The sequence below is a fragment of the Salvia splendens genome, chromosome 6 (assembly GCF_004379255.2).
Source record: "Salvia splendens isolate huo1 chromosome 6, SspV2, whole genome shotgun sequence".
NCBI lineage: Eukaryota > Viridiplantae > Streptophyta > Magnoliopsida > Lamiales > Lamiaceae > Salvia > Salvia splendens.
The window spans coordinates 30,751,270-30,880,407 of record NC_056037.1 but is presented as its reverse complement, the minus strand read 5'-3'; the positions used below and the strand labels follow the sequence as shown (position 1 = coordinate 30,880,407).

Sequence of the window (129,138 nt, the reverse complement as noted above, 5' to 3'; positions counted from 1 at the left end):
AAATTGAGTAAGTATGCGTAATGTGTGGCTTTAAGCTGTGTATTGGCGGTGAGAAATGAACCTAACGGCACACACACAACACAAGGCAGGGCCCCTTGAAAGCTACATTTGATGGAAGCAACATTAAGAGACACTGCACAATCGAGTATACATCCATCCTTCTTCAATTCCAAGTAAGACTATCCACGACAATGTCACTATATCGTCCCTTAAAACACTATTTGCGGGTTCCACTGTACCTTTTTACTCCATCCCTTAACTAAGGGACGGAACCTGCAACCCTCCGTCCCTTAACCGTCCCTTAAATTACTATTCATTCAATTTCATTTTTTCCACCAAATTCAATTAATAAAAAACACACTTCATTAAAAATAAAATAACATTACAACATAAAATAAAAATACAACTTAACATTCAAAAAAAAAAAACATAATTAAAATCCTAAAAAAAATAAAAATTACATAATTTAAAATACAATTTTATAGAAAATAAAAAAACTACTCCGTCGGCGAATAATCCCCCAAAGGCGGTGGAGGTGCCCTGAGGCCACTTGGAGGCGGGATACCAAGTTGTGCCGCCATAAACAGGACTCCGTTAAGCCAGGCTTCGTATTGGGTAGGCGTAAAGCGGGAAGTGTTCGCCATTGTGGCGGTCATGTACATGGACATAAGGGAGTTCGAGGGTCCCCCCGAGCCCGAGCCCGTCTGGCTTGATTCGGCTCGGCCCGTCCTCCCTCTAGCTGCCTTCGCCGCATTTCTCCCTTGCGCCCGACTGCGCCCACGGGAGGACCCCCCGACATCGTCTGCCGCGGTCTCCTCCTCTTGCGAGGCAAACTCTTGTGGCCCGATGCCTGAGCTGGACCGCACACCGCCGGCCCACCTTTCCTCGTCCCTGACGACCTCTCAAACATCGGCATATTTGAATTGTTTGCCGGTGTCTTCGTAGTATACCCGCAAAGCCGACCTCAGAATGTCGGCTCCCGTGGCTCCGCTTTGGTACTGAGCCGCTTCATTCTTGTAGATGCCGCAGAATCGTTTGACCTCTCTGTCGACACGGTCAAAGTGAGCGCGGAGCATCTTATATGTGCGGCGGCGGGTCTTTTTCGGCTTAATCTCGTGGTAGGCCTCGACGACCTTTTCCCAGAAGCACTTCCGGGGTTGTTGATTCTCGACGATGGGATCGTACGAGACGTTGATCCAGGCGTTGTACACCGCCAGCGTTTCTTTGGGGTCGTACGGATGCCGGCCTAGATCCTCCTCCGCCTCCGCCCTGGAGCCTCCCCCGCCTCGGCCTTCTTCCGGAGTGGGTTGAACCGGATAATCCTCCCGAATCTGGGATAATCCCTGCGAATACCGCGGGACGGAGGGACGGGCGTATGCATCAACATCAAAATTGGGTGGTTGGTACCCCCCCGGCGTGCCCGAACCCTGGGTGCCCGACGTCGACGAACCGGAACCACCCAATGTGTAGTACATGCTCCCCCAGCCGCCGAACGCGTTGAGATCCCACGTGCCGGAGCCGCCACCGCTGGAGTTTCCGTCGCCGGACATTTTGTGATGAGATGTTAGATGAAAATTAGAGAGAAAATGGAGATGAATTGAGAAGAATAGATGTGTAGTTGTGTGTGAAATGAGGATGAAATAGGAGTATTTATAGAGTAAAAAAAGGGGAAAAAAGGAAAAACGGCTCTATTAATGGTAATATTACCGATTAACATTTTTTTATTTTTTTATTTAATCCGATTTTTAAAAAAATGAATTATTGCGTCAGCGTGACGATGCCCACTCGCGGGACGGCGAGTGGGCATCACGCATGGCCTGGGAGCGCGCCACGTCGCCTCGGCGCGTGGCGAGCCGTCCCGCGTTTCGTCGCGGCGGGACGGGTTGCGTGACGGGCTGGTGACGGGACGAGACGCTGCAACGCGTCCCGCCCCGGTTCCGTCACTGCGGAACGAAACACGGGCCACCCGCTGACGCGTTGCGGGTGGCCTAAAGACTTGATAGTATTTCGGTAGTTTGATTAATAATGATTGTGATAATCATAATTATGATCTAATAAAAAGTTATCAAGAATCTTGAACTAGTTTATGAAATCAAGTACAAAGCCAATGTTTTAACTTTTATGTACTTGCAGATGCAAATTACTACACGAAATCAAGTACAAAGCCAGTGTTTCTTTAACAGTTTGATCATTAGTATATGTGTTAGTGTTTTGGATATTTTCTTAGTAGTCATTCATTTCAAGACAAAGGCTCATTATTATGTTATGTAGTAGTATTTTATTATTTATACTCCCGTGGAGATAAATTCAATTTTCGAATTTCATTAAACGTATCACATTGCTGCACATAATTATGTTCTATACAGACTTAGAGTTAGTCAATTTGATTCGACGACATGAAGATAATGAATTGACATTACAACTAATCAGATTTCGGTCATTATTGTAACAGCACAAAAATTATGTATTACGTCAACCAATTAAACACGCTGAAAATCAATAAATTTTCAAGATAACAGATAATAGGATAATAATTTGTTAGCGGCACGATTACATGTAAAAGTGCATGAATTATACATTTATTGTCCAAAATAAATTATCTCTTAACATGAAATTCTTTGTATGAATGCACGGATAATCACAGTAACCAACCATTATAAACTTGGGGTGGGGCGGTACGGTATACCGCACCGACAATGTCATACCGTATATCGTACTGCAAATTGTGGTATGAGAAAATGTCATACCTATATCTTACCGAATTTTTCGGTATACAGAAAAATTCGGTATGATAATTTCCGATACCATTACCATACCATTTATGCGGTATACCGTACTATACCATTCATACAGTATTTTGGTATACCGTACTTTTACGGTATACCGAAATAAGGTATGACATACCGTTATACCTGTGTTTCGTACGAAAAAAATCCTATTTTATAACCAAATGTATAAAATAAAATATCACCTATTTAATAATGTTCAAAACATTAAAACTAAACCACAATCAAATCCATACAATGGACTAGATTTGGATCTTTGCATGAGTGTGTTTGGGGTTGTGGGCAGAGGAACTAAAATGTGAAAGTAGGGTTAGAGATTTTAACTTTTTAACTATTTTTATATAAATTATAAAAATAATATATATACAATCCTCTATATATATATATATATATCAAATTTTTGGCAAAATACTATATATGTGGTATACCGCGGTATACAAAAATCTATACCTTTACCATAACGAAATATATCGGTAAGGTATCATACCGTACCCCAACTTGCGATATAATCCAAGCCCCCTAGCTCAAGTGGTTGAGAAGGGTGGCAAGGATATGGCACCATCCTGGAGGTCTTGAGTTCGACTCCTGGATGGCGCGACTTTGGGATTAATTTCCCTGTGGGCCTGTTCAAGGTTGTTTCCTTGGGGCTTGGCAAGCTTTCGAGCCTGGACGCGTCTGAGGGTGGCGGGTAGTCTACCGGGGCTGAACTCGTCGGAGGGAGTGCAGTTTACGAGCCAACATTGGCTAGTTCACGCCCGAACCCGTCGGAGGGAAGCTAAAGTATTCGAGCCACGAGGGGCTGTGGCGGGCTAGTTCGCTTGCTGAATGTATCTCGAACTCCTATGTATGAAAAAAAAATCCCAACTTGCGATATACCGCAAATTCAGTATTTTTTCGGTACGGTAAGTGCGGTATTTTGATATTTCGGTATATTTATCCAGCCATATTATAAACAATCACACACTTGCTTCTTTAAAAAAAAAACAATAAATACGTTATAGTATAACTTATGATGAGATATTTGGATATAATACAATTAGTAGTAGGTAGAATTGGACATCATAGTATTAGCCCACTATTGCTGGTCCAAGCCCGCCGCTACACCAAAAGAGGGCACTAGTAGTCTACTAGCCACCCCCTTCTATATGTATATAGATAAAATATACATGAAAACCAATATAGTATTGTTAAAATTGTACTCCACTATAACGGAAATATATACGGTACAAGTTTATTAAATACTTGATGAGGAATTAGAAAATCTTGTACTGTTTTGTCATTTTGTAAGTAGGGCTGTCAAATCGGGTACCCGCGGGTACCCGACCCGAAATTTTCGGGTACCCGATCCCGAAAATCCAAAAAATTGCTACCCGATACCCGATCCGAAAAAAATTTCGGGTACCCGGATACCCGATTCGGGTATCCAGTCCCGATAAATCGGGTACCCGAAATACCCGATTTAAAAAATGCTCCAAAAAAATGCTTCTTTTTCTCTCTCGAAATCAATCATTGATTGATGAAATTTGACTCTCCCTCAACGTTTTGCAGTAACTACAGTTTCATTATTTCTGTATCGAAGAAAGTTGAACTCTTTCTGTAACTGGCGATGGCAGCGGAGGAGATTGAGTGCGAGAGCGATCCGGAGGAGGCGAAGTTGTCGTTGAAGATGCGGCGGAGGGAGGCTAGCGACGACGAAGAAGAGGCGGAGCAAGGGGGAATCCGCCGCGGAGGATTGAGTCGGACGGGGAGTCTGAAGGTGGGGCGGCGGATTATGAGGGGGAATTGGACGAGGAAGAGGGAGATTATGATTTGGATGAGGAGTATGCGGAGGAGGAGGTAGTTGTTCAGTACGAAGATGGGGGTGGTGGAAGAATTGGTGTGGATGTGGTGGCGGTGGAGAGGGGGGAGAGTGAGAAAGAAGGAACCTTTGAGGGGAAGGTAACGGAGGAGGAGAAGCAGGGGGCTATTGACGATTTAGGTGAAAATGATGATGAAGATAAGACTGCTGCTGATGGGGAAGAGAGGAAGGTAATTAAACATTATTAATTTCGGGTATTTCGGGTATTCGGGTATTACCCGATCGGGTATCGGGTAACCCGATACCCGAAAATCCCAATAACTCAATACCCGATCCCGACCCGAAACCCGATTTTTCGGGTATCGGGTATCCAATTACCCGATATTTTCGGGTTCGGGTATCGGGTATCCAATACCCGATATCCAATTTGACAGCCCTATTTGTAAGTGCAATCTGTCCAAAATTACTGATTAATAGTAAGACATATCTAATGCATACTCGTCCAATAAAAGTAAAGGGACTTTTATGGTACAACATGGCTGTTACTTGTGTCTTGATTATTGGCTTGAAAAAGCCATTAATAGTGCCGTATTGTCTCCCCGTTTTCAGCACTATTTAATACTGAGTACTTAAACAAGAGTCAATTACATGCACTAATTTAAGTCTACTATAGTCAAGATATTGAGCCTAAATCTTGTTAGGTGCCTCAAACCACATAGTTGGTTGAGTTAAATGTTTCATTTTCTGCACTTCAAAACTAATCATCTCTTTGATATCTCTCTTAATGTTCTACCGTGCATCACAAAGTAAGTTGAATGGAAGAATGAAATGCAATTAGTGCATGTAGAAAAAATAATCGGTAAAATTGGATTTCTAACTTAATGATTTTGATGAATGAATATAAACTATTTTGTCTGATTAAAAATTAATGGTGGGGGCTCGAGCCCCCTCCAAACACGTATGCATGTGTGTAGACCATGGATGGATGATTTCGGCTTCATCTTTCTCTCAAAACAAGATCATTAAAGCGAGATTTTGAGACGTAATCGAATTAATATTGGAGAAAACTGAATCTTGGGTATCAACTTTGGATTGGTTTAGTCAAAGGATGCCAACTAAATGCAACTGAACTTGAACAAAAGAAGGTGGTGATTAGATATCAAAAGTAGCTTTATTATTACAGTTGTTATCCATCTTAATCAACCCATTAACCAACAACTGCTGGTATCAAATCACCTTCACTCCTTCAGTTATCACAAGTGAAATACTACTAAGAAAGTCAAAGAGGCCTATTTTTATGTCTCAGAAAACAAACCTCAAATATGACAATTAAGGCCACATCTGTCATTTTCTCAAGTGGCAAATCATTTGTCCACCACTTTCCAAATCCGAAAATGATTAGTGTGATTCTGCTGTATAAGTACATTATAATAGTATATTTAATCTTCTTTGGTTCTTTACTTATTTATTTCATGGGGGGTGGGGTCATACTACAATTGCTATGCTATGACAGATCGACAGTTGTGATGAAGTGGAAGTGGAAGTGGAAGTGGAAGTGGAAGTGAAAGTGGGAGAATGAAGACTAATTATTACGTTGAGATTGAATTCTGTATTTTCTCCAACTTTTTATATCTAAAAATATAACCGTTGGAGCTTGTTTCTACATACAAGTATAATTGGACTTATAGAACCTACGGTGGTAGTGGTGGCCTATCTCCGGAGCTTAGAGCATCCACAACCACGCTCTTGCCAGCGGCACAGTTGTGGGCCCGGCCCCACTTTTTCTGCCTGCTCTCTGGCAAGAGCACAACACCCACAGCTGTGCTCTTCCGCAAGGACGAGCACAATTCAATTTAAAATTCAATTAAACAAAAACATTTCTATAATATTAAAAATCATTAAAAAACCACAATAAATAATACAAATTACAAATAAAATAAAAAGACATAATTAAAATCCTAAAAATTAAAAATAACATAATTAAACTCCTAAAAATTAAAAATTACATAATTAAAATCCTAAAAATTAAGATTGAGAGAGTTGTTTAGTATAGTGTCATTTTTTGTGTTTGAAATGAGAGTATTTATAGATGAAAGTATGAATTTTGGGGTAAAAATGATGGAAAAAAAATTAAAAGTGTGAAAAAAATGGATATATTTTATTAGGAAGTGAGACAATATTTTTTTAATTAATTTTGAAATTTTCAGATTTTTTCGATTTTTTTTTAAAAAAAATAATAAAAAATGATAAATCAACGGGCCAATCAGAGCATGCCACGTCGACGCCTTGTGCTCTTGCCGCTGGCACGGACGTGCTCTTAGCTAAGAGCACGTCCGTGCCAGCGGCAAGAGCGCAGCGGCGGCGGAGCGCGTCCTTGCCAGCGGCAAGGACGGACGAGCAGCATTCCACCACCGTTGGGGATGCTCTTATCTCTATTTTTTTCCGTCACATCAGCAGACTTATTTCAGAGCACATCTCTCTACAATGAGAGTCTATCTCAAAGTCCATCTCAGTTCCACCTCATCGTTATTTTTAATATTTCACTTTTAATTATTTGTGTAATTAAAAGACAACATAAATATATACGACAAAAAAAATTCATTTAAAAACATAATAAAACATCCTACATTACTTGTTCGTATCTTTTCGCAATACGCCTCCAAAAACCGCCCTCGCACTTGTTGGCTAAAATCGGGTCTTCAGAGATCTGTTTTCAACAATGAGCAAGAGCAATGGACTCCTCTATGGAGTAGGTACTCATCGTCCGCCCAGCTTCAGACGCCTCCCCGACTGTCTCCTTCTTCTTCCCCTTCATGTCGGGCACGTTGTTGCTGAAGTTCATATCTCACCGTGGAGAGAGTAAAAAAATTGAAATTGGGATTGGAAAGGGATGAATGTGAATTGATGGAGAATGGGGCATATATAATGGATTAAAAATTGAATTAAATTAAAAATAAAAATAAAAAATGGGATATCGGCTCCATCATCGGCCCGAGCCCCCGCAATGGAGGCCCATCGCAGGCCGATGCGGAGCCGATATTGCCATCGGCTTCAAGCCTCAGGGACGGAGGCGGTGGGGGTGGAGATGGCCTCCCTCCCCACAAGGGTGACCTGTGAGAGGCGATAGAGGGGCCGATCTCTCGGCCCTTGCGATCGGCCCCCATTGTGGGTGCCCTTAGCTACTGTTTTCGGATCAATAGCCACTTGCCACAAAACACTCGATGAGAAAAAATGATAATTGCCATACAAAAAAACTACAGTAATATTTGAGGGAATTTTTCACTACTACCTCACGAAGTAGTTTCCAATAACGTGCAGGATGCAAATGCAATATAACATACACAGTACAGGCGACATAGCAAGCGAAAATGTTTCAGGAACACGATGGAAGCTAGGAATGACAATGTAGATACCAAGTATATACACTTCAGGATGCTGGACTACCAGACAGCTATAGGCTGGTTTGTTTTCTTCGTTAACTTTGTCGAGGGCAATACACCTCAATATGGTGGTCGGGGATATAGATATGGAGCTGGAGGATATGGACCTGCAAGGGTCAAGGAAGTAAATGATTCGTGTTAGTTTTGGAATTCATTTGCAGGGTTGTCCATCAAGACAATTAGGGGCCAGAACTGTACCTGGAGGGTAGTTATGTGGGTCCTGCGGAGGAGGGGGATAGGCCGACTGTGGCGGATATGATGAAGTCGGAGGGGGATAGGCCGACTGTGGCGGATATGATGAAGTCGGAGGGTAAGTTGGAGGATAAGTGGCAGCTGGCGGTTGTTGATATTGCATAGGTGGATATGCCGCAGAATTTGGAGGGTAGGAAGCATACTGAGGTGCTGGAGGATAGCCCGATGGAGGATAGCGTGCCTGGGGAAAAGATGCTACTGGTGGAGGTGCTGAATATGGAGGTGCATTTGAATACGATGGAGCGGATGGAGCGGGGCTTTTCGCTGTCTTCTGGAAAAAAAAGAAGAGGCTTTGCAAGTGAATACATGATTCCTTGTCTCTTAGCTCATCAATAAAAGCTCAACAAAGAAAAGGAAAATCTAGCTTACTTTGGCATTAGAAAAGTGCATTATCAATCGAACTTCTCCAGCATGCCTGTAGATGAAACGGACATATTAGAAGCTTACTCGCACATCATATACCAAATGCAAGCATGTGGATGTGTAGATAAAAGTAGGAGTCCACCACAGAAAATTGATGCAACTATCATTACTTCTATCATGGAATATTTTTTAAGTCCTGGAGAGGAAAATAACACGAGTCGTTAAGCAGTATGCTAATATTGACCAGATTGAATAACACTCTGATTCTCAACCCTCTATTCCCAGCTCTACTCTAATGTTGCCTCCACTAAAAGGCATAAAAACTCATTTGCAGTTTCACATTATCTTGAATTTTATAAGCTATAAGCTGTGGGTACCAAATTCTATATATCCAACAGGCATTCTAGTAGAGACAGCACCAAGACCAAATCCACATTTTTGAAGACTCACGGGTTAATACGATCTATATCAACCCAACACCAAACAACCAAGCAGCTACAAAAGGAAAAACAAAAGAGTGGCGGAAAAGTAGGACAGGACCATTAACTTTACACTGTTGGTCAAGGTGAGATAATTATTAGTTCAAGTCAAGGAAGGATCTAATTTTCTTCCATTTGTGGCTATTCAGTGATAACATTCCATTCATCTAAGATGATAAAGAGAATCACTTCACAGTAGACAACCTCGGTTAATTTAATTTGCTAATGAAAATAATACTTGACGACTAGCACTCCATTCATTTTCAAACAAACCATCTAATATCTGCCACTTGATACACCAATCCTCATTTGAAATACTGAGTTATGCCGACTGGATTACGAAGCCAAGGACAACACAAAATGAAATTCACATTAGTTTCATACCTCCCTTTTTTGTCCTGGAGAGGCCATGCGGTATCATCAAAACCCTCAGACAAAACTTTCTGCAGTGGAACCCTGAAGAAGCAAAATTGAAGATCAAGATCCCACAATTGAATATATAAGCAAAACAAATTGATTAAGATAGAAAATGCAATGAGTATATTACTTTCCAGTGCCGATGAAATCGTCGAAAGTGAGAGTATTGCTGTTCCAGACTACGACGCTCAACTCCCGCAACCCTTCTATCAGAGTGAACACAAATTTTTCCTGAAAGGTAGGATTCTTCCCTCCATCTACACAAATTGGGGTAATCAGGTCAGATTTCATCAACATCACCAACTAATTCAAAGCAAAAACAGCCAACCTGTGCAAGTTCGGGTGCGAAATTTGCTGCTTCCATACTCGAGAAAAACGTAGGGATCTTGCCTGGAAATCCATTCGGTGTCTTTCAATTTGTTGCATCCAACAACTGATCTCCCCCAAAAATCAAACTCAAATCAAAATAGAACAACAAACAATCAAGTGTGTCAAACGCAAATCGACGCACCTGTGACCTCGAGAAGTTGACCTTGGATGCCGGAGAGCGACATTGTAGTGCAAATTTTGAGTTGATTGAATAGCAAGATAACCGCTGACTTTATGCGCACAGTATATTTGGGATCGAAGATTACTTTAATTTGAGAATACAAATCTACAAACCAAAACGGAATATGATGAAATTGTAGATTTGGGATTTGTTACAAGGGTTACTACTTATACCAAATTGTGCATATCATCAGCATGTGATAAAAAATGCTCAACCGCGTACATTGAGTTGAAAAGTCGCACATATTTTTCAAAAGGCAGCTTCTCATCAAGTTGCTACAATCTCCAACCAAATATTCTTATCTGACCCAGCCCCAGTTAGATGTTACATATTTGATCATTATAGTAAATTTTTAAAAATTGTTTGAATTTAAAACATAAGTAGTTGAAAAAAGTTTATAAAAGTAGTTGAAAAAATTTATAAAGTATAGAATAAGTTAGTTGAATTTGAAGTCAATTTATTAAAATTAGTAAAAGTAAAATAGCTATTCATCCAAATAAGAAAATATTAGACATTTATTGAGGACTAATATATTTTTCATTTTTCTTTTGAAAAAATAAATAAACATTCTTAAAAATGGAGCAATAATTTTAAGAGAAAAAAGGTAAACTGAAACAAAAATAATTACTATATTTACTTTTTGTGTAGGGAAGAAGTAAAGACGCGTCTTTAAAATTGAAGTTCCCCTTGAAGGAGTTTTTATTGAAAAAAATAAATAAATATGATAGTTATTTTTTTTTTACCTCTTTATTTACATTCTTCTTTGAAAATGCTCTAACGCATTACTACTATTAAATGACTCAATTTTAATTTTTACGTCGATCATCACTATGCAATTGTGTGATTACATGGTTATGAAATGTGAATGTTATGTGATACGACTGTTTAGATATATAGTTTAGGACTATCTAATTCTTTCAAAAAGTTGCAGAATTGATCATAATAATATTATTAAACATTGTAATTTTACAGATAATTTTCCATATTCTTTACTGATTCTAGGTCCATGACGTAGATATTAAACAGTGTACTTTTTTGCTATTTTACCTAACATAAAATACATAAGTCTAAACCTTCAAAAAGAAGACATGAATTCAAACATCAAGGATGTTATTTTGTTTTTATTACTGAGTTAAAAATGTTCCGAAATCGGATCAACATTCTTAAACTAAAACACGAAAGTAAAACAATTTTAAATGATAGTATTACCCAATTTTTAATTGACGTAAAAAATGTGATGAGATGAACGAAGTATAGCGATACTATCCAATTTTCTAGTATGGGATGCCCAAGCCTTCACGTTTCTGATAAATTAATAGTAAAATAAGAAGAAAAAAAGCATTGAAGTGTATGCAGCGATATCATGAAGTAGATTAATGACATGAGAGGTCCACAATATTAAATAATTTAAGACGACCAATGACTTAAAATGTACGTAATCATGGTTGTCAAAGACTAGGTCGCCATATCCGATTAAGAAACCATTAAAATTTGAATTAAATTCACGTTCAAAATCCCAAGCAATAAAGGCGAAGAAACGAGATTTTCATCTCTTAAAGTTCAAATTACCACTAATTCAAAGAAGTAAATAAACAAGTGTTATTCATCATCTTCTTAAAGGGAAAAAAGTAGATAGTTGAAAAGTAGATATAATGTATTAACATTCTCGTGAGCAACAATAGAAAAGGTTCAATTCATCACGCACTGTAGCCTCATCTCATGGCTCGATTTATGAATATTCACAAACAAACATGCATATATATGTACACACAGGCCATCCATACTGCCCCTTACTCGCTTTCCTCATCCTCGTCGTCTCCAAATGAAAAAATCGATGCATCAGCAGCCATCGCCTTGAACTCACTTACCTCCCCAGCTGAGCCGGACACTTCGGTTCCCATACCAGTTTCCTTTCCCGCCCCAGCATGCGTGGTAGCTGAAGATCCTAAAGCGACCTGCTCAGTCTTGCGTGTCAAATTTGCAATTTCATTTGGATCGGCGTTGCTTTGAGCTGTAGAATCTTTCACAGCCACAGACCCAGCAGCATGGGAAGAGACTCCAGTTTGTCTGGTTTTTGAGGATGCGCTTTCCTCTGAATTGCTGTCGGAGAACTCATCATCTTTGCCTTTCTTCGAGTCTTTTGCAGCTGCAGCTGTGGCTTCCTCGGCTGGACCAGGGGTTGGCATTGAGGCCGAATTGGCACCAGAATTTTCACTAGTCTCTGATGGTGGCCTTGCGGCAACAGCAGCAGGATCATAATCCACGAGAACTACTTCGACTTGAAAGCCTGGAGATGGCAATTTCCGCTGCACACATGTACAAAATGGCCAGGTTATGTACTGACCACTCTATTAAACCATTTTTAAGTTTGAGACAACATGTCAAGACACTTCGTGCCAATGAAATTTCATTGTCATAGAAGGGACTATAAATGTGCAAGCGCACACAGAAACCTAATCGTCAAGACAGCCAACAGTAAAACTCATCAACCAAACCTCCATAGAAGAGAAGATCATGGGTAGAAAGATGCAGAAATTAAAAAAGATATTATAAGATCGAAGGGTAGTGATAAAATGGAAACTCTATATATTGTACAAACTCCAAACTATAATCTGGACCATTAGAAAATTTCAACAGATGACAAAATAATAGCAACAAAAAATGTCAACACAATTTCAACACAGCATCAAACCATTGACACTGTGTTGACATTTTTTGTTGCTATTATTTTGTCATCTATTGACATTTTCGGACGGTCCAGGTCATAGTTTGAAGTTTGTACAATATTTAGAGTTAGTTTGCATTTGATCACATTCCTACGATCGAAATAGAATATTTGATGATTAAGCTACATCTAAGTATGGTAACTGGACATAAATTACCTTATCAAAGCCATCGAGATCACTTGTGTTTAAGACTTTACGGTTTTCAATCATTGTTGTATTCAACCAGCTGATAGCGTATAAGCCACAATATTAATATATTGTCACACACAAACGCGCACACACAGAAACTTTGAATTACCAATAGAAGTCCCCTTTGCCATCATGAAAATGGACCTTGAAATCACCAGCCAACTCTGTTAAGCCAGGTTCTCCAGGAAGGGCAAACACCATTATTCCTTTCTTAGGTGCACTAAACCAAAAATCTTCAGACTGCGAGATCAGCATGAGGTCACAAAAAATGTCTAAATTCAAATGAAAGTTTCAATTAAGTAAACAGGAGCTTAGAAAAACGTGGCCAAAATCTCAGTTCCCTGGAACTAAGCTGTTTATATGTTAAGACTGAAGAGAACCACAATGCATTAGAAGAACTGAAGAATCATGAAGTATTCTGGAAAAATAAATAATATTCCAATTAACAAACAGTTGGAGGCAGGATAGCTTGAAGGATAACATACCGACAAATCTTTGGTTCTTGGATGCTTTTTTGTTGAGAAGAGCTCACCTGCAGAAGAATGCTTTAATTAACGTAAATGCTCAAAAGAAAATGAGAATGTCTGCATCCGTGGAGGGATAAATCAAGAGACACAGAAGTCAGAAGCAACCATTATGGTCAGAGACTGTAATGGAAGGCCTGATCCAGTACGGGCAGCTATGCAGCCGGAATCCTCTAAGCATGCATCTGCAGGATAAAAAAATATAATTTCAACACATAGCAAACATATAATCTTTATCATCCCTTTTCTCATCACCCAACTTTGTTGATTATACAGGATGACAAAACACCTACACTGTTAAACTTCAAATCCAAAGTTAACAGGCCCAGAACTACAAGTATACAAGGACTATATATCCTAAATAGAACATACCTTCGACCTGGTTGGTTTTCCCCATTGAAGTAAGCCAGAATGCGTTCAAAATACTTGACATATCTCTATAGAAAAAAAATGTAGATAATCAAAATGTAAAGAAACTTATAAACAAAAGCTGTGAATATAATAAAACTGATGTACAAGACTTACGATCTGGCTAGGCAAAACAAGCCCTTTACCATCAGTACACCTTTTCTGATTGTAATAATCGATTGATTCCTCAGCTGTAGGGAAGAACTAGAAAGCAGAGATGGCATTGGGATTAGAATGCAAACGAAAAGATCATTTGTCTAGAAAACAGATCTGTGAATAACAGCTTATAGAAAAGCTCGACCAATTGTACCTTCAGATACAGGAGAAGACTAGAAATCATCAATCCGGTCCTGGCCATCCCAGCTTTACAATGCACGACCACGACATTTTCAATATCTTCCTTTAACCATGAATACGCACTTTGGCAAAATGATATGATCAGTTGAATAGGAGGACAGTTATGGTCATCAAATGGAAAACTAGCGACCTGTAGAGAAGGACAAAAAAATCGTAAGGGTGCAACTTAAGATATCTAGCCGTGCACGTTTAACAAACTTTTCAACTTTGCACACAATATCTTTAGTTCATAAAAACTTTGCACTCTAGTGTGTGTATATAGGAAAAATCAACAGGACTCCTACTCCCATTTGACATTTTCCAAAGTAGGACAATTTCAGATAGTTGCAGATGACTACATCTAGATTCTAGCATATGAGGCGGCCTGAAAATTTCAGGCTTAAATATCTCTTGAAACTCTAAAACCTGGCCAAACCAATCTACAACAGCAAGTTTAGAACTTCTTCAGTTCTCCAAGATATACTAAATATTAGTCATGCCATGTGTCAAAAAATATGATAAGAATGCCAGACCCACATTCCAGGCCAGATTTCATCCTGCAAACTTGAATATATAGCTTAAGCCTGCCAAAATATCATGTGAGATCTGACTGCAATATTTACTCAAATAAGCCCAAGAAAAGTCATATAAGGGCTTGTCTTAATCTTTTAGTCAGTTGGTCATGGCTTTTAAAAGCTACCAAATCATGTACAGAAGAATACAGTGGCACAACCACTTTCTTAGATTCGACTAATTCCCTGAGTTACATTTTGGCTATCTTTCATCAATGCAACACATAATAAGCAACTTTTCACAAACTGAGCCTTCAGATGGTCACATGAAAAGCAGGCTCTATGACCCTAATGTAATACATGTAAATAAGAGTACAAAGTGACACTCTGCCGGTGGTACAAAATCGAGCAAGTTGGAGAAAGTATGAAACTGCTAGGAGATTCAGAACATCTGAAAAAACAAAGGAGTAAATGACAAGAAAAACATAATAGCATGCACTATTTTTCACAATATAAGCACTCAATTGGACTAAAGCATAAGGACATACCGAAAAAAAACACTCACCTTTCCCTCAAATAAAGATGCATCATACAATCTTTCAGAACAAAGGTTGTACACTTTGTATTTGTCCTGCATGATTGTAATAGATCAAAATTGAACTATTAAGATATTGTTGCAATATGATTAGTGAAAATTGTGCAAGGCAGTGGTGAAAAGAAGACAAGGCGCCATGTGTATTAGAATAAGCAGATATCAGAAGACAATCATTACCTTATGGTAAGTTTCAAAGAACTTAATTACTTCCTCCATGTGGTTCCGATAGAATCCCTTAACCAATCATAAGCTCAAATTAACACTAATCACCAATTACTCAGTCGCCAAATATTAGATGAATTGGAATTTATACCTCAACATATCCAAAAAATCCAGAGCTCATATCACCAGCAGGGAAGCCCATTGCAATGATATTCTCTGTGATATAGGTCATATCTAGATCAAATCCTTCGTCCTAAATAAAGTAAATACGTTAGAGGTTAGACCCGCAAAGCAATTTATTGGTTTATCAAACATGAAAATAAGCAAGAAAAATTAAATTGCGCCTTCATATATCTGGAGATGTAAAAGAAGTATATGAGGGTAATATGAAACAAGTAAAACTACCAATGGCTAACAAATATTAAAAAAACTAACCACCAAAATAGCAAGGCACCTGGTATCTTCGCTTATTTTGAGATACAACATGGCGGGCTTTGACCTGCACAGCCTTGACAGCATTCTTGGATGAGTCGACCAATCCCTTTGTAATGGTTCCCAATATGCCTGTCGATGTAGTTGGTGAAGAAGCACCAGAACTTTCTTCTGATGGAGGAGACTTGGGAGACAACCCCAAACCACTAGTAAAACGTGAAAAAGATGACTTCCCTGAGTTTCCTGAAGGTGATAGTTCCTGTGTTCCAGTAAATGGCTGGGGGATTTTTAGACTTTTTGCCCAAGTGGAGATTCCAGAAGCTGAGAATTTTGATGGTGCATCGCGTTCAGAATTATTTGGATCAGATTCCACAGAAGTTGACATGTTGATCTCTACAGACTTGACATCTGGCACATTCGTCGAATCAGAAGCTTCGCAGCTCATCTCTTACTGCTCAGATTCCAGAAAAAAAAATAATAATTCAGAAAAGTTTCAGAGCTTCAAAAACAAGTTACAACTATTGAACTATGAGCCTTAAAAGGAAGAATGTTGAGCATGAAAGAAATAAGGTGCAGCTATTTACACCCAAGGATGTGAATACACCCATGCTAGTTTTTGGACAAAATAAACCCTTGATGAATTGACTAAACAGCCTTAAGTAAATAAACAAACATTAACATCTAACTCTCATCCACACAAACACTTTTTGTTGTGTTTGATCAGCCTTGGGCAAGCTCAACATACTCACACACAAGCAGATACTGGAAGTTTAAACAAAGGCCATATTAGATCATCACATCAGAATCCAGATACTCGTAACTCATTAAGCCTTCTTTCAGAAAATTTCAAAGATCAAACAATTAACTCTCGTTCCAGTGAAACCACTCCTAAAAACACAAATTGACAAGCAAAAACCAATTCAATAATCCATCTGTCCAGATTAAAGCGTATGCACTCCACCAAGTAACAGCATTCTAACGTTATGTATTGCTATCAGATATCACAACCCTAGACAGAACCAATCACTTATAACGAAGTTGAAACCAAGTAACTTCTCCATGGAAGATATGTTGGATGAAATCATGACTACAGTAGGAAACTAGGAATCGCCTTGAGATGCATATCTCGAAAACTGCTTGAACGAAATTAATGTGTACCAAAATTTAAAATTGAGCGACGCATAGGAAAGTTGAGTCGCAGCTAATAACACTAATTCCTAAGTTTAAATTCGACTTCTTGAATTAGACAATACCAACCAATTCAGCGATCCGGGAACACTGATAAATTGTGAGAGATGAGAAAGGGATAAGTGAGCATACTGTAAGACTCTTCGACAACAAAAGAGTGAAAAATAAAAAAGTTTCCACATACAATAAAGCGGTGAAAGCGGGCAGGAAAGTATGCTGGAGTCACCTGAAATCGGGAGTCCAAGGCGGTGATAGGCGGCGGAGGTGGTTGGAGGAGTTTGGCAAAACGACGTCGGATCTAAATTGTGTCCAGTGTTTTAGGCGGCCTTCAGACCATCCACAACGCTGTTCCTATACCGTTCCTATACCGTTCCTTAAACCACTATTTGAGGGCCCCACTGTACTTTTTTACTCCATTCCTTAACTAAGGAACGGAACCTGCAACCCTCCGTTCCTTAACCGTTCCTTAACCGTTCCTTAAATTACTATTCATTCTATTTCAATTTTTATTTTTATTTCCAACTAAATTAAATTAAATAAACACACTTTATTAAAAAACAAACATACTTTATTAAAAAACAAACATACTTCATTAAAAAACACACAATATTAAAAAAAATTACAACTTAAACGTGGGAAAATAAAAAAACTACTCCGCCGGCGAATCATCCTCCGGAGGCGGTCGAGGTTTAGGGGGAGGGGGAGGGGGAAGACCAAGTAGTCCTGCCATATGCACAATTCCGTTCCACCAGGCCGTGTATTGGGCGTACGAGAAGCGGGAAGTGTCCGCCATTGTGGCGGTTATGTACGCCACCATAAGTGTGTTCGAGCCTCCTTGTGAGCCCGATCCCGAGGCCGACTGGCTTGATTCTCCTCGGCCCTTCCTCGCTCTAGCCGCTTTCGCCGCCTTCGTCCCTTGCGGACGACGGCGCCCACGGCTAGATCCCTCGTACTCGGCGGCCGTAACCCCAACCTCCTGCGTGCCACGATCACTGGGCGCATCGGTGTCACCAGACGAGTACTGGCCGCTCGTCGTGTGCTTCGTCCGCTTTGAGGTTGATCCCGAGCTGGAGCGGACACCACCGGCCCACCTTTCCTCGTCCTTGACGAGCTGCCAAATATCAACATATTTGAACTGTACACCGGTGTCCTGGTGGAAGGCGCGCATAGCCGCCCTCAGTATGTCGGCGCCCGAAGCTCCGCTTTGGTAGTGCGCCGCTTCGGTGGAGTAGATCCCGCAGAATTTTTTGACCTGTAAATCGACTCGGCCAAAGTGAGCACGAAGCATTGTATATTTGCGCTTCCGGGCCCCTTTCGGCTTAGTCTCGTGGTAGACATCACGGACCTTTTCCCAGAAGCACTTGGCGGCTTGTTGGTTGCCGACGATGGGATCATATGAGACGGTGAGCCAGGCGGTGTACACCGCCTTTGTTTCTTCGTTGGTGTAGGGATGCCGGCCCAGATCCTCCGGCTCCTCCTCCTCATCCTCCTCGGGTGCCTCAGACGCAGCCCTGTAGCTTCCACCGCCTCGGCCTCCTCCCTGAGTGGGTTCAACGGGGATATCCTCCCGAATCTGGGACAAACCCTGGGAAAGCCGCGAGCCGGAGCCTCGAGCGTAGGCATCCACATCGAAAGTGGGTGGTTGGTACCCACCCAGCGTCGCCGACCCCTGCGTGCCCGGCGTCGATGACCCAGAACCACCAAGTGTGTTGTACATGGTCTCCCAATCGCCGAACGCGTTGAGATCCCACCCTCCGGCGCCGCCACCACCGTAATTGCCGTCGCCGGACATTTTTTGAAGAGATAGAATATGAAAATTGGAGAGAAATTGATGTTGATGTAGGAAGAATAGATGTGTAGTTGTGTATAAAATGAATGAATTAGGTGTATTTATAGAATAAGAAAATAAAAATAAAAATTAAAAAAATTAAGAAAAAGTTAAAAAAAACGGTAATGTTACCGTTTAAAAAAAAATTTTTTTTTTAAAAATTCGATTTTTATAAAAAAAAAATAATTATTGCGTCATTGCTGACGTGTCCCACTCGCGGGCCGGCGAGTGGGAAGCACGCACGCACGGGGATCGGCCACGTCGCCCAGGCGCGTGGCGGCTTGTTCCGTGCCGCGTTACGTGCCGTCGGCACCCGGCACGGAATGGGAACGAGACGGGAGCGGAATGCAGCGCCGCAACGCGTTCCGCGGCGAAACCGTTCCGGCGGAACGGCACGCGGAACGGTTTCGGCACGCGTTGCGGGTGCTCTCACTATCGTCATTTCAATACTCAACACGACTTATAAAATTTCTTGATATAAATCGTCGCCGATAATTAGCTCACCAATTACTTAATAAATTTTCATACCTATATTATATGCATAATGAATTGAAAATTTAAAATATTTATTTTTTTTTTTAAATGAGCTTTTTTTGAGATCATCGAACCTTCTAACTTATTAGTTGGAGAAAAAATTATCTTAATAACTTAATTTCATTTTATTATCGAAATTCAAATAGTAGTAATTGTTGGGAAATAAACACAGGCAATCACGAATATGAAAGAGAATGAACACAAGAAATTGTTGACTCAGTTCGATACAATGTGTATCTACGTCTGGGGGCGATGCCAAGCCAGGGATTTCACTATATAATTTCAGAATAAGCATAATTTAACAATGAGGGAGCACCTCTATTTATAAGCAACTAGAGAGCCTAATTCTAGTCAAACTATGAAACATATATCACAAGGAAAAAATACTTCAAGGAAACAAATCCTAAACATGGTAGGAGATGGGAGACTAACAACTCCTAAACAATCATTTCCTCGTGATCTCATCCCTTCATCCGCTTAGCACCGCCTAACCTTCTCTTCAAGTTCCAAGGCCAATTGAAGCTATGCATAGCTTCAATTTCTCTAAGGTCACCACCTTAGTAAACATGTCTGCAGGATTCTCACTTCCAAGTATCTTCACAAGTTGCAGGATTTTCATCTCCACTAGGTGTCGGATGTAATGATACTTCAACTCCACATGCTTTGTCCTAGAATGAAACGATTGATTCTTCGCCAAGAAAATAGCAATCTGACTATCACTGTAGAGTATGCTACTCTTGTTCTCCTTCCCAAGTTCATCTAAGAAACTCTGCAACCACACCATCTCCTTGCTTGCCTCTGTCGCAGCTACATATTCAGCCTCCGTAGTAGACAAAGCAACGGTCTTCTGTAACTTAGAAGTCCATGAAATAGCAGTACCACCATAAGTAAATACATACCCGGTTGTGCTTCTTCTCCCATCAAGATCATTGGATGCCAAGTCTGCATCCACATAACCTGCCAGCTCGACATTCTTGCCATTGAAACATAAGACAATTTCTGTAGTACCTCTCAAGTATCGAAGGATCCATTTAACTGCTTCCCAATGTTGCTTGCCCGGATCACCCATGAACCGGCTCACTACTCCCACTGCTTGTGCAATATCAGGTCTCGTACACACCATTGCATACATAATACTGCCAATTGCTGAAGCATAAGGAATTTTCTTCATTTCAGCACGTTCTTCTTTTGTACTCGGCGACTCCTTCTTTGACAGCTTAAAGTGACTACCTAAAGGCACACTTACTGGCTTCGAATTATCCATGTTGAATCTTTCCAAAACCTTACCAATGTAAGCAGCTTGCGAAAGATACAATTTTCCTGCCGCCTTGTCATGCTCGATTCTCATGCCCAAAATTTGATTAGCCTCTCCAAGATCTTTCATGGAGAATCGTTCAGACAATTGCCTTTTCAACTTATCCATCTCCTTTTGATCACCTCCTGCGATCAACATATCATCAACATATAATAACATGATAAGATAACTCTTGTCAAACCTCTTGTAGTAACAACAATGGTCAGCGTAGCATCTTTTATAGCCAATCTCCATCATGAATCCATCAAACTTCTTGTACCACTGCTTTGGAGCTTGCTTTAAACCATACAAGCTCTTCTTCAACTTGCACACAAGATTTTTCATTCCTTTTACTACGAATCCTTCAGGCTATGTCATGTACAACTCATCCTCCAAATCACCATGAAGGAATGTCGTCTTTACATCCATCTGATGTAACAATAGATTTTCTGCAACTACCATACTCAACACTAAACGAATAGTAGTTAGTTTCACAACAGGAGTGAACACATCTGTATAATCAATACCGTATCGTTGCTCAAATCCCTTGACAACTAGCCTAGCCTTGTAGCGCTTGCTACCATCAGCTTCACATTTGATTCGATAGACCCACTTGCAATGCAATGTCTTTTTCTCTTTAGGAAGTTCCACAAGCTCCCATGTGCCATTCAGGAGAAGAGAGGCAAACTCATCATCCATGGCAATTTTCCACCTTAGTTTATCAGGGCCTTCTCCTGCCTCTGCATAACACTCGGGCTCACCACCATCAGTAAGTAACAAATAGAAATTAGAGGGCGAGTACCTATCAGGTGCACGTCGCTCTCTAGTCGATTTAGGCAGCGGAATAGTCGGTGGTGGAGTGCTTGGTTCTTCTTCAAGCACCTCTTCAGCATTCTGACTCTCCTTGCTCTCACTCGAGTTTAAGATGTCTAGCTCGACCACTTGTGGCTCAGAACTGTTGGGACTCGACGCCTCCAATCTATCCTTGTACAATACTTGTTCATTGAAAATGACATCTCTACTGCGAATAACCTTACGGTTCTGCTCATCCCAGAGTCTATAACCGAACTCATCGCCTCCATAACCAATGAACGTACACTTAATAGATTTAGCATCCAACTTACTTCTCTCAACGGAACTAACATGAGCATAAGCAACACAACCAAAGATGCGTAGGAAAGATAGATTTACCTCTTTTCCTGTCCAAACCTCATCGGGTATCCGAAACTCCAAGGGAACTGATGGACCTCTATTAATTAGGAATGCAGCTGTGTTGACTGCATCTGCCCAAAAACTCTTTGGCAATCCACTTTTCAATCTCATGCATCTTGCTCGCTCGTTCAACGTTCTGTTCATGCGCTCTGCGATTTCATTATGCTGTGGAGTTCATTTCACAGTTTTCTCCATGCGGATTCCATTCTCGGCGCAGTACTCCTTGAACTTTGCAAGTTCATATTCTTCTCCATTATCGGATCTTAGACACTTCACCTTCAGCCCGGTTTCAGTTTCAACAAGGGCTTTCCACTTCCTAAAAGCGTCAAACGCATCGGATTTACTCTTCAGAAAATAAACCCAAAGCTTTCGAGTAGAGTCGTCGATGAAAGTCATATAATATTCAGAGCCTCCTAGGGACTTCACAGGTGCTGGTCCCCATAGATCCGTGTGGACCATCTCCAACTTCTGCGTCTTCAATTTTCTGCCTCCTCTTGAGAAACTCACCCTTTTTCTGTTTCTCAAACACGCAATCCTCGCACAGGCCAACTTCAACAGTTTTCAGGTCAGGCAGTAAACCTCTTGAGCACATTATCTTCATCCCTTTCTCGCTCATGTGGCCAAGACGACAGTGCCACAAATCTGCATATTTGCCTCACTTGCAATATCAATGCAATCTTTGGAGTTAGTTGTGGTATACAACGTACCCTCCTTCTTACCTCGAGCTACTATCATAGCTCCCTTGGTAATCTTCCAATTGTTGCAGCCAAACGTCACGGTGTACCCTTCTGCATCAAGCTGCCCAATCGAAATCAAACTTCTCTGCAATCCAGGAATGTGTCTGACTCCATTCAGTTTTATCACGGATCCATTGGACGTCACTACCTTCACGTTTCCCTTTCCCACGATATCTAAGGGCTCGTCATCAGCCAGATGTACCTTCCCAAAATCGCCAGAAACGTAGTCTTCAATTATCTCCACATTGCTGCAGGAGTGGAACGACGCTCCAGAATCCAATACCCACGATTCCATCGGACTACTGACACTCAAGACCAACGCCTCGCCATCGTCATCAGACATGGTAGCGTTTGTTGTCTTCTTGTTCTTCTGATCCTTATTCTTATACTTCTTCGGTGCCTCACACCGATTTCTAAAATGCCCAAACTTATCACAATTCCGGCATTAACTTTATCCAAATCCTTCTTGGATTGGCTCATCCCTTTGGAATTTGATCTTCCACGAGTTTGCTTTCCCTTCGATCTGCCTCTCTGTTCTGTATTCAGTGCTGATCCCAAAGTAGAAGATTATGATTCTCTCCGGCGAACTTCCTCACCAATCATCAGATCTCTTACTCTGTCAACTGTTAGGTTTGTCTCTGCAGCATTAACTGTTGTCACTGTGACAACCCAACTCTCAGGCAGAGATGATAGCAAAATCAGGGCACGAATTTCATCATCGAATTTTATATCAACCGAGTTCAGTTGCGAAGTAATCATGTTGAACTCATTGAGATGTTGTTGCACCAGCTTTCCCTCTTGCATTCTAAAATTAAACAATCGTCTAATCAGATGTACCTTGTTTGCCGTTGATGGTTTTTGATACATGTTCTCCAAGATCTTCATCATTTTCCTTTGTCGACTTTGCTGCAGTCGTGTGATAAGCCACATCCTTGGACAACGATAGCCTAATCGCGCTCATCGCTTTTCTGTCCAGCAGCTCCCACTCCTCCTGTTCCATCTTTTCGGGTTTGGTTTTTAAAGGCTTCCAGAGATCTTTACCGTACAGGTAATCCTCAATATGCATCTTCCAAAATCCGAAATCAGATCCGTCGAACTTCTCTACAGCAATTTTCTCATCGATCCCCATCGTGATTTCTGCCTCTTAAACCCTAGGCTCTTGATACCAGTTGTTGGGAAATAAACACAGGCAATCACGAATATGAAAGAGAATGAACACAAGAAATTGTTGACTCAGTTCGATACAATGTGTATCTACGTCTGGGGACGATGCCAAGCCAGGGATTTCACTATATAATTTCAGAATAAGCATAATTTAACAATGAGGGAGCACCTCTATTTATAAGCAACTAGAGAGCCCTAATTCTAGTCAAACTAGGAAACATATATCACAAGGAAAAAAATACTTTAAGGAAACAAATCCTAAACATGGTAGGAGATAAATTAGGCTCTATAATTAACAGTAATAAGATTTTTTATAAAATTATATTTATACTACTTAATTTAGGTGTTTAGGAGTATAACATAATGCATTTGATGGGAGTTTTTTTGTCGTATGAAGATGGTATGAAAGGTGAAAGTTTAACGATGCATTTTAATGTTATCTTAAAATCTTAATATAATAACACTAGTTATATCTTTCATCCCATTTGATATTCTACACAGAATTGTTATAAATATTCAAGATGCTTGTGTGTCACACCAATCTGCAGTGGGATGCAATCAATCTAATATTACCTTTTTTATAAAAGTTGGATTATTTTGTCGAAAATTTAGGTTTAAACATTTTTTACCTCATGAGATCGTTGAACTAATCGCAGTATTCATCTCACTTGACGCATCACAAGGTGAGGATGAGACTTTTTTGGGGCCATGATCGATATGTAAGTTCTCTATTAAAATAGTGTATGAGGGTCTAGTGATTGGTAAGAGGACTTCTACAAATTTGTCGAGAACAAATTATAATAGTAATAACAACATAGGGGCAGATCTTGCAGCAGGGACGTAGCGCAGTTGGCAACGGACGGGCAGATCTTGCTGCAATGAGCCTGGGTTCGAATCTCACTGCTGTTGTGTAGTTGCCTCCATCTCTCAGGCACAAGTGTGAGGCCTTGGAGCCAGACATCCCCTTAACGGGCTACTACGTACCCTGATTGAACCCCCTCACATGATGTCGGACCGGAGTGTGGGGGCCGCCAAGGCGACGGAATCGTCTTTTTTGCCGCAATAACAAAAATTAGAATATTATAATATAGATTGTAAGTGTGTAATGCAAAAAGTGTAGCGTATAATTTAAATATGTGCAATAAACATTAAGTTGTGTTGAAATTTAGAATATTATATTGATAATAACAGTAATAATTACTAAAACAACAACAATTATATTTATATAAAAAAAATTTAATAACAAATATAGATCACAAAGAATTCTACAAATTTTATAAATTATTTAAAAATTTATATACATGGATTATAGTAGTATGAACAAAATATATTATATGTTCTGAAATTCCTAGTGATCCTAGATTCCTAATCGAACATTTTTACATTTATTCTTGAATTATTTGCTCATTCAATATATTATTGTAGAATGTGAAATCTTTTAGAATTCATAATTTTTCTATGCTTATCCTCATGTGGAATAAATTCACAATTCCATCCTCATTCTCATCCTTTACATAAAGAAAAGATTGCTCAAAAGTCAAAATCATCCATTTATTCCATTCGACTTCGGTAAAATTACCATTTTATATTTGAGGTGAAAGAATCTGAGTTATGTTGCTCATTCGTTAGTCACTTAATTCCAATATAATTCATTTTATCTTATTTTTGAGAGTACATTCTTTAGGAGGTTAGGTAGTCTTTTTTAATGGATTGGGAGGAATAGTACATTTTAAGAGGGAAAGGAAAATACGATTTAGCATCTCAAATTTATAGTAATTCCAAAGAAACTAAATCAGTTTCTCATGTTAATCGATAACTCTTTAACACATATTTTCTTTCAACGAGATAAAAAGCATCTTACATATGTAGTAATTCTTTAAAGCACTAACAATAGAGTGAAGTAACAATTCATGAATACATCAAATTACTGAAGGGATAAATATATACAGAAAAAAAGTGTTCCGGATTGAATAAGATGAGGATGAGAAAGGGTTTCCATCTCTACTCCTCAAAAACAATAACTTCCCTTGCAGCAATCTCAAGCACTGCTGCTGCTGCTCGCCTTCCTCCCAAACACACGGTTCGACCAATTTGGCTTCGATGACACGCCTCGTTTGAGCGCTGGTATCCCCAGCGGATTGTCCTTGCTCTGCTCAAACCATGTCAATACGTCAGCACTCCAAGAATGAGCAAAATAATCAAGAATGAAAATGGATTTACCATTAGGCAAGTTCCTGCATCAACATCACAGACAGGGTATTCGTGTGGACAGCAGCTCTCGCTATCATCGCAGCACGTGGCAGACTCCAATGGGCAGCAGCCCCAGCCAAAGCAGAATCTTCCATATTGGTACACACAGCAGCAGGTGCTCCCCTCCGGGCACGTCTGGTAGTCATCGCACACCACAGGGGGTTTCACCGGACTTGGAGGAGACGGCCCAGGGTTAGGCGGATTCTGCCCTGTCTTGACAGGGTAAGACGCTTCCATCGCTATACCACACTTCCCCATGCTCACATTAGCCACGTTGCGCTCAACCTTGATGTACCCTTCCTCTCCCCAGCTCATCCCCCATGAGTTTCTCACTATCCAGTAATCTTTTCCCTTCTCAGTACCGTATCCAACAGCAACCACGCCATGGTCTAGCTCGGTCCCACAGTGACCGGTGAAGACACCCTAATGTGCAAATACAATACATAACATAAGCATCTACTCAACTAGTACTCCATTTTAAACACATTGGTCGAAACTCGAAAGCATACCGATTCATAGAGCTGGAAAGCTCTGCCCCCTGCTTCAATAGCAACAGCGACTGGCTGATTCGCCACGGCTTTCTTCAGGGCTTGCTCATCGTTCTCAGGGACATCTTCGTACGAATCTATGGAGACTACTCTGGCATTTTTCTGAAGGATGGAAACACAATTGATCAAGCTAATGAATCAAATTAGGTAGCAAGTAATGAAGGCAAAGAGATGCAAACCCGGTTGATATCACAAGTGCCGTCAACGCCGCTGTAGGGATAGTCAATCTCTGTGTCTATGCCACCATTTTTTACTATGAAAGCAAATGCATCATCCATATATCCACCATTGCAACCCTGATTGCTTGATGTATCACAATCAACTAGCTCCTGCTCTGACAGAACCTTCAAATCTCCGGTGACTATCTGATTCACCCCTTCCACAGCACCGATCGTTGAGAAAGCCCAGCAACTCCCTTCAATCAAATAAACACAATCAACTAATTATCCTGCATTTTACTTAAATGTAGAGGTGCAACTGAAGATTGAGAAAAGGAATTTCAAATTTTACAACGAATTGATCGAATTTGGGGCTTTTGGTGATGATGCTGAGAAACAATTCAAATAAGGGTTTTAGAAAAACATACCACACTGGCCCTGATCTTTAATCGGAGCAACGGCGCCTTTGTCTCTCCAGTCAACAGAATCGGGAAACTTCTCCCCTGCGTTGAGAGCGTAGCGATGGCTCGGCCGTGGCTTCATGAACCGGTCATTCCGGTGCAGGCGCCCAGCGACGAACATCGACCGGTACTCCTCGTTGGTCAAATCGGCGAAGCGGTTGAGCCCCAGTTTGTAGGGGCGGTCGACGGAGTTGTGCTCGCGGATGAACTTGAGGTTATCCTTGAAAATCTCGAAGCGGTCACCCTTCTCGGCGATGGCGTTGTAGGACTTGCCGTGCTTCGCAAGCCAGGACTCGTACACCGACACCAGATTCTCGTGGGAAGTAGCCGTGTGATCGTAGGGGATTATGTTTATAGTCATGTCGAGGGCGGAGGATAGGAGGAAGAGAGAGAGGAAAATGGTGAGTATGAGAGGAGAAGCCATTGTTGGAGATGGGAGAGAAGAGGCTGGTCCGTGGATTCTTATAGAGGATAAAAAGGGATGGGAATGGGGTGGATTAATTATGGGGGATGGGGTGAAATCGTATGAATTTGAGAAAAATGGAGATAGGTTTTGGTGGATTGTGGAGATGACGACGACGAAGATTAGCAATAAGCGTTTGCGAAAGAGAAGGCAACAGTTATGGCATTTTCACTTTTTCAGAGCTTCGTCAACTTCTATTGTAGAGTTAGTTGGCTATTTTTTGGAAGAAAATAATATGACAAATCTTTACAAAATAAATACGAATAATTTTAGGATTATCACATAGTAGTATATTTTATTAATTCGTGCATAATAAAATTACACGGAAATCCATCATAAATCTATAATCTTTGTGTGGATCAAAGCATAGCATATAGTTATGTAAACTTCGACGTACTAGTAAATTATTTAACAATGACTACATCTGTCCCTCAAATATTGTCCCACTTTGACCTAGCACGAGCTTTAAAAAATGTAATAAAAAGTCTGTTGAAAAAGTTAGTGGAATATGAGTCCTATTTTTATATATTAGTTTTATAATTAAATGTGAGTAGGAATGAGTTAGTGGAATATGAGGTTAACTATCAAAAATGGTAAAAGTGAAATGAGACAAATTTTGGGAGACTGGCGAAAATGAAAAAATATTACAAAATTTAAGTGACAGCGACAGAGGTAGTATTATTTTGGTTTTTTGTTAGATTTGGTTTTGGGCAGAGAAAAGTTGAGATTTTTGGAGTATGAAAAAGCATGTGAGCCATATCCACCATTCACGAAAAACGCAACAACATTATGAGAGAATGGTGGCTTCAAAATCTACAACTACATATCAATATATACTACTACGATTTAATATTATCTACTTTGTACTCTATATAAGAGAATGGTGGCTTCAAAATCTACAATTGTATATCATAATATCAAGATATACGATTTAATGTTATCTACTTTATATTGTTGTGACCAAGTGCTTATCTTCCCATGTGAGTCTTATCATGCCATTCGTTTGATTTTGCCCTTGTATCAATTTTAATACGACGATGAATGATACGATGTTGATCGTATCGGAAGCTTTGTCGACGACAAGAGCAGACTGTGTGCGGAGAGTTCCTCCGTCAAGCAGTAAACTTGAGTTTGATAAAAAGGAAGAAAGAAAACGGAAATTTTGGAGTAAACTTCTCATATATTATTGATAGTTGAAAAGTTCCCCTTTTTATATCTAAGACCCTAGGGCGGTTCGACCTCCTATCTCTCGGGAAAGAACCACAAAGAAAACCCGAGATAGAGCTTATAATTACGTTCGACTCCTTACACTATTACATTATATGAAATAACCAAAATAACTAAGAAACTAACAATCAACATAGTCTTTGAAATGGGCCGGGGGTCTTCTTATGCGCCGAGAGGAAACATCATCTCTGCAGTCTTCATCATCTGTATCCCCTGCATGTGTCTGCTGGACTGAAGTAGAGGGGTTCGTATCATCTCCCCCCGATAGAAGTGTCCTTGTCCCCAAGGACAATAGAAGGAAAACGACGGGCGAAGGAGTTGAGAGGTTCCCAAGTTGGAGAGCTGTCACTTGAATCAGACCACTGGAACAGACCCTGTTCCACCGGCTTGTCGTCTTGCATTACCACACGACGTTCCAGTAAGCGAAGCGGCTTAGCAACCGGTCGAGACATGAAGAATTCCTCTGGAAGTGGAACTTCAGGGGGCATGACAGAGCCTGCAATAAAAGGTCGCAAAAGACTAACATGAAAGACATCGTGCACACGACATTCCTTCGGTAATGCTAAGCGATAGGCGACGGGTCCTATACGCTCAGTGATCTTAAAAGGGCCGTAGAAACGGCGAGCCAATTTTGCCGACTGTGGTCGGGCTACGGAGTATTGATGATATTGTTGAAGTTTGAGAAGAACCAAGTCGCCAATTGAAAATTGAACATCCCGACGGTGCTTGTTTGCTGTGTCTCGCATCTGTTGTTGAGCCCTCTGTAAATTCGATCTCAATTTAACCAGTAATGCCCCTCTTTGGCGGATAAGATCTGCTACTGCCGGGGGAGTAGTATTAGAAGGAGGTGTGGCGACCAATAAAGGTGGCTCTATGCTATATAGAGCATGGAACGGAGAAGTGCCAAGGCCAGAATGATGAAAGCAATTGAGTGCAAGTTCCGCCCAAGGCAGGAAATTCGTCCATCTTGAAGGCTTATCCGCAACGAAAGCACGCAAATATTGCTCAAGACCTCTATTGCGGACCTTCGTCTGACCGTCAGATTGGGGATGATACGCGGTCGAAAAATGCAACTTAGTACCACTTAAACGGAGCATATGTTCCCACGTCGTACTTAGAAAAATGGGATCCCTATCCGAGACAAGAGTTTTAGGGAAACCGTGATGTTTAACCACTGTTTCAATAAACAATCGGGCTACCCTCAAGGCATCAAATTTCATCGGTAATGCAGCGAAGTGTGCATACTTGGATAGTCGGTCGACAACAACCATTATAACTGTGTACCCTCTGGATGGCGGCAGACCCGTGATAAAGTCCATGGAAACGTCATCCCAAACCTGTGATGGAATATGCAAAGGTTGGAGCAAACCTGCAGGACGTTGAGTAGAATACTTTGTCGTTTGACAGTCAACACACGAATCAACAAACTTTCGAACTTCCTTGAGCATTTTAGGCCAAAAGAAACCCATCGAAAGGCGGCGAAATGTACGGTCTACCCCGGGATGGCCAGCGGCAGGGGTACTGTGATGTTCAAACAGCAACCGAGCGCGACTAGGTGAAGCAGGATCAACGTAAACTCTATGTTTATAATATAGTAAGCCATCAGAGTAGGATAGGTGAGAAGGAGCAGTACCATTCTCAACAGCAGTTCGAATATCTGTGAGGTAAACCGAAGATGCAGTTTCTGTTCGCAAGGTAGAAAGCAGATCAGGCACAGGTTGTGCTGCTAGATCCCGACGCGAGAGGGCATCAGCAACCCGATTCGAAGTACCAGTCTTATACTCTATCCGAAATTTGTAGCCCATTAACTTCCGCACATAAAGATGTTGATCCGGCGTTTGGATAACTTGTTGAAGCAGATCCTTAAGACTTTTTTGATCACTGCGAATAACAAACTCACGACCCAATAAATATTGTCTCCACTTTTGAACCGCTTCGACAATTGCATAGAGTTCTTTGTGATAAGTGGATGCAATACGACGCCGTGGACCCAACTTCTTGCTGAAATAAGACAAAGGATGGCCATCTTGCAACAAGACCGCACCAATACCAAAATCTGAAGCGTCAGCTTCTATATAAAATGTGCGATCAAAATTCGGCAGATGAAGGCCTGGGGCTGATGTCATCGCAGACTTAAGAGCTTCAAAACTGTCATTTGCCTGCGGAGACCAAACGAATGAATCCTTCTTGAGCAAGTCAGTGAGAGGGGCTGCAATTATGGCATAATGAGCAACGAAACGTCGGTAGTAGCCCGTCAAACCCAAGAATCCACGCAACTGTTTAACTGTGGTAGGTGTCGGCCATGCCACCATTGCTTCAATCTTCGCAGGATCAGCATTAAGACGTCCATCTGTGATCAGGTGACCTAAGTAATCCACTGTGGAACTGCAGAAAGTGCACTTAGATAGCTTCACAAAGAAAAGATTAGCCGCCAAAGTCGATAGAACTTGCTCCAAGTGGGTACAATGAGTTTCCAAAGTAGGACTATAAACCAGAATATCATCGAAAAATACAATAACTGATTTACGCAGAAATGGCCTAAAAATTGAATTCACAGCCGCCTGAAAAGGCGAGGGAGCATTCGTCAAGCCGAAGGGCATAACAAGAAACTCGAAATGACCATCATGAGTTCGAAAAGCAGTCTTGAAAATATCTTCACTGTGCATTCGAATCTGTTGGTATCCTGATCGCAAGTCGAGTTTTGTAAAAAACTTTGCTGCGCCCAATTCATCAAATAATTCATCTGCCGTGGGAATAGGAAAGTGGTCCGGGACTGTTGCTCGATTCAATGCTCGATAATCGATGCAAAATCAAAAAGAGCCATTCTTTTTGCGAACCAATAAGACCGGCGATGAGAAGGGACTTTGACTTGGTTGAATAATTCCTTGTTCAAGCATTGCTGAAACTTGTTTCTCAATCTCCTGTTTTTGAAAATATGGATATCGGTATGGTCTAACATTGATGGGTTTAGAATCAGGAAATAAATGAATTCGATGATCAAAATGCCGAGGAGGGGGCATACCAACCGGAAGCTGAAAAACAGCGTTGAATGATGACAAAATCTGATGAATTGTAGGAGGCAAATCTGATGGAAATTCTTGTTGTGGCTGTGAAGAATGTGTAGCTGACTCTACTGGATACTCAACAATTTCAAATAAATCCAGCTCCTCTCATGTAGTCATCAGAGTAATCAAAGCATTCAGTGAAATAGACCAAGGCGGTGTAGAGAGACCCTGCAGCACCACCAATGTATCATCTCTGAAAAATTCCATTGTTCGTGCCAAATAATCATGAGTAAAACGACCCAAAGATTCCAACCACTCCATGCCCAAAATAATGTCCGGTCCATGGAAAGACAAAATATGCAAATCAATGTGAAAGCTATTGCCTTGTAGATCGATCTTCGTCTGCTTGCAGACATGAGAGCAAGTTAGAGATTCACCATTACCAACATAAACACGAAATGGTGAAATATTAGTCAGAGAAAGACTTAGCTTCTCGGCAACACGTGGGTGTAGAAAGTCATGTGAACTACCAGTGTCAACAAGGATAGTGACCTCTGTATTGTAAATTGTACCCCGCATATGAATCGATTTGGATGATGCATGCCCCGCCACCGTATTTAAGTGGGACAAATCAGCAGTAATAACATTGAGCTCAGGCAAATCACTGTCTGGTCCGGATCGTCTCCCATGTATGCCAAAAAATTTTGTTTGCAAACATGACTGGGGGCCCATTTTTCCTCACAATACCAACATAAGCCTTGACGTGATCGTTCGGATTTCTCAATAGAAGATAAACATACGACCGGCAATTTGGCTAGCTCACTCCCACGAAAACGTCCACCTGATTGACGAACCGACTGATTTGAGGATGGCGCTGAATTCGGAGTGACGGAGGAGCGGTTATATGGATTTCTGGTGTCACGAGGTAACCAGGGGTGTCTAGTTGAAGATGCAGTCGGAAAGCTGTTCAGATCGACAAGCTGATAATTCCTTGGCTAAGGCAAAAGCCGCCGCTAAAGAGTTAGGGCGATGCAATTTGACCTCACATTGGAGTGGCTGCTTGAGACCGGCTATATAAATCGGTAAGAGTATATGATCTGGAACCCCGGAGAGTTTATTTTGCAGTCGTTCGAACTCCAACTGATAATCCGAGACAGATGCCGTCTAGCATAACTTTGCAATCAACCCGATATAACTCTCGTAACAGTCTGGATCAAATATCGAACCTCATTTAAGAAATCCTGCCAAGTTACATAATCGTTGTTGGAACAGTAATGCTTAATCCATTCCGACGCTGGTGGGTCAAATAAAGGAACCACATAGTGTAGGCGATTGGAATTGGGCATCATCATGTGATCAAAGTAGTATTGGATTTTGAAAATCCAATTAGCCGCATCTGACCCATCAAAACGAGGTGGACCCAAACGAACACCTCGATGTTGATCATGAGGATGATGACCGTGAAATTGGCGCTCGTTCGATGGGTACCAACAAGATGTCGGTCGAGGACCGGGTGAAGGAGAATAAATCTGACGATCCATGGGCAAGTGCATACTGTGTTGCTGAGGTAAATACTGAGATTGCTGAAAATTCCCCATATTAGAACGAGAGGGATCTCCTGGATCAGTTGCAAACCAAGGTGGAATCATGGAAGAAGATGACGGTTGTTGAGGTATAGGCGGTTATTAGGAATAACCTCTGGAAAGTGGGAATTTGGTTGGTTGAGGGAGTTCTAAAACAGTTGATGTTGTGGAATATGTGTGTAAACTGCCGTCTGGAACGGTTGTGGAGGCGGTGGAGTGCCGCGAATCGCCGGAATAGGCAAAACATAAGACAGGTCATGATCCAAACGTGGTAGGTTCCGATGATCAGCTAGCCGGCGATCAGTGGTAGTCAAGCGAGATTCCAAATTGGCAATCGTAGATATAATCCAATCCAATTGTCCGTTGGGAAGAACACCTGGGGTAGGAACGGCGACGGTCGGAATTTCATGCTCACGGCGAACATCGTCAACTTGAGGCGTGCCCAATTGTTCCCGATTGGGAACTACTAGTATGGTATTAGGATTTGTAGACATGAGATCGACAATAAAGGCACCAGATAATACGATGTTGATCGTATCGGAAGCTTTATCGACGGCAAGAGAGCTCGACGACAAGAGCAGACTGCGTGCGGAGAGTTCCTCCGTCAAGCAGTAAACTTGAGTTTGATAAAAAGGAAGAAAGAAAACGGAAATTTTGGAGTAAACTTCTCATATATTATTGATAGTTGAAAAGTTCCCCTTTTTATATCTAAGACCCTAGGGCGGTTCGACCTCCTATCTCTCGGGAAAGAACCACAAAGAAAACCCGAGATAGAGCTTATAATTACGCTCGACTCCTTACACTATTACATTATATGAAATAACCAAAATAACTAAGAAACTAACAATCAACATAGTCTTTGAAATGGGTTGGGGGTCTTCTTATGCGCCGAGAGGAAACATCATCTCTGCAGTCTTCATCATCTGTATCCCCTGCCTGTGTCTGCTGGACTGAAGTAGAGGGGTTCGTATCAATGAATGTGCTTAAGAATGTCGCGAAAAATAGTATAGTAAAGTAGACCAACAAAGAACAATAAATAAGCTCCAAAGACCAATCAAACAACTCTATTGTCGAATTGAGATCAAATGGATATTGACCAAACTCGAACTTGACTACGTAGGACCGTAGACAAGGATGTTGGATCGAACAAGGAATAACGATTTGATCCACTTGGTCTCGAATATTCCTGGTTCATATCAGAAGCTATATGCTGATTATAACTAGAAAATATTAACTTCTCTTTTCTCATATGGAGATGGTTCATTTCAGAAGTTTTCTTAAAATATGAACATAACTATATTAATTCACAAATATATTAATATCTCAAAATATAGTAATTTCTGATTTAATATCTCAGGGACACGTATATGTTTTGTAATGTCAACTGATATTAACGGAGATATATTAATATCTTGAACAACAATATTTCCCAATTAGGGTGTAAAATTATGAGTCCAAATAGTCGGGCTAAAAATAGAATTAGAAAAACAAGCTAATGCATGAGGATTCTCTTTAGACTAGGTTATTTTTGCTCGCTAATTGCTAAATTCTCTTTAATCATAACAATATCTTTGCCAGTTGATTTAGAAAACAATATCTCTTGACTCAGAATTCGAAGAGGATATTGTTTATAATGTGCCCAATTTCCAATTATTGTTGGGATATTCAGAAGTCTCTGAACCAATCAAGATCCCTCTGGAGATAGAATCTAAGAATATATTAAAGGAAAATTTCAAGTTATGGGTTCATTTTGACACTATAAACCTTTGAAAATCTAGGAATAAACAGTTGTATACTTGCATAGGGAGTACATTTTTCTTTTTCTTTTTTTTGCTGCAAAAGATACCAGACGTTCTAATGAATGTCTTTAATTAATTAATGGAAAATTAATAAATAGGTTAATGTTTGTGCTTGCATAAATAATAGTATAGGAGTAGCTGATAACATGATATTGAAAGAGACCCTATGCTGACATGACATGAATCAATTTATTAATCATCGCTTATGCATGTAATTTCCACTATTATCCATATTATCATGGTATTTAGGCCTATCGAAACGGGTAGCGGGTAGCGGGTATTTCCCAACCCGACCCGATACCCGTCGGGTATCGAATACCCGTTACCCGCAAAAATCGGGATCGGGGTCAGGATCGGGTAGTAAAATTTTCAAAATATCGGGTATCGGGTATACCCGAATAAATACCCGATTAGAATTGTAGAGTAGAATATATCATATATTTATACTGCACAAGTCCTCTATCATTTATCTCACTTTCAATGTTGGACAACTGGTTAGCCACCACCTCTAGCTACTGTCTCAAATATCATTCAAATTCAAATAGTAACATATAAATTTGAATCAAGTGAATGTATAATTTGGGATGACTTGAACAAACAAACATAAATTTTTATTATTAATTTTGAATATTTGAAATTAAATAACTATCAAAAGAGTTTACAAAAATAATTGGACTTAAGACTAAAAATAATGTATCTAAAGGCGTAAACAAACATTAAAATTGTAAGATAAAGTCAAAGAACATTTTTTCCAAAATATTTATCGGGCAGTATAAAATGTGTTTTTCGGGTTCGGGTACCCGTGAAATCGGGTGCGGGTACCCGTTTCGACACCCCTAATGGTATTTATATGAAAATCCTTTGTGGTTGCAAATCAAATCAATTTCGAGTAATGTACTGATAAGTTGTAAAATTAAGTACCACTAGTAATTTACATGCAAACAACTAAAAAAGTAGATCACAAATAGGAATTCTTTGAATTTATTTAGATGACAAATACTGCTATTACCAAAAATAGATAGTACTACTAACATGTCTGATTCAATCTTGATACAAAAATATGACTGCGAAGTGTTGAGGCCCATGCCTTCATCCATTCCTCCATGTCCACCGCACATTCAATATGTATATTTTTCCATATCTAACGAATAATAACAAAATACTTGAATCTACATGCATGAAAGTAAGGTTTATATAACAATTAAAGTTGAGTATACTAGAAAATCAAGCAGAGTTGTTTAGGAATATTATTTTTTAATTTGGCGCAGCTTTTATAAGATTCTCTAAAAAACCATGCATTGACATTTTCATTTGTTTTAGTGTTTAATTTATTTACGACTGATGCATGCAGCATGCTGAATTTCATTTTTGTTAAAGAGTTGAATTAATTGATTTTTACTTAATTAAAGTTTTATTTAGAACATGTAAAAATAGAATATCCCAAAATCATCATAAAATAACTAGTATAGTAGTAGAAGATATGAAATTCAAGAAAAATACATTTTGCAATTTTACAATTAAATCCGAAGATTTAAAATAATGAAAAGGTTAAGTTGTTCGATGTAACAAAGATTGAAAAATAATACTAATCCATAAATGTGACTTTGTCTTTTTGTAGATAGCAACTATTGTTAACTTTTGATCCATTCAAAGTTATAGCATATACATTAGTGTCGTTAGTTTTCTTAGATAAGGAAATTTTTCAGACTAACACTGCATCTTTTATGATATGTAGCCAATGTCTATCTGAATTGTGAAACTATGTTACTTGTGCAAGGAACTGACCAATTCCCATATTGTCATAACATGTTCCACTACTCAAACTACAATGCAAAAGACTTAGACGAGTCTTACTTAAATACTAGTACTACATTACTTATTATAGAAAAGGAAAATATATGTCAATAAGCAAAACACATAGTGTGATAAATAATTCTTCTCATTAATCGATAGAAATGGATATATAGAGTTTTACATATACAAAGCAGCCAAAACATGCTCTACAATAACTCATGCTCAAGCACGTGTAGAGCGTGTGAGCACCGCGTGCTCGTCACCTCACATAGTCGTGCTTTACTATCAAAATGCATGGCGATACACATGTGATAAGGCTTGAGTTTTCTTTCCCTCTTTTCATCTAGAGGAATTTTGCCATTTAGCTGAAAAATGAATAGAAAATTTATATATTTAATGTTTTGTGAACATATTTTAAAATTTTAGAAAAAACATTTTCTAGTACCGTCACGTGTTAATTGTGTGTAAATCAATTATAAATATAAGTGCAGAGTAGTGATACACAATCACAATATATATTTCTACATAAATTAATGATAGATTATTTGAAACTTCAAATTTTAAATAATGATAAATTATTATAATTGGATATTTAAATTATATTTGAACATTAACTAGAATTACTAATTTATGTAAGTTGACTAAGATAAGCTCGCGTGATTAATAATTTTATTGATAAAATGTGGGTTGTAAACGTCAATTACAATCAAATAAATGTATAGATAAGTTTGAGTTTACTATGATCGTAAATACGTTTGTAGTAGTTCGAGTCTATTAAGCCCAATTAGTCGAAATGGACTACTACTATTTCATTTGTATCATTCACGGCCCATAAACTCCGCCCTTTCAATTGAATCATTCACATCCAATAATTATACCTACTAACTCATTGTTATTCCCTCATCACTATTCGTGGATCCATTCTCTCATTTTCTTTTTTCTTTTTTTTTTTTTGAAAACTATTGTTATTACGTTTGGAAACTGAATGATTTTCTTCCTTCCAAGTGTTAATTTCTGCTTAAATCAAGATTATAATATTTCTATTGCAGTAATTTTTCAATCCCATTTTCTAAAAAGGATTAAACATATGCCATGTTTGGTTGGCAGGAAAGTAATGTTGGCAAGAAAAATGATTCCTGAGAAAATGAATCCCACAAATATGATTCTCAATAACTTTACTTTCCTGTGTTTGGAAAATATCAAGATTTTTAATTTTATGTATTTGATTTAAACACCAAACTAAAAATATACTTATTATTATTTTATTTAAGAAGAATAATAATAAAATTTTAATAAATTATTAATTACAAATGATAATAATTATATTTATTATTACGATGGATAGTTTAAATACAGATCATCCATAGCAATATATAATAATAAAATTATAATTATAGTTACATAGAGCATTATAATTATTATAATAATAATAATAATAATAATAATTATTATTATTATTATTATTATTATTATATCTATGAATATTATAATTAAATAAATTTTATAATTTAAAATTTCACTACGATTTGATGATTAGTTATTAATTTATAAAATAGTAATTAGTATTTATTATTATAAAATTTATATTATATAATTATATTTTAATTATTAATAAATTATTTATATAATTATTAATTATTATTATGATAATAAAAATTATACAGTATATAAATATTATAATAACATAGTTACAATTACGATAATTTTAATTATAGTTTTTTATTATACTGAAATTAATTTGATTTATAATTTTAATTATTTTTTAAAATATTGTTAGTAATAATAATAATAATAATAATACTAATATATAATATATTGCATTAAATATGTAAGAATCTAAAACTGGGAAATGAATACCTAAGAAAAGTTAGATTCATAATCCTGAAAAGTTGTCCTAACTTTCCTTGTTCTCGGGATTCTGATTACTTTCCCAATTTGACCCAAACAAATAGAAGAATTTAAAATTTAAGGAATTAGATTACTTTCCCAGACAGAATCCTGGCAACCAAACATGACCATAGTGTTTTTTTGTCTAAGTTGTAAAGAATATGGCATTTCAAATGGACCCATGACTACAAAACTCTTTACACAAGAAAGCTCTCGTTGATCGTATTGATGGAACGTGGATCTTCGGTCTTCGAAACCCAATGCCATAGCCCATAGGTTCAATTTTTGACATGATTAGAGCATCCGCAGCGGCGTCTCGCTGCGGGCTCGGTCTCGTCCCGGCAGGACGAGACGGCAACGAGACGCCGCTGCAGCCTCTCCGTCTCGTCGCGTAGCTCGTGGGGAAGGGAGGGACGCGGGTTGTCTCACCATGCGCGTCGGCCATGTGGCAAGCAGCGGTTGGAGCGTGCTCGCCGGCTGTGCGAGTAGGCGTCGATTTAGACTATTTTTAATTATTTTTTTAAAAAAAAATCTGAATAATAATAAAAAAAATAATAAAATTTTTGACCATTTTTTCGGCCATTTTTTTACCACTTTTTATTATTATTATTACTATTATTATTATTATTATTATTATTATTATTATTATTATTTTCTTTTTTCTCATATTCATCTATAAATAACACTACAAACACACACAATTCCACCACCATTTTTTCCACACAAATAGTACACTCTCACAAGCACTATATCATATCTCTTTCCTCTCCAATTTATACAAAAATGTCCGGTGAAGAAAACTCCGGCAGCGAGGGCGGCGGCTACGACTTGAACGCGTTTGTCGACTGGGGGAGCGTGTACAATGTTTGGGGTGCTTGCGGTTCTGGTTCGTCGCCAAGCACCCAAGGCTCGGCGACGTCGGCGTATCAAACACCATATTTTCCAGTTGATGCATACTATCGTCCTCCCATGGGGATGAGGAGCTCGCAAACGCAGGGATTATCCCAAATTAGGGAGGATATTCCGGAGGAACCCACTCCAGGTGGTGGAGGACGGAGAGGATGGCGGCCGTCATCCATACACACAAGCGGAGACGATGGCTTTGTTCGACGCTTGGATGAGTACGTCGAACGATCACATCCTCGGGAATCAATAAAACCTCAAAGTTTTTTTAGGATAAGTTCACCGTCGTATACAACGCAAATAAGCCGAGGGGGCATTCCGCCACAACCTGAAGATGCTTCGCGCTCATTTTGAGCGAGCCGACAGAGATGTCAAAAGATTTTGCGGGATACACGTGAGGGAAGCGGAGCAATACCAAAGCGGAGCCAGTAGATCCGACATTCTGAGAGCGGCTTGCGAGTCTTCAAATCTGACACCGGCAAAGATTTCAAATTTCCTGATGTTTGGGAGGCGGTCAAACATCTTGATAGGTGGGCTAGCGGTGTCGATTCCAGCACGGGCTCGAGCTCGAAACGCACGAAGCATACGACGGGTGTCCAATACTCGTCTAGTGGGGGCGGGGAAGGCAACGCTTCACAAGAGGTTGAGTTCTCGACATCCGATGCAGGGGGCTCCTCCGGTATAAGAGGCGAATCAAGCCAGGCGGGCTCCCAAGGGCCGCCATCCTCCCTAATGTCCATGTACTTCACCGGCACGATGGCTGACACTTCCCGCATGACGCCTCCTCAATATCAAGCCCATCTTGCCGGCATTGAGTATCTAGAAAATCAACTTGGTATTCCGCCTCCACCTAGCTTGAGGGCACCGCCACCGCCTTTGGGGGATGATTCGCCGGCGAAGTAGTTTTTATAATTTAAGGGTGCAATTTTTAATTTCTAGTATTTTAAATTATGTCTTTTTTATTTTTTTGGGATTTTAATTATGTGTTTTTTTTTATTTTCTTAGGATTTTAATTATGTGTTTTTTTTTATTTTTTAGGATTTTAAATTGTAATTTTATTTTATTTAATGAATGTGTTTTTATTAATTGAATTTGTTGGAAATAAAAATAAAAAATGAAATTGAATGAATAGTTAAGGGATGAGATGGTTAAGAAATAGAGGGTGCAGGTGTTGTCTCTTAGTTAAGAGATGGGGTAAAAAGTGCAGTGGGGCCCATGAATAGTGAAGGGATGAGACGGTTACGAGACGGTATTGAGACACGGATGTGGATGACCTTAAGCTATACAATTTAATTCTGTTAATTATAATTTTTTTCATATTATGTACCCCGTTTATCCTAGTTCCCACCAAGTTATTACACTATTTCTAGCATCCCACTTTATAATCCACTTCATTTATTTTACCTATCATAAAAATATTCTTTAGAGCATCTCTAGTGGGCGGACATCCCACGAGGACATCCCAAAAACACCTCTTGCCACGTCACTAGGACTTCCCATCCCACTGCCACGTCACTAGGACATCCCCTCCACAATCCGCCCTTCCCATCGCCCTTCCCACTAGGACATCCCGCAATAAAAAAAATCATACATTTACAAATAAAACAATTTACATTTACGGAAATAAAATTTGACCGAGAATACGAACGGGAAAAATTAACAACTTCATCGGAAAAAACATACATGATTCGAAAAAAAAAATTACATACTAATAAAAAAAAACTTCATACATTATCACGTCAACCCCTCCGAGTCCAAACCTCTTCGATGATATCCTGCTGAAGTCGAACATGGGCATCTGTTTGCCGCATGTCGGCAAATGCACGCAGCCGCGCGACCTCTCCATGAGGTACCCCCATATTCACATTCGCGGTGGCCACGCCGTGACTTGGACCTGCACCCGTATCATCTTCGTTGGTCCACTGAGTCAGTTCCGCAGCTTCATTTTCGACAATCATGTTGTGCATTATGATACATGCGTACATGATATCGCCGATGTTGGGAATATACCACTGCCGTGCAGGACCCTTCACAACCGCCCACCGACTCTGGAGCACACCAAATGCCCGCTCCACATCCTTGCGCGCTGCTTCCTGACGGCTCGCAAAGTATGTCTTCTTTTGTCCGAGCGGATGCTTGATAGACTTCACAAAGACGGGCCAGTTTGGGTATATCCCATCCGCCAAATAGTACCCCATATTATGCTGGTTGCCGTTGGCGACGAAACTGATGGCGGGACCAACGCCATTGCACTGAGCGTTGAACAGGGGCGACGACTGGAGAACGTTGATGTCGTTGTTGGACCCGGCGACTCCAAAATAAGCATGCCATATCCACAGCCGGTAGTCAGCTACAGCTTCAAGGATCATCGTGGGATGCTTGGCTTTGAAGCCGGTAGTGTACATCCCCTTCCAGGCGGCGGGGCAGTTCTTCCACTCCCAATGCATACAATCTATGCTGCCCAACATCCCAGGGAACCCGTGCACCCTCCCATGCATATCTATCAGCATCTGGCAGTCTTCGGGGCTCGGACTCCGAAGATACCGCTCCCCGAATATCGCTCTCACGCCCGCGCAAAAATTCTGCAGACACTCGACGGCTGTCGACTCGCCAATGTGGAGGTACTAGTCAAACATGTCGGCCGCGCCTCCATACGCCAGTTGTCTGATTGCGACAGTACACTTCTGCAAGGGCGTGAGTCCAGGTTTGCCAGCTGCATCCTCTCTGATCCTAAAATACAGGTATCTTCTCTCTAAAGCACCCACGATGTGCAGAAACAGCGGACGATGCATCCTAAAGCGTCGCCGGAATAAGGCTTCCCCAAAACGCGGTTGCGGAGCGAAGTAGTCCGCATACAACCGAATATGTGCAGCAATGTGGTCACGGGGTACTTGAGTTCGACGATGGATCGGCCGAGGTACCGCCGCCTGCTGCCACCGCTGCGACCTCTGTTGTAGCAGCCTCTCTATCGCACCTTCAACAGCGACCTCCAACTTATTCTCGCTATCACTTTCACTAGACATTCTAGATATACTTGAAATTAGAGATGTAGAGAGAGAAACTTGTTAACACAAGTGGTGCGAATGAAATAAAATTCAACGAGCCGTATATATAGAGTTTTAAAAAAAAATATTTAAAAACGGGACGTCCGACTGGACGCCACAATGGCGGACGTCCGCCCGCCCGTCGCGCCGACGTCCGAGGACACCCGACGTCCTCACGGGACGTCCGTATCCGACCCTAAACGCCACAATGGCGGACGTCCGCCATTGGAGATGCTCTTAAATACATTCATATTATTGAATACAGTGAAGATATATAGTACTAGTACACTAGTACTTACTCTTTTCGACAATAAGAGTAACATTTTATCATTTCAGTTCATCCCACAATAAGAGTCTTATCCTTTTACCATATGGTAAGTAGGTCTCACATTCCACTAACTCACTTTACTAAAATTTTATTATAAAATCAATACTATAAAAAGTGGGTCATATATTTCGCTAACTTTTCCAACCAACTTTTCTTTATATTTCTTAAAACACATGCCCACAACAAGAGTGACAATTATTGTAGGACGGAGGGAATATTATTTATAATAAAATGTGAGTTAAATAAATTAGCGGAATGTGGAGCCTATTCACTATTTATAGTAAAAATAAATTTAAAATGATAAACTTAGTAGCTTAAGTTACTCCTATAACTGAAAATTGAATATAGTAAAAATAAATTTTAAAATGATAAACTTAGTAACTTAAGTTACTCCTATAACTGAATATAGAGCCAAGTGTTATGGCTGAAATAATTTGTGACGACTAGTTATAGTAAAGGAGTATACTTGATATTACTCTCTCCATTTATATTATTAGCACTTCCATTTTAAATCATTAGATTGAAATTAATATTTAGTATAATTAAATTAGTATTTTAAATATAATGAGAGGTCACTTAATAATAGAATATTTAATTAATTTAATATATTAATTAAATATTTTAATTCGTAATTAAATTATAAATATTATATATAGTTTTGGACGATCTGAAATAGAAAACTTCGACTAATATCACGTGTATATGTAATATCTCCAATTAATGTTTGAACTGGGATGATTGATGGGAAGAAGATGGAGGAAGTCACGCTTAAAGTGGGGAACTGGTTTTTGATCCAGGAGGATTTCTTGACGCCCACCGTAGCTTTGTGGTTCCCTTCTTGAGGACAAGATGAATTTCAATTGTGGGAGAGTTGATACGAGCATATCTCTACTATTTAGTTTAGTATTGATTTTGCATATCTTTCCATATTTATTTCTTGATCACTAAGTTAGATTAGTATTATAAATAGCAATCTTTATTATCTTTAGAATTAATTATTGAAGAAATACAATTATCTTTTATCATATTTTACTTTTCTGCAATTTATTTTTATTAGTTTTTATTCATCACTTGCTCGACGGAATTCTTTATCCAACTGTTTCTCAGCATTATTCTCCTATATACTATGTATAAATGTAAGAAATTCCAATGGGAAAGGGCCACGTACTAACTATCTTATGTCACGTGTGTAACATGATTTGGGTGATAAAGATTAAAGGACCAAACCCCTCACGTGACATTCGCTGACACTATTCCACGTGTAGCCGTGTAATGATAAAGCTACATGTGTTCTGTATAATAAAAATTAAAAACAAATCTACATAGATAGAAAATCTTAATTTCTCTAAAAGAAGTGATATATCAAACCAATATGATGACTTACTAGTGGTGTTAGGGTATAACTGGCCGTCCGACGTAATCTACAAATGCTAAAATAAATCTAGTAATATGGCCTAATTTAGAAAAAAATAGCGAAATAAAAAATATTATGAACGAGCAATAACTACATCCAACAAGTATCCATAAACTACAAATTTATAATTAGATTATAAAATTTTACGATTGTTTGAAGTTACTCAAGCAAATTAGATATCCTCAACATTCAACATATATAGAAGAAAATTTATGTCTTGATTCTTAAAAAACGAGATAGTTTGAAGTTACTCAAGCAAATTAGATATCAGAAAAAAAATTTATGTCTTGACTCTAAAAAACGAGATAGTTTGAAGTTACTCAAGCAAATTAGATATCCTCAACATTCAACATATATAAGAAAATTTATGTCTTGACTCTAAAAAACAAGATAAGAAAAGAATAATTCTTAATTTAATTAGTTAAGAGTATATTGTTAATTATAATTAAAGGTATCACGAGTACTTTACAAGATATGAACATAAATTCATATGTATAATGCTTGTTTTGTATATACTCAGTAAGGATCACCTAATCCTTTTCCTAATACATTTCCCACTCCACTCTTCACAAACATAATATATGATGATAGGGTCCATTATCTATGTATGTAAGTGTGGAGTAAGAAATGTATTAGGAAAATGATTAGGTGATGCTAACTGAATGTGTGATACTATTAGATTACAATTTGTTGTATATACTGTTACACATATGAGTATCCCATATTGGACATATGACATTACAATCTCTAAATTATCAAACTATATTTTTCAAATTTAAATTACTACTACTAATTAGAAAACTTGAGAAATGAAGTTATTTTACTTTAAAATTTAATGAAAAATCATGACACCTAACATTATTCTATAGCCGACATCAACCAATTAAAAATATTTACCAGCAGCTACAAAAGATGATAACAGAGAGAACATAGAATATGATTGTATGAAGTGTGCGCCACAAATCTAGCCCACCGACACTCTATTCAAATAGTACAATTCTTCGGTTTCAAAACCAAACAAACTAAAAAACTTCTTCACTTTTTTTTGTTGTTGCAAAAAATACTACGTGTTTGAATTTTGATATGTGAGAAAGAAAACTAGAGAATGTAAAGGAATATTGGTGGTGGTGGTGGTGGTGGTGGTGGTGGTGGTGGTGGTGGTATTTTATAAAGTACATCCTCAACAAAGATAAAATAAATATTCAAAACTGGATGGTTCATTATTACCTTTCTAATTAAACTAATTGATCCATGGAACGTGAAAAAGGATCACAAATAATAATAGGTGTGATTTTACGCACACAACACGTGTAATAATTAATGATGTTATATAAAGATTTTTCAGATAATGACCACTATTAAACAAATTGGACCAAGTGCTGCTTTCTCTTCTTTATTTGGTCGTATCATTGTCCCAATTATGTCCTGAATTAAAACAAATGTCACATCATCTCCAATTTCATATACTCGTAAATTATCCTTGAACCAAACTAAAAGGAAGAAGAAAAAAGAATCAAATTTGGAGTGATGAACTTCGCTTTAACTGTAACCATTCCTGAGTGATTTAGGATTTAAAAAAAATTGGAGTACAGAAATACCGCTACGCATATGCTAAACTTTGTAAAGATAAAATACAAGAAATATCAAATTTTTGGCATTTGTAAATTTTGATATAGTATGAGATACCTTCAAATAGTCCATTATTCATCATTTTTTAATGTAATATTCCACCCATCTACAAAAGAATATTCTATCTATTATTTCAAGCCCAAAATTTGATACAGTATGATATGATGATACCTTCAAATAGTTCATCATTTTTAATGTAATATTCCACCTGTCCACAAAAGAATATTCTATTTATTATTTAAGCTTATATTAAATCTTTAAAAATTTATCATTTATTTATATTTTATTCAACTTTCATTTTTTATCATTTTTTATAATTGACGGACCTCGCATTTACCCACCCATTATCACTTATATTTTATTATAAAATTAATATATAAAAGTAAGTTAGTAAACTATTAACTTTTTCAACATACTTATTACATTTCTTAAAATCTATACAAATCAAATAATGACAATTATTAAGAACGAAGTGAATACTAATTATGTAGGTCTCACATTAACCAATACAATTACTTGCCCACTTTTTTTCTCCTTTTGTCATGTTTTATCAATTTACCAATACTACTTATCCATTTTCTTCTTTAATCTTATATTTATCAATTATTAATTATGAACTCGCTTAGTCCGCTAATTATAGTAGGAGCACTTATTTTTAGTGGACGAACTCATATTTTATCAATTTTGCATAAATTTTTTGAGCAGCATTCTTTTATCAATTTTGCATAAATTTTTTGATCGCATGAATGCAGCTCATGTATTCTGGAGTACTTAGCATTTGAAAATTCTAATATATAAATTCTCCCTATATTAAACAGTATACTCAAAAATTACATTCAAATGTAAAATTAAAGAAAAAAAAGAAGATCAAATCGAATTGTGAGGAACAGTGGAAGAAGCAGAAACGGAGCAGAAACCGAAGCCATTACTATTATCGTCCATTTTTCCGATGACAAAATGCCCCAAAATACCCTTCGTTTCCACCAAATTCTCCACACACAGGAATTCCTCGCTGCTAACCCTCTCCGCTTCCCGATCAAATTCGTGGACGAACACGTGCGTCTCCGCCGCCCCACCCCCCTTGCTCCGCGCCAGCACCCCCGCCGTGAAAATCACCGACATCCGCCCCGGTGATGAATCGGCGAATTTTTGATGTTTGTAGATGCAGGAAATAAATGAAGATCAACACAGGGATTTTACGTGGTTCGATTTACTGATGTAAATCTACGTCCACGGGGAGAAATGGGGGCAGGTTTGTATTGCTTGATCTGCCAATTTACAGCTTACAACACTGGCCTGCTTTATGATATTCTCTCTAAAGAGCTTTTTTAGAATTTAACAGAAGCCGTTATCTATCTGACCTAGGTTCTATTTATACAGTGAACCAAGATCGTGGCATGCAGCATTTATTAGGTAGTGGATGTCGTGGAGATCGTGGCGACCTTGCATGGGTCCACTATCCTGCATGAGTTAATGACTGCTTGACACCACTAAATAGATCGTCGGTGTAGTGGAGGTGGAAATCTTGCATGAGTCCACTATCTCCTAGTTCGGTCGAATACTGAGACCGAACTGCTGAATTATTGCCGAGCAGCTTTTGCCGATCTGAGAGTAGAGCTTGATGCCGATCTGAGAGCAGAGCTTGATGAGTTGGCTTTCACCGAGCTGTAGGCTGGGGCCGAACTCTTTGGTTGTGCCGAACTGAACTCTTTAGTCATGCCGAACTGATACTCTGTCTTGTGCTTTACTGCTGTTGGGCTTGTTTAGTACGTACTCCATCACTACCCCCCCCCGAAAAGAGAAGTGAATCACTTCGGCATTCTGGATAAAAGTATGGGGTAAGTTGATGTTTGTCCACGGTCTCATGAAGTGAACTCTTCTTTGACCGGACTTGGTTTGTGTCCTAATTTGGCGAGTTTTATCGCTCGGATCGAACTTTCCGTTGTCCTAATTTGGGGATCGGACTTTCCCTTGTCCTAATTTGGGGATCGGACTTTCCCTTGTCCTAATTCGGCGAGTTTTATCGCGTGGATCGGACTTTCCCTAGTCCTAATTCAGGCAAGTTTTATCGCGAGAATTGGACTTTTGTTGCAGTTCGTTTCAGACGAAGTGCTTGTTTAAGCTGAATTGTGGTCTTGTATCCTCTTTAGAAGCTTTGACGCACAATCGTGGGCTTGTTGCAGCTCGTTTCAGACGAACTGCTTGTTTAAGCTGAATTGTGGTCTTGTATCCTCTTTAGAAGCTTTGACGCACAATCGTGGGCTTGTTGCAGCTCGTTTCGGACGAACTGCTTGTTTAAGCTGAATTGTAGTCTTGTATCTTCTGTAGAAGCTTTGACTCACAATCGTTGGCTTGTTGCAGCTCGTTTCGGACGAACTGCTTGTTTAAGCTGAATTGTAGTCTTGTATCTTCTGTAGAAGCTTTGACTCACAATCGTTTAGCTTGTATATGTTCTAAGAAGGGGATCAGCCTTCGAAGAACAAGATGCCTCAGTAACATTTGTAAGAGACGACACGCACAGAGACAGACGAAACAGACAGACAAAAACGCACAGAGAAAAAAAAGACCAAGTAAGCCAAATAAAGCACAGAGACAAAAAACGCACATAACCTTAGGACCGAACTAGACACAAGACAGACTGACCGGACTGTCTCTTACAAATGGAACTTTTTGAGGTTGGAAATGTGCCATGTTCGGGGTACTTGTTCTCCTGACATGTGAGCCAATTTGTAAGACCCTTTGCCGAGGACTTCTGACACCCGATACGGACCTTCCCATGTGGGTTCGAGCTTGCCCAGCTTTTCTGCTCGGCTTACTTCGTTGTTTCTCAAGACGAGATCTCCCACTTGAAATTGCAGCTTCTTCACCCTTTGGTTGTAATACCGGGCTACTTGCTCCTTGTACTTGGCTGCTTTTATGCATGCCAATTCTCTTCTTTCTTCGGCAAGATCTAGTTCAGCTTTCAGTCCGTCGTCATTCATTTCTGCTGAGAAATTTAGAGTTCGAGGACTGGGCATGCCGATCTCCACCGGAATTACGGCTTCAGTGCCGTACACAAGACTGTACGGAGTTTCACCGTTGGAGGTTGTGGGTGTAGTTCGGTAGGACCATAGGACTTGAGGGAGATTTTCTATCCATTGTCCTTTGGCTTGTTCTAACCGAGCTTTTAACCCTTTCACCAGGATACGATTTGTTACCTCCGTTTGTCCGTTTGCTTGTGGATGAGAGACCGAAGTGAACCGCTGTTGAATATTCAGCTCTTGGCACCAATTCTTGAACGTCTTGTCGGTGAACTGAGCCCCGTTATCCGAGATGAGGATGTGGGGTATGCCAAATCGGCACACTATGTTCTTCCAGACGAAATCCAATGCCTTCGAACTCGTTATCGTAGCTAATGGTTCAGCTTCCACCCACTTCGTAAAGTAGTCCACGGCAACGATTAGGAATTTCATTTGCCGAGGAGCTTGAGGAAGTGGTCCCACTATGTCTATGCCCCATTGCATGAAAGGCCAAGGGCTTTGCATAGTGGATAGATCGGTCTGCGGCATCCTTGGGATATTTGCATGGATTTGGCACTTCGGGCATGTCTTGACGAGCTGCACTGCTTCTTGTACCAAGGTTGGCCAATAATATCCCCATCTTAGAACTTTTTTAGCTAAAGCTCTAGCTCCGATGTGGCTGCCGCACGATCCTTCATGAACTTCTCTGAGGATGTAGTCCGTCTCTTCTGGTCCTATGCACCGCAATAACGGCTGGAGGTAAGACTTTCTAAAGAGGACTCCTTCATGAAGTTCATACCGAAGTGCTCGGCACGTGATTTTCCGAGCTTCTCTCTTATCCTCGGGCAATTGTCCCTGATCCAGATACTGCAAGATCGGCGTCATCCAGTTCGGCGAGCTAGATACTGAATGTACCTCGGCTTCATCAATGCTTCGATGCATTAATTCTTCCGCCTTTGAGCTCGGATCTGAGGCCAACTTACTTAAGGTATCTGCTCGGCTATTTTCCGCTCTGGGAACGCGGATTATCCGAAAATAGGAGAAACTTCGGCTGATGCTTTGCGCTTTGTCCAAATACTTCTTCATTCTCTCGTCACGAGCTTCACTTGTACCCAACATGTGATTTACTATGACTTGTGAATCACAATGGACTTTGAGAGATTTGACGAGCAGACTTTGCGCTAACTGGAGTCCGGCCAGGAGGGCTTCGTACTCGGCTTCATTATTAGTAGTGGGGAATAGGAACCGAAGTGAGTAGGTTACCTCGTGTCCGTCGGGAGCGACGAGTAAAATACCAGCTCCACTTCCCATCTTGTTTGAAGCTCCATCTACGAATCCGCTCCAGCAGTGTGGCGGCTCTACTTCGGATTCCAAGGGCTGTGCTAGCTCGGTACTGGCAGACTTTTTCTGTTCGGCAATGACAGGGATTGCTTGATCGAACTTGGCTTCTGTAAGAAAATCTGCCAAGGCTTGTCCCTTGATGGCTTTCCGAGGTAGGTACTCGATTGAGTGTTCTCCCAGCTCTATGGCCCATTTGGCGATTCTGCCTGATGCTTCTGGCTTGGTCAAAACTTGCCGAAGAGGCAGATCGGTTAAGACGCATACCTTGTGAGCATAGAAGTATGGCCGCAGTCTCCTTGCTGCATTTACTAACGCCAGAGCAATTTTTTCCAGAGGTTGATACCTTGTTTCTGGACCTCTTAATGCTCGGCTTGTAAAGTAGATGGGAAGCTGCTTTAGGCCTTCTTCTCGTACAAGCACCGCGCTGATGGTTTGATCTGATGCCGCTAAGTATAAGAATATTACTTCGGCTTCGGTTGGAGCAGAGAGAATAGGAAGCTCGGCTAGATAACTTTTGAGCTCGTCAAAGGCCTTTTTCTGCTCGGCTCCCCACTCGAACTTGGGTGCCTTTTTCAACACCTTGAAGAACGGCAGTTGCTTTTCGGCTGCTTGGGAAAGGAATCGATTCAGTGCGGCTAGACATCCAGTTAGCCTTTGCACGTCATGTATGGACTTCGGCATTGCCATGTTCTGAATGACTTGAACTTTTGAGGGGTTTGCCTTGAGTCCGTCCTTTGAAACCAAACAACCCAGAAACTTTCCCGAATCTACCAAAAAAGTACATTTTTGGGGGTTGAGTTTGAGGTTGGCTTTTCGGAGCACGTTGAGAGTAGATTTGAGGTTGTCTTCGTACTCCGAAGTGCTTTTGCTTTTGACAACTATGTCGTCGACATACACTTCAACCTGTTTTCCGATTAGGTGCCGAAAAAGCTTGTCTACCATCCTTTGATAAGTTGCTCCGGCATTCTTTAAACCGAATGGCATCTTTTTATAAGCGAAAATGCCGAAATCGGTAATGAAAGCTGTTTTCGGAGCGTCACTCTCATCCATCAATACTTGGTGATATCCTTTGTATAAATCAAGAAAACAGAAAATTTCGAAGCCGATCAAAGCTTCTACTTTTTTATCTATACTTGGAAGGGGATAGCAATCTTTAGGACAGTGCTTGTTTAGATCGGTGAAATCTATGCACATCCGCCATTCTCCTTCCTTTTTCTTGATCATGACAGGATTGGCCACCCATGAAGGATACTTCACTTCGAATAACACATCCGCCTTCAATAATTGACGGACTTCATCATGGATGACTTGACTTCGTTCTGCCGCAAAGAGTCTTTGCTTCTGTTTTATCGGCCGGACCGAAGGATCAATATTTAACCGATGAGTGATTACCTCGGGGGGCACTCCGGTCATGTCCAACGGAGACCATGCAAAGACGTCTTTATACTCCTTGAGGAGCTGGATGGTTTTTTCCCGAAGTAGAGGTGTTCCCGCGAAGCCGATCTTAACCGTTCTGGATGGATCGTCTTCGTACAGCTGAACTGTCATCGAGTTCGGCTCCGGTATGGCTTCGGTCATCACCTCTGACTCCGGCTGCTGTGATTGCTATGCTTGGTGGTGCCGATCTGACTGCTCGGCATTTCTAAGCGCAATTTGTAGACATTCCTTTGCTCTCTTTTGGTCACCTCGGATGACCGCTATCCCTCCTTTAGTAGGGATCTTGATGGTGAGGTGATAAGTAGAGCAAACGGCCCGAACTGTGTTGAGCCAGTCTCTCCCCAGGATGATGTTGTACGGGGACCGAGCTTTCACCACAAAGAACTCGATCATCGTATTGGAGCTTGTAGACGCTTTTCCCACCGTAATCGGAAGGCTGATAATACCTTCAGGGCGGGTGTCCTCCTGGGCGAAACTTTTCAGAGGAAGCGGAGCCGGACTGAGTCGAGCTGGATCCACTTCCATTTTATCAAAACATTCTTTAAAAAGAATGCTGACTGACGCTCCTGTATCCACAAATACTCTGTGGATCAGTTTGTTTGCCACTCCGGCTTGAATGACAATAGCGTCTTGGTGAGGAGAGATGGCTGGGACGGGATCGGCATCTGAAAATGTAATCACTTCGTCTTTCTTCAGCCTTTTATGTGTTGGCTCCTCTTGATTGGAACCTCTGCGTTCTGCTTTTAGGGACGACTTAGTCTTCCCGGCAGGGAGAGCATCAATAGTCAGGATTACTCCATCATATTGCGGCTCGTCGTCGTCTTCGGGATCCTCATGCCTTTTTGGATCCTGAGGATTGCAGTTCGCACTTCTCTGCTTTTTGTTCTTTTTCGGCTGCTTGCTTTGGTATTTTTTTAACGTTCCTGTTTTCACAAGAACATCAATACCTGCAGCCAAATCTCGGCACTCCTCGGTATCGTGACCGTGGGTTTGATGGAAGGAGCAATATTGATCCTGAAGTCGCCGTGCAGCCGATTTCGTCATCCGCTTTGGTTTTTCGAACATATCGGAATGTAGTTCGAAAATTTCCGCTCTTGACTTGTTTAATGGTACGAACTGAGCGGGCGGCTTCTCAGGATTGAGACGTGGCCCCAATCTGCCTTGTACCGGTGCCCTTTGAATTCTTTCAAAAGGAGTTCGGCGAGGAAGCACCTGGCCGCTTTGATCGGGCTTCCTTTTGTCTCCTTGGGATGAGCTGTCTAACGACCGTTTTCGACGGTCTGCCTCATCCGCACGAGAAAACTGGTCCGCAATGTCCCACATTTCTTGAGCTGTTTGCGGACCGCACTCCACGAGCTTTCTGTAGAGAGCTCCGGGCAGGATTCCATTTTGGAATGCCGAGATGACAAGTAGATCATTGAGATTATCTACTTGTAGGCATTCCTTATGGAATCTCGTCAGGAAGTCGCTGATCTTTTCGTCGCGACCTTGACGTATAGAAAGCAGCTGAGCCGAAGTGATTCGGGCTTCCGCTTTCTGAAAGAACCTCCTGTGGAAAGCATCCATGAGATCTCGGTAGGATCTGATGCTGCCTTGAGGAAGGCTGTCGAACCACCTTCTGGCGTTCCCGATGAGCAGCTCGGGGAACAGCTTGCACATGTGGACCTCATTGAGACCCTGGTTCGCCATATTATATTGATAGCGTCCCAGGAAGTCATGAGGATCCTCCAGCCCGTCATAAGTCATTGACGGTGTCCGGTAGTTCCGCGGCAAAGGAGTTCGGGTGATATCGTCCGAGAACGGAGTCTTTAATGCTCCGTACATGGTGAACCCGACATCTCTTCGGTACGGAGGAGATGGAGTTCTCCTGTGGTTCCGGTACCGAGGAGGAGCAGGAGCATGTTGAGGTTGAGGATTCTTTCTCCTGGAAGACACGTCACTACTGCGGTAGTGACTTTCATGTCTGGATGAGGAGGGAGAATCCGCCGTTGTCTTCTCCGGCTGTTGGCTCTTCTGCAGGAAGGTTAAGAACTCCTCCTGCTTCTCGGCCAAGAACAGCTTGACAGCTTCATTTAAATTGGGCTGCTGGGAAGACTCGGTGCGATGACTCCTGGAGTGGCTTGCTCCTTCTTCGTGAGAACCGGAGGTAGATGTCTCCCGAGGCCGTTTTTCAGACCTGCGAGCTGGACTAGCTTCCTCACGGTTATCACGAACGGTATTATGAGTGTTATGTGATCTGGTATGCATTTTTTGGGGTGGAAAAGGGTCAAAAATTCGCTTTATCACAAATTTTGTTCTCTGTTTCCCACAGACGGCGCCAGTGATGAATCGGCGAATTTTTGATGTTTGTAGATGCAGGAAATAAATGAAGATCAACACAGGGATTTTACGTGGTTCGATTTACTGATGTAAATCTACGTCCACGGGGAGAAATGGGGGCAGGTTTGTATTGCTTGATCTGCCAATTTACAGCTTACAACACTGGCCTGCTTTATGATATTCTCTCTAAAGAGCTTTTTTAGAATTTAACAGAAGCCGTTATCTATCTGACCTAGGTTCTATTTATACAGTGAACCAAGATCGTGGCATGCAGCATTTATTAGGTAGTGGATGTCGTGGAGATCGTGGCGACCTTGCATGGGTCCACTATCCTGCATGAGTTAATGACTGCTTGACACCACTAAATAGATCGTCGGTGTAGTGGAGGTGGAAATCTTGCATGAGTCCACTATCTCCTAGTTCGGTCGAATACTGAGACCGAACTGCTGAATTATTGCCGAGCAGCTTTTGCCGATCTGAGAGTAGAGCTTGATGCCGATCTGAGAGCAGAGCTTGATGAGTTGGCTTTCACCGAGCTGTAGGCTGGGGCCGAACTCTTTGGTTGTGCCGAACTGAACTCTTTAGTCATGCCGAACTGATACTCTGTCTTGTGCTTTACTGCTGTTGTTGGAAGCTGAACCATTAGCTACGATAACGAGTTCGAAGGCATTGGATTTCGTCTGGAAGAACATAGTGTGCCGATTTGGCATACCCCACATCCTCATCTCGGATAACGGGGCTCAGTTCACCGACAAGACGTTCAAGAATTGGTGCCAAGAGCTGAATATTCAACAGCGGTTCACTTCGGTCTCTCATCCACAAGCAAACGGACAAACGGAGGTAACAAATCGTATCCTGGTGAAAGGGTTAAAAGCTCGGTTAGAACAAGCCAAAGGACAATGGATAGAAAATCTCCCTCAAGTCCTATGGTCCTACCGAACTACACCCACAACCTCCAACGGTGAAACTCCGTACAGTCTTGTGTACGGCACTGAAGCCGTAATTCCGGTGGAGATCGGCATGCCCAGTCCTCGAACTCTAAATTTCTCAGCAGAAATGAATGACGACGGACTGAAAGCTGAACTAGATCTTGCCGAAGAAAGAAGAGAATTGGCATGCATAAAAGCAGCCAAGTACAAGGAGCAAGTAGCCCGGTATTACAACCAAAGGGTGAAGAAGCTGCAATTTCAAGTGGGAGATCTCGTCTTGAGAAACAACGAAGTAAGCCGAGCAGAAAAGCTGGGCAAGCTCGAACCCACATGGGAAGGTCCGTATCGGGTGTCAGAAGTCCTCGGCAAAGGGTCTTACAAATTGGCTCACATGTCAGGAGAACAAGTACCCCGAACATGGCACATTTCCAACCTCAAAAAGTTCCATTTGTAAGAGACAGTCCGGTCAGTCTGTCTTGTGTCTAGTTCGGTCCTAAGGTTATGTGCGTTTTTTGTCTCTGTGCTTTATTTGGCTTACTTGGTCTTTTTTTTCTCTGTGCGTTTTTGTCTGTCTGTTTCGTCTGTCTCTGTGCGTGTCGTCTCTTACAAATGTTACTGAGGCATCTTGTTCTTCGAAGGCTGATCCCCTTCTTAGAACATATACAAGCTAAACGATTGTGAGTCAAAGCTTCTACAGAAGATACAAGACTACAATTCAGCTTAAACAAGCAGTTCGTCCGAAACGAGCTGCAACAAGCCAACGATTGTGAGTCAAAGCTTCTACAGAAGATACAAGACTACAATTCAGCTTAAACAAGCAGTTCGTCCGAAACGAGCTGCAACAAGCCCACGATTGTGCGTCAAAGCTTCTAAAGAGGATACAAGACCACAATTCAGCTTAAACAAGCAGTTCGTCTGAAACGAGCTGCAACAAGCCCACGATTGTGCGTCAAAGCTTCTAAAGAGGATACAAGACCACAATTCAGCTTAAACAAGCACTTCGTCTGAAACGAACTGCAACAAAAGTCCAATTCTCGCGATAAAACTTGCCTGAATTAGGACTAGGGAAAGTCCGATCCACGCGATAAAACTCGCCGAATTAGGACAAGGGAAAGTCCGATCCCCAAATTAGGACAAGGGAAAGTCCGATCCCCAAATTAGGACAACGGAAAGTTCGATCCGAGCGATAAAACTCGCCAAATTAGGACACAAACCAAGTCCGGTCAAAGAAGAGTTCACTTCATGAGACCGTGGACAAACATCAACTTACCCCATACTTTTATCCAGAATGCCGAAGTGATTCACTTCTCTTTTCGGGGGGGGTAGTGATGGAGTACGTACTAAACAAGCCCAACAGCAGTAAAGCACAAGACAGAGTATCAGTTCGGCATGACTAAAGAGTTCAGTTCGGCACAACCAAAGAGTTCGGCCCCAGCCTACAGCTCGGTGAAAGCCAACTCATCAAGCTCTGCTCTCAGATCGGCATCAAGCTCTACTCTCAGATCGGCAAAAGCTGCTCGGCAATAATTCAGCAGTTCGGTCTCAGTATTCGACCGAACTAGGAGATAGTGGACTCATGCAAGATTTCCACCTCCACTACACCGACGATCTATTTAGTGGTGTCAAGCAGTCATTAACTCATGCAGGATAGTGGACCCATGCAAGGTCGCCACGATCTCCACGACATCCACTACCTAATAAATGCTGCATGCCACGATCTTGGTTCACTGTATAAATAGAACCTAGGTCAGATAGATAACGGCTTCTGTTAAATTCTAAAAAACTCTTTAGAGAGAATATCATAAAGCAGGCCAGTGTTGTAAGCTGTAAATTGGCAGATCAAGCAATACAAACCTGCCCCCATTTCTCCCCGTGGACGTAGATTTACATCAGTAAATCGAACCACGTAAAATCCCTGTGTTGATCTTCATTTATTTCCTGCATCTACAAACATCAAAAATTCGCCGATTCATCACCCGGCGTCGCCCCGAAGTACCCCCTCGGCCCGTCCACCACTATCACGTCCCAAGCGACGTCGTATATGTCGTTCGGCATGTCGTTCACCGCCAATTTGCACTCCGAGAATAGCAGATTCTGCACCGGCCTGCACTCCCCCCTAATTTCCCCTTTGCAGTGCTCGATCAGATCGTACAATTCGCTCGCCTTCGTCGTGAATTGGACGTCGTACGCCTCGATCGACGGATGCCTCTCTTCCAATTTCGCGATCATGTAAGCGCTGTCGCCGATGAACACGCTGCGGCCGTTTCGGTTCAGGGAGCTCCAGAGCAGGGTTTCGTGGGTGATCCCGAAGACGAGGAGGTTGCAGGGGGCGGCGCAGCAGCGGAGGACGGCGGCGACGGCGCTCAGCTCCTCGGCGGACATGCGGGAGGCGGATGAGGCGTTCAGGGCGGCGTAGTGGACGAGCGCGTCGAAGACGGGCTTCGGGAGCTGGGAATTGGAATTCACGGCGGCGGGTGCCCTGGCGGTGAGGAGGGTGAAGGCGAAGGTGAAGGCGAAGAAGAGGATGAAGATCAACAGCCACGCGCGGTGGGAAGGGCTAGGCGGCGGCGCTCCACCGCCGGGCTTGTGGTGGAGAACGATGAACTTGGCGCCCGCCTTCATGTTTATGAACGCAAGGTGTTTGATGAAATGCGTCTTCTACTTTGTACTTCCTTTTTTTTTGTAAATCTGAGATGTAAGAATATGAATTGGCACTACTAGTGCCACTATTTACTAGGTCACTGCTTTTAATTTTATAATCATGGTTTTCTTTATTAACCTTGTCTTTTTTACTTTTACATTTTTTAAAATTGATTTGATTGTATAGGATATATGAAGATTTTGAATTTGGGTCCCAATTTATTGTGCTAGAGGAGCAGAAATAAAGAGCATGGAGAAAAGAACCCACCGATCGACTAACTTAGTTTTAAAATAATATTATAGACATTAAAGCATCCACAACGGTGGCGTCCGTCGCCACGGCCGTCCGCGCAGCTGGCACGGACGCTACCCGCCGCTGGCACGGCGCTGCTCGATGCATTGAGCAGCGCCGTGCCAGCGAGCAGCTGACGTGGCGCGCTGGGATTCGTCAACAGCATAGCCGTTGTGTTTAAATTTTTTTTAATTAAAAAATTGGTTTTTAATTAAAAAAACCGATAAAAAATAAAAAAAAATCATTTCCCAAAAAAAATATATCCGTTTATAACCGTTTTTTTTCCACTTTTTAATTTTTTTTTTTCATTTTTTTACCCCAAAAATACACACTTTCATCTATAAATACCTTCAATTTCATGTAATTTTAAAAAAACAATTGGGGTTGGTGCCGCCGGATGCGTAGTCTTCCTCGGGTAATATTAGCCAATAATCATGTAATTTTTAATTTTTAGGAGTTTAATTATGTAATTTTTTATTTTTAATTTTTTTATTATGTAATTTTTAATTTTTAATTTTTAATTTTTTAATTATGTAATTTTTAATTTTTATGATTTTAATTATGTAATTTTTAATTTTTAGGATTTTAATTATGTCTTTTTTATTTTATTTGTAATTTGTACTATTTATTGTGTTTTTAATGAATTTTAGTATTATGGAAATGTTTTTGTGTAATTGAATTTTAAATTAATTGTGCTCGTCCTAGCGGAAGAGCACAACTGTGAGTGTTGTGCTCTTACCAGAGAGCAGACAGAAAAAAGTGGGGTCGGGCCCACAACCATGCAGCTGTCAAGAGCACGGTTGTGGATGCTCTTAGTAATTTTAATAAGTGAAGTGTATTAGGAATGGTGGAGTAAGAGATCCTTACCGGTTTTAAACTTCCACCGAAAATATAAAAATAATAGAAATTAAAAGGTATAACCAATCAGGTTTGCCAGGCAATAATAAAAAGATAATCAGAATATAACTATCCTCTAATATGAAATTGCAGCACCATGAATATCCAATTCGAATATTATAATATGGTATGATAGTGAGTACTACTATTATACGTGTAACATATAAGGAAAGCCATCCACACAAAATCAATGGTATGATATTTTCTATATAAGAGCATCCGCAATAGCTGACGTCCGAACGGTGTGCCGGACGTCCGCTATTGCATCCAATGAGGCAGACGCGGACGTCCCCGACGGACGAGAGGTCGTCCGTCGGTTTCAGCGGACGTTCGCCCCGACGTCCGCTATTGCGGCGTAACGACGGACGCCCATTTTTCTGATTTTTTTTTAAAAAACACTATATATACGGCTCGTTGCAAACTCTATATATACGATTTTTTTAAAACTCTAACGCATGTATTATCATAAAATATGAAGGCCTAAAACAAAAACATATCATACTCGTTCGGCTAGCAGCAAACTATACAGATTCAAGGCATAACATGTACTTTGTTTGAATCGTTTTTTGGTTTGGGATGAGTTTTTTTTTTGTGAACTATGTATTTTTTTATTTAAATATGTATGCTTTTTTTTGAAATAAAATGGTTGCCTTTTCCCGTATTCGTGTCGAAGTTTTAATTCCGTAAAATTGCATATTTGTGAATTTTGATTATTGTGGATGTCCGTCGGGATGTCCTTGGGGATGTCCGCTATTGTGGAGTGGGATGTCCTTATGACGTGGCAGTGTTGTTGGATGTCCTTATGACGTGGCAGTATGTGTTTTGGGATGTTCGTCAGGATGTCCGCCGGGACATCCGTCCCTATTGCGGATGCTCTAACTCTTGCAATTGTGTACCTCCGAAATTAATTGAGCTACCTCGGCGGGTAATATTTTTCATATAACGTTACTTGATGTAGTGGTTTTTCTTTTAAGGCTCGGCTGTAATTTATGAATCGATTTTAAAGTAATTTGTAAAGTTGTCTGATTTTTTTCCATTAAAAATGATCTTTAGTACTCCCTCCGTCCTATTAAAGATTACTCACTTTTCTTTTTGGTTTGTCCCACCTAATGTTTTGAAAACCGGACCAGCAAGCGAACTAGCGAAGCTACTGGTTCACGGTTCCACAGGTCGGACCGTTTTACTGTAGCAAATATAATTAAATATATATTAATTAAATACATCAAATTTATTATATAATAAAATGTAGTTTTGATCAAATTCATATAAATAAATATATAATTTATTGAATAATAAAATATTATTAAACTTAACTATGGATAAGTATAATTAAATTTTAGTGAAATATAAATATAATTATATAAATATGCACCTAATATATTAAAATTTACATATAATTATATATATATATATATAGAGGTGTGATCAAATGCAAACTCCTATCTTTTGTATAAACTACAAACTTTAATCCTAAACAATCTTTAATCACAATCAACGGCTGACATGATCTATCAAATGTTAATGTCAACGTGCAATACAATTTGTGTCACCAGGGACTTATGTCCCTGTGCTGATTTGTCTGTCATGACTCATTGTTTTGGTACATTTTTTTTAATGTATACTGTAGAAATTGTTGTGCTTGACTGAAAATATCAACTTGTCATATGTAAAAAAAAATATCAATGTAGCATGTTTATTGAACCACTGCAAGTTTCAAAAGATCAATGAGAGCAGACGCAACAGTATTCCATTCTGTGGTGACAACATATTTCAACGACAAGATATTATTAGAGAATGTATACAACATGTTTCGACCTGAAATGTCAGCACACCATTGCCAAAATCATAAATTTTCAACCAATATCAACAACGACGTCTTCAACAAACTCTTACATAATAATTACCAATGTCAAGAACAATGTCAACAACAACTGAAAGCTTCAAAAGATCAATGAGAGCAGACGCAACAATATCAACAACAACTGAAAGTCAACACAAGGCGCGTTCTATTCTCCCTGATGATCGACTCTAGACAGCTCGTGGAGTCCCTTTTAATTGATATAAAAATCAAGAAAATCTCTCTGCAAAAAAGGTTCAGGGGTAATGCAAGCTCTACTATTCCAGCCTTAGAACAATGGCAAGCCGGAATGTCAATGTAAACAAATCAGCTCGTGGAGTCCCTTTTCATCCCTATGTTTGATGAAAAGAAAAAAATCTAATGGCAAGCCGGAATGTCAATGTAAACAAAATTGCAACAAATCAGAGGCTTAGAACAATGTCAACAGAAACTTTCAACACACATTATCAACGTCACAGCCAAGATGTTGCTGTACTTTCCAGATTTAATTCCAGGCAAGCTGGAATTTCAACAAAATTGTTGACATTGATGACATTTATAAAAAAATGTCAACACCAACTACTTCAGGATACAAAGATGATATGATAAGAGTTAAAGAAAGGAAGGACAGAAAATAAGGTATGGGAAAGCTAAACAGTATCTTCAAATCCTTTAAAATTACAAGTATTACACTATACAAATTTCATTAACCCCTTCAACTAATAGATCTTTCCAAACGAAGATAGAAGGAATTCCTCACGTGATTGTGAAAAGAGGCATATATTTAACAACCCCGGGGTCCAGTTTTATTTGAGATTCCAAGTTAGAGACATCTTGTTAGTTGCTCAAAAGTAAGGATCTTAATTTTCATTCACTAGTTTTCACCATAGAATACATGTTGACAATGATGACATTTATAAAAAAATGTCAACACCTTTCCCAGACTCATACATTTTCCACCAAACTCAACAACGAGGTATTCAACCCACTATTAGACAATAATTCCCAATGTCAACAACAATGTCAACAAAAGCTATAAACCACCATCACCAATCCTGAAATCATACAATTTCCACTAATGTCACCACAAAATGTCAACATATTGCAACAATGTATACAACAACTCCAAATTACCCAAATAGCTGAAAAACAGATTAAACTAGGGTCTTGCTGGAAAAACAGATAAAAAACTGGGTACAACAGAGTGTGCAAAATTAGTGGTGGGCGTGTGATTTTGAATCGAGCATTAGTTTTTCGGCTAATAATACGAACAATTACCAAAATTAAATGTTACCACGTTTGACAACTAGGTTTTTTGCTGGAAAATCTCACCATCGATCGAATCAGCGGAAGCTTGGCCACGTCGTCTTACAGAGCTCATGAGGCCGGCGAGAAAGGTAGACTTCAACACTAAATCCAATTTGATGTTTCCGCCGAACGCAACCACGGACGATTTCGGAGGGAAGAGGAAAAGGTAGAATGTGGTGGGAAGTAGGAGGGACGCAATTAAGGGGATTTGGTAACGTGAATAGTGTAGTGAAGCCGAACGACGCAATATACGGGATTTGATAATCTCAACAAAATCAGCGTCCAATTGTGAGACCCGATTCTACCCCTTGGTGACACATTTTATAGGGAATGTTGACATTATTTAATCACCTATTTTAAACCGTTGATGAATTATATTGGGCCTATAGCATTAGAGTTTGTAGTTTATCATGACCCTATATATATATATATATATATATATATATATATATATATATAGGATTGTGATCAAGATAGAACCATTCTTAAACGTAGAACAAATGCCAAACGGAGGTCGTTAGATCTTTTAATCCAATGGTGTTGATTTGCACAACAACTTCCCATTACAACCAAAACTATTATTAATGGGTGAATGCAGAGAAGTGAAAAAATAAAGTATGCATGAACTCTTCTTCGTTTCATTCATTCTTCCATCAACATGTGAGTTTTTTCACATGTTGAGTCCGGAATGTCGTGAAAACATAGTCTAATATGTATGATTTTTAATCTTGACCGTCATTTTTTCCTCATCCAATGAATAAAATATGTAGAGTTCTAGGTTCTACACTTAAGAATGGTTCTATCTTTAACGCAACCCTATATATATATATATATATATATATATATATATATATATATATATATATATATATATATATATATATATATGACAATATTCAAATTTAGTGTAATTACTATTAAAGTTTATTAAATAACAAATATATAATTAACATATTTTATTTACAATTAGTCATAACTAATTAATCAATTTATAATAATAATAATTAATCATAGAATGAATGAAATTTATTCATTGATTATAAGAATAACTAAAGTTATTGTTATATCACAACAATTGAAGTGGTAGAGTGGTAATGGAGATGGACTTATACACATGAGGTCTATGGTTTGAATCTCATTGGCCTCAAATTTTGGAGAAATCATTAAAAAATTTTAAAAACCGATTCAACTGGTTGGCGGTCCGCCAACCACCCGGTTCATCCGGTCCAAAACGGCTCAACCTTCCAGCCGTTTAAAGTGGTAAACTGGACAGGACTGAGCACCGGTTCGCGGCCGAACCGGTCCGATCCAGTTTTCAAAACATTACTGGTCCCAACTAAGATGATCAATTACTAAAACTGGAAACACCTTTCTCTCTAATTTATTCTATCTCTTACTTTACTCTTTTAACTTCACACACAAAATAAAGTTGCATAAATTCACGTACCGTTCAATGAAGGGGTCATCTTCCTCGGGATGGAGAGCGTATGATTTATTAATCAATTTTTAAAATAATATGCAAAAGTGTCCGATTTTATTCATTAAAAAATGATCTTCAGTATAATTTGCAAAATGTACAAGGAACATGAAAAATCCGAGATTAACGGTTATATAAAGCGAAATGCTCTATTTCACATCATTTCAAATTTAAGAGGTAGAAATTGTTGGACGATCCAAGTTTTAATGTAAAATTAGTAAAGTATGAGAGAGAAGGAAATAAAATGAGTATAGTACTGAAATTGATTTTACTAATGTTATATTTCTTCCGTCCATTGAAGATGACCCACTTTCCTTTTGGATTATCCTAAATCAAAATGACTCATTACTAAAACCGGAAGCACATTTTATCTCTGTTTTATTCTCTCTTATTTTACTCTCTTCACCAACACACAAAATAAAGATACATAAAATCTTATCCCGTTCAAGGAAGGGGTCGTCCTTGGGACGGAGGGAGTATAATTATCAATTCATCAAAACTAATTGTGCTATCGCGTCATATGTTAAACATTAAATACATAAAATACATATAAGGAAAATTCAATTGGGTAAGGGCAGAAGGGCCCCCATCTCAGATTCAAAATATCCCATCATGGCTGGTGTAAGAGCCGGAAGTTGCAAACATTTGTAGATAAGAGATGAACCTGGACAACTATTCACGTCGTTAGCTTTTTAAGAGACGTACCCCATGCGCACAGATGAGCCCAATTGAGATGTTGGGCCATATCAAACTTGATTTGCTATCATGGTTAAAAAGTATTTTTCCCAAACCAATCCTAATCTCAAGCCCAACGACCAATAGCCCATGGTGTACGACGCCAGTCACATGGAGAGGAGATCAGCCGTGGCATCACACGCGTGTGAGTTTTACTATCAATCACTTGTGCACATAACTATTACATGTAATTATGAAGCCTCTTGAACACTTGATTAATGTAGGCTCATTTATAAATGTAAAATTAACATAAAATTATCGATTTAGAGATGAAAATATACCATACCATCTACTCGAAATGTAGGTCGGTCATATATCATTTAAGTTCACAAAATAAGGCATTATATCATTTATATATGATTTGATCAAATTTGATCACACTGCGTTGACAGTCATATGATTCTAATAATCCCCATATGAGTGGGAATAGAACCGAGATGCACAACAAGACCAAAAAAGTTTGAAGTCAGTTAAGTGTTCACCATTCAAATTATCAAACGTTTAAATTTTCAATGTTGTCGCAATTGAAGTCCAGAAACAGATTGACATTCCAAATTCACACTCTACCATGATTGAACTGTTTCTAGATTTAGTACAAAGTTTGGTATTGCTAAGAGCATTCACAGTAAGGAGGGGTCATCTCACAGTCCACCTCTAATTTCCTCCTGTGACGTCATCAGCCCATCTCACAACCCATCTTTAGCCTATCTTACAACCTATCTCACTATCTATATAAGTTCATTTTAATTGTTGGTATTTATTAATTATTAAAACTTCAAAAATGAAATATAATGGAGAAAAAAATAGAATTATGGCTTTACACTACTTTAATACTAATACGAAAATCTTCTTTGTATTAGACTTTTGGAAAACAATACAACGACAAACAAACTTTAAAATAAAATTCAAATGTGCATCAATGGTTACACGCCCTACGTGCCCAAATCTCTTCAATCATATCGTGCTGGAGTCGATGATGGGCTTCTTCCTAGCGGGTACTAATAAATGCGCAAAGCCTATGAGACCCGCCATGTGGTACACCCTTTTGTACGGGCTCGCTGGCCACACTGTGGCTTGATCCAACGGCATCTTCACCCCAATTGGAGATGCCACCTTCAATCTCGACTAGCATGTTATGCATGATGATACAAGCATATATGATATCAACGACCGCCTCTATGTAGAACAAACGCGTCGAGCCCTTGACCACTGCCCATCGTGCTTGGAGCACAATGGTTGTTCCACATCGTTTTGCATAGCCTTTTGCGCAACTGCACATCCTTTTGACGTTGCGCAAAGTAAGCTCTCTTCAGACCCGTTGGGCATTTGATCATCTTCATAAATGCGGGACACCTCGAGTATATCCCATTAGCCAAATAGTAGACCTTACTATGCTGGTTGTCGTTGCCCTCAAAGTTGATGGTCGACTCAATCCTCTGCATTGTTCATTAATGATGAGCGATGACTATAGGACGTTGATGCGTTGTCCGACCCGGCTATCTTAAGTACGCATGTCAAATCCACAGTCGCTAGTCAGCAACGTTTTTGAGGATGATCGTCGGGTGCTTGCCTTTGACCCAGTCGTTAATTGGCCTTTCGAAGTAGTCGGACAGTTCTTCTAATCCCAATGTGCTGCCCAGCATTCCAGGAAAGCCGTGCACCCTCCCGTGCAGATCAAGTAAGTCATGGCAGTCGCTAGGGGTCGGCTTTCGAAGATGTATAGGACCAAAACTCTCGATGATGCCCTTATTAAAATACTTCAGACACTCGCGGCCAGTCGTGTCGGCGAAGTGAATACACTCGTCAAACATGTTATACGCTCCTCCGTAAGCTAATTCTCTTATTGATGCACTTGTAGTGCGATAATCCACGTCTACCGCTAACATTGGCCAGTTGTTGGACGTACGCGTAACGCGCTGACAAAGTGTTTACAATGTGCACGAAAAGTTCTCGATTCATTCTAAAACACTGACGGAAAACCTCTTGCCCACACCGTGGCTCCTCAGCAAAGTAGTCCGCAAACAGCTATTCGGCAGCCCCGACGTGGTCACGGCTGACTCGCAGTCAATGCCAGATCGGTCGAGGGACCGCCGCCTCCAGCTCTTCATGCGCGCGTCATTCCAGTTTGTGCATTGTTTCGCTACAAGGCTTGCGAAATGATCTCATCTAATGGGTCCTCATCACTAGAAGCCATTTTTTAGAGAAAACAATGTTTACAAGAGAGAAAATTGGGCGTGAAAAAATGAAATGAAATTAGGTTAGGGGTAGAGACATGGTTCTCGGTTTCGTTTTTTTTAAGGAGGATCGACGATGGTTTCCCATCTACCCCCCGAAGTGACTCGAACCCCCGGCTTAACGGTCGGAGGTGAAGCGTCTTACCACCGAGCTGCGCTTCGTTGTCGGGATGGGAATGAACGAGTCAGCCAACCTTTTCCCCAAGCACGGGTCCAGACCAGTTAACCTATCAACCCAATCAATGGGACGTCGTTAACCTATCTCCCCCAGCGCCTGGGTCCAGGCCAGGACTCAAGAACCCCCCAGGGGAAATTAATCCCCAAGATGCGCCTCCCAGGGGTCGAACTCGTGACCTCTAGGATGGCGCGGTATCCTTGCATTCCTCCTCAACCACTTGAGCTCGGTTTGTGGGTTTTGGGTTTAGAAAATTCTCATTTATAACCGAGAACCGAATGGTTAGAGCTAAAGAACCAATTAGTGGATTGAATTTATATTTTCACTATAATTATTTTAGTAATTTATAATTCATCAAAAACTTAAAAGTTAAAAGCGAAACTTTAAAAGAACTCCAAGTGACTTAGAAGGACCGCCGCTGCTCTCTCTAAAAAAGAACGGGCCTACTCTCCTCCTCGCCACTCTTCTCTGCTGCTGTTGTTTCGACGCAGCTGCTGCGCCGACGACCGCTGCTTCTTCGACCAGCGTTGCTGGTTTGCTTCTCCGTGCTAGGATATGTAAGAGCATCTCCAAGGGAGAGGGTAAATGGAGAGGTAAAGAGAAATAACTATCATATTTACCTCTTCTTCATAAAATTTCATGGTCCATGGGAAATGGTATTTGAGGAGGTATTATACCTTTTTTTTCATTTTGAGAAGGTATCTTTACCTCTTCTTGATAGAAAATGTATAAAGTTAGTTATTTTGTTTGCTTTTCTACTTTATCTTCTTTCCTTGGAATCCATTACTTTTTAAGAAGGTATAATAACATTTTTGAGAAGGTAAATGAGAAATATATCTTCTCAATATACCTTTCTCCCTTGGAGATGCTCTAACTGAGTTTTGAAGCTTTGTTGAATCCTGAATTATGAAGCTTTGTTGAATTCTTAAGCTTTATTATATTCTTGAGCTTTATTTAACATTTTATTACTCATTTAGACAATTAGTATGAGTATTATAACTCTTCAACGTACAAGTAGGGGTGGCAATTCATGCGTGTTGGGTCGTTATCGATTCAACCTGTTAACGACCCGACTGAGTAAGGGTAAACACGAACACAACCTATTAAGAAAACCCCAAACCAAACACGACACGAACACGACCTTGGGTCAACACGACACGATAAGTAATTTTAGTATTAACAAATTCAGACTTAAAAAAAATTCACATTTCACTCACATTGTGTACCCTATCTCAAATTTTAAAATAATAAAAATTAATAATACTCCCTCCATCCCATAAAAATTATGTGCACTTTCTATTTTCGTCCGTCTGACAAAAAATATGCATTCCATTTTTGGAATGCTATATCAATTTAATAATGTATGTCACACTATCCACTAACACTACTACTTTAACTACCATTCTCCTCGTCTCTCTTACTTTACCATACAATTCTCCTCCTCTTTCTTACTTTACCAATTTTATCTTAATTCTCGTGTTGTATCCATTGCACATATTTTTATGGGACGGAGGGAGTATGATAATACCACCTCCGTCCCACAATAAGAGACGTATTTTGCCATTTCGGTCCATCTCACAATAAGAGTCACATTTCACTTTGACCATAAATGGTAAATAGGACACACATTCCACCAACTTATTTCACTCACATTTTATTATAAAACCATTATAAAAAAGTGAGCCATATATTCCACTAACTTTTCCAACTCACTATTCTTTACATTTCTTAAAACATGTGCTCACACCAAATGTGACTCCTATTGTGAGACAGAGGTAGTAATATTTTTTAAAGGTTGGACCCAATAAGGACACAAATCCAATAAGCTTTTTGACACAAACCCATTAATTTCGTGCAAATCGTGCCAGATTATCGTATCGTGCCAAAAATTGTCAGCCTTAATACAAACTAATTATTTGATGTTGCTGAGGTAACAAAGTACAATATCAACAAGTCCAGAGCCTTTGTCCTAGCGGCAATGAGCTTTAGACATTAATGTATGAGATGCCGAGTTCGAGCCCTCTTGACATCAGTTGTAATTTCCTCCTTTCTATAGGAGTTTAATTATAATTTACTCCTTCATATAGGAGTTAAATTTTCAAAAAAAAAAGTACAATATCAACAACACATATTTGTCATTTGATGTTGCTAATTATTCTATGTAATTTTTGGTGTTGATGACTAAAATGAAAACTGTAATGAAGTTTGGCGATTTGCAGCAACATACATGGAAACCGATTTCGGTTTCGGTTTCGATTATGGATTTTGGAAAAATGGGAGTCGGTTAACCGACTAATCGGTTCAGTCGGAACCGAGCTGATCGAATCCCAATGCCTAGAGTAAGGTATTTTATAGGTGTAAAAAACGAAAGGGCACTCAATCGATGCTCGATCGGCATGCAATAGGCATCGATTGGCGGTCGGCGCCGACCGCAGCGCATCGACTTCAATAGGCACCAATGGGAGCATGATGGCCGATCGTTGCCCCCTATTGTGAATGATCTAATATCTTTAGGGTCGAGTCCCAGATTTGCTTTAGAGTAGAGGTGCCCACGGTTCTAGAACCGGCAGTTAAGGTTCGAAATCACCGGTTCCGGTTTTGAAAATTACCGAACCCGAGGGTGTTTCACGGTTACGGTTCCAAAATCACCGGTTTCAGTTTTGGTTCCGAATCAGTAATTTTTTACAATTTTTCACGGTTCCGAACCACCGATTTTTTGCAGTTCCTGCTCGGTTTCATGGTTCTCCGGCGGATTTTCGCGGTTTCAGTTTGGAACCACACGGAACCGGCAGTTCGGCCACGATTTCGGTTCGAAATTTTTTGAATCTGAACCGAACCACGGTTCTAAAATCGACGATTTCGGTTCGGATAAATTATCACGGTTTCGGTTCGGAATCGTAACCGCCAATTATGATTTTGCGATTAACCGTTGAAACCGTAAACCTTGGGCACCTCTACTATAGAGCAAGGGACCAATTATGAAATACTAGTAGTAATAAAAACTAAAAAAATGTCAATACTAAAAAATAGTAATTTATTGCTTTTAACTATGGATAAAAAGGAAAGAAATTTAATCTTTAACTGTGAGCTTTGTGAAATGATGTTAATTTTATTGGTTGTTTAGATTAATGTCAAAAAATTGGTAGATAGCTAACATGCCATTTTTAAATTCGTTATGCAATAAATAACCATAATGTCAATAAAACATCACTACAGAATGTCATCCATATTTCCCAATTGACTATCCCAAACCAATGGTTAGATCCTTTAAGATTCAGATCCAAACTCATATTTCAATTGCTTATCTATAATTGTAATAATGTCACCAAAGATGGTATCGAATCGAAATATTGAATTTTCTACAATCAAACTCTCATCCAAAAAACCCTTTCTTGTTAGTTTGAGCACGGACAGAGGGAGTATAAGTTTATTATAACATGCAACCTAAAAAATGACCAACAACACTCACATGGAATCTCCTAAATCTAACACATTTAACTCAAATTCCCAATCTTATATTATCAGTAACACCCTATGCATTATTTATAAAAACACAAAAGTAAATGCAAAGTAAATGTAACACACTACTTACTACACATTCAATTAGCATATAAAAATGTCCAATATTGCAACGATTAAAATAATAATAAAAATTCCTAAAGCTTTGAAAAGGTTGAACCATGCTTACTCAGACTATCGAAGAAGATGAACTTACGACAGTTGAGCTCCTTTGGCAAATGATTTTATAATCATAGAATTCGAAATGAAAATCAGCTTCAGTCACTTCCTCTGTACACATATATGCAAAGTTCCAAGACACCTTATAGGAAAGCAATTAAACAAAGAGAAATTACACAAATGACTTCTAAACTGACATGGGATTCATCGAATGACTATAAATCTTAGACATATCACATATTTGTTCATCGTGGAAGTATCAAAGAATCTAAAGAAGACCACGAGACGAAAATCACATAACTAGAATGCTATAACTTAACAACTTCCAAAATTATAAACATAACTATGACTCAGAGGAAGATGCTGCACCAGAATAAAGTGCTCGTGGATACCTTCTTGCTTACCTACACGGCCTGGTATGAAAGCCAAATATCACTTGAAAGTAGAAGTGGATCGCCATTCCGCAATTTGATGTAGTGGCCTGTGCAACAGAATCATGTATCTAGAGTATAACTTTACTTGAGGTGTGTGCAATTTGGACACCAATCACAATTCATCAGCAGCCTGCTTTATCTGAAGAGCAGCTCTAACAATGTTGCCCCTTGTAATAATCCCAACCTATAACAAGGAAAATGCAAAGTTGTATCATTGTATGAGTAATTTCTAAAACAAAGTTAATAAAATGCACCAAAATGAAAAAAGAGGAAATAGTCAGTATACCAGCTTTCCTTCACCATCAACAACTGGTAGTCGCCGAAATTTTGTTACAAGCAGTATCCTAAAACAACACCAATACACAATTAAAACAAAACACAATTATGAAAGTATAAATCCAACTATTGCCTCTTTCTCCTAGGTCCTCTCCACCAAAACTTTTAAGATTAAGAAAAATTAACCTAGATAAGCTTACTCTACAATCTTGTTGAACTAGGGCATCTTCCCTAATAAAACTGTAATTGTGATTAATAAACCATAATTGAGAATTGAGAAACTACTTAAAACATAAATTAACCTCTAATTAACTATTGATAATAATTAACGTGTGGAAGGCATCACCAGTAGCTTGGTGCATGCCTATGGGCTCTTGTGATTTCTTACTGCTTAAGCCACCTTAAATTCTACTAGATTTATTGGCACAAAGAATTCTTGTTAGTCTTAACCCATCAATACTGCCGAATCAGTATGACAACTATGGGGAATGGAGATTGAGCTTTTGAGGTCACGAAGTGGAGATCATTAATAGAGTGTCAAATAATTGGCTTCAAGGTGGTTGGTTTTAAGGAATCTATTGAACCTTCAACGGAACCCAAGTTTCACATGATCCTAACACTGGAGACTCCAAGCTTTTCTTTGACACCAGCTGAGAGATGTAACTCATTGGCGCCCAAGAGAGACTGACACTGACACTGTAGTCAACAGCTGTTTCCCATGTTAGAGCAGTCAAAAGCCACAATAAAATGTCTAATCCCGCCAACTTCTCCAATTTGGATTATTCGGTCGATGCTTAGCCAACTCATTCCAAATAGCTTCAAGTGATAGAGTAAAGGTGGAATACGATGAAAACTAAACGGAGATAATACAATAGAAAAGAACACCCCAGCCGACGCCTGCAGCAAACAATGCCCAACAATATTCTGATCAAAGATGACTCCTTAAATGATCATAGACTCTATGTATAATGCTTGTTTGCAAACCCTAATTCTAGCGTGTGGGCCTGACCCTAACTCTAAACAATTGATCAAAAATATTACACCTTATTACTGAAGTTAAAGCAGCAACTAATAATCCATGATATAGCTCACCTCCCGCTTTTGTAAATAATCTGTGGTCGCTCGGTATAATCAAGGCACACATTGAGTAAACGGCACGACTAACTAGAGAAGACCTAAAGGTATGGGTACTTTAATATGCAGAAAAATACTAATACTAACAATACTAATAAGTTAGATACCGGGCGAATCAATGAGTGATCTTAATCAATTCACTTCCGAATTTCTTCAAAAAGGGCCAAAATACTTCGATTCCTTGTGTTTTTGCAACAACTGGTTTGAATTTCTCATTAGAGAATAGAGATGACAATTACTTTAACTGAATAAAAATTAATCACAGATAATGATATCAATCTAAATATCTAATATGAATAAGCATTCAAAGAGAAAGAAAATGGTTAGATACCTCACAGCATCCTCAAGATTGGTATTTTCCCTGACAACAAGGGGAGCAGGAGTCATAACATCACTGATGACCTTCCCGTTAGTTTTACTGAGTAGCTTCTGAATTTCATTGAATGTCTGCCATGAGATATACTATTAGAACTGATAGACAAATACTACCCTGATCGATAAACTTAATTCTGTTCATCGTAATAAGAACAAATAGAGATTACTAACTAAGACAGATATATGTTTATAATTTCTGGGGTAAGCACAGGACTGAATCAGTGTCAAAACATATATAAGATCAAACATATATTTTGTTCCTTATCTTGTAGTACTACATATTTTGCAAGGGCCTCTTCCCCCATGTGTTGGAAAAGTACATGAGTCTTGCATTCACCAATACTTTTTCATCATGTATGCCAAGCCAAGACCTTATACAGGACTCTTACCAGTAGAAAAAAGATAAACCAATTCTTAACCTATTTAAGACCAAAAAAATATAACAACTTTTTAGACTATGTCTGCTCGACAATAACAAAATATAACAACTTTTTAGACTATGTTTAGCTTTCTAAGCAAAATGAAATAAAAACTATGATTCTCACTTTTCACAATAATGATTGCAGGCCAGACACAGAACCACTATACAAGGTAAGATGTTTGTAGGATCATAATAGAACTGGTAAATCAAACAATCTTTACTTGAAAAGAACATGGTGTTTAGAAGCAAGTTGCAACAAATGCTTAGTTACCAATATAGAAGGAAAAATTATAGTACATACTTTCCAGGAGCTATCAACATCCGGGAACATACTTGTTTCATGTTGGCCACCACCTGAGTTTGACAGAGAATATAAAACATAAGTAAGTAGCCTACCAAGAGAATCCCAGCCCAGGTCACTCCACAAAAAATTGAGGCAGGATATTAATATTTGAGGGAAGCAAAGAAATGACCTAGGGCTAAAGAAAATACCCATCTGACATAAGCAATAAAACTTATCATAATGGAGAAAAATCCATGTGCGATAGAATTTAGGTGATTCACACACAGAGTGAGGAATTTGGATTGAAGTTACAAGTAATAGAATATAACTTTCCTCAAACTAAGCCCTACAGCAAAAACGATGATCCAATTTTCTGCTTTCAAAATATTACTTTACCCTTATCTGCTACAACCTATTTATAAAAGATAACTTAGAAACTCAAACTTAAAAACTAACCAATAATAAATAAAATACCATGCTAATAGATAACTAAACTAACAGACTCAAAAAAATGAAGAGCTTTGTGCTTTGTAATAATCAACCACAACTCTCTCCTCACACATAAGTCTTCCAAGTTATCGAGTGTTATCAATGTGGTCAAACATGATTATGCATATTCACAAAGATAAACATTCATTTTGAAAACGCAACAAGGTTTCGTATAAACAAAAAAAACATCTAATTTAGTCTAACATGATCATACAATTTTACAAAGATCAAGCGTTGTGAAAATTGTGCATTACTTGATCAGCCAGACATACCCATCAACTAAAACAGGCATATTTGCGATTCCAAATTCATATTGCTAGAAACTAAAACATGTCCTCCGAGGGATTCTACATAGAATAATTAGAACTTAAAAGAAAGTATGATTTCATCCAATAATCATGCATAAGTGGACCACTGGCAATAATCATCTCTAACAGAGCATCTCTTGGAATTGTATATTCGTATGAAAAATTTAAAAAAAATAACAACCACTTGATCACATCCTAAATCATACCTGAGATGGAGTCTAGTGCCAATAGATCATAGTCAGAAACAACACCAACCTGCACCAAACAACCACATGTCTCAAAATTCATAGTAAAAAGACAATCATGACTCAGCGTCTAAATTCCAAACATAAGAAAGTTTCAAGCTCCACGAAAATCTCTTTGATGACTAAAGATAAGGATGCTATCATACTTAAAGGAGTATTTACAAGCATATACTCAATTATTGAACTGCTTGGGCACAGGGGCAAAGCTAGGATTTCAACATAGGGCGCAAAAATATACGTAAGGGATTTTCAAAAATTGAGAAGGGGCATTTATGAAGAAATTGGAATAAATTGACAAATTTAAAGAACAAAATACACTACTACCTCCGTCCCACATTAGGAGTCACATTTACTTTTCTGCACTCGTTTTATAAAAATGACAATAAATAGTTAAAGTGGAGAAATAGTAAAGCAAGAGAGATAATAATGTAGAGAAGACTACTCCTAATGTGGGACGGAGGTAGTATATGCATGGGGGGGTGGGGGCATATGCTCCACCTAGACACCATGTGGCTCCGCCACTGCTTGAGCATGAGTATAGGGAAGTTCTCTGTCAAGATATGCAGGTCATAGTTTATGATGAGCTACCAATCCACTTCATCAATAGTTGGAAAAAACATAGACTAGTCAAATGTGCAAGGTTCTAGAACTCTATCAGTCAGATCATAGTTCATTGTTTAGAACTATGTTCAAACATATACTAGATTCTCTAGATGTTAAGAATTCAGCTAGAGGTCAGCAGATCAGAATAAATCCAAGCTTAGAAATAATGACTAGTCTAATTTTCTATACGGAAAAGATAGAACACGCTACCACGATAGGTTATTTACAAAAATAAAACAAAAGTAAGAGAGTGCACAGATAATACTTCAAACAGTGGCCATACTACTTTAAGATGTGTTTATGTTCATGTATGCGAAGAACATGATGGTGTAAAAAAGATTTAGTTTTGTGTACAAGGGGCAGATGCGGCATGAAAAAATGTGCAAGTGAATGGAACAAAATGATTGTTTTGTTCTTTAATCATAGGTGGGGCTGGGGAATGCTAATTCATTTTTTCCCATAATGAGAAAAAAATCTTTGTAACAAGCTGTGGTATATGGCAGTATCCGACAATGCAGAAGAACTATCAACAGTGACAAAGCATCTAACAGAGATCTACAAGAACAACGATCCAATCAATCCTAACATGACTAGATTGACCCATGGAATGAGAAGAACTTTTTGCCTACTACAAAATTGAAATGTACCTTTGGAATGGAAATATGCATTGACAGCATTGCATTTGTATCATTGGTTAGTGAGGCCAATTTTTCTATGTATGTAATGGGACAAGAACTTATAGCAATAAGTGCCAATAACCAATGCCATCAATTGTGAAACATAGTACAAAAGGTTAGGGGTAGAGAAGATGATTAAGCAGCATTGTACTCCCTCCATTTCATAAAAATAGACACTCCTTCCATTTTGGCCCATCTCATAAAAATACTCCACTTCTACTTTGGTAATTTTTCTCTCTTGGTCTCTCCTACTTTACCAACTATGCATTAAAACCTTTGCCGTCCTAAAAGTGCCTATTTTTGTGGGACGGTGGAAGTATGATAAATGAACCAATAACTTCTTAGGTTTAAATCTGGCTTGTGCATATATTCCATGAGGAAATCACCAACTAAAACATCTCAATTGAACATCAGAAAGCAATTGTCAGAGTAAGAGTAACCCAATAAAAACACTAGTATTTGTATTATTGCTATGGGAAGTTAGCACTTCCTCTTTTCTCCAGAACCCTATCTAAAACCATTATGTGGTGCATATCCAACAATTTATCAGCATAATCATCACAACATGTTTAAAAGAATCAAACCAGTACAAATCCATCGGAATTAATGAAATATCGTTGCCAAATACAACTACAGTTGCATAACTGATATAAGTTAACCAACAATGGCAGTTCAATATCAGTGGTGGGTGAGGCTAACTATACTTTTGGAAGCACACTATGTTGAGAAGCTAATACTTCCTTGTTCTCAACAACGAAGCAATAAAGTGACATATCCAACAATCCATCAGAATAATCGTCAAAAGTATAGAATTTAAGGGACACAGACAATTCAATAATATATCCAAATCTCAAATTGTGATTTATTGGTGGGAATAAGCAAAAGCCATGGCCGTATTGATACCCTTGGTGGTAAGGCTAACTCACTTTTGTTCATAAATGGGACCAGAACCTTTATTGCAGACCACCTTCGGTATTCCAGTCCAAAACAAGTACACAACTACTTAAGCAGAGTAATAAAGCAAACAAGTTTTATCCACTGACTCTTTGATGATGATCTCATAAATTCAAAAAGAATCAATCACTCTCCAAAGTAGGATACTGACTTATGTTCAATTTAGCTCAAAATAACAATTTCGCCATGTTGTTTCTGGTTGTGCACTGTCCATTTCATTTTTAGATGTAAATTCAAGTGTAACTCTTTCAGATCCAGTGGCTAAGGAAAACAAATTCAAATTCAGCCAATAATTACACATCACACCATCTATATAAATCATCAAAACATGCAGATGTTCTTTAAAACAAAACATAAAATACAGGAGATCTAACATTACCAACTTCCAGTCATCATTAATCACAGGAAATCCAGTGATTCGTTTCTCAACAAGGAAATCCAGAGCTGTTATTTAAGAGAAAACATCTCAGTGAAAGGGTAACAACATCAAGACACATTTTAAATAAAGAGATGTGAGAAATACCTTCATCAACAGTAGTTGTAGGTTTTACCACATGCAAGTGCTCTTTCCCTGTCATAAAGTCACCGACAGTATAGATCCCTTCTCGTGTCTGTAAGTCACAGGGATACCAAGTGAATAAGGATCAAGACTGCATAATGCTATGCAGGAGGAAATGGATGTACAGTTGATGTCATATGCTTTATATTACTCCTTTGTCAACTACAAGGTTCACCGGTTGTTCCTTCCTGAACTTACGAATTCAACCGACCTAATTACTCAATCGATGGTTCAAAGGAACATCTATAAAATGTTGGTAAGGCCAGTTCCTAAAATGCTTGAATTGAGCGTTTGAGCACCATTAAAATCCTCTAACCAGAGTGCAACATGCAACCTTCTTTCTATTAGACGGAAACTCACTAAATTATACTCCTATCACTCGTCAATTTTATATCATCGTAGAAGACTGAATACTGAATAACTCATACAAACATGTAGATAAAGGAGAGCATGCCTACTTACGGGAATAGAACTGGTGGAACCATTGGAGGCGAAGGAAAGAGCATCCGGCCGCCGGAAGTGCATAAACTGACTCCGCCGGCCGGAACTGCGCGCGCGGAAGAAGGCGCTGCTGCAGGGTAAACTACGGCCATGAACTGTTGAAACTAGCCTCGGACGTGGAACAGCGGCGTGGAAATCGGCGGTGAGTGAAATAGAGTCCATCAGCGCGTCGAAATTGAAAAAATCAAGCGATTTCGGTGAGATAGAGAGAGAGAGGGAGAGAGATATTTCACAATGCTTCTGTGATTGGTGCGTGACTGTGTGTTATAGCGGTTGAATTTCCGAGTTTGCGTGGAAATATGCGCGCGCCTTCTATTTCTGGTAGAGCCAAATAAGGTCGGTTTTAAAATTGAAATCGTCTATTGCTTGGTCATATAAAGAAATTACCGTTGAATGATCATTTTGTTTGATGAGTTTCTCTCGATTTTGATCATCTTCTTTTAAAAGTAGAACCGATTGAGGGAATTCAAATAGCAGGTTAAGTTTGTAGGCCGACGAATGAAATTTTTGGCATGATATAATTATAATTTCAGAATATGATTTCACTCAAATCCGATAAACTTGTCTAGTTGGTTGTACAAATACTCCTTTGTCCCACTCTTGAAATATTTTAAGATTTTATGCAATTTCATTTATAAGTTAATTAAAGAGAGAAAAATTAATAAAACTTCATCAAAAAATTAAAAATTACACTATAGATTCCTAAAACATACAATTTACATAATTTAAATCATAGTAAAATTATAATAATTTAATTAAAATCACATGATGAATTTATAGATTATTTTGGAATGAATTGAAGGATAAAAAATATTTAAAAAATAGAGAACAAAAAGATACTACAGTAATATTTTGGGAAGTGAGAAAATTTTATTAATTTTAACTTTCTCTGATTTAAAAAAATAAAATTTTAAATAGCCAAAACGATGCTCACTCATGGGGGGCGAGTGGACGTCGCTCCGACGCTGTCATCCCTTCAGAAAAAGGATAAGCTATCTATCAACGGATGCCCAGTAGGACATGATGGCTGTAACAACATCCCTTAACCATCTCGTTCAGCGGAACGGGCTAGACCTCCATTAAGAGCGTTGTTGTCGATGCCTTTATGCTTTGATTGCTCAACGTTGTGATAAATTATTAAATAAGTTATTTAAGATTTTAAGGTTTTTTTAGGAAATATTATTTTTATCTTTTAGGAATTTTAATTGTTAGTCTTTAGAAGTTTTAATGCAGTAATATTATTATATAATTCTTATTTTAATTTTACAAATTGGGTGATAGTAAAAAAATTATTAAGTTATTTGTACTTCTTCCGTCACAAGATAGTTATTAATGGGCAAGATATAATTTTTAATACTAAGAAATAAAAAATAAAAGAGACAAGATGCGATATTAGTTTTAATGGTTAGATGAACCGAACTTCGGAATTATAGGTTCATAAGAACATCTTCAAGGGAATGTGCAAAATGAGGAGGTAAAGAGACTTAACTACCATATGTAACTATTCGTCATAAAAATTTATTCTCCAAGTGAAAAGGTATCTGTGAAGGTATTATACCTTCTTTAGTTTTGAGAATGTATCTTTACCTTTTCTACACAAAAGGTAAAAAGATAGTAGTTATTTTTTATTTATCTTTTAATTTACAATTTTCTCTTGGAGTTCTTTACACCAAAGATAAAAAGTTAGTTATTTTTGAAAAGGTATAGTTACCTTCTTGAAACGATAAGCAAGAAATATATTTTCTCATTTTTCTTTTCCGTCTTGGAGATGCTCTAATAATTTGCAATTCAGAGGAGTGTTGTGTATTTTTAACAATTATAGTGAGAGCATCTTCAAAGAAAAAGTTGAATTAAAATTTTATTTCTAATTGATAATTAAACATAATGGGCTCAAGAAAGAAGTAAATTGAAAAGGAAACAGATAAATTCTCAAAATGGAATGAAATAGTATAAAATTTTAGAAAGAAGAAATAAGGAGTATGATAGTTATATCTGTTTTTACCTTCATTTACCATTTACCCTTTTCTTGGAGATGCTTTGAGGAGAGCGAATGCAGTGGGCAGAAAAACCGAAGCTTTCAAAAAGTGAAATAAGAAATTCGAAAGAAGGATTAATTTCTGACTGAGATGGCTGCACAGCTGGGGAATGCGGCGGTCGGAGCGTCATTGTATGTCATCGGTTTCGACGTTAATGTCACAGGCTCGCAACTGTACGGCCTGTTCAGCTCGATTGGGGAAGTAGTGTCAGTTGAGGATTGCCTGGAATTGAATTTTGGGCTACCTATTCGATATGCCTACGTACACTACAAAAACCCTCAATGTGGTCAGTATTCCTAATTTTTTTAACCCAATCCACACTCGTATCTTGAGTTTTGATGCCTACTCCTAATATTTGTAAATTGAAGACCTGAACGATGACTGCTTTGTAGTTATTAGTCTGAAAACCATTCTAGCTAAATAGGATAAGCATCACCGCAAATAATTTTAAAAATTTCTACTCATGGAAAAATCTAAATCCCTAGACACTTTTAATGAGGACAGGAACATGAATTTACCCGGAATTTTATTTGATAGAGGTATTTTTAATTTGTGTTAACCGAATGTATGGAAAAGAGGGTATTCTGAGTACTGTAGAGTGTAGATGATCATCAGATGTGCATACAAGGCTTATTTCGTGTATAATTATTCATTCACATGTTCAATTTTCATATTGGAAGTTAACTCAATATTTTCCGAATCGGCCAGGCCAGCCTAAGGATTCCAGGTTGCAAGCTGAAGTAAAAATGCATGTGCAAGTTTAATTGCACACATTAAGCCATCATTATGACTATTTTTTAGGTGCTTTTATCACTAGTAGTGCTCGAAGGTGGCTGGACAAAAACATGTAGATTTTTCAGCAACTTCAGAGAGTAGTAAAAAATGCAAAGTGTGAAGCTTGTAATTCACAAAAAATGATCTTCCTTGTAAGAAATGAACTAGAAAGACGTCTTATTATTAGTATGAAATACAGCTAGCTAAACAGAAATGTGAATGACTATCGAAATCAATATTACTCTACACCTTTAGCTGGAGTTATTATTGTACATACTACTACATACTTTCATGTTGATATTCATAATATATCTATGGGTGGAATTTTTATAACTATCATGTCTTTGTAGACATATATGTCTAGAATAATCAGCCTCTCAATCACATCACATGAAGCAGATTTCATATTGTTTTTGTAATTATATCTTGTTCTCAATATACTTTTCTTCATGGAAGCTTGAAACAGATTCTGCACCCTTGATGAATGTATTTATGTGGTGAGTTTCTTGTATATGAATTCCACGGTCTGACATCAAGATTTTTTCAGCCAGATACTTAAATTGATTTGTTATGTCATATTATCTCAAATCATTAAAAGGGGGTGTTCAGTTTTATTCTTGTTGTAGTTCGGTTGCAAGTAAATAGTAAAAATTCATGCAATTGTTACTCAATCTCCACTCCTTCACCACACATCCTTAGTCTAATAGTTTCTTTTGCATGCTTATGTTAGCTCACAAAGCTTTGGAGGAGCTAAAGTCCACTTCTATTAATGGAAAACCTATTAAAGTAATGCTTTTTCATCAAAAACCCAGTGCAAGTAGAAGTGGTGCTGGGATTATACACACTAAGGTATTGCTGGCTTCCCATATTTTTTTTTCAATTTTTAATAATTGCTTTGAGTGGTAGGTCAAAATAGTTTACAAGTTTGTATCTGACCAACATCTTATACATTGAGCTTGTCAGACCAGGTTTCCTCTTGCAATTTATGTATCCTGTGTGGTTTGTAGACTATTGCACATGAATGGAGTTTACACAGTTTACGAGTCGCTTGCTTCTTGGGGATTGTTTTTAGTGCTGGTTAATATATAATTGGTCTCTGCAGGATTTGGAGAACGAAATTGACCACAAAGCCATGCCGGAGAAGTGTTTTTCCTTTGAGAACACAGAGTCATGCAGTCAAGATGCTTCTGGTCAGTTAATGGGCTATGGATCTGATGAGGAGTCTATTCCGAAAGGGGTGGAGGAGAACCATATCATGCCGCCAGAAGGAAAACAAGTTTCAATGGTATCCTCTATTAGTAAGAAAAATATAGAATTGTTAGAAGAAAAGGCAGATTTTACTAATGTGTTTGTAAAGAATTTCTGTACATCAACAACTGAGGATGATCTTAAGAACAGATTTGGTGAATTTGGGTTGATAAAAAGTGCAGTGGTGATGAAAAACAATGATGGAATCTCCAAATGCTTTGGATTTGTGAACTTTGAAAATGCAGAGGATGCTGCTAGGGCTGTTAAATCTCTTAATGGCCAGACATTTGGTAAGACGAAGTGGTATGTTGGGAGATACCAAAATAAACATCAGAGACAGCTAGAACTGAAACACCATCTTGAGTTTGTAAAAAACGCATTTGATAATGGATCTAATCTATATGTCAAAAATCTGGACTGCAGCATTGATGATGAAAAGCTTAAGGAATTGTTCTCTGAGTTTGGTTCAGTGATGTCATGCAAGGTTGGTTACATTTATTCCCTTGGCTGGCCATTTGTAAACACAGTCATGTCATTGGGCTATAGGCTATATCTTATTGCATTACTCTGGTATGTCTACAGGTACTGCGAGATGAGAAAGGAAACAGCAGAAACATAGGTTATGTTGCGTTCTCATCAGTCAAAGAAGCTTCAGATGCCGTGGGTTTAATTTTCTCCTTTTTCTAGTTTATGCTCTCTCATTACTCTTGGTGAAAATTTTTCAAGAATCAATTGTTTTGTAGCTTTCTGGGATGAATGGTAAAGTTCTTGTTGACAAGCCTCTTTGCATTGCAATTGCTCAAAGGAAGGAAGATAGAAGAGCTCCATTACAGGTTTTATTTTATTCCTCGGGGTATTTGATGTTCATCATGTAGGAACCTATTGAAAAGAAAATAAGTTTAACACTTAAGCACATTGTCTAGTGCACAATTGCATTTCATTACTGGTCCAGTGGTCCTCAAGAATTAATGGGCTATATTATTTTGTGGTGGGTGGCCTTTGTTCTCACTGGTTAACATATAATTGGTCCGTGCAGAATTTGGGCAAGGAAAATGGTCACAAGGCTCCGTCTGAGACGTTCTCATCCGGAGGAGACTCTCATTCATGCATAATAACAAAAGAAGATGCTTCTGCTCATTCGATAGACTATGGCTCTGTGCAGGTATTTGGCGAGGTAACTGGCCAGGAAGCTATTGGGGAGCATGATAGCATAATTGAAAAGCTTAGTAATGTCACCATGAAGCTTAATGGCCTTGTTGGAGAGCTCAATGGCATTGTCAGGGAGCTTAATGGCTTGTTATTGAACGGAAAGCAAGTCCATATGGAAAGCTCCCTTACTAAACAGATGGAGTTGTTAGTGGACAAGGCAAATTCTACTATTGTGTTTGTGAAGAACTTTGGTCAATCAACTACTGAAGAAGATCTTAAGAAAACATTTGGTAAACTTGGATCAGTAACAGATGCAGGGGTCATGAGAAATGAAGACGGAGCCTCAAAAAGCTTTGGATTTGTAAAATTTAAGAATGCGCAGGATGCTGCTAGAGCAGTTCAATCTCTTAACGGCCAAAGGTTTGATGAAAAGAAATGGAACTCCGGGACAGCTCAAACTGGTGATTCAGTTGATAAACAGTATAACCTATATGTTAAAAATCTAAATGACGGCATTAGTGATGAAAAAAAGCTTAAAGAACTGTTCTCTTCTTTTGGTTTAGTGACATCATGCAAGGTTGGCCTATGCATTTTTTCTTGTGGTAGATATCAGCACTGATTATTCTCAAATAAATCATGTCTTACTTAGCATGCTCTGATATCTCATTTCCGTACAGGTTAATAGAAATAGGGAAGGAATAAGTAAGGGATCAGGCTTTGTTGCATTCTCATCTCCTGAAGAGGCTTTCAAAGCCGTGGGTTATAATCTCTGTATTCTTAGATTCTCCCTTTTCACTTGGTTTACTTGCAATCTAGGTTATTAAATTTCAATCATCTCTTGTTTTTGCAGCAATGCGAAATGAATGGTAAAATTATTTTTGGCAAGCCTCTTAAAGTTGCACTTGCTCAAAGAAAGACAGATAGAACTGCCCAGTTACAGGTACTTGAATACTCTCTTTGTAGTGGAATATTATGTTATCTGTAGTCAACAATATTAACTGGTGTACAGTCACATTTCATTAGTGCCTTAATTTTGCTGCATACAGTTCATGAGAGTATTTTCTTTTTTATTTTGTGGATTGATATGGAATTGATTTCTGAAGAATTTAGACGAGGAAACTGACCACAAAGCTCTACCCAAGACTTTTTTATATTCTGGTCGGTCGATGGGTTTTGGATCTGTGCACCCGGGTGAGGAGTCTCTCCGGGAAGGTACTGAAGAGCATAATGACATGCTATTGAATGGAAAACAAGTTCGTATGGGATCCTCTCACGATGGGAAAGAAAGGAGATTGCCAATGGATAAGCCATATTTTACTAATGTGATTATAAAGAACTTCTGCAAATCAACAACTGAAGATGATCTTAAAAAAATATTTAGTGACTTTGGAGTAGTAACAAGAACAATCATCATGAGAAATAAAGAGCAAACCTCAAATTGCATTGGGTATGTGGACTTTGAAAATGCAGATGATGCTGCTAGAGCCGTTGAATCTCTCAATGGCCATATATTCAATAAAAAGACATGGTATGTTGGGATTGCACAAAGGAGATTCCAGGGAGAGCTAAGACTGAATCACCAGTTTGACTCTTGTGTGAATGAAGATTATGATAGAGGGTCTAATCTATGTGTTGAAAATCTGGATAATAGCATTGCTGATGGAAAGCTTAGCGAAGTGTTCTCTCCATTCAGATCACTCAAGTCACGCGAGGTCTGTGGATGAGCTTTTCTTTTGGTCAGATCTCAGCAGTAGTTATTCACATATTCAATCAAATCAGCAGATTTCAAGCTTTCTCAATCTGCTCCTATACCTATGCAGGTGATGCAAGATCAAAACAAAATATGTGAAGAAAGGGGCCCCTTTGCGTTATCATCACCTGAAAAGGCTTCTGAATCCGTGAGTTTATTTCTGTGCCTTAATTTATGCCACTTTCTCTTGATTAATTAAGCTTCACTAACTCTTTTAGCATATAGCTTTCTGAAAAGAACAGGAAACAAATTTATTCCAAGACTTTTCATGCTGCATGTGTTCAAAGGAAGGAAGATAGGGGAGCATGGTTACAGGTATATAAATATCATGCTTCATCATTGTATGACAACGTGCGTGTGCACTATTTTGCATGTGTTCTTCCATGGTTGTACAATATTTTAATGATGTGTGTGTCTGTCATGCTTCTTCAATGTATCATGTCATCAACGTTAAATGACTGATGTAATATAATGACTTTTTTTTTTATAGTGGAAATATATTTATGTATGATTCAATCTTTAGGGCCGGCCTGGTTATCGTTGCAAAGAGCTACTTGTTCCTGGTGTGCTCCAGGCTAGACCTCTTATGCACAGTATGTCCATTCCCCTAATCCAAAACCACCAGAAAGATTCGCATCCTAGGAGCAGGCATGCTCCGATGCAAAAAGGTCTACTTCCAGCTGTAGCAACGAAACATCAGGTCTAGGGCTTCTTGAACTTGTACTTTCCTCTTTCAAACATTTTCTCAACTTGCTATTTGATCTGCTGTGCAGATGCTTCGAAGAGGAAATAACCACCATTTTCATCGTGAAAACATGTTTTCCATCTGGTATGACATGGGTCGCTCACCAGTATGTGATACAGTGATATCCCAGTCAAAGCCCCTAGGAGCTTGGCCATCTTCGATTGCAAATGTTGCATCTCTGAACAGACGACAGTGAGTACATTTCATCTAATATCTTTCGATCTTCCTGGTGCTGCACTGGTGGATTCATATACCTGAATTATTTTCATACAGATGTTCGGTGAGATTTTTTACATGCATACTGAGAAGATGCCAGCAGCTAATATGACGAGCGAGAATGCTTGTCGAGATTGGTGGTGTGGATATTCTGCTGTTGGAGGTGAGGGTGAAGGGTTATACGAGCTCATCGGCGGTTGTCATTGAGTGCATGACCGTGTGGAAACATAAACGTGTTCAAGGCATTGTCACTTCCTGGACTATACAATTATCATTGAGTGCATGACCGTGTGGAAACATAAACGTGTTCAAGGCATTGTCACTTCCTGGACTATACAATTATCCGAGTACACGGAAATGGGTTTCCCGTTACCATTCCAATTGCAAGAGGTTCCCTCGTTGAGGATATGATCAATTCAATGCGTCCAGATAAGTGCCTCCGATGTGGGGTTTTCACTACTTGAGTGGTGAATGGTTGGATTATTGAGTTTAGTATAAATGATAAGTAAAATAATTGTTCAATTTGATATTCAATGAAAAATGGGTGGGGTTTGCACGAGATAGAGATGGATACGCGAGAGAAAGTTGATCAAACGTTTCTTCAATTGTGTTTTCTACTTAAAAGCTATTCTTTGACGTTATTAATTCTACACTTCTACACCCAGACATATTCACAAAGGGTAATTTGATTGCCTACTTAATTGCTACTACTACTCTTCTTCTTCTGGAATAACGTGCCTCCGTATCAGACCCAGATGCTGACCATCTCCCGGAATAACTCGCCCATGTCTCCTAACTACATTCTCTCTCTCTCTCCATAATTATGTAGCCTACGCCCGATCAAGTATCGATCATCTCGTATCGAGTTGTGGAGATTGGTGAACCAAACGTGGAAGCGCTTCGCACAGAAACACAACGCACTGAAGATCAGACATCCCAGCCATGCATATCGGTACACAGCCGAGTTCACAACCAGTGGGTACCCCAATATAGGAAACACCCCTCTCGACAGAACGTATGGAACACACAATGCAGTTAGCAGTTTCATAATGATCGGAAACACAATCTCCCGGAGAACCCGAAAGGCTTGCAGCCTTGAGAAACCATCTTCCCTCACCCTTTCAAATTTTAGTCGCCAGCTCTCGTCCACCAGAGGCATCATGTGATCTAGCATAACCTAATCCAGATATATAAAAAAAAGTTGAGGTATCTCTGATTCCATAAGCAATAAATACCTATAGAAATATAGATGCTCACCATTCTAGTCCAAATCTTCAAAAATATCAATCCGAGAGCCCAATCTTGATACAGAAGGAAAACCGGACTCTCATCCACTGGAACCCGCATTGGCACAATCACCAGGAGCTCAAACAGCAGCCCAATTAACACTGGAATCACGAATATCTGCAATAGTGCACATGTTAGGAGGCAATGGAGTTTATATGTAAGTATTATCCTTGCACAATCGACAAGATTCTTACCCATATTGACAACAGCACAGAACTCTTGAAAATAATGCCAAACCATTTCCATATCTGGTTAAGCAATACTTTAGTTCTCTTTGTTCTAACGAGGTCAGCACAGTATCTTGCTCCAGCCAAACCAGTCCAAATGACATAGCTTCCAATGACAAAAGCATAAATATCTGTACAAGAAACCCAAGTGTAAATTTCTAAGTTTCATTTCATTCTGGAGTAAACATAATTTAGTCACCATTAGATTTCATTACAATTTTCTTACCATTGCACCTGATGCCATGAGTCAATGGGAGAAACGGGAGGGAATTGAAGAGTGTTCTCCCGAGGGATATTGGTACAATTATCAACGCAGAGTTGAATATAAGCAGAGTCATCCAAGCAACAACCAACAATAGCACAATTCGAAGTACAAAAGCCCACCTGCTGAAGGAATAACTAGATAATATAAGGTGATGATACAGTTACACCACAAATACTTACCAAAATTCAGCTACCAAGAAGCTATATCCGGAATGAATAGCTTCAGACACAGAAAATAATGACTGTTAACAACCTAGTGAGTAGTGACTACATGGCTCCGCAATGAAAACTCCAAAACTGCCTAGTGTTATTCAATCTAGGCGGCTACGCCACATCATTCAAAGATGCACACAAAAAAACGAAATGAGTCACCATAGAGCTATTCAAGACAGAAATATATGTGCACGGTGCACTACTCAAGACAAGGCAAAAAATCTTTCACTCCGTATGTGCCTCCTGAATTTTGGGAACTATTGGTTTTATCCTTTGGTGGCTGAAATATAACCTGACAACTATTAGAACTTACTCCGTGTCAGTTAGGTCATCATCAAGCTCCTCAGCCGAATTGGCATTTGCAGCCAAATATCTGGGCCTGTTCACATCTTCAAGGGCTACCACTCGCTCCTGACCGACTCCCTCTCCGTGTCCTCTCCCTTGTCTGCCCATATCAGCATTCCCATTTTCATGTCCACCATTATCCTCCGGCTTTGGGAGTAGAAAATCTGTTAAGCCAAGAGCCCAGCCAACAGCAGTGAACCAATACCGGAGAAGGGATTTGAGAGTATGTCGTAGTTTGAAATGCTCGATAGCAAAAGGAATGCATATTTGAAATAGGAGCATGTCAGCTGGAATTTCAGTAAATGGATCGGATACACTGCAAAACAAAGTGTGCATCCATAAATTAGAGCAGATACACTACATTAACATGAAGACCCAAACAGACTTCAGAAGATTGCAGAGAAATGGCAAAAGCAATCTTACGAGATATCCAGAGGGAAAATGGAAGGAACAGTCTTCATTGCAAGTTTAACAGGCAAAAATACCAACATGACTATCAAACTCCCATATACAGCAACAGACAACAAAACTCTACGAGCATGCTTGTGTACGGGATCGTCAATGAGATCGCGGAATGGATTGTAATTAGGATCAGCAGGGTCTCGTAGAAAGTAAAGAACCCCATTGCGCAGGACCTACAGCATATGGACATTTGGATGTTACAAAAAAAGAGCTAGTGCTGAAAAATTATAATTATAAGTCGAGCACTATTCATACCCCTCGAAGAAGGCTGACAAAGATACTTATTTGCAGCATGTAAACAATTCCCACGACCCAATGAACCAAGGAGCTTGCTAATGGTGAGACTGAGAAGAACTCAACTCTCTGAGAAATTGACTTCCCAAACATCCTTATAGTACAAACATCCAGCCACCAACCACACATCAGAGGGAAAACGCCAAGTTCAATTACCAGAACAAACGCGACTTTAATCATAGTCATTAAATGTCTCATTGCAGCCACAAACTGCCTGAAGAGGGATGGAATAGTTTCAGCAATGGAAGCAATACCATAGAACCTCCCCATTGTCAAAGGTTCTCCCCTTGAGTACCGAATTAAGGTAACGATCCCAAGGTAGAAGATGACAACAGAAAATACAAATATGTAGCCAACAACAAGTGTGGTAACATCAGAGAGACGTGATGCCCCAACTGACTGTGCTTTCAAGATTTCAGTTGCAACTGTAGAGCTTATGTTGTTTGTGATAGTTTGTCCCGTTCCATTTGATTTTAGTACATCTGCGACCTGGCCAAGTATCCTATGGTCTTGATTATCAGACGTCAGATTTACAACAGCAGTAAGAGCAGTTTTCAGAGTGATATTAGCCAAAGAAAGTGCCGATTCAGTAAGTGGAACAACTGTGGATAATACTGGATTGGTAGCAGATGACAAAATCCAAGATAGGTAATATATTATAACCCGTCCCAATGAGAATGGCACAAAGATTACAACTCCAAGGAATATCATATTACTTGCAAGAACCTGCAAGAGACAATGGTGCAAACATTAATTTTCTCAACGATGGTGCATAAAAAAAAACTTCCATAGTATCTCATGGTCATGGATAAAATCCACAGTCCACACAGGATAAAAGGTTAATTTTTTCAATCATGCTGCATAGAGAAAACATGAAGACCTTATTGATATCCCATTCAAAGTTTTCAGGCAGGAAAAGTTTGATTTTCTCAACCATGCAGCATATGAATTTCACTATATCTCATGAATAAATAACAGTACCAAATAAGAAATTTTGGAGATGAATCGATGACAAGGGGAACTGCTAACTAAAATACTGAAACAAAACACGAAAACAAATTTGATTCCCAAAAAAACAAACACAGTTAGTAAATTTGAATATTTATCTGCATGGGAACATATCCCTATACACATTTGTTTCTTGTTACAGTTGATTGCATAGTTCATTATTATTTTAGGGAAAAAAGGCAGCAGATGATTTAGCATGTCGCAAAATTAATAGCTAACATAGGGAACCGAAAGCATTAACACGATTAGTAAGAAAATAACAATATGTAGAATAAAAATATGCGCCACAAAGAGCATTCCAGTAAGAGACCTTTAGGGCCCATTTAGGACCTCAAAACTCAAAAGATCAAATGAAAATAAAAGTCATAAGACTCACTGTGAATGCATTTTCAACCAGATGAAACACAGGCCCCTGCATGCCAACCAGTTCATCAAAAGGTACGTCTTCTGCCCCATCAGCATCATCCAAACCATCAAACATCTGTTCAACCTGGGCCTCTAGCCGAGCTGCCTGCATCTCTAACCTAGCTGCAACATTTTCGGCATTACGTCGAATCAACTGACCAGCACCAGCAATTACTTGGGCTCCACCAGCATCTTCACCATTCCCCTCAACACGAATGTTTCTATTTGCTTGAGCTGGAATCCTTCTTGCAGCACGGGCTCCATTTCTATCTCCTTCATCTTCTCTGTCTGCATCTTGCCCACCAAGCTCTCGTATATGTCTAAAGTAATCTCTCAAGGAAGTTGCTCCAAGAAAAATGAAAACAATGCTAGCAGACAGCAGAAATCCATGCAAGCAGTCAGTTAGAATGACTGTTGTAGATAAGTGGCTCAAGAATAATCTCTGGGCTTCTCCAATACTTCTAACAAATGCCAGCCTCCAAATCCAAAATGTGATGAATGGAATGATGAGAAGCCAAACAGAAAGTACGAAACTGAGCCGTACAAAGAATTGCAGAACATGGCAGGCTTTCATAGCTATTCCAACAATGAATTCCTGAAACGGAAGTCTCGTGGGGGCATTTTCAGCATAAACTGGAGAAAATGAAAATGGATGTTTGCAGACCTGCCATGCAGAAAAGGTCAGCAAAGGTCTGGCATAGTTTTAGGAAATATCTTGACTATAACAATTTTGATATTCATGAAACAAAAGAGTCCAAAACAACACTAGCCATATAAAATACTTTGAGCACAAGAGGCTGTTAAGATTCAAGCATGTTGGGGGACGAATAACAAAAACTCTTTAAAAAATTTGAGAAGATTACATGACATTTCACTTCGTATAAGCTTAGCCCAGGCATCAACCACACTTCTATAAGTCATTCTTATGCTAGTTTTTACAAGTTCCAATACCACGTTCTAGAACCGTCTAGCACTTCCAAAGAAACAAGTGACAATCACACAAAAACAAACAGAGGTAGAAACATGATTCACAGCGATAGAACAAAAGTGAATAACTTAAAAATATTAATTCAGCTATGGCTTCATACTAGTATTTGCTAACCAATCATAAGAAACTCCGCTTACGTCAGCTCATTTTATTTCCACAAACAAATCAATCAATCAATCGATTCAGGAGATCACAAGAACAAAATCACATCCAAAAAGAAAAATAAAAGCTCGCTAGAAATCAAATGCATCAATCGCGGCACTCATAGGTGTCAAACCTCGCATTGGCGAGCGTTGCTATGATTCAGCCACTGAAGAAGGCAATCCTGGTGAACGAACTTGATACTGCCACTGCAGGCGCAGGGGTATCGCAGCGGATTATCCACGTCGCCAGGATTCCTGCAGATCCGGCAGACATCCCCCTCATCGTCATCATCTAACAAATCAAGCCTGCTCTTAGCATTATCCCCGACGGCTGTGCTACTGTTCTCTCCCTGCGAAGAACCGATCGAAGACGCTGAGGAGTCCAAAGGCAAGAGCCTCTCAGCTTCCGCCGCCGTCTCCGGCCCGATCTCCATGGAGTCGGTGGAGGAACCAGGGATCGATCGTCTTTCTCTATGTTAGGGCTGGTGGGATTTGTGGATTATATTGGGAGTGGTGGGATTTGTGGATTAAGTACTACTACTAGTTTCTTAATGAATTTTATGAAAATTGAAGACGGAATTATTGATCGCTGCGAAATGCTCTACTGATTTTTGTATTTAAATACTTATTGTTGAGGGGCGAGATGACGGGTATGCCCATGCGTCCACCTCTTCCATCACTGCAAGTTTCAGGGGTAAATCTGGAAATGTTCTGGTTGAACGCCCCAACTGCTAAAACGTTATTCAATAAACGTTTGTATTTATAAATTTAAATTGAGTTGGATAGTTAGCGAAAAAATTCGAAAGTTGTTTGATGAAATAATTTATATTTTAGTTGGGTCGGAGTAGATGTTTGGGTGGTAATCAATTATTAATTTATTAAAGTAACTTAGATTTGCTAGAGGTATCCCAAAACTATACATTTCATTTCAAATAAAATTGGATGGATGAACTCTTCTAATTTCCCATTTGTAGTCCAACCCATTTACTTGAGTGAAAGAACAAATATACACATTTGGATAATAAATTATGGATGATCAGTAAAGCTTATTTTGCGTAGTCGTCAATTACAATTTACAATGTCACATTTAAGTTTAGAATATTTAATTATTTGCTGGACTTCATTTGTGCCGGCCTTTATTGATTAGCTCTAGCTCCACAATAATAAATGCCGAAATACAATTTCTAAAATTAAAGAAAACCTACCCATTACTCTCTTTGCATATTTATTTTTTAATACTTCGATTTCCCTCATTCTTTTCAGACTTTCGAAAACTTAAACATAATCTAAAACTATGATGTGGTTACAAATACCTTTCTTAATTTATCAGGAAATTTAATTAGGATTTCAATAGTCGAGAAATTAAAGCTAACATATGAATTATTGTTGGCTCCAGACTTCAATAAACATATCTATCAGTGGTGATACTGAACTTTTTGTTATCTATTTTTTTTTTAAATATAAAATTATTCATATGGATTAAATAGAATAGCAATTTAGTTTTTGCCTTACATAGTTTTGGTAGAACAATAGAAACTAAAGATGGCGATAGTTAACTTTATGCACGAAAGTAATTTAGTTTTTTCTTGATAGCACATATATTATTAACAAGGTAATATCATTCTATGTTAGGCTAGAATTTATACAATATGCATTAACATTTAACAGAGATATTGGTGGTTAGCATTGTAAAAGATTTAGTAGCATTTTCAAATTCTTTCCTCCAAAATAAATAGAAACACAAATGAAAAGAACCAAGCATAGTCAATATACATGTTGATATTCAAAGAGTTGTGGTAACATAATTAATCGCAAATAATCATTACCATCAAAATTGAAAGAAACTATTTATAAATACAATGGACCCAGTTAAAATCTGAAATGAAACAAACCTCTCAACACGTTGCATCATGCATGTCTTTGTTGAATTTGTTAGGATGTAACGCTTCTATTTTCCATCAATGCAACATCATACTATATTTAATGATTGTACTTAAAAAATTAAATAAAATAAATTTTCGCCTCTTATAAGATTCGTCAATCCGAATTCATTCCGATATTGCACTCATCCACAATATATGGAGATGTATATCTAGCCAACATATATAAATTTATTATTCAAGGATTAAAAATGATATTATGTTCCTATTTTAAATACTAGTACTATTAATTTAAAACCTCTCATATATATTTTATTTAATTTCTATAATATTTTTTGTAACGGTCAGTCAATTCCTTGATAGAGTATGCTTTCCTCACTTTCTTTACCAACCCATTTAGCTCATGATTTTTTATATTAAAATGTATTGTCTTTGCATTTGATGCACATATCACTATTGTTTCACTCTTGGTTAGACTTATTTTACAGCTCAGGGTTTTGTCGGTGGAGCTTTGTAGCATTTATTTACTAAAATTAAATCCAAGTATTCTCTTTTCTCTTCCCAAGTTTGATGTTATTGGTGGTTTTATAACTCCAAAAATTCCACCACTTTATTTTCATCTGCAGAATTCAAGCCTGATGTGCAGCTGCATTTATTACTACTATTTCATGCTTTAATTTATTTGCACACACTCACTCATATATATGCATAATGTGAGTGGTGAGCAAAGTATGAATACAGAGTGGAATTAGGCATTTGCAGTTCTAGTTCAGGTAAGTATTTGCACCAACACATTATTGCAAGCTATCTAATTCTAAGCTTCGGACATAAATCTTATTTCCAAAACTTTTGTCTGCATTTTTATGTCACCTCTATTCACTACCCATGTGTGATGGTTTTGCCATGTTCAATAATATTTTTCACCATACTGCAAGCATGCACTATCTCTTTCAATTTCTTGATTTTTCTTCTCTGTTATAACTGGAAAATGCAGCTGTCATATTCATATTCCACTTGCTCAGTTGTTACAGATTTATTCCCTAAGATAACATTTGCTCTTTTTTTCAACAAATTAACCCACTCAGATGATTTTCCTGTCCCCTGATGCAAAAGTTGCTAGTATTTTTTTTTCAGAATAGAAGTGAACTTTTCTATATGAAAATATTCAAGACTTTGTGTTTCTTTTATGCAGGAAAGGGTAATTTGGGTTTTTCTTAGAATTTCTGCTCTTGATTAGAGGGAATAATAATGGATCAGAAAACATGGCTATGGAGGAGAAAATCATCTGAGAAGACCATTCTTGCAAGTTTAGATGAAGTAAGGCACACTTTTTTTTTACTTAGACATGCTACATTACTCTAATTGCAGTGTGAAGTTTTGTAGTGTTTAATGATTCTACACATGTAATTTACATAGGCACAAACAGTTTCGATTGAGAAAGAAGTAGATCTCGAGAATTCATTGAAATTGTTGAATGAGAAGTTGGCTTCTGCTGCTGATGAGTGCTCAGCCAAAGATGAACTTGTGTTGAGCTACAAAAGAGAGGCTGAAGTTGCTGCAGCAGGTATATATTTTCCGCGTTTTTCATTGCTTTCGCGGCCTTGGTCTTTGTTGTTTCTGGTGCTGAATGATGTGGTTTTGCACTTGAATCTATCCTACTTCAGAAAGGCATAAGGCGGAGGAAGAAATAGGCCGTCTGAAACAAGAGCTCGATGAGGTACAACAGCAGAGATCAGCTGCAAATGAGAGATTAGGCCACTTGAACTCGACGTTGAAGAATTGCATGGAGCAGCTCAATCTTGCTCGGCAAGATCAGGAGCAGAGAATGCATGATGCTGTGATGCAGACGTCTGAGGAGTTTGAGAAATCGCACAAGATGCTCGAGGAGAAGCTGTCTGAGACAAGAAACGGGTGGCAAGCCTAACTTCTGAGAATTCATATCTCAGCAAGGCTGTAGTTGTGAAAGAGAGATTGATTGAGGATCTCAATAGTGTCAAGATTCAGACACAGGCTGAGTTAGAGGCTCTGATGGAGAGATTGGATTCTGTCGTAAAGGAAAATGTTTTTCTGAAATATGAGTATCGGAGTGTTGAGAAGGAACTTGAGCTCAAGAACAAGGAGATAGAATACAGCCGTCGTTCTGCTGAATCTTCCCTCAAGCAGCATATGGAGAATGTCAAGAAAATCAAGAAGTTGGAAGTGGAATGCCAAAGATTGCGAGGCCTCATACGTAAAGGTCCGACTATGTTGGCACGGGATATGGAGACACATGGAAGAAGGCAAATCAGTACTCGGAGAAAGGCCACATGTGGGGGTTCACCTCTGCAAGACCACGGCCTTGACCTTGAAAACACGCATAAGCAGCTCAGTTTCTTGATTGATCAGGTGCAGGATTTGCAGAAAGAGAACATGGTTTTCAAGGAGTTTTTGGCCAAGAAAGATGAGGAAATCTTCCATCTTAGAAAACTAAAGGATTCTGAGTCTCATGAGAAATTTGAACATAAATTGAGGAGTACTGTTGAAGTTATTTGGTTTTACTATGTATTTGGTAGCTATGTTATAAATTTATGTGTCCTGTGTTTTTTGTCTAGCCTGTGTAAAGCCTATTCAAAAAGCCTATTTTTCAAACGTCAATGTAACTACCCTATTCACTTAAGTTACAAATCTGGTCTGCCAAATTAGTTTTAGGAAAATACATTTGTACTCATCAATTTTCTATCCCTAGTCAATAAGTTAAATCAATAAGGATAATTTTGACAATCCTAATTTTTATCCTTATTTATGATTTGTTGTGCCAAACATTTAAATAGGATAACTCACAATTATTTTTAGTTATCAAAACATCCAATCAAGATAAATTAATTAATCAAGACCATTCTTATTGTTTTGACTTTTATTTTTATATTTTTGAGTATTAGAATAATTTAGTTGAAGCCGCGTATGTTTTTATTTATCTAAAGAGAAAAAGTATAACCAATATGTTGGGGAATTTGAGTCAATCATGAAAATAAATAAATAAAAATTATTACTATTATCTAGGGAGTATATCTTTTAGTTACGAAATTTATGTGTTTATGCATGTGTAAAACCTCAAATCCAGCAAACAAAATTTCCACTAAACAAAAGTTCAGTACGAACAAGACTATACAATTACAAAATACTACTACTACCTTAGTTCCATAATAGATTATCAGACTTTTTTTTTATTTTATTTCATAAAAAATGTAATTTTATATTAAAAAAAATTCTCTCTTACCTTAACATAAATATGCTATTTTATTTTACCACCTAATACACGAAAAAAACCTCTAAAATCTCAAAGTACCAAATTGTAAATTAGACTAGTATCCGTGTCTTCCATAACTGACCAATGATCAAAGTCAACTTTCTAAATTCAATGGACAAAATCAACTCAACCGATGCAGCAAATACTATCTATGCGTTTTGGTTTTTATCATGTAAAAATATACTCCATCTAAAAAACTTTTATCAAATTCTATAAAGTTTAACCCATCTAAAAAACATTACAAAATACATCGGTTAAAGTCAAAGTTTGACCAGTCCAACATGCCAACAGTTAGCACAAGATTTGGCTATATGAATTGGACCCTGTCCATTTCTCTTTATCCATACTTCAGAATAAAGAATGTTGAACCATACAATATAATATACTAGTTTTTCCTTTTACACTAAGGTGGCGTTCGATTTTCACGATTAAATAATATCAAGATATAATCTAGGATTGAGTTATGAGATTATTTTAGTCATAGGGAGTTAACTATGACTAATTATCCCATGATTATCCATCTAGAATTGAGTTGTGGGATTGAATCTCATGAGCCAAACACACTACAAATTTAAACCCGGGATACAATCTTGCAAACAGAATACCCCTAAGTAATTATAATCAACCATGTCAAATACTTCTGCAGGGGAAAGTAAAACCAGGACCTATTCCAATAAGCAAAGTGTTTGACAATAAACAGCCCTGTAAAATATCAACACACACATGAATATGAGTAGGGATACATATTAGTGACTTAGTTCTGTTTCCAGAAAATCGAGCAGCAAGATTTGAGAGTCTAGCAGCAAAGCAGATATATGTATGCATATATGTTGCAGAAGAACTTACTGTCAACAGCTGTAAGGTGAATAGCCAAGATCCGCGTTCTTCTGCTATTAGTTGAAGCCATTCGTGTATCCATGTGCTCTAGCTGTCGCTTGTCGGCTGTTTCTTTTCCTTCATATCTCGTTTTTCATACTCGTACAAGTATACTCAAGCAGGACTTTATACCATGACACAGTCAGATAATCAATGAGAGCCTCGTTAATCAAGTTTCTCAGTCTTGAATCATGTATATAAGCAAGGCACAGAGCAAATCATGAGGCTAATCAGTGGCTGGAAAGTCACTTTAGTCACCTGCTAAAAAGCAACACTAACTCCCATGGCAGCATCTAGTGTTCATGAGCTTCCAGTGAAGGCCTTCCAACACTAGTTATTGATCATTTGATCCAATCTCTAGATTCCCACTACAATTTCACTCTCACAGATAAACTGTTTCAGCTGAACATATGGTTTTCTGTAGCATAGTAAAAGTGGCGAATGATAGAAAGTTTTTTATCCAGGAAACAACTGGTAACATAGTAAATGCTGTTCAAGATTTCAGTTCTTCCTATTACACTTTCAATAACCCCATGCAATATTTTCACCATTCGTGAACTGAAATCTTGAACAGCATTCGTGTTCCATAAACAGTGCAGCCTCTTTAAATCGATAACTTTTAGAGATAGACAACACAGCGTATAATTGACTGTCCAACGATACAAGCAGAAGCAACTCTTATCCATTTATTTTGCAAGGAAAGAAAAACACAGATTTGCTCAGTGGTTTCTCTGGTTTCTGATTTCCCTATCCAAAACCATATGCAGGTAACATTGTTCAATGATGACAATTTGACACTCCATTTAACTAAACTAGAAAAATTGTTATGATCACTAAAATTAAAGGGAATCATCCAAAATCCCATTTCAACAATGATCCAATAATATTACTGTATTAAAGTTACTCAACCATTTACAGAGCATGCATCTTCCTACTTAAACCAATAAACCAATGGAACCAAGAAAAAGGAATGCTCACTTTACAATATCAAGAATTGGAGAAAACAGCTTTTCTTCCACAGCTACTTCGCCATTTCTTCCAGAAGAATAACCCAAAAAAGTCAGCCATGCTCCTCATGTCGCCACCTTACTCAAATCAATTCGAACAATCTAAGCTTCTGGCTCTCGTAGCCAATGCGTTTCGAATAACAGATGCGTTCTCTTCAACCAAGTCCCCCTCGAACCCAACGACATCTTGATCACGAAGAAAAGCACCATCATCCCATTCGTGGCAAAATGCAGAGTAATCCTCCCTTGATATCAACATATTATGCAATATAGAACAAGCACCAATACAAGCCACTGCAGCCTTATACTCTGCCTTGACAGGCCTATCCAAAACACCCCAATTCCTCAAACTCGCCATCGCCTTATTGGAGGAAACCTGCATCAAAGAATGAGCCTTGTTGAGATTCTCCTCAACTGATCCCGGCTTAGGTTCGACAAAGGGTACTAGCAGCCACGGAAGCAGCGGATACTCCCCACTTCCAACTAGATATTGAGGCACATCCACATCATTCACTCTAACAACCCTCTGTGAGTTCAAGATTTCCCCTTTTTCAACATCTTTATAGAAATTGGTCGATTTTAAGATGTTTAAATCAGTCTTACCGCCGCTAAAACCGGCTATAATGCTTAGAATTCTGGATGATGAATCGACGACGATTTGGGCGGCAATGCTCTGTTTCCGATGATTAGGGGTAGAATTTCTGCTAGCCTTTTCGATATCGAATTCGAACCTAGCGCAGCTGACGACTCCGCAGCAATTGGGGATGCCGGTGAGGGTTTCGAATTGGGAGGAGACGGATTCCAATTCGTTGGGGCCGGGAAACCCGACCCAGAAGCGGTAGTTGGTGCAGAGGACGCGGCAGAGCTGCTTGACGCAGAATTTGGAGTCAGCCTCGGGGACTCCGAAGCGGGCGGAGATCTCGCGGTGATCGGCGCCGGTGGCGAGGCGGAAGAGGCCGATTCCGAGGCGGGTCTCGGCGGGGAGGTCGAGGGGCGAGCCGACGGGGTCGCGGTAGTCGAGGAGAGGCTCGAGGAGGCCGCAGAGCCACTCGAAAGTGGCGGATTTCATGTTGAAGAGGCGCTTGAAGGAGTCGGGGTTGCGGGCGACGCGCGAAGAGGCGGCGGCGCCGTCTGTGTCGGGGAGGTGGCGCTTCCGTTTACGGGAGAGTGAGAGGGAGGCGGCGATGTCGGCGGCGGCGAGGAAGTGGTGGAGGAAGGGAAAGAGGGGGGGTTGTTTAGGAGGAGAGGGATTGGGTGTGGCGATGGAGAGGGTGTTTGAGGGAGGGAAGAAGAGGAAGATTATGATGAGGATTTGGGAAATTAGGGAGGAAATCAAGGCGGCCAGCGATGGGGAATTCATCGGAATTTGTTTCTCGGCGTCGCGCATTCCGATTCCAACCTCTCAACCCTCACGAGCACGCACGTGTTTAATATGCCTCATCTCTGCAAAATTAGTGCTATAATCAACATATATAAATTAATTAATTAATTATATTATGGAATTAATTCATCATATGTTTATATTTCATTCCGAACTTTGTTGGTAAACCAAAAGTTGTTCATTGGGCGTTCATAATATAACAATAATCGGCCTCGTTTCGTTTAAAATTCAGAAAATTACACATTAGTTGTTTATTATACTTCTCATCCTTATACAGGAGTATTAACATATAAGACAATTATAAGTAGAAAATGCTTTCTTTTCGAGCACAAATAAAATGCGGCATTCGTATTAACATACTATTCATTTAGATCACCATTCAGAATGCATCATTGTCCTAATTGATTAATTCTAAATTTATTTAGGCATTGGTGTCATGTTTCCTCCAATTTCAGTTGACAACAGTGATAATTTGTCTTGCGATTATTAGAGATATGAGAAAAATATGAACCGTGTGCAAGTGGTTATCCAACTATTAAATCAAAGAAAAAATAACATACATATGAAGACGTAAATTACAATGAAATAGTAAAAAAAAAGCAAACTACGAGTCGAGTAGAGGAAATCATCCTTTGTGCAAGACAAATTACACCTCATCTAATGTTCTCAAAATGTCGTATTATTCCTAAGATAAAACGATTTCATTTTAGCTAGTAGAAATTCTCTGTGAAGCTTAGGAACATGCTTGGAGTGATATATCCTTAGCCTCACTCCGATTAAAGGGATGTGTTAGAGAACCTTGCAAAGATCAATCCAATAATCTTGCTAAGGTTGCATGAAATGGACTTAACCAGTGGTCACGTGAAGATGACTAGAGCACCAAGCATGAGAGATATATGGTGTAGGCAGTACGTGCGCCACAACGCCAACTTGCATCCATGAGGACTGAGGAGTTTGTAACTCATTCAACATATAAGAGTGAGGACCACAAGGGTACACGGAGAGACGTGACAATCAAAGAAATGATGAAGAAAAAAGTTTAGTGATGATTCAGTTAGGCTTAAGCTCTGTAATCCGTTTGTCTAAGAATTAGTAATGAATATTAGATTCTTCCTAGCTTAGCTTCAAGTTCAGAAGCTTGCATCTCAATCAATGAAACAGTGAATTCACAAGTGGTACTACTACTATTTATTGAATACTCTTGTTTAACTTTCCCCTTCATGAATTCCTATATTTATTTTCAAGTTGTTCCTACTATAATATACGGAGTATACATAATCTACACTCAATAACATAACATTTTTATATTTATATTTTTTCGCCCCAGAATTAAATAGCACATCTAAAAGAGAGTTGTTCTCACTATAATTTACACATAACATTTTTATATACATATATCTTTCACCCCAAAATAAGATAAGGTAAAAATAGCCGTACATATTTGGAAGTAAAGCCCTTAAGAACACCTATAACGGTTGATTAAATTAAATTATAAATATTTGTGTAGTGGGAAGCATTTAAATTAATGTGGCGTGAGTCAAATAGACTGATTTTAGAATTTCTTGAACCTATAATTAAGATATTGTATTATATTCAGATTCCTACACTGGTTACGAAAATTGGCTTGTAAAATTATATTCTAGACTCGTAAACCAAAAAACGTTATCGAATAAGAATCTTAAATTTGGAAATATTATCAATACTGCCGTATATTTTCTGACAATTACCTAAGCTTATTCAATTATACAATTCATTATTTTAACCACATTACAAGATACACTTGGCCCAAGATTCGGAGAAAGTAAATTTTATTTCAATATATGTTTGATAATTGATTTTGCATGTAACAATACTTAAATAAACAATCCTCAAATTTAAAAGTATTGTTTCTAAGATTCTTATACTATTATTCCTAATTTTCGATATTCTGTTTCCTAATTTCAGAAATATTACATATTTAAATATTCAATATATTTTTATTAAAATAATAGTAGATACTATAATAAAAATAAAAATAAAAATAAAGCATAGCATCTTCATAATAATTAATAGTACTAGTATATAATAGTAGTGATAATTTTTAATAATTAATAATTTATTAAGAAAATCTTAATGTGAAATTTGAAATTATAAGTCATTAGTATTTAATAACAATATTAAGCACTGAAATAACTGTTTTGTTATTATTATTTTATCAATTAATAATGTAATTTAAATTTATGGACTATACTTAAATATACTAATAATAATTATTATTATGATGTATTGTTTTATTATTATTTTGCTGATTAATAACTTACCAGGCAACTATTAATGTAACTTTCAATATTACTTTATGTTGTAATATCTTCTTCTTCTTCTTCTTATTATTATTATTATTATTATTATTATTATTATTATTATTATTATTATTATTATTATTATTATTATTATTATTATTATTATTGCATGTAACAATACTTAAATAAACAATCCCCAAATTTAAAAGTATTGTTTCTAAGATTCTTATACTATTATTCCTAATTTTCGATATTCTGTTTCCTAATTTCAGAAATATTACATATTTAAATATTCAATATTATTTTTATTAAAATAATAGTAGATACTATAATAAAAATAAAAATAAAAATAAAGCATAGCATCTTCATAATAATTAATAGTACTAGTATATGATAGTAGTGATAATTTTTAATAATTAATAATTTATTAAGAAAATCTTAATGTGAAATTTGAAATTATAAGTCATTAGTATTTAATAACAATATTAAGCACTGAAATAACTGTTTTGTTATTATTATTTTATCAATTAATAATGTAATTTAAATTTATGGACTATACTTAAATATACTAATAATAATTATTATTATGATGTATTGTTTTATTATTATTTTGCTGATTAATAACTTACCAGGCAACTATTAATGTAACTTTCAATATTACTTTATGTTGTAATATCTTCTTCTTCTTATTATTATTACTATTATTATTATTATTATTATTATTATTATTATTATTATTATTATTATTATTATTATTATTATTATTATTGCATGTAACAATACTTAAATAAACAATCCCCAAATTTAAAAGTATTGTTTCTAAGATTCTTATACTATTATTCCTAATTTTCGATATTCTGTTTCCTAATTTCAGAAATATTACATATTTAAATATTCAATATTATTTTTATTAAAATAATAGTAGATACTATAATAAAAATAAAAATAAAAATAAAGCATAGCATCTTCATAATAATTAATAGTACTAGTATATAATAGTAGTGATAATTTTTAATAATTAATAATTTATTAAGAAAATCTTAATGTGAAATTTGAAATTACAAGTCATTAGTATTTAATAACAATATTAAGTACTGAAATAACTGTTTTGTTATTATTATTTTATCAATTAATAATGTAATTTAAATTTATGGACTATACTTAAATATACTAATAATAATTATTATTATGATGTATTGTTTTATTATTATTTTGCTGATTAATAACTTACCAGGCAACTATTAATGTAACTTTCAATATTACTTTATGTTGTAATATCTTATTATTATTATTATTATTATTATTATTATTATTATTATTATTATTATTATTATTTATTTTTATCAATTTTTTTCTCAATAATAAATTAATTGAATACAGTAGAATTTAAATAACAAATTTCAGTTCTGAATTCTGACCATTTTTATTTATGTTTCCAAACATTAAAAAGGAGTAATCTATAACAAATCACGTGCTTAATATCACACCCTTAAAAATTAAATTCTCCTACAACAAAGTATATAATTTTATGATTTTAATAAATTCTTATACTTGTATTATTGAAACAAATCTCTTAGGGCATCCAAAATGGGGCGCCCGAAGGCGCGCCCGATGCGTGCCATCGTCCTCGGGAGCGTCATCGGGCACCATTGTGGGTGCCCGGACGATGCGACGCCCTAAGCCCACGCCCTATGCTTCGTCCGCGGTAGAAGCGCGCCCGATAGGCCATCGGGCGCCATTGTGGGCGACGCGGACGATGGCGCGCCCGATGGCACGCGTTTTTTTATTTTTTTAATGCTAAATTCAAAAAGTTTGTTTAAATACCCCATACCCCACCTTCATTTATAACATTTCATTTCACGATTCTACTCTCGAAACTCACATTTACTACGAAATGGATTCAAGTCCCAATAGTCCGATGTTTGGTGGTGAGGCGCGTTGGTCGGGTACAGAACCCAACGAATATCGGTCGTTCGACGCCAACACACAGTAACTTTTGTTAATCAATGCAGTCTTCGCCGGTTTTTATTTAATCATTGTGTTTTTAATTAGTTTGCATTATATAATTGAAAACATTTAAATTAATTAACTAAACAATAGTAAAACCTATAGGGCGCCCCTTAGGGCGTCCCATAGGGCGCCCCACTGCAGGTGGAAGGATAGGAGAATAAAAAAGATGACGTGACGGTGCATAGGGCGCGCCTTAGGGTGCCCATTACTAATAACCTTATGCAAAGGAGCTAACGCATTTGATCATTTTTGTTAACTTAATAACACATCACTTCATTTAAGTTAATTAATTTTATGTCATATTCTAGTTGAAAAAAATAATAAAATTGAGAACAGTGATAAATACATAAACAATATTCGACGCATAATTGAATAATTTATAGTATACAATAAACAAATCCACTATTTTTCCTTATTTACACTATCGCCCCTCTAACTATCCTAACGCCTTACCGGGAATTCCTCTCTCTAAACAATCCGCATTCTTACAAGTTTCAACCATATAAACAATGTTCCGAGAGCCTTTGTCTTCTCTTGGCAGATGTTCAATTTCCATTACATGTGAAACCATATTAAATACTCCACGCTGCAAAAAAAGGTTAAATCTTTTTCCCTATTCTTTTTGTCTTGTAAATTTCATCGGATATCTTGAATAACTCTTTTTTTTTACTCTCCACCTACTGCTCTTCAGCGTAAATTCCAAACCCATCTACTCGATCGCCGTTATCGGTGGATCATCTCTCTCTATTCTGAGGTTTTATTCTCGAACCAATCTACTTATTAGTATGTTTTGATATTTGATTGAAGTGAGTTTCTTCATTTGTTTTCTTATGTTTTAGTAATTCATATTCTTTCGTTGTTAAAGATTGAATCTTTTTGTGAGGAACAGGATTAATTTGGTAATTTTTTTAGAGTAGTTGTTTAATGCTGCAGACTTCAATTGATGAACTTCGATGAAATCGATATATTTGTTTCTTGTTATTGGTCATGTATGATGAATTCACTGGTCAAATCTGGTAAATTGTGGTGATATTCACAAAGTTATAATATGTTTTCTCAATGTCTTTTTTGGGTAAAACTGACCTGTTTTATGAATCTGTTGTCTTTTGTCTTCACTAATCAAAGTGTTAAGAGTGTACTGATGATTTTTTTTTCTTATTAACTTGTTATCATATTCAAATTAATTGTCTTCCTTACCTTTCGAGTTGAATTATCTCATGCGATTTAAAGTTCGTTATTGCTTGAAAGATGTTGATCTATAATAAGAGGCTGGTGTTGGTTTTGTTCTTGGAGTTTTTACTCCCGGCTGTATATTTTCAGTCCATTTTGTATTGCACATTTGGATGAGGAACTGTTGCGCTAGTATATATTCTTGTTCACTTGCATGGAGGACCAATAACTGAAAAAAATTACATTCTTTGATGCCATTTAAGATTCTGAGGTAACCACCCTAAGTTGCATTGGACTTTTTAGAAATCTTGTTTTACAGTGTAAGTATATGCTGTTGCTTTTATATGATTAAGATGATTCCTTGTCAGTATAGATGGTGAGTTCATATTATCATAGCTCTGATTATATATTCATGTGCAACTACTTTTCATATCTTCACAGCTGTTTGCCCACAACGCTTCTGTAGTTGATATTGTTTTCCGTGAAACATAATTGCGGAGATGCAACGGGGAAGAAGTGCCCTCAATTCCTTCCCTGAGCAATTTGATTTGAACCAAGGACCAGTTCCTGAAAATGCCTCTATGGATCACTCAGGTTCCTGGAATACCATGTTGAACCCAGTGGAAAACCGACTTTCTAATGACATCATTGGAGCTACTGATGGAAATGATAGTTGCATTGATGGTGTTGCTCCGAGTTTTAGTGGTTGGGACCGTGGCGAATCCAGCTCCAGTGCAAACAATATGCAAGATGGAGCTCGTGGTGCTGATTCAAAAACGAGACTTGGGTGGTCGTCATCTTTTAATGCTTGTTCTGAGCGCAATGCAAGATCGGAAGACTGGTCCTTTCCACAACCCAATACCACCAGTAATAGCAATATGATTGCTGGCAGACCCCAGACCATGCAAAATCTCTGCTCAACCGATGCTTCCATGAATTTAAATTTGAATGATGGCCAAACGTGGAATCATGATTACTACAGAGGTTCAGGAGCAGTTCTACCTCATAATCTCTATAAATCTGGTCATTCGGTAATGGACCAGAATCCAACCTTTTATCCTTCTTCAAGTGACATGGGAACCTTTTCTGGTCGTTCTAGTACTTCTTCAGAAAATTACGATTTAGCTGGTCCGTTTGGTTCTTGGGGTTCATCTTGCAAGAGAAAGGCTCTTGATGGCAATTCTGGACAATTTTACCCCGGTGGAAGTTCGAGCTCGAATCAGCCAATTGACAAGAACATAATGCAGCATCCAGCTCGTGGTAGGTACAATACACCAGGAAATATAAGTATATCCTCTGGTCCGGTGAACTTGTCTTCAACTAATCTCATAGAACAAGTAAATCCGAGTATTGGCGCTGGGCTGAGTAGAGTGCCCCCTAGCCCTTCTCCCTCTTCAAGTGTACCAGGAGTGGCAGAAAGCTCGGGCAGACGTTTTGCAGCAAGATTGAATCATGGGCGGCATGAGCCAATCCCATTTGATACACCTAGAAATTCATCCCTGAGGAGCTCTGGTGCTTACGCCTCCCATCTTTCAAGACCTATCACAAACATTGATTCTGCAGAATTGAGGCCATCGATCACACTGCCAATGAACCAAGCCAATTCCTTGACTCAACCTCATTTAATGCCAGTAAATGAGGCGAGAGGAACATATTCATACCCTTGGAATGGATCTTTGAGTTCACGAGGCGGTAGTTCATCAAGCTCTGGAGAAAGAGGTCATGGAGCACCCGAGGATATTAATGTTAGAAGCTCTCGTAGAAATAATCTCGAGTACCCCATGACCATTTCCGCACCCGAGACAAGAACTGTCCTGCCAGATCAAATCGATTGGAGTTTTGCTCCTGGAACTTCTGCATCGTCTAGGAATCATCCTACTGGTTCACGTATTGGCCACAGTTCTGGAGGCAGAACCCATTCTGGTGCATGGTTGCCTCATCAAAACCCGACATCACCAAATCATCAAAGGTTATCGGAATCTTTTCCTTGGCTTCCCACCCATCGAGTTGAGCCTGAATCCGGGACAGCTAGAAGCCATTTTGCTCTTTTGTCTTCTGCCTTTTCTTCATTGGATGAGGCAGCTAATAGTAGTCGACATCATTTAGATCAAAGGTCAGCAGCTCTGTTGATGGATATACCAGGTGCTGAAGATGTTATTGGTAGGCGTTCTTTGGCTGCTGTTGAGGGCAGACATAGACTGGTATGTTACTTACATTAAAAATCGCCTTCATTTATGCATTTCTCTTGCAATTGTTTTGAAGTATTTAAAACTATTTTTGAAGTAGATTGCTTCCTGCAGTGTTGCTGGCCTGTTCTGCTGATTTTATAATCTTTTTGTTCTAGATTTACAAATTAGCCGAAAAGAATTGGGACCCCAATATAGTTTTTACCTTAGTAAGTTTTAGGTCAGAATATAATATGTACGCCTGTTTTCTGGGGTAAAGCTGTTGATGTTATGGTGATATGAATATATGATCGTATTTATGGATTAACGACTCTTTGGATCTCAAGTTTAACAACCTTATATATTAGTATCTTCTTGTTTGTTGACTCTGTTACTCCCCTTACAACGATGAACAGATACGACAAGTCCTGAATGCGATGCAGAGGGGTGTCCACTTACAAGATGAGGTTTGTTTGAATTTGTACTATTTTCATAGCTCTTGGCATACATGCAGCTCTAAGAATATGCTACGACGTTAGCTTACCTTTTGAATTTTCTTAATACATGCTCAATTTTCTGCGTTATAACTTAATAGTGTCATTATATTTGTATCTTAAGAGCAATAAGACTCTAAATAATAGTTACTTAAAAAGAACTTTTTTACAAATTTTTAAAAAAATTAAGCATCATGCTCAAGACCTATTACCTCTAGACCTGTTCATGATCTTAGAACCTACTGTAAACGTGGCCTTTAGTTCCTGGTCCGTGGTTGGCCCTACGGTTGTTGCCCTTGATATCTATGACTATGAGCAATCTTAACCATCTTGTGCACAGAAATTTAGTAAACACAATTCCCATGCCATATATGGTTTGATAAAGTGTGGTAATACTTGCAATTTATTCCAAAAATTGCCATGGTAACTGAGATCTCTACAAAATTTCATTTCAGGATTATATGCTTATTGATCCTTTTACGAATGGATTCTCTGAGTTGCACGACAGACACAGAGATATGAGGCTTGATGTCGACAATATGTCCTATGAGGTAATATGCATTCCAATAACATATCCTCGAGGGACGTGTACTTTGTGTGATGGCTTATATTGACAATACATATGATCGAGTAGTTGAAGTATTGCGTTGTCAAAGAGCTCAAAATTGTTCTATCTTTCAATGTGTATTTATCGAAGTCAAATTGTGTGACAGGAATTATTGGCTTTGGAGGAGCGAATAGGGAACGTGAGCACTGGACTCAGCGAAGAACAAATCAGCGGCTCCATGAAACAGCGCAAGTATGAAGGAGCAGGAAGCTCGCTGCCAAACATTGAGCCGTGCTGTATATGCCAGGTTAGAGCCTTATGCGCTTACTGGTTTTTTGTGACTACTTAATTTGATTGCTACATCTACCAAAATATGAATTTACATTTCCCCCATATGAACACTAACCAGGAGGATTACATTACTGGAGAAGACATCGGAATATTGAACTGTGGGCATGAGTTTCACACCGGCTGCATCAAGCAGTGGCTTAAGCTGAAGAACCTTTGCCCCACGTGTAAAACGACGGCCTTGGGATCTTGAAGGAAAAATGGCGTTTCTGGTGGGATAGCAACGCTTCCCTCTTAAATAACATCGTCCTTATCCCGTTGCAGGGTGTCTTTTCCTTTTTTTACAGTTGCGGTCGAAACTGGTTCGCTCTCCCCTCACATGCTTGGTGGACTCAAGAATGAAGAGATCCACAGGGGAGCCTGTGTGAACCATGCTTTTAGGTTTAAACTTGGTAGTGAATAATTTTTTATTCTTCAAAAATGAAATGTTTGTGCCTTTGAACTAATAATACTATTACTGGCAGACATTCTTGGTTATTGTTATGTACTTGCAAAATTTTCAAGTTTTCTGTCATTGGGGATTCTTTCTGTGGACTGTTTGTGATGGAGATTGGTGATGCATAACTAGTTTGTGTTATCTTTTAATCCATTTGTCTGGGAATAGGAGTATTATCGGTTTTAAGAAATGTGAGTTAGAAAAAGTTATTGAAATGTAAGTTTAAAAAAACACTTTTTCTATTTTTTGGTAACTTTTCTCTCTAATGTGGGGCATATTCTCCATTAATTATATCCTAATCATTTTTTTTTCTATCTCTCTTCTACTTTATCAACTAACTATGCATTAAAATTTTTGTTGTTTCAAAAATGTCCTAACGGATAGAGTATTAATTTTATAAAGTGTGGGTGCAAGAGTTAATAGATTTTGAGCCACACTAATTATAGAAAAAAAAGTAAAAATGAGAGAATTAGAAAAACAAAACGAAACTTCGATTGGCCGATGGAATTTCTTATATCTTCTGATTTACTTCAAAATTTGTCTTTGTCGACTTGGAGACAAATTAGCCAATTAGGCATAGTGTAAGTAACAAAATTGGTGTGTCCAAATATCAGTTGCATGTGTATCCAAATATCTTTTCATTACTTATTCTACTAAGTAGAAAACAAATAAATACAAAGCAACTAGTTTAGCCTTCAAATCTTGTAATTTTAAAAAATGATGAGAACCCTAATTCTCTTGAGCTCTTTTTCTTTACGTATCAATCCTCTAGTGTTCAATCTTTGGAGCACTTGCATGTAATTAAGTTAATGTATTTTGGATTGGTTAACACTTTATCTTCAATGGGCCTCTAGGATAATTCTTGAGTTAACATTTCTTAAACTAATCTATTCAATTTATCCTTGAACTACTTGGCTTAACTTTTAGTGATTGATCCAACGGGACACTGTAATCTGCGATTCTTAAGTTGCATCAAAAACATACCAGGACTTATAGGAGCTATTTACTTATGTCTTTCACGAGAGAGAAGCCACTTCGGCTGCACTTGGTTCATTCGTTTTTGTTGTATTCCCCAAAAAGAAGTAGTCAAAGTATGTGACAAATAATTGTTCGTCACGGCATATACTGAATGGAAATGAATGAACTAAAGTGACGATTCTCTTTCTCATGAAAAAGACATACATAACTCTTATAGTTAGGAGGATATTTTGGTCTAAAAAATGAAAAAGTATTTCCAACTATATTATATCAATATCCGAGAATGTCTTGTGATATTTTCGTAAAATAAGGACCGCCGATAATATAACCACAATGTCTAGAGACTAAATATTTATAGTTTTCTCAAATTAAATAACAAAATATTTGAAATAATTTGTTCTTAGTGCTAAAATATACATACGCCTATCCAATTAACACGATTGAAAGTAGTATACAAATTTAGTTTATGTAAGACAAAGGTAGAATTCTAATGGATGGAAATAGGAATAAAGTTCAATTAGGGGCAGGCACTCATCTCTTCCTCATTTCGTAAAATTTGCATGCCTACAAATTACAATTATCAATAATTTACCACCAAAATAAAACAAATTCACCGCTACTTCTGTTAAACCCATATTTAGAATAGATTTCCAGATACATCTTCTAGGTAAAGACCGAATCATCTATTCACAAAAAAAGGTGTTGGACTTTAGTTTGCTTTAAATTAATGATATGAATGGTATTTTTTTATTACTATGGAGGGGTTTAAACACATCAGGATGAATTTTAGAGCATTTGCATCCATGCTATTGCGGAAGAGCGTGCTCTTGCCGTTTTAGAGCATTTGCATCCATGCTATTGCGGAAGAGCGTGCTCTTGCCGACGGCAATAGCACGCGAGCTGCTCACCGCTGTGAAGAGTTGTGCTCTTGCCGACGGCACGACCCTGCTCGGTAGCAAGAGCACCGCCGTGCCGAAGAGCACGCCAACGTGTCGCCTCCTGATTCCTTGCTTTTATTCCGTTATTTTTATTAAAAAATCCATAAAAATAGAAAATAATCCGAAAAAAATATTTTCGGATTCCCAAAAATATAGCCCTTTTGTTATTATTTTTTTAAAATTTTATCCCAAAGAGTGAACTACAAAAATGGTCCCTGGACTATGGGTTTATCTCGCTCATAGTCCCTGGACTTTAAAAATATCGTCAGACATCCATGGACTAAGGGTTTATCTCGAAATTGGTCCTTTTGCCATTTTTTGATACCAAAATACCCTTTTGAGGGTTTGGACAATTTGGTCTTTTTACACTTTTAACATTTTAAATCTGATATTATTTCAGTGATGTACTAAATCTGATATTATTTCAAAATTATCATTCTTCTTCCCTTTTGTCATCATTCACTTTGTTTCTTTATTTCAATATTAGATTTAATTTCATAAAATTGAATTTTAAATCTAAATTTAAAATTTAATTTTATAAAATTAAATCTAATATTGATATAAAGAAACAAAGTGAAGGATGACAAAAGGGAAGAAGAATGATAATTTTGAAATAATATCAAATTTAATACATACTGAAATAGTATCAGATTTAAAATGTTAAAAGTGTCAAAAGACCAAATTGCTCAAACCCTCAAAAGGGCATTTTCGTATCAAAAAATAGCAAAATGATCAATTTCGAGACAAACCCTTAGTCCAGGCATGTCTGGCGATATTTTTAAAGTCCAGGGACTATGGGCGAGATAAACCCATAGTCCAGGGACCATTTCTGTAGTTCATTCTATCCCAAAATCATCTATAAATACTCAAAATCATCATCCGTTCTTTACATCAAATTATCTCTCATTTATACTTCAATTTTTTTTACTATGAATTTAATTATGTAATTTTAAATTTTAAAGATTTTAATTATGTAATTTTTAATTTTTCAGTAATTTGTAATAGTATTTCGGGTATTTTTAATGAATTTTAATATTGTGGAAATGTTTTTAGTAAATGAAGTATTTAAATTGAATAATAGAATTGTGGGATGATGCGAAGCATATTTCTTATACTTTTTCCCCTAAACTACACACTTTCCATGTACTTGTAACTCATCAAAGTGTATTTGTAGGGAAGTGTAGGAGAGTTGGAAGCTGGAAGTTCGCAGGTGAAATGGGCAAAGCATGCAGAGATAAGGAATTCGCCCGGTCGGGCGATTCTGAGCTTCAAAACGCCCGGTCGGGCGTTACGCATGAGGATTCCAGAAAGTTCGCCCGGTCGGGCGATTATTGACCACACAAAACGCCCGGTCGGGCGTTTCCCCCACGATACCTCCAGTAGCACTTCGCCCGGTCGGGCGTTTCTACCCTTTGAATTCGCCCGGTCGGGCGTTTTAGTCGCGCAACTGCGATTTGGCAGTTTAGACGGCGGTTGAGGAGTAAAAAAGGGAGAAAAAGAGAGAGAGAAGGGGGGAGACGGACAGAAAAAAGGGAGAAAAAAGAGAGAGAGAAGAGAGGAGAGGAAGAAGAGAGTGAAGGCATTCCGGCCATTATTCCGACCATCCATTCCCGAATCCCGACTCCACTCGACGAGAGCATCACACCTATGGTTTTATTTCTACATTCTACTATGTGTGTAGGCTAGGCTCTCTTCGTTGCTCCGAGTTGTAATCTAGGCTTGTGCATTTGTTTTAACACCTTGAATCGTATGTTCGATACCAACAATGTGTTTGATAATTAAAATGCTACGTTTTTTGCTAATGATGTAGTGTTGTTAAATCTTAACTATCGTCTCTTTAACATAGCTTAGGATTGATCGTTTGTTGGTATGCTATCGATTTAGAACTGTTCAGGGGATAAATTGATAGTGGATTAGGTAAGTAATTATAGTAGACGACGTTTGTTCCCGCGCATCTGCAGGAATTAAATGTCGTTGAAAGCTGGTTCATGGAACAAGTGTTCAGCTGACTGTGAACTATACGTCGTAGACATGTTCAGTGCACGCGATTAGGTTGATAATTTTAATCCCGTCGTATGGTTCGTTGTAATGGTGTGTAACAACGCAAGCTTAGAGAGCAACTTGGAGTGACTTGTCTTTCACGTGTTAAAAACCTCACTTTAGTAGCTTAAGTTAGTTAACCTTCTCAAAATCAAAACAAAATCTTTACATGCTTTGTGTCGTCTTATTAAGTGTAAGCAATCTCACCTCCCTGTGGATCGACACTTGAAATACAACTACGATACTGTATTCTTGCAGTAGTGTAGTATTATTAGAGTTTAAATAATTGAACTTGATAATCTTTATACTTTGTTTGAGAACTCTAAAATACCACATCAAGTTTTGGCGCCGTTGCCGGGGAGGCAATAGCTTGTTTATGCTTAATTGTTTTAGTTTGTATTTTATTTTGTTTGATTTTTCTTTTTGAGTTTATTTAGGTACATTGTTCGTGTTCTACGGTGTGATAGCCATCTACCACGTCCGGACTTGAAGACGAAGGAGTATATTATTTTAGGTAATATTTAGCTAACTTTCAGTTTAGTTTTTAGGTAGTTTAGTTTTTCACTTAAGCACACACTTTTGATAGTATTTACCCCGAAGTTGTCGAGAGGTCTCGCTTTCGGTAATTAGGAAATATATTGTGCTTGTGCTTGGTGTATTTTCTGTTGTGTAGGTACTAATAAAAAAATAATAAAAAAAGTGAATGCACACGCGATCACAGGGTACACCACCGTTTGGACTACTCTGTTATCAAAGAAGGAAAGGGTCAGGAAGTTCAGCCGGGTTTGAAATTCAACAGGATTCGCCGAGTCCAATCAGAGATAACCCATTGTTTGAAAGTAGTGACAGTGATCTAGAAGCTGAGTCGATGGCCGACAATAATAACAACAACGCTGTCCCACCACCTGGAGGAAGGTTCGGTGACACTCTTAGGTCGGGAGTCGACTTTCTAGGAGAATTCGCTTACGCGAATGACAACGTGAACATTCCTCCTCATTACATTAGCTTGGTGAACGGGGGAAATCTCTTCCATGGGCGAGACGATGAGGATCCAATGAGCCACCTCAATGCGTTCTACGAATTGACGAACTCTCATCGACCCCCGAATGTGGACCATCATCAGATTAAGAGGGCCTTATTCCCTTTCTCACTGAGGGATAAAGCACGGGCGTGGTATGATTCTATTCTGGGATACAACATAGCCACATTCCAAGAGTTGAAGATGTTGTTCCTCTTGGAATATAACTCTCCGATGAAGATTGAAAAGTTGAGAAAGGAGATCACTACCTTCCGACAGAAATATGATGAGTCTTTTGCGGAAGCGTGGAAGAGGTTCACTGAATTGCTTAGGAAATGCCCGAGCCATGGTCTTGCTCCAGGGCATGAGCTACTCAAGTTCTACAAGGGACTCAATAATGAAGGCACGGGCTTGGTGACTGCAGGCTCTAATGGGAACTTGGACGACTTAACTCACGAGGAAGTGAGAGCCATGTTCCAAAGGTTGGCGAACAACCAAAGGAATTGGCATAATCCAAGGAGAGCGGCTGAGAAGGTAGGAGATACATTTGGTGCTACCAAAGATGCGGAAAGAGTGACAGCCATTTAGGCTCAATTGGCGGACATTAGTACCCAGATGTCTTCAATGACGAAAGCAGTGAAATCTCTTCAACTAACTCCTCAACCTCAAGCAGTGACCGTTATGAAGTGTGGGTTGTGTCAAGGTGGACATCATACTGATCAATGTCCAAGTCTTCAAGGACCACCCGTCGAGGATGTGAACTATATTGGCAACAATCGCCAAGGGTTCAATCAAGGCAACCAATACAACAATCAGCAAAATTGGAGGCCTCAACAAACGGGATGGAATCACGCTGGTCCTAGCAACAACTCGGGTAATCAATGGAGGAACAATACTCAACCCCCGGGTTATGAGAAGAAGCCATCAGTCGAAGATCAGTTGGGATAGATTCTCTCTTTTATGACTAAGAGTCAAAAGGAGAATGAGAATTTCAAGGAAAGAACAGTGGAAAAGTTTGGACAGATGGAGGCGACAATGAGGAATCTTGAGACTCAAATTGGGCAGCTTGCCACGGCATCACACACGAGGATTCCTAACACCATCCCGAGCAATACCATACCTAATCCGAGAGGCAATGAACAGTGTAAGGCAGTGGTCTTGAGAAGTGGTCGTGAGTTGGATTCGACACCAGCAATGGACGGCCAAGGTACTTCCGGCATCTCACACGCAGGGGCGGATGAGATGTTAGGCTTGCATTCCTCGCACGCAGGGGCGGCGGAGGCATGTAAGGGAAGTCCCGTGTTGGTGCAGGGTGCCCAACATGGTCAAGAACAGGCTGCATCCGGCAGCAAGGAACACGGTGTAGAATCCGAGGTAAGTGAAAGGTTTTCAGTAGAAGAGAAAGGAAAGAAGAGTGTAGAGATGGAATCAAAGAGACAGATGATGACAAGTCCAGCACTAGATCCGAAAAGCAAGTTCAACTTCCCCGATCACATTCCTCCTCCACCGTATCCATCCAAGAGGAAGAAGAGGGTCCCTAAAGAGAAAAGCTTTGAGTGGATGATGAGCGTGATCCGTAAAGTGAATGTGGATGTATCATTGGTGGACCTCTTCACTAATTTCCCCAAGTTCTCCAAGTTCTTCAAGGACATGATGGCAAACAAGGAGAAACTTCAAGACGAGGGAATAGTGGCTTTGAGCATGAATTGCTCACAACTGATTTCAGGAATGATGCCAATGAAGAAGAGGGATCCGGGAAGTTGCGTGATTCCTTGTGAGATAGGCAATACAATTTTCACCAAATGTCTGTTGGATCAAGGATCGGGGATCTCGCTGACGGCGTTGAAAACGGCACGTGCCATTGGACTCGAGAACAGAATGGAGCCCATCGACATTGCTCTACAATTGGCTGATCACTCCATTGTGAAGCCCACTAGAATAGTAGAGGATGTCTTGGTCAAGATAGACAAGTTCATCATCCCTGTCGACTTCATAGTCTTGGACATGCCCGAGGACAAAGAGGTACCAATTCTTTTTGGTAGACCATTTCTTGCCACAGGAGACGTGTTGCTTGGGGCAAAAGACAACTCTGTCACGTTTAGAATTAATGGTGAGCAAGTGACCATTAATATGGAGAAAGCGATGAGGCATCCTAGTGATGCAAAAGCGTGTTTTAGAGTTGATGTCCTTGACAAGTGCATCTTTGACAAGATGTGTTGCTCGGCAAGAATAGAAGGAAGCGTGTATGATAAAGGAAGTTTGGAGAGAGACTATGGTTCGACACTTAAAGTAGATTTTGATGAAATAGAAGATTCTCAAGTTGATCAACCAAGTCTCGAGAATGAATGTGTGGTGGATACTTTCGTGGCGGATGTGAAACCTTCAATCGAAATACCACCAAAGCTTGAATTGAAGCCACTCCCAACAAATCTGAAATATGTCTTCCTTGGTGAGAATGAAACGTTACCGGTTGTAGTATCGGCTTTGTTGACTGATGAAGAGGAATCCAAGTTAATAGAGCTACTGAAGTCGCACAAGCAAGCTCTAGGATGGTCCATTGCCGATATCAAAGGAATTAGCCCCGCTATATGCATGCATAAAATCTTGATGGAAGATGGAACTAAGCCGGTAAGGGAGAGACATAGAAGGTTGAACCCACTCATGCAAGAAGTGGTTGAAAAAGAGGTGAAGAAACTGTTGAAATTTGGGATGATCTATCCCATTTCCGATAGTGCGTGAGTTAGCCCGGTGCAATGTGTACCGAAGAAAGGGGGAATAACCGTGACCGTTAATGAAAAAAATGAAGTGTTAGCAACTCGATTGGTGAACTCATGGAGAGTTTGCATGGACTATAGGAAGTTGAACACGGCGACGAGAAAAGACCACTTTCCTTTGCCGTTCCTAGATCAGTTGCTCGATAGGATTGCGGGTTATTCCCACTATTGCTTCTTAGATGGATACTCGGGGTATAATCAGATTGCAATTGCCCCGGAAGATCAAGAAAAGACGACATTCACATGTCCTATTGGTACATATGCCTTCCGCCGGATGCCTTTTGGTTTATGCAATGCACCGGCTACATTTCAACGCTGCATGATGACAATATTTTCCGACATGAATGAAGATATTATGGAGATCTTTATGGATGATTTCTCCGTCTTTGGATCCTCATTTGACTTGTGCTTAGAAAACTTGAGACGGGTCTTGCAAAGATGTGAAGAATCAAATCTCGTGCTTAATTGGGAAAAATGTCAATTCATGGTCAAAGAAGGCATAGTGTTGGGACACAAGGTGTCGGAGTTGGGATTGGAGATGGACAAGGCGAAAATCGATGTGATTTCGAAGTTACCTCCCCCGACGAATGTGAAGGGCATCCGTAGTTTCCTTGGTCATGCGGGATTCTACTGAAGATTCATAAAAGACTTTTCGAAGATTGCAAAGCCGCTTTGCAACTTGCTTGAAAAGGATGCCAAGTTCGTCTTTGATGGAAAATGCCTTGAGGCATTTGAGTTGTTGAAGAAAAAGCTAGTCGAAGCACCTATTATTATCACACCGGATTGGTCGAAGCCATTTGAATTGATGTGTGATGCTTCGGACTATGCTGTGGGGGGCCGTTCTAGGCCAAAGGAGAGACAAGGTCCTACACGCCGTCTACTACGCTAGCAAAGTACTCAATGAAGCTCAACTGAATTATACCACGACAGAGAAGGAAATGCTAGCAGTTGTGTATGCTTTCGAGAAGTTTCGTGCTTACTTACTTGGCACGAAAGTGGTAGTGTTTACGGACCATTCAGCTATCAAATATTTGATGCATAAGAAAGATGCAAAGCCTCGGTTGGTGAGGTGGATCCTCTTACTACAAGAGTTTGACGTGGAGATTAAAGACAAAAAGGGGACCGAGAACTTGGTAGCTGATCATTTGTCTCGGCTAGAGGGCTTGGAAGAAACGGAAGATGAAAGAAAGAAGAGGATCAATGAAAAATTTCCCGACGAGCAAGTGTTGCAAGTGGAAGCTCGGGAAACATATGTGCCGTGGTTTGCCAATTTGGCGAACTACCTTGTCACGGGCATTATACCCGAAGGGTTGTCATCTAACCAAAAGAAGAAGTTTTTGAGTGACACTCGCACATATGTTTGGGAAGATCCGTTTCTCTTCCGCATTTGTAATGATGGAGTTATTCGAAGGTGCGTTGGAGAGCATGAGCACCTTCAGATTTTGTCTGCATGCCATGATTCGTTGTATGGCGGCCACTTTGGAGCACGACGAACGGCTTTTAAAGTGTTTCAGTCCGGATTCTTTTGGCCATCGATCTTCAAGGATGCAAAAGCCTATGTAGAGAGATGTGACAGTTGCCAAAGAACCGGCAATATCTCGTGGAGAAATGAAATGCCGATGAATAATATTCACGAGGTAGAACTTTTCGATGTTTGGGGAATAGACTTCATGGGACCGTTTCCCAAGTCTAATGGGCAGCAATACATTCTCGTTGCTGTTGACTATGTTTCTAAGTGGGTAGAGGCAGTGGCCTCGGCGACCAATGATGCTAAAGTGGTGTTGAAGTTTATCAAGAGTCACATCTTTAACCGCTTTGGGACACCACGAGCCATTATCAGTGATGGAGGAACTCATTTTTGCAATAAGTTATTTGAGAACCTCCTAGGTAAGTATGGTGTCCAACACAAGGTTGCTACCCCTTATCATCCCCAAACGAGTGGTCAAGTTGAAGTCTCCAATCGTGAGATAAAGCGGGTGCTTGAGAAAGTTGTAAGGCCGTCTCGGAAGGATTGGGCTCAAAAGTTAGATGATGCTTTGTGGGCATATCGAACGGCGTATAAGACTCCGATTGGAACTTCACCATACAAGTTGGTCTTTGGAAAGGCTTGCCATTTGCCGGTAGAGCTTGAGCATAAAGCTTTTTGGGCTTTGCAAAAGCTTAATTTGGATTATGATGCTGCAGCCGAGAAAAGGGTGTGTGATATGAATGAAATGGATGAGTTTAGGCTTCATGCATACGAGAGTGTTGATCTCTACAAAGAGCGTGCTAAGAGGGTACATGATGCAGCCATTAAGCCTCGTCAATTCCATGAGGGACAACGGGTCCTTTTGTACAACTCTCGGCTTAAACTGTTTCCGGGCAAGCTCAAGTCAAGATGGTGGGGGCCTTATGTGGTGCACAAGGTATACCCCTATGGTGCTGTGGATGTTCAGGATGAGAAGAATGGGAGCATTTGGAAGGTGAATGGCCAACGCTTGAAGGCCTATGTTGGAATTGAAGGTGGCATGGAGACAGAAGAGGTGGTCACACTAGAGAATCCGAAAGTGTAGACCAAGGATGAAGGAGGTCGAGCCAACGACTATAAACAAAGGCGCTGATTGGGAGGCAACCTAAGTTTTTATGTTTTTATTTTTGGTTTCATATGTTGGAGGTTTTGTTTGCTCAATTCTTTCCTCTAACATTTATTTTGAATTGAGTGTTTCTTTTTGTAGTTTTTGTTCTTTTTGTAAGAGCATGATGGAGTTTGGATTGGAGCTTAGGAGGAAGCACACCCGCAGAGGATTTTTACACCCACCCGAATGCACTATGGATATCATGCCAAGTTTGGGGGAGTACTCTGTCCCTTTACTTTTTATGTTCTTCTTTGCATGCATTGAGGACAATGACGCATTCAAGTTTGGGGGGGTTGTTTGAAGTTGAATGATTTTTATGCATGATGCATGTTTTTGGGTGTATTGTTTGCTAAGGTGTTGTGAATCATGTAATTGACGGATGCATGCTAGATCTTCGGCTTTCTGGTTGGGAATTCTTGCTTGATTTTCTTGATCTTTGAAGCCTAGGATGAATGGAATTTGTGCAGGATTTATTTGAAAGAGCATGTTGTGATTACATCCGATTTCTTGAGTTGAGGAGAGTATGAAAATCGCATGACTTGTGGAAATTATCTTGGATTGATTTGCTTTATCGAGTGAAGTGCTTGCGTTCGTTTGTGTTAACGATTTGGGAGGATAAGGCACTAGGATGAACTCTATGGGCCAAATGATCACATGCCTAGTCCATCAAATGATCCCCTAGATGCCACCTTGAGCTTAATTCCCTATTCTTTTTGTAAACACTTAGCCAAACACTTAGCTACTTAAATAAGCCTAATTTTAGCCTCATCAATAGACCCTGCTACTATTTGGGTGCTAAATACAAGTTGAGCTTTGTGTTTTGAGTTGTGAGTGTGAGGTGGTGGATTGTAAAGAATAGACTTTTCTAGACTTGATAGAAGGTGAAAAGAATGAAGTTCTAAGAAAAAAAAACAAGAAAAAGACGACCTCCAAATTCACAAAAGTCGATGTCTTTACAAAAACAGAAAAAAAGAATAAGTTGATGAAATAAAGATAGAGCTTCTATGTTTGTTTGTGTAATCTCGTCTGGAATAGATCTCAAGTTTGGGGGGGTCGTTTGTTTGGTTGTAATTTTTCGTTGGTTAATCTTTGGAAGGAAGTTGTAGGAGGGAAGATTTTGGCACTCAAATGTGTAGCCTTTGAGCTCACTATCCATATTGATCCTACCTCGTCCCTAGCCCCATTACAACCTTGAAACAAGACCTTGGACCTTATCGTTGATGCTTGTGGATGTTGTGTAAATAACTTGGTAGAGTTAAAGAAGTTCGGTTTGAAATCCGTGTGTCTATGTGATTAGTAGTGCTTGATGAGTCGATGATGATGGTTTGAGTTGTTTGATCGCATGCTTGGACTTATTTTGAAGTGCACCTTAACTTGACGTTCTAGGGGGATGAGTGATTGTTCTTGAGAGTGGGAAATCTCGATTGGAAATGTTGGGGGTTTGGATTTTGTCACTCACGTCCCTACATGTTTCTTGTTGATGAAAATCTTTTTGCGGGTTAGCTTTGGTTGAGTTTATGTGTTAAAAATGTACCTTGCTCGGGGCGAGCAAGAGCTTAAGTTTGGGGGTATTTGATGCGAAGCATATTTCTTATACTTTTTCCCCTAAACTACACACTTTCCATGTACTTGTAACTCATCAAAGTGTATTTGTAGGGAAGTGTAGGAGAGTTGGAAGCTGGAAGTTCGCAGGTGAAATGGGCAAAGCATGCAGAGATAAGGAATTCGCCCGGTCGGGCGATTCTGAGCTTCAAAACGCCCGGTCGGGCGTTACGCATGAGGATTCCAGAAAGTTCGCCCGGTCGGGCGATTATTGACCACACAAAACGCCCGGTCGGGCGTTTCCCCCACGATACCTCCAGTAGCACTTCGCCCGGTCGGGCGTTTCTACCCTTTGAATTCGCCCGGTCGGGCGTTTTAGTCGCGCAACTGCGATTTGGCAGTTTAGACGGCGGTTGAGGAGTAAAAAAGGGAGAAAAAGAGAGAGAGAAGGGGGGAGACGGACAGAAAAAAGGGAGAAAAAAGAGAGAGAGAAGAGAGGAGAGGAAGAAGAGAGTGAAGGCATTCCGGCCATTATTCCGACCATCCATTCCCGAATCCCGACTCCACTCGACGAGAGCATCACACCTATGGTTTTATTTCTACATTCTACTATGTGTGTAGGCTAGGCTCTCTTCGTTGCTCCGAGTTGTAATCTAGGCTTGTGCATTTGTTTTAACACCTTGAATCGTATGTTCGATACCAACAATGTGTTTGATAATTAAAATGCTACGTTTTTGGCTAATGATGTAGTGTTGTTAAATCTTAACTATCGTCTCTTTAACATAGCTTAGGATTGATCGTTTGTTGGTATGCTATCGATTTAGAACTGTTCAGGGGATAAATTGATAGTGGATTAGGTAAGTAATTATAGTAGACGACGTTTGTTCCCGCGCATCTGCAGGAATTAAATGTCGTTGAAAGCTGGTTCATGGAACAAGTGTTCAGCTGACTGTGAACTATACGTCGTAGACATGTTCAGTGCACGCGATTAGGTTGATAATTTTAATCCCGTCGTATGGTTCGTTGTAATGGTGTGTAACAACGCAAGCTTAGAGAGCAACTTGGAGTGACTTGTCTTTCACGTGTTAAAAACCTCACTTTAGTAGCTTAAGTTAGTTAACCTTCTCAAAATCAAAACAAAATCTTTACATGCTTTGTGTCGTCTTATTAAGTGTAAGCAATCTCGCCTCCCTGTGGATCGACACTTGAAATACTACTACGATACTGTATTCTTGCAGTAGTGTAGTATTATTAGAGTTTAAATAATTGAACTTGATAATCTTTATACTTTGTTTGAGAACTCTAAAATACCACATCATGGGACCCTAGAGCATGCTCTTGCGAAATAGCATGAATGTGGGTGTTGTGCTCTTCCGGAAGAGGAGGGAGTAAAAAATGAATAATTGTGGATCCGAGCACAAAATTCGAGATGCAATTACCTGCATTAAAAAATTTAAAATTAACAAATGACAAATTAATTAAATCTTTAATTTTTTTAGAACGCTTACATTCCAGTTGGGACATTAACAATAAAAACGCTTTTTAAAATGTTGGTGGTATATTTGACTGCATTAAAAAATGTCCTTAACGGTTTTTTCAATATGGTAAAATATGAAAATTTATTATCTTGAACTTAAAATTTTGGAATAATAAATAAACCCTATCAAAACAGATTGTACACGGTAGTAACATAATTATGATATGTACAAGAAACATGTTCAAACATTCAATTAGATCTACTTACGTTCTAAATGTTGTGATAAAACAGCAATATAAGCCTTTCTTCTTTAACGCTAAAACAGTAAAAAGAGGTCACATTTTGCATCATGGTAGCATCTAATATAATATTATATCAACATGAAACTATCATGTGCTTACTTAGTTAAAGCTAATTAATCCTCATTGAGCTCGACTTTTAATGCGTAATAAACAAATTTAATTCTTCTATAGCCCGGACTTTTGTGCGGCCGTCCGGTGATTCCGTTTGCCACGATATAATTGAAATTTCATAGAATCAATTTTAAGAAATTAACAATTCAATTTTAACGCGTTTGTTTGATGAAATTAAGTAATTTGGTATGAATTCATGAATTGTATTTCATTTCAAATTCTTTGTTTGGTACGTTAAAAAATCATACTACGATAAAGTTATCTAAAACACAAAATTAAAGATGCAATAAATTGAAATTTGATTAAAATGCCAATATTTAGGGTGAAAAGTGTCTTTAAGTTGAAAGATAAATTTGTCAATTATATCTTAATCTTTTAGTTGAAACACCAAGAACTTATAATGTATTTTTTTGAAGAACTTATAATGTATTGTATTTAGAAACCCCAATTAACGTTTTTAATAGAATAAATAAATTTCTTAGTCATTGTGTATGTGGTGTATGCGCGTACACATAATATGTGTATTGTATATGTGTGAAAAGTATGTGGTGTGGTGTGGTGTGTGTAGTGTGTGTATTAGTACCTGTGTGCGCGCGCACAATGTGTTGTTTTATGTGTAGTGTGTGTTTTGTGTCTACATTGTGTGTGCGCGCAATGTGTGTCTGCATTATGTTGGATGTTGCATGTGAATGTATTTTATTTAACAACTACTGTATTTAAAATTCAAAATATCTATTTTAACTATGAAACTCAAAATATAAAATTAAGGAAAAATCAAATATTTTTGCAGTAAATTTAAAATTAAAGACTTCAGTTACAAATCCACATTCCCAATTTTATGTACCAAAAGAACCTTAGCTAATTTGAGTAAAGATTCTCTTTAGATCAATTACTAGTTTAATTTAACAAAATTATAACTGAATCAGTAAATTGTAATCAAAATATAAGACAAAATTTATCTCTGTAAAGAATAATTTTGCGGAGTTAGGCATTCATTTATTTTTGTCTCTTTAGTATGCACACGAATATAGCAGCATCCTTAGTTTTTTATAAGTTTGTCTAAAGGAAAATAATGAAGCATATAAATGATGTGTGTAAAATATGGAGTATCACCAAGTAACATATCAGCATTGTGTTAACATGTTACATGTCATAAGAACAACTCAATCAAAACCATAAAATTAGATTTTTTAAGAAGTGGTGAATTATACTCCATATGCTATATCACTAATTAGGTTTTACTGCATATTTATATATCATTTTAGTTTAAATATTAACAATTGTATGCTCATGCTAAAAATCCAAGTTAGGACTTTTTTAAGAATAAACTATTTAATTTGTTTAAATCAATTAAGATAATTAAGTTTAATCAATATGATTAACTAATGATTAATTTGTGATATGTATCATTTTAGTTTAAATATTAAAAATTGTATGTTCATGCTAAAAATCCAACTTAGGACTATTTTTTAAGAATAACCTATTTAATTTGTTTTGTTACATATTAGTACTATTGTTGCTTCACATAACAGAAAACGTCACAAGACAAGAACAGAAAAAAGCAAACAAGAATACAAAAAAAAGCCATCAAAAAATGCATCTTTACATTCTTGCATCTAAAACAGTTGGGTAAACCATAACCTGTACGGCTGTACACGCAAAAGTGGCAACACTAGAGAGGCTTCGATCGACAATGTACCGTTCAATAACACGAGTAAATTCAACAGGCGGAGCAAAAACCGTGTATCAATCGTTTGCAGAAAATCTCAACCTTTCCATCTTGATAAGCCGAATCTCAGATTTATGAAGACAGAACCCTTTCAATGGCAGCCACATAGAAATCTTTTGGCATGGTGCCAATAACAGTGTCGCGCTTCTCACCATTCTTGAACAGCAAAACCACGGGCACAGCCTTGATGTCGTAGTCTTCAGCAATTTGCGAGTCAGTGTCCACATTAAGAAGAAAGCATTTCAGTCTCCCAGAGTACTCAGTGGATATCTCATCAATTACTTGATGAACCATGCGACATGGTCCACACCAGCTGGCGTAAAACTCAACGAGCACAGGTAATCCGCTGTCTGTGATCAGTTTGTCCCACGACTTGCCAGTGACAACTGCAGCTGAAAGGGGGGAACAAGCACTTAGAAGAAAGACGATAAGAGAGGGAGAGCGGTATCTAACAGTTTAATTTCTGCATTATCATTCCAACTATACCTCCAGTAACATAGATGCAATTATTACCATGTTAGCTTCATTTTAGTTTTTGTGATTCACTTTGAAGTTGGCTCGATTTAGTACGAAACAGTGTAAAATCAAGATTATTGAACATAAAAAGTGAATCAAGGCAATGAGAATGATGCAACACTTTCTCAAACTTTTACACCTTATAATTAATGTTTGAGATTTTGCAACTACGATAAGTCCTAACAAAATTCCCTGCTATAAGAAAAGGAGATTTGTAACTGCAATGTGTAAAAGTGACAAGATATAAAACATCATGAATCGGCTGTCAATAATAAGGTCTAATTTCACCTGAAGCTGCTAAAGTAGAACCTGCCATGTATACTAATACGTAGTGAAACTGGAAAAAAATATACTAATACGTAGTGAAACTGGAAAAAAAATCAAAGTGGTTAATGAGCTCTATTTCCAATCATATCGAGTAAATGCAGATCATAACATAGTTGCAAATGACAACATATTTGTTATTACATCCAAAATTTGTATGACATGAGAAAAAACCATAGTTTTCCCTAATTCTTGTATTTCTTTACGATTTTACCGTTCTTGGACTCACCTTGAATTTAAAACTCACGATTAAGCAAAACAGAAAGGTATAAATGTTTCATTAATTTTATAGTACAAGTTCGAAACTATGGCATTGGCAGCTACCCAATAATTGACATAAACAACTAATGAAATGAAGGAAATTCGGACAAAACAAAGCATGACCACCAGCCAAGAAAATCAAATACACCAATGACTAACCATGATCACCTACATTAAACATGGACACAAGGTTATGATAATCAAGACTCTTTTATCATTTCTGCAACAAACTCAGGTTGATAATTACAAAAAGTGCAACATTAGTTCATTCCTCTTTAGTTATACGCAATAAAGGAAACCACAACCCTAATTGTTAATGCTGTATTTATTAAATCAATCAGATTCTACTTTCAAGGATCAGAAATTCTACGAGTCAAACAACAACCCTAATTGATTCAGATAAGGCATCACATAATCAAACACAATCACAATGCATGCTATATCCCAAAGATCACCAACAAGAATAATCAGATCACCAACAAAATGAACATATAAATTACATCAACAGAAGAGACGAGAATTCGATTATTCGAAGAACTTACTTCTGCTATCCCCAAGGCTTGACACAAGCACTGATTTTCGGGCATCGAGTCTCCTCTGAGGCTGAAACGAGAGCCCGAGCCGGTTTATCTGCGGCAATTGACTTGCTGAGACAACTCGGAAACGAGTATGGGGGCGGGAGATTGAGAAGACGGGAGTGGAGCAACAAGAAGCGGCCATTTTTCAATTGAATCGTAAAATCGGCTTCAATAATCAGCGAATCACGACGGTTACTGCGTGGAAATGTGTGCGAGCTGGGAGTTGCAGAAATTGCGAAAGCGATCGCGAGGGATTTGTGAAATTATTAGACAAGATTTGGAGTAGCAGAGCAATCTTTCACCTGGGTTTTTATTCGCTCGCTCTTGTTACTTTATGCAACTCTTTTGAATAATGTATTTTTAAAAAAAAATTGTATTCCTCTGTTTTTTTTTTGTTATAGAGAAAAATGAACTCAAATAAATTGAAACAGTCCAACAACTTCAAGAGTGAGTATCAAACATTCACCCATATTAAGATTTTCATTGTGTATGTTTTGTTGTTTCTTTCTTAGTTTTTTCAAATATATTAGTACTACTAATAAACTGGAGTTAGTTAGCAATTGGTTTTGGAAACCAAGTGAAAAATGGTGAATAGTTTGCAAAATTGTGTAAAAATACCTCAAATATTGTTAAGTTTTTATTCAAAAATCTCTAAAATAATTTTTTTACCGGTTGAAAATTTGCAAACCACATTATCTAGAGAAAATTTTTATAGTTCACTCTTTTTTATTATAATTATGTCATAGCATATGCGAAATTAATGATTAAAACTTTTACTACTACTATAATTTCATTATACTACAAATTATAGAGTAAGAATTATTTACTAGTTGTAAAAATAGTTAAGTTTCTTTCTATAAAAATTAATTAAATTTCAAAGTTCTCAATTTGGCCTCAGTCAAAATTCCACCTCATTCAAGTCATAGAATCTTAACTACACATTATGGAATCGATGCGAGAATGGGAAATTTGTTTTAGAATTTTGTAATTGTATCATGATCTATCTCAATTTCTCTGATTGGTGGTTAAAATTTACGTGACAATACTTATGTACTACTCCTACTCCTACTCCTAATTTGTAATTTCCATGTGTGGGCTACAAATTGTGACAAAGTTCGTTAGGAGAGGGATAACATGGTATTTTCTCTTGAAGATGGAGTACTACTAGAGCTGCCCAAGGTTTATCGAGCCGGCGGTTAAAACCGAAACCGTAACCGGCGGTTACGGTTCCAAGCCGAAACCGCGAGAAATATCCCGAACCGAAACTGTGAATTTTAGAACCGTGGTTCGGTTCAGGTTCCAAATTTTTCGAACCGAAACCGTGACCGAACCGTCGGTTTCACGGTTCCGAACCGCCAATGCAATGATAAATTTAAACATAGTTAATCCTTATATTAAAACTATACTCCATTAAATAAAACATTGTTGAATGATCCGATTTTTGAGTTTTATACTTTTATAAGTAACTTCCATTTTTGGATTTGGTAATATTCGTGGAAACAATAATGTGGGACAAAATTTTGCAGCAAAAATAACTTTATAATACTATTTGGTAAAATTGGATGGTAATTTGGAAAACATAATAAAATAAAAATAAACTAAATTACAAGATGGAGTCTATAGATATGGACTATTGATTATGGTAATAACTTTATAATACTATTTCCGATTTTATTAATTAACAAGATTTTTTTACGTATGAAGTCTATGGAGTATGGATCTTTATTAATAAATATTTGTCGAACATTGTTTAATAAAACTTAGAATAATTGATTACTTTAAATAAAGCATAATACTCTAATTAACATTGGTTAATGAATTTGTAGTCTTCAAAATTGATTAGTTGGCGGTGGGTGATGGCTGCACTATTCAAAATTGATTGCACAAAAACACCATTTCTTTTATTTTTATTTATTTATTTATTTATTTTAATGTTGATTTTAAATTCAAATTGGACCCATTTCCCCCTATTTATATCACTTCGTAATTTGTTTGAAAATTATATCAGATTATAATTTATTTGTAAATTTTATCATATTGTAATTTGTATATGTAAATTATAAATTTGATATCATTTTCACCTTATTCGTCTTAATTCAATTTAAACTATACATTTCCTTGTTCCAATTTATTTTATAATTTCATACTACATGGCAAAAAAAATTAAGGAAAAAAACTGCGAAACCGAACCTAAACCGCTACGAACCGTCCAAAAACTGGCGGTTCGGAAACCAAAACCGAAACGGTGAAACGCCTCACGGTTCGATTCCGGTTCCATATTTCCCAAAACCGGAACGGCCGGTTCCGAACTGAAACCGCCGGTTCATGAACCGTGGGCAGGTCTAAGTACTACTAGTAATTATTGTAGTAAGAATAAAGAAAAAAGAAATACACGCCCGGTGGGACTCAAACCCACAATCGCCTGATTAGAAGTCAAACGCCTTATCCATTAGAGTGTCCACTATAAGGCGGACACGCCCAATAGCCCCGCCCCAGTTTTTGTCCATAGCCCCAATTTTATTGTTC

The 129,138-nt window shown here is 38.5% G+C and overlaps 11 protein-coding genes, 1 non-coding gene and 1 pseudogene across 20 annotated transcripts; 3 read left to right on the top strand and 10 right to left on the bottom strand.

Moving 5' to 3' along the window:
* Positions 1 to 7,806: 7,806 nt before the first annotated feature.
* On the bottom strand, positions 7,807 to 10,337 carry LOC121809429 (protein SRC2 homolog). Its single transcript, XM_042210049.1, has 7 exons — positions 10,047 to 10,337; positions 9,864 to 9,968; positions 9,666 to 9,792; positions 9,503 to 9,574; positions 8,646 to 8,691; positions 8,223 to 8,547; positions 7,807 to 8,131 (listed from the first exon to the last, which is right to left on the bottom strand). Exons 1-7 carry the CDS (start codon positions 10,087 to 10,089, stop codon positions 8,085 to 8,087), a joined length of 765 nt encoding a protein of 254 aa, XP_042065983.1. The 5' UTR covers positions 10,090 to 10,337; the 3' UTR covers positions 7,807 to 8,084.
* A 1,323-nt stretch (positions 10,338 to 11,660) lies between these two features.
* On the bottom strand, positions 11,661 to 17,489 carry LOC121806391 (phosphatidylinositol 3,4,5-trisphosphate 3-phosphatase and protein-tyrosine-phosphatase PTEN2A-like). 3 transcript variants are annotated; one of them, XM_042206410.1, is made up of 13 exons: positions 17,384 to 17,489; positions 15,992 to 16,420; positions 15,689 to 15,790; positions 15,553 to 15,609; positions 15,346 to 15,411; positions 14,243 to 14,419; positions 14,050 to 14,136; positions 13,897 to 13,961; positions 13,633 to 13,709; positions 13,486 to 13,532; positions 13,110 to 13,240; positions 12,968 to 13,037; positions 11,661 to 12,391 (listed from the first exon to the last, which is right to left on the bottom strand). In XM_042206410.1, exons 2-13 carry the CDS (start codon positions 16,412 to 16,414, stop codon positions 11,876 to 11,878), a joined length of 1,818 nt encoding a protein of 605 aa, XP_042062344.1. In that variant the 5' UTR covers positions 16,415 to 16,420; positions 17,384 to 17,489; the 3' UTR covers positions 11,661 to 11,875. The 3 variants fall into 3 exon arrangements, with proteins under 3 accessions (XP_042062344.1, XP_042062346.1, XP_042062345.1); XM_042206412.1 differs by having other exon boundaries at positions 17,290 to 17,384; XM_042206411.1 differs by lacking the exon at positions 17,384 to 17,489 and adding an exon at positions 17,227 to 17,356.
* Positions 17,490 to 25,673: 8,184 nt separating this feature from the next.
* On the bottom strand, positions 25,674 to 28,011 carry LOC121809544 (cysteine proteinase RD21A-like). Its single transcript, XM_042210248.1, has 5 exons — positions 27,311 to 28,011; positions 26,904 to 27,139; positions 26,686 to 26,826; positions 26,147 to 26,599; positions 25,674 to 26,075 (listed from the first exon to the last, which is right to left on the bottom strand). Exons 1-5 carry the CDS (start codon positions 27,765 to 27,767, stop codon positions 25,965 to 25,967), a joined length of 1,398 nt encoding a protein of 465 aa, XP_042066182.1. The 5' UTR covers positions 27,768 to 28,011; the 3' UTR covers positions 25,674 to 25,964.
* Positions 28,012 to 47,196: 19,185 nt separating this feature from the next.
* On the bottom strand, positions 47,197 to 58,210 carry LOC121807189 (protein IRX15-LIKE-like). Its single transcript, XM_042207399.1, has 2 exons — positions 57,421 to 58,210; positions 47,197 to 47,546 (listed from the first exon to the last, which is right to left on the bottom strand). Exons 1-2 carry the CDS (start codon positions 58,064 to 58,066, stop codon positions 47,287 to 47,289), a joined length of 906 nt encoding a protein of 301 aa, XP_042063333.1. The 5' UTR covers positions 58,067 to 58,210; the 3' UTR covers positions 47,197 to 47,286.
* A 7,583-nt stretch (positions 58,211 to 65,793) lies between these two features.
* Positions 65,794 to 66,516, bottom strand: LOC121809097. Its single transcript, XM_042209644.1, has 2 exons — positions 66,172 to 66,516; positions 65,794 to 66,066 (listed from the first exon to the last, which is right to left on the bottom strand). The coding sequence occupies exons 1-2, from the start codon at positions 66,514 to 66,516 to the stop codon at positions 65,794 to 65,796; spliced, it is 618 nt and encodes a 205-aa protein (XP_042065578.1).
* Positions 66,517 to 70,765: 4,249 nt separating this feature from the next.
* LOC121809987 (CBS domain-containing protein CBSX1, chloroplastic-like) lies at positions 70,766 to 78,298 on the bottom strand. Its single transcript, XM_042210857.1, has 8 exons — positions 77,938 to 78,298; positions 77,440 to 77,527; positions 77,296 to 77,360; positions 74,644 to 74,692; positions 73,659 to 73,711; positions 72,893 to 73,008; positions 71,438 to 71,495; positions 70,766 to 71,335 (listed from the first exon to the last, which is right to left on the bottom strand). Exons 1-8 carry the CDS (start codon positions 78,136 to 78,138, stop codon positions 71,264 to 71,266), a joined length of 702 nt encoding a protein of 233 aa, XP_042066791.1. The 5' UTR covers positions 78,139 to 78,298; the 3' UTR covers positions 70,766 to 71,263.
* Positions 78,299 to 79,953: 1,655 nt separating this feature from the next.
* On the top strand, positions 79,954 to 86,455 carry LOC121809985 (polyadenylate-binding protein 2-like). Of its 4 annotated transcripts, none has more exons than XM_042210854.1 (14): positions 79,959 to 80,298; positions 81,517 to 81,635; positions 81,889 to 82,518; positions 82,617 to 82,694; positions 82,778 to 82,867; positions 83,071 to 83,760; positions 83,861 to 83,938; positions 84,034 to 84,123; positions 84,287 to 84,895; positions 85,004 to 85,081; positions 85,159 to 85,248; positions 85,457 to 85,633; positions 85,707 to 85,870; positions 85,952 to 86,455. In XM_042210854.1, the coding sequence occupies exons 1-14, from the start codon at positions 80,103 to 80,105 to the stop codon at positions 86,004 to 86,006; spliced, it is 3,144 nt and encodes a 1,047-aa protein (XP_042066788.1). In that variant the 5' UTR covers positions 79,959 to 80,102; the 3' UTR covers positions 86,007 to 86,455. The 4 variants fall into 4 exon arrangements, 3 of the variants coding, with proteins under 3 accessions (XP_042066788.1, XP_042066790.1, XP_042066789.1); XM_042210856.1 differs by lacking the exon at positions 79,959 to 80,298 and having other exon boundaries at positions 81,889 to 82,071; positions 82,458 to 82,518; XR_006052342.1 differs by lacking the exon at positions 85,952 to 86,455 and having other exon boundaries at positions 79,954 to 80,298; positions 85,159 to 85,247; positions 85,461 to 85,633; positions 85,707 to 85,847.
* A 24-nt stretch (positions 86,456 to 86,479) lies between these two features.
* On the bottom strand, positions 86,480 to 92,108 carry LOC121809984 (probable E3 ubiquitin ligase SUD1). Of its 2 annotated transcripts, none has more exons than XM_042210852.1 (9): positions 91,665 to 92,108; positions 90,371 to 91,063; positions 88,948 to 89,712; positions 88,654 to 88,865; positions 88,199 to 88,546; positions 87,635 to 87,795; positions 87,376 to 87,539; positions 87,152 to 87,298; positions 86,480 to 87,071 (listed from the first exon to the last, which is right to left on the bottom strand). In XM_042210852.1, exons 1-9 carry the CDS (start codon positions 91,962 to 91,964, stop codon positions 86,691 to 86,693), a joined length of 3,171 nt encoding a protein of 1,056 aa, XP_042066786.1. In that variant the 5' UTR covers positions 91,965 to 92,108; the 3' UTR covers positions 86,480 to 86,690. The 2 variants fall into 2 exon arrangements, with proteins under 2 accessions (XP_042066786.1, XP_042066787.1); XM_042210853.1 differs by having other exon boundaries at positions 87,635 to 87,792.
* A 1,829-nt stretch (positions 92,109 to 93,937) lies between these two features.
* On the top strand, positions 93,938 to 96,658 carry LOC121806862 (annotated as a pseudogene).
* A 427-nt stretch (positions 96,659 to 97,085) lies between these two features.
* LOC121807075 (protein ALP1-like) lies at positions 97,086 to 100,010 on the bottom strand. Of its 3 annotated transcripts, none has more exons than XM_042207267.1 (2): positions 97,543 to 100,010; positions 97,086 to 97,398 (listed from the first exon to the last, which is right to left on the bottom strand). In XM_042207267.1, the coding sequence occupies exon 1, from the start codon at positions 99,964 to 99,966 to the stop codon at positions 98,668 to 98,670; it is 1,299 nt and encodes a 432-aa protein (XP_042063201.1). In that variant the 5' UTR covers positions 99,967 to 100,010; the 3' UTR covers positions 97,086 to 97,398; positions 97,543 to 98,667. The 3 variants fall into 3 exon arrangements, with proteins under 3 accessions (XP_042063201.1, XP_042063203.1, XP_042063202.1); XM_042207269.1 differs by having other exon boundaries at positions 97,086 to 97,696; positions 97,831 to 100,010; XM_042207268.1 differs by having other exon boundaries at positions 97,086 to 97,990; positions 98,551 to 100,010.
* A 4,676-nt stretch (positions 100,011 to 104,686) lies between these two features.
* Positions 104,687 to 109,476, top strand: LOC121809480 (E3 ubiquitin-protein ligase MBR2-like). The gene is made up of 6 exons (XM_042210126.1): positions 104,687 to 104,847; positions 104,941 to 107,620; positions 108,001 to 108,051; positions 108,534 to 108,629; positions 108,792 to 108,932; positions 109,035 to 109,476. The coding sequence occupies exons 2-6, from the start codon at positions 105,920 to 105,922 to the stop codon at positions 109,164 to 109,166; spliced, it is 2,121 nt and encodes a 706-aa protein (XP_042066060.1). The 5' UTR covers positions 104,687 to 104,847; positions 104,941 to 105,919; the 3' UTR covers positions 109,167 to 109,476.
* Positions 109,477 to 114,629: 5,153 nt separating this feature from the next.
* Positions 114,630 to 114,736, bottom strand: LOC121810143. The gene has a single exon (XR_006052401.1). It is a non-coding gene; the product is annotated as a small nucleolar RNA R71 (small nucleolar RNA).
* A 10,050-nt stretch (positions 114,737 to 124,786) lies between these two features.
* Positions 124,787 to 126,934, bottom strand: LOC121806439 (thioredoxin M3, chloroplastic-like). Its single transcript, XM_042206477.1, has 2 exons — positions 126,577 to 126,934; positions 124,787 to 125,325 (listed from the first exon to the last, which is right to left on the bottom strand). Exons 1-2 carry the CDS (start codon positions 126,752 to 126,754, stop codon positions 125,006 to 125,008), a joined length of 498 nt encoding a protein of 165 aa, XP_042062411.1. The 5' UTR covers positions 126,755 to 126,934; the 3' UTR covers positions 124,787 to 125,005.
* Between the last annotated feature and the right edge of the window lie 2,204 nt (positions 126,935 to 129,138).

Bases quoted from the DNA above. Each gene is read 5' to 3' on its own strand.
- LOC121809429 (XM_042210049.1), bottom strand. From the start codon at position 10,089: ATGTCGCTCTCCGGCATCCAAGGTCAACTTCTCGAGGTCACAG. The intron at 9,575-9,665 runs GTAATATACTCA...TTGCTTCTTCAG, and splicing joins GATTTCATCGGCACTGGAAA to GGTTCCACTGCAGAAAGTTT. The intron at 8,548-8,645 runs GTAAGCTAGATT...TTTTTTTTCCAG, and splicing joins TGCACTTTTCTAATGCCAAA to AAGACAGCGAAAAGCCCCGC.
- LOC121806391 (XM_042206410.1), bottom strand. From the start codon at position 16,414: ATGAGCTGCGAAGCTTCTGATTCGACGAATGTGCCAGATGTCAAGTCT. The intron at 14,420-15,345 runs GTGAGTGTTTTT...CCTTCTCTACAG, and splicing joins CATCTTTATTTGAGGGAAAG to GTCGCTAGTTTTCCATTTGA. The intron at 13,241-13,485 runs GTATGTTATCCT...CTGATCTCGCAG, and splicing joins CAAGAACCAAAGATTTGTCG to TCTGAAGATTTTTGGTTTAG.
- LOC121809544 (XM_042210248.1), bottom strand. From the start codon at position 27,767: ATGGCTTCTCCTCTCATACTCACCATTTTCCTCTCTCTCTTCCTCCTA. The intron at 26,600-26,685 runs GTATGCTTTCGA...TTTGCACATTAG, and splicing joins CTTTCCAGCTCTATGAATCG to GGTGTCTTCACCGGTCACTG. The intron at 26,076-26,146 runs GTAAATCCATTT...TGGTTTGAGCAG, and splicing joins ATGCAGGAACTTGCCTAATG to AGCAAGGACAATCCGCTGGG.
- LOC121807189 (XM_042207399.1), bottom strand. From the start codon at position 58,066: ATGAAGGCGGGCGCCAAGTTCATCGTTCTCCACCACAAGCCCGGCGGT. The intron at 47,547-57,420 runs GTGATGAATCGG...ATTCATCACCGG, and splicing joins GTACTTCGGGGCGACGCCGG to GGCGGATGTCGGTGATTTTC.
- LOC121809097 (XM_042209644.1), bottom strand. From the start codon at position 66,516: ATGTTAGCGGTAGACGTGGATTATCGCACTACAAGTGCATCAATAAGA. The intron at 66,067-66,171 runs GTTGCTGACTAG...TGAACAATGCAG, and splicing joins CGACGATCATCCTCAAAAAC to AGGATTGAGTCGACCATCAA.
- LOC121809987 (XM_042210857.1), bottom strand. From the start codon at position 78,138: ATGGACTCTATTTCACTCACCGCCGATTTCCACGCCGCTGTTCCACGT. The intron at 77,528-77,937 runs GTAAGTAGGCAT...TGTGACTTACAG, and splicing joins GTTCCACCAGTTCTATTCCC to ACACGAGAAGGGATCTATAC. The intron at 71,336-71,437 runs GTATACTGACTA...TCCTTGTTATAG, and splicing joins TTGATGGTGAAGGAAAGCTG to GTTGGGATTATTACAAGGGG.
- LOC121809985 (XM_042210854.1), top strand. From the start codon at position 80,103: ATGGCTGCACAGCTGGGGAATGCGGCGGTCGGAGCGTCATTGTATGTC. The intron at 83,761-83,860 runs GTTGGCCTATGC...ATTTCCGTACAG, and splicing joins GTTTAGTGACATCATGCAAG to GTTAATAGAAATAGGGAAGG. The intron at 85,249-85,456 runs GTATATAAATAT...TTCAATCTTTAG, and splicing joins ATAGGGGAGCATGGTTACAG to GGCCGGCCTGGTTATCGTTG.
- LOC121809984 (XM_042210852.1), bottom strand. From the start codon at position 91,964: ATGGAGATCGGGCCGGAGACGGCGGCGGAAGCTGAGAGGCTCTTGCCT. The intron at 88,547-88,653 runs GTAAGATTGCTT...TTTGTTTTGCAG, and splicing joins ATTTTCCCTCTGGATATCTC to TGTATCCGATCCATTTACTG. The intron at 87,299-87,375 runs GTAAGAATCTTG...GCACTATTGCAG, and splicing joins CTGTGCTGTTGTCAATATGG to ATATTCGTGATTCCAGTGTT.
- LOC121807075 (XM_042207267.1), bottom strand. From the start codon at position 99,966: ATGCGCGACGCCGAGAAACAAATTCCGATGAATTCCCCATCGCTGGCC.
- LOC121809480 (XM_042210126.1), top strand. From the start codon at position 105,920: ATGCAACGGGGAAGAAGTGCCCTCAATTCCTTCCCTGAGCAATTTGAT. The intron at 108,052-108,533 runs GTTTGTTTGAAT...ATTTCATTTCAG, and splicing joins GTGTCCACTTACAAGATGAG to GATTATATGCTTATTGATCC. The intron at 108,630-108,791 runs GTAATATGCATT...ATTGTGTGACAG, and splicing joins TCGACAATATGTCCTATGAG to GAATTATTGGCTTTGGAGGA.
- LOC121806439 (XM_042206477.1), bottom strand. From the start codon at position 126,754: ATGGCCGCTTCTTGTTGCTCCACTCCCGTCTTCTCAATCTCCCGCCCC. The intron at 125,326-126,576 runs GTAAGTTCTTCG...CCCCCCTTTCAG, and splicing joins AAGCCTTGGGGATAGCAGAA to CTGCAGTTGTCACTGGCAAG.